This window comes from Vanessa cardui, chromosome 12 (genome assembly GCF_905220365.1).
Source record: "Vanessa cardui chromosome 12, ilVanCard2.1, whole genome shotgun sequence".
NCBI lineage: Eukaryota > Metazoa > Arthropoda > Insecta > Lepidoptera > Nymphalidae > Vanessa > Vanessa cardui.
In genome coordinates this window covers 1,540,286-1,643,973 of record NC_061134.1, presented here as the reverse complement: position 1 = coordinate 1,643,973, position 103,688 = coordinate 1,540,286, and the positions used below count along the sequence as shown (strand labels likewise).

Below are 103,688 nucleotides of genomic sequence, written 5' to 3'. Positions count from 1 at the left end.
CACCGGTTTTCATGGGTACGCCACTCTGAGGTCCCGGGTTCGATTCCCGGCCGAGTCGATGTAGATTACCATTAGTTTTCTATGTTGTCTTGGGTCTGGGTGTTTGTGGTACCGTCGTTACTTCTGATTTCCATAACACAAGTGCTTCAGCTACTTATATTGGGATCAGAGTAATGTATGTGATGTTGTCTCTTATTTATTTATTATTTATTTTTTATTAAAATATGAGGGGAATAAAACTTATTTCAAAACATTGGCATCGTATATTGGGACAAAAATGGCGAATATTGACCATATCCTATATTGGTTCACTGAGGTCGTTTATTGCCAATGTAACTCGAGGTAACTGAAGAGGCCATAGTAAGGGGCCCTTAGGGCGTATGGCGTGGGGCGGTACTCACGTTGTTGAGCGGCAGCGGGCCGAGCGGCGCCACGCCCAGCAGCGGCGGGATGTGCGCCTGCGACAGCGACAGGCCGCGCCGCGACAGCGCCGCGCTAGTCTGGAATCGAGCGCGACATGAGTACTGCCACATGAGTATAAGTACATCTCTAACATTTGATTATTACTTGTCTAGAAAACCAGAGTTGACACCGCGTCGAAAAGAATAATGACAACATTTAGACACAAATTTAGGCACATGAGTATAAGTACGTCTCCGATATTTGATTATAACTTGTCTAGAAAACCAAAGTTGACATCGCCTCGAAAAGAATAATGTCAACATTAAGACACTAATTTAGGGACACCACAAACGTCAGACTACTTTATGGTGTATGACGTTGGTGTCAAATAAGTGTCAAGCGTAGCGACCAGAACAAGCACAGACGCAATAACAATTTTGCTGTCGATTAGCTCGCTTACGAACTGACTCAACATTGAATACACCTAAGAGTGACAAACCATGATCAGTCATTTTGGCAGAAAATATCAGGGAGACGTGCCAAGCAATTGGGCATTACCAGGCGGACACTTCAGCGTATTTTGGTGAAATATTTGATTAGCTCCTGCCTTCTGACCACAGAGTACAAATGTTTATGTGTTAAAGCGATTTTTTTATCTTTCTGTGTAGTTTAATAATTAGGAGATATTTCGTTCTGGGGCACATCATCTTAAATTCTAATGGGACTAATGTCACGAATCAAGTCAATAATATAAAAAAAACTTATTATAATTTTTTTATTGAGAAAAGAGGATACAACTGAAAAAAAAAAATCACATTCACTAATATAAGCAATTGATACACACTACAGATTAGAAGAGCTAGGTTGAGTTTTAAACAGCATTAAAACGGTATCTTATTTTTCAGACGACGCCAGACAAACGTTAAATACGGATGTCCCTCATAATAAAGCAAATCGTTATCGAGTGTCATTTCACTCAAATTAACTGAACCTTAAAGGTAATCTATCACTTGAAATAAATTATTCACGGAGAACATCCTATGAGTATAGGAATTTGTGGAATAAAACAATCTACTGGAATTTAAAGCACTACATTGAATTTGTATAGCTTATTCCAAGTTAAAGACAAATAATATTGGATTGGTGGGATATCATTTTGTGAAATTTTGAATAGATATTCATAACGAATTCCCGAAAAATCCTTTTTTGTTTCTAATGTCGGTAATTCGTTATTGGAACTTTGCATTTAAAATTAAAGTGGGTATAATATGGTGATGATAATAAGTGGTAGTTAAGTTGAGTATCGAAATAAAACTAATAAAATTAAAAGTTATAACGGATTTGAATCGCGTATATTAATTATTTCGATTTATACAGTCCGACGTTTCGAGCACTTTGCAGCGTTCGTGGTCACGGGTACAGTCTACCCGTGACCACGCTGCAAATTAATATACGCGATTCAAATCTGTTATAAATAGTTTTATTTCAATGTGTAATAATCGCGAAAATTTAAGACAACATTAAGTTGAGTTTTGTTGTAATAAATTAAGTATCACATGAATAAAAAAAAAACAAATCAATTATGATTTGCAACGCATACGATATCAGAGCTATTCGCAAATCATATGGAATGAGACAAATCTAGGGTCCGTTTATTTTTACATCGTTTGGAATAGGAATCACGTACTAAAGACTACCAATACACAAAGTTATTTGTGTTAATGTCTCATGCTGATAGGTGTCTCTTTACAATGGATTTGAAACATAGTCCACTTAAATAATTACTAACTTAAATTGACGTCAATAATTAATACTACAAGATAATGTCCATTATTTATAAAATAAATATGATTTATTATTCGCATACAAGCATAAAATATCATTTGTTAACTATATCCTCCAATTCATAAAAGACATCAAACTTAGAAAATATACTATACCAATATCAAGTCTAAACTGTTGTTGAAACGATGGTAATAGATAAAATTAAAATAATTGATAAATAATAAATAAAAAGTAACAAATTACTGCATTGCCATTAATTGAATTGTCCTAAAACAACAGATAAAAGTTGATGCAACTTTTATATTTATAAGCCAAGTTCAGTTATTAAATGATAACAACAACAGCCTTTAAATTCCCACTGCTGGGCTAAAGGCCTCCTCTCCCTTTGAGGGGAAGGGTTTGGAACATATTCCACCACGCTGTTCCAATGCGGGTTGGTGGAATACATATGTGGCAGAATTTCAAATTGGCACATGTGGCAGAATGTGAAATTTGTCACATGCAGGTTTCGTCACGACGTTTTCCTTCATCGCTGAGCACGAGATGAATTATCAAGACAAATTAAGCACATGAATCAGAGCTTGCCTGGGTTTGAACCCGCAATCATCGGTTAAGATGCACGCGTTCTAACCACTGGGCCATCTCGACTTTCAAATAATAAATATCTAATATAAATTATAAAAGGTAGCGCGGTTCACGAGACACGTTTATCAGCAATATGATGGGTATCCCGTCTACCCGTGACCACGAACGCTGTAAAGTGCTCGAAACGTCGGGATGCCAAAAATAACTAATATACGCGATTCAAATCCGGTATAACTAGTTTTATTTAAATGATCGGTATCGTTACCTGGTCGTGGTGGTGGTCGAGGCCGGCGCGCTGCACGGCCTCCTGCGCCATGCTCTTGAGCGACGCCGTGCCGCCCGCGCCCGCGCCGCCCGCGCCGCCCGCCGCGCCCGCCGCACCCGCCGCGCTCGCCGACAGCGCCGGCGTCAGCGGCGGCTCGCTCACTCGCCCACTGAAGCCCGAACGGACACATACTTTATTTACCTACGTGACGCATTTCATTTGCCCCCTCTGTTGTTGTTTTGATGACCTCCGTGGTCGAGTGGTGTGTACACCGGTTTTCATGGGTACGCCACTCCGAGGTCCCAGGTTCGATTCCCGGCCAAGTCGATGTAGATTACCATTAGTTTTCTATGTTGTCTTGGGTCTGGGTGTTTGTGGTACCGTCGTTACTTCTGATTTCCATAACACAAGTGCTTCAGCTACTTACATTGGGATCAGAGTAATGTATGTGATGTTGTCTCATATTTATATATTTGTTACGCCGTAACGACCGATCGTAACTAAATTTGATGTTTATTACAATAAATCGTATCAAAACATGTTTACTATACCATCAAATTAAATTAATTTAAAAAAAATCATTAAAAAAAATCAAAAGTTAAAAAGTGCAATTTTATATGATTGTATAATTTACAAAATTTTATGTCACCGGTACAGAGTGAAACAATAAATTCGTTCAGTTTCGAAAGCAGTTGTGAGTTGGTCACGTACTTGTTGACGATGTGCTGCGGCGTGTGCGCGAGCGCGTGCGTGGGCCCGTTGACGGTGAGCGGCGACGGCGCGCCGGACGCCAGCGCGCTCGTCACCACGCTCGCGACGGTCGACGTCGCCGCGCTCGACGCGAGTGTCGTCGACGACGCGCTTTTTGATGTCTACAACAAATTACCCAACGTTGCAGTCCCGTTTCCGACGGAAGTCGCCCAAAAATGATGTACCAGTAACAGACCATATGAAATGTTCTACTGCTTCCTCTGTGTTTGGTATTTAATCTAATTCCATATGTTGTTCCCCTGCGGGTCGGCCATGTGTATGTTCATCGAATACATACGCCAAAATTTCTTTCGACTGGTGCAAGAAAATTCACGATTTTCCTTAAAAGGTATTTTAAATATAAATTAGGCACGTGGAAACTTATGCTTTGCCTAGCTTTGAATCCGCGATTTTCAAAAACGATCCACGTGTTTGTACCACTAGACATATATACATCAGCAAACAATATATAATTTTCGAAGACTAATATTTAAGTGGTATACTAATCATAGACGATGTAGTAAGAAAAAAGATTTAAAAACAAACACTTTTTTAAATCTACCTAAAAAAAAATTATAAAAAAAAATATTTATTTGTTCACCTCAAATTACAATTTGTCATTGTAATAAATCACACAATTGCACTGCATTGCATTCACATCAACGTACATATTCGATTATAAAATAATTCCGAAAATTATCCGTTATTATGATCACGAATGTCAAACTGAGTTAGATTACCCTACATATTATACATTCATATAGATATAAAATAAGAATCTATTTTTATCTTACAATATATTAAATCCAACTGAAAAACCAAAAAAACGAAGAAAATTCGATAATTTCCCGACGTTCAAACGTATACTGGAATCAATAAGAGCGTAATTGAACGTATAATACAAAAACAAAAGCAAAACACGGCACTAGAATGTTATCAGAAACGCAAAAACACTACGATATTATAAAAGACCACAATTCCCTTTTTCACTTACATCAGTTCGCACATTACAGGTCAAAATCATTAATTTCGTCGAACAAACCATTATTCAATCGAATTACCATTAAAAAAACAAACGATCACACGAATTGAGCTAAATTACATTCGATAACGTAACAAAAGATCTTGTTTTTACGTAGGAGACATGTGTTTTAATATTTCAATGAAGGTATACCAATATTACCAACATAATAAATCTTCGACTAGTGGTTCAATATGTCAGTACAACAAGCTCTAGATAATATGCGCGGGAAATTCAAAACGGTCGGAAGGGCACGGCGCCGCGCTTTACCATTATGTAGCTAATATTGATACGGTAATATATTATATTTATATGTCTGTAGAAATAATCAATTTATTTATATTATATTTTGTTATCAGTCTTAAACGATTAATCTTATCTTTTGTTTTTACTGTATTAATTTGTTTTATAATGTTAGTATTAGGGCCTGAATTTTAACAATCTGTTATTATTTCGTTATTCAATAATCATACAGGTGTATTTTTTTCTTGTTTTGATTTTAAACCACATTTTGAGACAAGGTGAGGTCATTGTCTTAATAAAATATGGCAAAAATATAAATCTTTGGGTGTTTTGTTTTTGTATCTAAAACATATATTAATATAAATTTTAACATGCACTTAAAATGTTCTATAATATCATTATAGGTGTAATTAAAAAAGAGTAATAACATTTATTTTTACTAATGTATTGTACCATGTATCACAAATAAAACAATATAACATAATTGACGGTAAATGTGTAAGCGTGATTAGATACGAGGAATTAGTTTTGGTTTCCAGTAACAGTGTCCAGGAAAGGTGACCAGTTACAAACACATGAGCCAGTTAGCTATTTTGTTCATCATGGTTCCATCTTTGATTAAATGCGACGATTTGAATATATTGTTATTTTTTTCCTACAAACACTATAGACTATGTTTTGGGATTCTACGCGATTCATGATTTTTGTTTACGACGTGATTCTACAGAATTCATGATAGCATATAAACCTATTATATACTTCGCCGACATTAAATTTACGATTGAAAATGCTACATAAATATGTAACAAGAAAAATATAAATGTAAATACACTACTCAGCTAACCTTTTTATTTAAGGTGCAACATCGATGGTTAATAATTATAGAAGGTAAGCCAAGACTATATAACGTCGAATAAATAAAATTGATTTTTAATTTTTTATATTAACATTTGATACTAAGGCTTATATTTAATATTCTTTTTTTTAATATTCGGTTAAAATTTCCGATACGATGTTTCGGATTTCCATCTATTTCTTTCTTTCTATTATTTTGCCGTGATGTGCCTGATATTTATAATTCCAGGCGGCGTCTCGTATCACTTGCTTTAGTGATTACATTTTTTATCTCAATCTTTAAGATTCGTGGCAACCGCGTATTGTATAAAAATTGGGGTAGAAGTTTACTTACCATTAGGTGGACGATCTGCTCTTCTGCTTTCTGTTGTAAAAAAAAAAGAAAATAATTAGTTCTATTTTTTAAAAGTAAAGTAGCAGTTTTGCAAAAACTTCCTGGGTAGCAACCCACTTATTATTAATAGTTTTTAGTAAATTATAGCAATTATTTGTATAGCATTTTGGCCTAATTACACTTGAAATCATAACTATACTTTAGATTTCATTACAATAAAATGGAAATAACATGTTAGTTACCATGGTTCACGTTCATTCATGATCGTGGGCGGTGTCAGACATGGGTCATATTTCTTACAGAGCAAATGTTTATGGGTCGCGAACACAAAAACACTAGACTATAACTTGGTTAGCTACCCAAACTGCTTTGTTTTTTAACAAATTGGATGTGTTTTTTAGTATATTTCTTACAGCGTCATTGTCTATGGGTGATGGTGACTACTTACCATCAGGTGGCCTATATGCTCGTCCGCCAACCTATAAAAAAAAAACAGTATGGCCGTTGGTCGGTATGTATGTGTCGAGAGGTGGGGGGTACTCACGGGCGCGGAGTGCGCGGCGAGCGCCACGTGCGCGGCGAGCGCGGCGTGCGCGGGCAGCGCGGCCGGCAGCAGCGGCGCGCTCGACACCGGCCCATTCTCCACTACTTCTGCGGACACACGCCACACTCACTACTGGCACGACCGCACCACTATATATATGTGCTTAATTGTGTTTATAATTCATCTCGTGCTCGGCGGTGAAGGAAAACATCGCGAGGAAACCTGCATGTGTCTAATTTCATCGAAATTCTGCCACATGTGCATTCCACCAACCCGCATTGGAACAGCGTGGTGGAATATGTTCCAAACCTTCTCCTTAATGGAAGAGGAGGCCTTATCTCAGCAGTGGGTAATTTACAGGCTGTTACTTTACTTTACTTTTACATATTTCTAAAATGGTTTAAATACAATCTCGCGCATTATATTGCTCTGTGTTATTATAAATGTTTAGTGTATTAAAAGTGTTATTCCTTAGTGTTTCGTTATCTCATGTGTATTTTTAATGTGAATTTTCTCATCCGTTTTTTATCTGTACTAATAATATCTACAAAACGTAAGGTTAACTGAAAAATACTTTATGACATTCCATTACATTTTGTATACTATATACTTACTTGTATTTTGTTATTAACCTGAGAGCCACAATATCATAATTCTTACAAAGTAGTATCACTCAGTATATTACATGGATATTGTATTATACTAATAATTAAGTCTCTTTAACACCTGGGTCGGATTGTACTATTATTCGCACAACTTCGCCGTGATGTATCCAGTATTACTAGTTTCATCTTTTGTATTAAACATTATTATGTGTCGAATAAAAAATATGTTTCATAATCCAGAAATTGGTCGTATATGGGTAACTAACTTAATTTAATTAAAGTTGAATGCTTTGAAATAAATAAATTAAATTAGTTGAATCTAACATCTATCATCAGTCTATCACTCTATTGAGATCGAATGTTAATATTGAAAGCATTCGGTGATATAACAAACTAGGTAATATTACCATTTTATAATAAAAGCACATTTCTAAAACAACACATTGATTTGAGTTGATTGAATATATTGATGGACTGATTATAATTGAGAAAATTATACAAAATCAAATTCTACTTTATTCAAGTGGGCTTTTACAAGCACTTTTGAATCGTCATATAACAATTAAGTAATTCTACCGAGAAGAACCGGCAAGAAACTCAGTAGTTACTCTTTTTCAAAATTAAAAAAAAATACAGTCATGTTAGTTAATACAATTATTTAAATTAATATATCCTGCCTGCCAAAACAACTAAATCGAAAAATCTATTAAACAAAAAAGGTTTAGTAATAACTCGCTTCATTGATTTAAGGGATCACAGTAACCGTTGACCTATTGCCATTTTAGCCACTCAAACATCTAAAACTAAATGTTTTTTCTTTTGTATTTTAATAATACAAGTCTTTACTAATTTCGGTTTTCTATATTAAATAAAATAATAGCAATACATTTCCAATTTCCAAATTAAACATAAAATTACTATCGCATCTATTTATTAAATGCATTCGAAAACGTACTAGACACGGAGGTATATTTTCGAGAGCGCGGCGAGCACGCGCGCGGATGATTCACGACTGACGAATACGCGTAACATTGACATTGCACTCTCATACTTCATTAGTAACAGGAAACGAGGTCAACTTGATTAATTCATCACACATATGTAAAATACAGCTGATAATACGACGAATATTATTTTTTTATGCTAATTTTTAATACAGCGATATTATTTTAATCGTTTACTAATAAAAATAATAGTTACCTTGTACTTGACACGTGATTAGATATAAAATCAAACCTGTCTTGTATCGTGACATTATAGTTATGAATGAATTGGATTAAATATTTCTTCAAGCACAATTAATCATATAAAAAAGATATAATATTACGGTACACAGACAGTGTATAAAAAAAAAAGTAAAAACAACATAAAAATTAATGCTAGGAAATCAAGTTAGAACCGGTCTAGCAACAATAAATAATAAACAAACACAAACATCCCAATACATCTGCATGCAGTTAACGAGGTGACTCATTTTGCGCACGCGCAGGTCACTGACACCACGTGCAGGTAACAGGAAATAAACAATTTATATTCGTAGTAAAACTGATATTTATCATAATTAATTTATAGAAGTTTTTATATATAAGACATTATCTTATGCATAAAACCTCTTGAAAATTTATACTGTTGACGATTTTAGGTCAAGTTATCGCTTTCGATCAAATTTTAAAATGACTCAAGAAGAATTTTTCATCGGAAGTAAAACTTTGGGAAGCAAACATTTAAACATCGTTTAATTTTCATTGCGTTACTAAATAAGCAACCTATTCAACGAAATAGATACTAGGATCTTATGCCGATAGATGGACAAAAACGCGAGACAAAGTGTAAAATTTCGTTGATCAACATAATTTCTTAATAATGATGGTTTTTTTTTTTAAATAACATATGATATACATACGTTTTTATGGTGAGTGAACACAGATTTTTTTAACTCAAAATATATTTATTTATTACAAGCTGTACAAAATTTTTCTCATCTATTTATCACTATCAATATTGAAAAAATAAATAGCTTTTGTATAATTGGCAGCATAATATTCTTATCAAAGTGATGTCTTAATTCAAATTATTCGTCCTTAAATATGTCGAATCGATTTCTAATTAAATTACAGCACAGTACAAGCATAAAAATTTACCCAACAAAACAAATATGAAAATTTAAATTGTTAAATGGAATGCGAAAATTTGTTAAAACTTTAAACGGTCAGAACATGGTTAGTTAGTTAAAAATTTTAACATAGTTAGTTAGATAACATTTTAAACGATCACCAACGATCAACGAGCATATTAACCGGTCAAAAAATAATCAGATAGTTAAAAATTTAGGCGATCATAGCATAATAATTTAAAACTAAGCAGTCATAACGTGATCAGTTAAAACTTAAAGCGAATATAACGCTATGTCAAATAACATAGCGTTGTTTAAAATATAAATTTCCTACATAACAGAAGCTTTACCCTATACATATATTACAAGCAACCGGGTGTAAGTCGATCAACATTAAAGATCAAAGTGGAAAACAAAATAATCTCATATCATTATCAACACATGATATCACTCCATATTTATTCCGGTATTCATTTTAAGGCATATTAATGTCATTCTAAATATTTGTATAATTTAAATTTAGAAACTGATTAGTAAGGAACATCTGAATGGAAGCCTAATCGACATTTTCATGTTTCTTCCAAATAATTCGAATTTTTAAAGACGTCATGGAAAATACAACTCCGTCACAATTTCATATTAAATAATATCAAGTCACTGTCTCGTCATCGATTGAAACCGAACAAAGCGATCTAATTATAGGAAATGTTTTTCCTCAGTAAATATACATTAAATTATACGACAGACGACACGTACGCTCAGAATACCAAGTCATGATCACATTCAATTCGCGGGCTACACAATAACTTATAAAAACTTACATACAATATTTACACATTTCGGAGATACGATACACCGACACACAAACAAAAACATCACATTACATAACCGGCATTGAACTTCGCAAAGCTCGAAACTACGCATCAAACACATCGCGTTACATTAGAAAACGATAAACTTTAACATGCACTAAAAATCACTTTACCATCGTCCATATTTATCGTTCATTTGCGCGGGAAAACATTCTTTTGTTTTTTTTTTTTTAATTTTTCCTAGACACGGGTTACCTCAGATAAGGTTTGACGACTGAACGAAGTAGCTGTGTCATCGTATTGGGTACACGCCAATTTATTCTTTGCAATGTATACGCGTATTTTTATAGTTCACTCAAATATAACCTCCACGTAGTACGTGTTAAGATCCTATATTGCATAGCTCCGCACTAGGATCGTTGTAAGAAAATTGGCTTGATGCCAATGCGCGGTAATCATAATGCTGGCCGATTGTTCCATTCATTCTTTGATAAGCCAGTTTGTTTTGTAAACAAAGCGCCGTACGATTATCAAGACGCTCTGATAACAGATTACTTAAGTTTTTGTTTTCTTTATTTAAGAAAAATATGTGTCAAATGATCTTATTTTAGCTCTTTTTTTATAATTAAAAAATCTTTCTAATAACTTTTCCCATCTTACCTAAGGCATATTTAGTTTTTAACATATATTTTTTTATATTTTTATGAGCAAATAACTGTGTTTATTTGTGTTAGCCCACAATAGTAGATTTGTAAAAATTTATTTACTTGTCTGAATACGAAAAACTAACTTTTTAGGTCATTGTTTAGTTTGCAATGTAACACTCAAAGGTGCAAATATACAATAATTTTAATATTGCGATCTTTTTTAAGTGTCTTTTAGTTATTTAATTTATGTATATTATATTTGAAAAAGTATCATTGTGTTACCGGAGTGTCGATGATTGTCGGTGAGTGTCGGTGAGTGTCGGTGAGTGTCGGTGAGTGTCGGTGAGTGTCGGTGAGTGTCGGTGAGTGTCGGTGAGTGTCGGTGAGTGGTACTAACCGCTGGGCCTGGCGAGGTGCGGCGAGGGCGGCGCGGGCTGCTTGATGGGCGTTGACGCGCCCGACGCGCACGTGTTGTTTATACTGACAGACACACACACAATGTACACACGCCTCATAGTCGGCGGGACTTATTATTAAGTAAGCCGGTTTCACTTACAGTGTTTATCGAGGAATTATCTATACTAAAATTTTCCTCTCGAATTTTGCATATCATGAAGATCGAATAATATTTATTTTCATATATGCAATGATGTTCTAGTAAACAGATATGTCATTAACGCACAAAAAGTGAAGACTAGAAAACGTCCTAATTGGGACGTTTGCCTTAGTCGTTTTCATCATAATTATGCCAGTAATACGTTATAATACATCATAATTATGTAGTAATACGTTTTGCGTAATTAAAATATCTAGATATCCCTTTTATATATAACATATCTGTTTATTAGAATATCATTGCATATATGTCTTTCAATATTTAAGATTGGCAACTTCGCAAGACATATTATGTATGGGAGTCGTCAGCCAGACGTCATAAGTGCAGAAGTTTCGGGAAAAACAAAATCAAACAGATGTGTCGAACTAACCTCGCCGTACGTCCATATCTCGATAAATAATTTAAGTGAAACCGGTTTAATTAAATAATATCAATATTATGAAAACTTCAGGATCACATCTCAGTAAGATTATTATTACACGCTACAACTACGGCTTGAAGGCGTTCTTCGCTAATATTACTTATAAAGTTATAATATTTATTTTAGCAGAAACGCGTTCGGGCCGCATAATATAAAACCTTATTTCTTTTAAATGCATGCAAATTCATATCTATTCATATATTTATAACATTGAGTCGTTTTATAATAAAAACATTGTTCTACTCTGTTGCGTAAAATACAGATTATACAACCTCTACTTGTATATATCTATGAGAAATAAATACAGAAACAGCAGAACAAGGGAGCTTTACCCGCCACGCTGCTTCATTGCGACTTTGTGGGCGTACACTAGATTTTTTTGCTCATGTATGGCTCGAAAATATTAAAAATTATAAATATAAATTAAGCACGTCATTAATTTGCGGAGCTTCTCAGGAGTAAGGATTAGTGTTTTATTCGCTGGGCTATGTCGGCTAAGCTAAACAGATATAATATAGTTTTAAAATATATCATTGATAATTATATTAAATATATCATCATAATCGTAAAGGAGGTGTCGACTTACGAGTGTCATAAATATATGAATAGTATGTAAAAAATAATATTTATTTCTGATTTCATTTCGACCAAAATGTCAAGAAAAAATTCTCAAACGAATACAAGTTACGAAATTGTTAGTTAAGTACTAAATAATGATAATTATATCGAATTTTCCCTTGATTTGCCCATGAAAGAAATAAATAGACTTCAATTGTTAGATTCGGAACGTGAAAGTGACATTATGACGTAAACAATTTAGTAAAATATGGTCGCATTTGTTAAGCACTTTGGATATATTTTATAAAATAATACTTTATAAGTAATATTCAATGTGGATATCGAATAATCGGCTAATTTAGGAGTTCCTTCAAAATTCCATACATTTAGACATAATCAAATTTGTCTTTATCGTTTACAAGAAACATCCTCAAGTATTATATAGTACTTATAATATTATAATAAATGTATTGAACAGGATTCGAATCGCAGTATCGGTTCAAAATCGATATATAGAAAGTGTCCCTCGGGAACCAGCCTACCGTTGAATAAATTATATCCCAAGTGATTACGAAACGTATGAGGTCACTTTCGGCGCGCCGATGGCCGGTGATGAAATATAACAAAGTCAGAGGACTGACCTATTCGTGGATGCGGCGGAGTTATTGAGCAAACTAACGTTAGCCGGACTACTACTGACGCCGCACGTCACCCGCAGCGGCAGCGGTTTGACCGGCTGCAAACAGACACGGACACGGTTAGTTAGGGGTTCCACAAGCACAGCGCGGTCAAGTCATACAACAATAACGAAGCGCTTAAAGCGCTTTATTCCCTTTTTTTGAAGAAACTGGTGAATCATCAAACAATATAGCAAAGCGCTTAAAGCACTTTATTCCCTTTTTTGAAGAAACTGATGAATCATCAAACAATATAGCAAAGCGCTTAAAGCGCTTTATTCCCTTTTTTGAAGAAACTGATCAATTTTCATTTGAGGCACATTTCATTTAACACATGTATGTTATTCAACTTAATAAACAAAACCATATCTTATCTATCTCTTCTCGCATTTATTTAGTAAATACGAGAAAACAACATTTTGTTTAGTGTTGAATGACATTGATAGGGAATTTCACAGTTCTATGAAAGCGGGTCATATTTATGAATAAAATATATACAGAATAAAGCAAAAATAAAAACACTACGACTACAATGCTACTAAGGTATAAATATGTACTGTGAAATTAAGGTAATATGGTTCATGTTATGTTAGAAATTATATATCAATGTATATTTTAAATAGTCATATTCGTCTATCTATTATTATTAATTCGATGAAAGTGCATTAACGGAACCTTAAACTAACCGCAGGAACTACAAAATTTAGAAAAAAAAATAAAAAAAAATAAAGGACAATATCCACATCAATACTCCACACAACTACAACTTTATAATAAATATAAAATTGAAGTTAATGATGAATGTAATATTATGTTATGAACGATTATCCGCGTGGGGGGGGGGGGGGGCTTACTTTGGTCGTGACCTCCTCCTTTTTCTTCTTGTCGACGTCTATCGAGTCCGTCGCGTGGTTGTGTAGGTCGAGCGCCGGAGACGCGATTGGACTCGTTCCTGGAACCATTCACACAACACTTTGAAACATACACGTGTAACTACAGGCACTATGGACATAACAGCTCAGTTCCCAAGGTTGGTGGCACATTGACGATGTAAGGAATAGTTAATATTTCTTCCAGCGTCATTGTCTATGGGCGATGGTGACCACTTACCATCAGGTGGCCCGTATGCTCGTCCGCCAATCTATACAATAACAAAAAAAATACATTTGTTTTATAGGACAGACAAATGCGACCTGGTAGTACTTGTTCACCACTAGCACAGCTCATAGACATTAGTAATATAATAATTATTAAGTATTCCTTATATCGATATCACACCGGTGATTAGACAATTATGATAACTATAGTAGCAACACTGATTCACTCATTTTTCAAACTGAATGTAATGCTGTATATTCATATATTGATGTCTGTTTTAAGAATAATAAAAGGATGGACGAGTAAGTGAGTTGTAGTTATTGAAAAAATTGTTCTACTAACCGGTGGTAATATGTCTACACATAATATAAAATTAATTAAACTAACTTCGAAACACAAGTTTGGTCTTCGTTAATGAGCAATGAGGTCCATATAACTTATTTGAAACACTAGTTTGTCCAACAATCAAGTTATTCAGTGATGTGACAAAAAAGTGTAAAGAATTTTATTATTATGTAGAATTTTAAAGCTTTCAGAGACTTTTAAGCCTTTCTTATCAAAACATATTGTATCTTATTTGATAATATAGAGTATATAGCAACATGCAGTCACCTGAGAGTATACTAGTGGGTGATCCGGGCGAGTCATTGCTGTTGTTACTGTCAGTGGTGGCCGATGATGGTAACCCTACTCCGCTTAGCTCAATCTCATCCAGTCCGTTGATGTCTTCATAGATGTACTCATTCTCTTCGTAACCAGGCTCTAATGATGACACTATGTAGTATTCAACGTCTTCCTTTATTCTTTTTATCTGCAATATATATAATAATATTTTTTTATTAACTTATAGTACATAAATCGGATTTAAGTTATTGTATTGTTTATTATTTATTTTATTTATTGATTGTTTTTAAAATAAATCAGTACAAAGTTACAAAATAATAACAAGATAAAACATAATCCAATCAAGTTTCCACTAATAAGAACAACAGATAAGAATGTATATTGTTATATGATATGGTAAACCTTCAATGTGAAAAAATAGCAATTGCATTGAATGAGTCTACTCTACATATTTTTTAAAACAGTATTATTTGTAGAAAGAGCTGTTTAAAGAATATAATATTTTAGAAGTTTTATTAATTTATAACCAAATGTAAATTAATTTCGAACATGTTATTACGTGGCCCAGTAGTTAAAACATGTGATCTTAACTGAAGGTTGCAAGTTCAAACATAGGCAAGAACCACTGACTTCTTATGTGACTTGATCAGCAATGAAGGAAAACATTGTGAGGAAACCTACAAATGTAGGATGATATTTTATCACACGTATCTCCACCGACCGACATTGAAGTACCACGGTAGAATAAGCTCCAAACCTTCTCAAGAGGAAATGTAGCCTTTGCCGAGCAGTGGATCATCTACAGGCAGTAGATAGATAGATAGTTTAGTTTTACTTTAAATAATTTTATATGTATTATGAAAAAAAAAATAGATTTTTAAAAATTCCACAATGATATAAGTTAACAATTGTTTTGATTTTCCAACAAATGTAATATTGTTTGATTGTTATGAAAACTTTAACTAACATCGGCAATAACTATTTCTTATATTAACAATTTATTGATAGAATTTTCTATACAGTCTTGTGTGATAATTTTTATTGTACATATTGAACAAATAGTATTTCTTAAAATCTAGTTTATAATGCTCACCTGTTCAACTTCCACAGACATGTTGTCTAGCATTCGTAATAATGTTTCAAGTTTTTTTATATGGAACCTATGTCTTTCTAGTTTGAATTTGAGCTCTTCCATGCGGTCCTGTTTCTCTTTATCCAGCCGTTTTTTCTTACCAACTAATAGTGATTCCACTTCAGACTCAAAAAGATCAATCTGGAATGTATACAATGCTAATTTTAATTTCTTTTCATTATTAATCATATATTTTATTTGTACAAAAATTATAGACAATCAATTTCTTACATAATCTTAATAAATGAAGATTAGTTAAAATATTTCTTAGGTATGTACGTACACACTTTAATTTAATTCTGTTGTATATATTAGGAAATTTACTTATACTTTGGCAGAAAACAGATACAAGGTGAATTGTGTACATTCTATATTTAATTGTTGACTTATAATCATATATTTTAGAGGAAGCGCAGTTATTAAAGTGATTTATCAAATAAGTTTGCAAACATTTTTAAAAATACATTTTAAAGAAAACTGTTATTTGACCCATAATTATGCTGATTCTTGTTTTGTAACTTGTATGTTTAGTAATGTATTAGAATTATTTAAGTAATTATTAAATTAACATCTACTTTGGTAAATGTAGATGGATGCTACCAACACACTCATACTTTTAATTTATTTGTTAACATGATTTTAAGGTATTCTTAAATTCATTTTAAGTGAATTTGAAGTTCTTATGAGAAGTAAAGATCTTAACACCAACATTAACTAAACTTAATTTATACAAAATACTGTATGAAGTGCTTACAGTGATTTTTTATTTAAACTTATTTCTATATTGTTTAGTAATTTAAATGTTTATTTTAGACTTGGTTGTCTTCTTCATGAGTTATGTGAAATAATTTCAAGCATACTACACGTTTCATTTGGGTCAGATTTAGACCTTCTAATTTATTACCTGTAAATTAAGTGCATCAATAGAAGATATAAGCCATGAGGACATCTCCTCCCGCTCTTTTTGTGCTGGGTCCAGCTTTTGCGCTGCACCTAGCCCTTCTTTAGAGTATGCTTTTGTTTTCGTCTCTCTTTCAACAACTTTAAACCTCTCCATTTGCTGTAAATGAAATAATTTTCACATTATATATCGTTAACGATAAATCATCACAGATAATTAATAAACATACACAAAAAATAAATTGTTTTATACAGATTCAACTGTTGCACAGTGTCAATAAATTACAAGGAACTGTTGTAATGTTGTTAAAATATTGTAACAATATTTGGCAATGGTTCCAAAGTAGCTCATTAAACATGTTTCAATTTAGGGCACTAGTACTGATTCCTTATGTAGCAACATTGATTTTAAACAGACTCTTATAAGTGTTAAATCTGTTTATATATTTATTTACAATATTACCAAAGCAATATATATTACAAACTAGTTTGGGTTAAAGGAACTTTATGACTTTTGATAAATCTAGTAGTACTGATATATAACAGCACTAATTTTGTTATTGCGGAAAGTTAAGCTAATAAAGAAAGCAAATAAGGAACAAATTAGAATTTACTAGTATTATCTTAGGATTTAAATTCATATTGGAAACTAATAGTATATTGTTTAAGATTAAAACGTTAATCTTAACAACAAACTGGGAAAATTAATATGAATGATGAATGTAACATTTTATCTAGATGTTAAAAATATTGAAATACCCAGAATGTGGAGATTAAGGTCTTGTTATAGTTGTGTTGTTTATATTCTTGTAAGATTACAAGAAATATATTATAGTTTATGTCATAATACCTGATTTACAAGCTTGCGGATTAAGAAGATATAAAATATTTGAACAAAATATTATACACTAATTCAGTCTACTATTAAATTTATACAATTATACATAGAAGACTTCAGTGTTATCCTTTAAAGTGAAAGAACTCTATTGGCATAGAGCATTTGCAATAAAAAAATATGTAGAAAACTTAATATTATGAATGAAAACTTTTCAATCACTAACCGTTTCAATTAGTTTCCTATATTCTAAAAGTGTACTCTTATCCTTAATCTCGCCCGAAGCGATCCATGACTTGATTTGATCTCGTAGCCTCTGGAGTTTTTTAATCTCCTTCTTGAGATCTGCCTCATATTTCTCCTTCTGATTACTGTTCGTCGCATTGTGTACCTTCTGCCAGATGTCCTCAAACGTCTCCACCCCTTCTGTGACCTTTTTTAAACACCTGTCTATCTCACCTGCAACAAACATCATCACTACACAAATGAACTGGAAAACCTGTTTTTCGAACGCAATTTCCAATCGAACGCGCAATTATTCGCACTTTGCACTGTTTATAACATATCATACAGGTTTTAAGGCTTCGTTCGTGTTTAATATTTAAGAAATATCACGTTATTGAGGCGGTAAAAGAAAATCAACGTAAAAAAAGCACGTAGACGACAATCGTTCTGTCAATTCTCACGATTACCGCCTAGTTTTGTTTTCACTGAAATATGTTGAACACTATCAGTCTGGCCCTAGCTTCGGCTGCATAGCTGAGGGTCTTGACGGTTGGACAATAGAACTTTAGAACACGTATCTACATAGGTTGGGGTCAATCAATCTCTAACCTGATAACATTGTGAATTACCTTGTAATTTTCTTGTCGCAGCCATAGCTATTTACACATGTGGACGAATGTTCCGTACATATCCTAAACATACAAACTATTTACAGGGAAATGCACAAAAATTATTGATAAACAGACAAACTACACATCTGAAGCTTTGTTCGAATCCAAGATGGCTACCGTACACCGCTCGAACTGTTAGTGACTGAACGCATCCAGGCTGACCGCTACAGAATTATTCTGCCTCGCGCCTGGAATGGTAATTAGCGCGAAGCTTTCATAAATAATTATGGATAAGTTGTCACTAAAACAACAAACTTCAAATTTTCCACAATATGATTTTAGGTACGTCGCGTAGACCATCAGTCAAGTGCGCAGGCGCAAAATAATAGAGCAAAGCATAGACAAAATAGCAACAAGATGACATATTGTTTGGAATGTCTTTGGATTATATGATACACAAATATTAAGTTAATGTAACAAATCATAAAATTGCTTTAATATAACTAAAAGTTTCATTTTTCTATTGTTTCAAGATAGTTTGATAATATAAATACAACTATACACAATGTTGCAGCAAAGATACAATAGATGGCGCTGTAAAATACTATTTGTCAAGAAACAAAAAGTGTACATAAAGGCGTGATGATTTACTAAAAGATGGCGTTGCATTGTAATAACCAAGTCTTAACTTTAAAAATATTTAGTAAAAGTAATATAATATGAGCGATATGTGCAAAATAGAGAACAGTTTTGGTAGTTATTATTTTTTTCAATTATTGAAATTACCATATTTTTGCAGAATGCTTATAGTTCATAATATTTTATATATTGACAAATATTTATATGAAATCAATATAATCGCTGTCGAACTAATAAAACAGCGCAGAACGTGACGTTATGTATGTTAAACATAGATTTTACTCAGGTTACACTTTTTGCTGCGAAACATCATGTATCATACATCGTAGAAATAGGCTAATGGATGTGCAGGGCCCTTAGTTGTTGTTGTCCAATCGAGCAAAACCAATGGGGTAGATCCACCCGAAATTTTATAACTAATATCTGAGTCGAATTAGCCATTAGGTAGGCAACTGTCTAGGGTTCCTGTGTCGACTGGGCAGGACAAAATTGATATAAAAATAAGATATTAAAGTTCAAAGTTAATAGGTCCCGTAGCGTGCACTGTCTATCAACTTGGTTTATCCGGCTGTAGGGAATGTTATAACAAATCTAAAAATAAAGATTTTCTAAACTAAATATTTTTAAGCCATATTTTTAATTTTTTTTTACATGTGCGCAGACAATTTATAAAAAAGTGGGATTATTATCTCTATATTTTCACATGCATAATTATTGTCTGTTAACTCTTAAGCTTAGTCTTACAAAAAAGTCTTGTAGTCCATGCAGATAATTAATTAAATGTATTGTATAATATTACCAATTAAATAAAGAAATATTTGATATCAGACTAAGGTTTTAGATCTCTGTAAAGACATCTTATTTTAGTTGTTATATTGCATATTTTACGGTATCTATCTCAATAAAAAGCATGATTTATAGTAATCTATAAACGCCTTATTTTACATATTTGCGTTGAGTAGAACGAGCGATGCTCAAGATATATTTACGGGAACTCGTCAAAAGATTATGTTTATTATTATCATTGTGATAAAGTTTAAAGTGCTATAAATTTATATGATATGCCTTATTATTAACGCAACCACAAACATTATTATAGGCGCTGTTATATGATCGTAAGAATTTTAAAATAAACGGATAAACTAGTTATTTGTAGTCTTTATACTAGACGAATTTTAAATGGTTTTCTCAAATTTCTGCAATAAAAAATCATTAAAAAGTTAGATATTGCTGTTATTGTATATTTACAGATAATATATTTTAATTGTTAGTTAAATTACTCCATTGATTTTCATTTTCAGTCTTAGGAAATATATAATATTTGTGCAAAAAATTGTAGATAATATTTTCTGACGCGGGCATATCATTAATTTAATACTTAAATTTTCCTTCAATTGCATAGAAAAATTAAATACGTTGTAATAAATAAAATGATGTCCGTATTTAATAAGGTTTTATATGTGTCAAATATTAGTAGATAAGTAATACATAAAATTCGAATGGAGAACGGGTAAAATAAAAGAAATTAAAAAAAATAGTTTTATGCGAATTAGGTAGGTATACTACATATTATTATATTATGTAGTATTCTTATATATTGTTTACATATTTTAATTAAATAAAGGTATTTGTATTCGTAATAAAATACATATGAAATAGATAAAAATTCTCGTTTATACAGGTATTTATATTATAAATAACGTTCATAAACAGTGGTAATAAAATTGCTTGATTTATTTATCTGCTGATTGTAGACTTGGATAAATTATTAATATATTTTTTTAAATTGTAACATAATTATACCTATTATTATGTTTCATAGATTATTTCGTTACTGTTTGAAGTAGTCAGTTAATGTAATTATAAAAACTTAATTAATTTGAACCAATGATGTTTTAGTAAACATATGTTATTAACGCGCAAAAAGTGAAGACTAGAAAACGTCCCAATTGGGACGTTTACCTTTAGTCGTTTTACGTAGTAATACGTTATAATACATCATAATTACGTAGTAATACGTTTTGCGTAATTAAAACATCTAGTTATCCCTTTTACTTATTGTTTTTATCAAGCTATCCTTTTTACTTTTAACGAAATGTAAAAATAAACTAAAATAAACGGTCCCCGGCGCGGCACATTTTTTTCTGTTGTTTAATATGGATATAACATATCTGTTTATTAGAATATCATTGATTTGAACAAAGAATTTTGCTTTCCTATTTTTCTCCACACGAGGAAAAGAGATCAATGTACCTATGTATGTTAATAATATTAAAACGAATATTATTTATTGTTATTAATTGAATTCAACATAAATATTTGTAAGTATGTATAGCTTTGTAAGGCATACTGATTTCGAATGCAAAGTTTAAAACAATATATATTAAAAAAATATTTTATATTTCTTGTAAGTTCAGTCCAATCCATTCATTTTCATGTTCAGAGATAAATAAATATACATACTATAAATAATTCTTACGTCGATACATGAATTGAAGGACATCAAATAATGTTTTTAGCACATCTTCGAAACGTGACTATGCTTTTAGACGCCTACCACGAGCCGCATTAGACCACGCAACATCAAATACATATTAAAAATATAATTTTGTACATAACTAGCTGTTAACATAGCCCGCCGGCATTGCTGAACATTAAATATTATATATGTGGTAAGGGTCAAAGGATTTAAAAAAAAATAATGGCTTATCATAATTATTATTATTATTAACTACATAGTATAAAACTATAAAAGAAAGTCGCTTACCGGTGTCTGGCCCTATATAAGCTTCTTTAAAAATGCACATTGAATTTTGATGCGATTTTCTTTAATAGATAGATTGATTCAATAGGAATATGTAGGTATAATATAGTAAAGAAAAACACTGATAAATTTAGTTTAGATGTCGTAAGATGTAGCGGTTTGTATTCTATAATGATTGAAAAACTGTAAACGTTGTAAGACATTCTGTAGTATATTTATAGTGTCAGCATTGCACCCGTGCAAAGTCGGGGCGGGTCGCTAGCAACCATCTAAGAAAGATGCGCGTTGATTGGTAGGTAATAGTTTTATTTCCAAATGCTCAGTAGATTTCACTTGAATAACTCGCAAAGAATAATTAATTATTATATGTACGTATATAAATAATTACAAACCATCTTTTTTATGGTATTGGTTGGCAGACGAGCATATAGGCCACTTGACGGTAAATGGTCACTCATAGACATTGGCTCTGTAAGAAATATCAACCATTACTTACGACGCATACTGCGCCACCAATCTTCGGAACTAAGATTTTATGTCCTTTGTGTCTGTTGTTATACTGGCTCACTCACCCTTCACACCGGAACGCAATTATGAGGACTTACTGCTCTGAAGAGAACAGAGAGTGCCCTTGTGCTTACGAATACATTTGTGCATATTATTTATACATACTGTGCATTCGGTTATTCCCATCAATAATGGCCGTCGTAAGCGAAGTCGGCCAGGAGGACAAAGATAACTTTACATTACTTGTGAGACAAAAAAATGCCCAATGATGTCGCTTTTGTATGGCTTCAAGCAATTTCCCAATTAATTAATTACTTTTATATGTACTCACCGATGTATATCTATACATGTTCGTATATGAAATGAATAGTGTACATAATAATGTTTCTATTAGATGCTTCCTACCTACATGTACCACGTACCTATACGTAGGTATGTCCCTATGCACTTAGTAAAATCCGGTTATTTTAATATTACGCACAGACACTCCAATTTTATTGTCTGTATTGTATAATAATATATTACGTTAATGTTAATGGTTATTTTTTTGTTAATTGCAATGATAGTTTTTTACGGAAATATAACTATAATCATGCACATTAAGTAGTCATAAAAAACGAATAGTAATTTGAAATAAGATTCTACGTAGATATGAACGAGACTTTCCAATTACATATAAAATGTATAAGTCTCGTTTGCGTCATAGCACCATTATACCGAGGCTCATCAGCATTGATTCTCAATTAGGTTTGTTTGACAAACATCGGTGTCGGTTTCATTGAAGAGAATATCAAATAAAAAACTATATTTTCACACAATAACTCATAAATACTACATATTAACATAATATTACTCAATAAGAGACTGTTAAAGAAGTAGCAGGCCGTAATGGACCCCCAGTCTGGGCAAAGGATCTCGTATGAAGGAAAATAAGGTTTGTAGCTTATTTTAAATCGGGCATTGTCGCTGAGTACTCTTCGGAGTTCTTCCTGTTCATAGCGAACGTCGAACGCGGTGACTTCTTCATTATAAGTTTTAAGCCAAGTTTGCTCACACGGTTTTTACCATGTTACGGCACAGCCTGTTTTTGGAAAATAGGCTGGAATGGCCTTGTTCCTTCCATAAGTGAGATTGTTATAGCCGGGAAAAAATAGATTGGTAGGTTGCGGGCCCTACTTGGTATTGGAATCTAGAGGAGTTTCTTCCATCCCTGGCTGAGAAATGACTCCGATAGTTAAGATTGAGGTTCAAAATTAATTTGGAAAATACAGCGCAGCACATACATTTTTTACGGAGTAAATATCCCACATACTATAATCCTTCCGAGGTAGAAGTAAAAAAGTATAAGAAGATGAAATGGGTACATCTCGGCTCTCAATACTAAGTATTTTACGTAACATATTCGATAAGATGATTAATTTTATTGATTTCGGCCAATGCAGCGCTGGTAATTATTGACGATTTAAAAGTAAATACTCGTAAAATTGTCTGAATAAAAGTAATTAGATTTCAATTTGAAAATGTCGCTTTTATCTTATTATTATTATCATTATTTTTGTCGCATTACCAAGAAATGATTGATAGTCGGATTATAATTACACGGAGCGCTGAGAGTGCTTATCCTCACTGTTGACAATGCAAAAGATGTCGATATCGATGTAGATGACGATGTCGACGATATCGATATTATATATTTATATATTATTTATAAAATACTTTCTCATTACGGCAAACTCATGATGACACAGCCGCTATCCAAAGATTATTTATGTGTTTGCGTTAATCGCGAAATCCAGAAGCAAATCAAGAAACTAAATAGCCATTTTAAGTTGTCATCGCAAAATAATTTTCTCTTTGTTTATATTTTGACAAAACTTTCTCTAGACAGAGATTTTAAAGAGATCAATTTTTGGTATATTAATCACATTTACTTCAAATTAAATTAAAAAAAAAAGTTTAATAATTCATTTTTTAATTTGACTCAGGCACACTTCTTAGTTTATTTCGTAGAATAATATAATTTTACAATTATTGAACTAGGTCAATGTCCTCTAGAAGAAAGTGATATCGAAAGTAACTCATTAATATTGAATTGATGTTTGAATGACAAAGTGTCCTTTAATCAATAAATAAACATAGATTGTTTATTTATTGATTAAGGACCATCAAAAGTCACTACACTTACACACGTTATATATAAAAACATATTTCTCTTCTTCTACATATATATAAAAGAAAGTGATATTAGTTACACTTCTTATGACTCAAGAACGGATGAAGCGATTTGGATGAAAATTGATGGAGAGGTAGCTTAGAACCAGGAGACGGATATAGGATAGCCAGTATAAAACGTGGTATAAGAAAAACGCATCTGACATGGAATAACAAAAAATAAATTACACTTTCTAAAGATCATAAAAAATTCATCATCAGAATTAGACCCGTGCGAAGCCGGGGCGGGTCGCTACCGCTAGTACCTAATATAAAGCGTGCGTCGACTCTTTTAGATGGCCACAACATGCATTTTAAGGTACAATACACAAGTATTTTTTTTATTAAATTAATTTTGTACTAAACACCTTAAGAAATGAATAATGTTATAAACAATTAATCTACTTTAAAATATATGGATATGGTATGCAATAAATAACGTGGCTGAAATCAACAAGTGCTTCATTGCCACATTACAATATATCTGAGGTCCAGAGTCTTCGTGTTAGTAGATAAGAAGAGAAGATACTTGTATCTTCCTCGTACTTCATTTTGCAGATAAAATATACGAGTATGTATATTCACCTAAAGTAAACTGCCTGTGTCGTCTTCCAATTTATAACTCGTTATTTCAGATATTACTCAAAATCGAGAACATTTTTGAAGTATAGGAACATATTAAAGAGTGTGTATAATAAATAATATGACCTTCCGCAAGTTCAATTTAGGTATAATGCAAAAAAACGTGACACACGAAACTCAACTTTACGTTTATCGTAATAAAAGGATTAATTTTAGTACGTATTTCTAACCGTCATTGAACTTTTTCAAACGACTAATTGAATATTTGAATATAACACCTCGTCTCATTGCCTCCACTGGTGACAGGAGGGCTGGTTCGTTTTTTGCCTAGAGGATCGGAATTGCGATTCAACGGGGAAATGCTGTTAGCATTCTTGCCACCATTCCACGTGGTCAAGATTTATACAGTAACTAGTTTTAGTTCATATTTGTATATAGGGGAGGCCGGGGCTGGAAGTTCCCGGGGCACGTTGTTCCGTCAGTAATAACTTTGTAAAGAAAATAGATAGCAATACACGTGAAGTGCGTTGTTTAAGCGTCACGTGACGCGCCAATTTGGCGGCCATCTTAGTTGCTCCGACGGCAGTGGACGAGTGGCTGGGTGTACCGCGCTCTTCGAACACCACGTTAGTAAATTTTTTCGTATCTAAACTTTTTGGTCTATTTTTCTTTATTATTGACTGATTAATGTGGATCTTTCCTATTTTAAAGTGGCATTAATCAGGTAATTTATAGCTTGAATGTTTTTTCAATTGAATTTGATAATTTGCTAGCATGATAGTTTTAATACAAAATTATAATTTGGGGTTACAAGTTCCCTTCCAAAGGGGCTAGTTGTTCCACGGAACAACTTACCCCAATCGATCCTTAAATTGTTTTACAGAATATTTTTAATTTTTTTAAGATGGTAAGTAACTACAAACGGAAAACTGAAAGAGGGAAAACATCCGAAACTTACGCAATGCTGCAAATCTGTGATACAAGATGGAAGAAAAGTAAAAACGGTAGCCAGAGAACAGGAAATTTGCCACATGAAAGGGAAAAGCTCAAAAAAGGCTAAACGAAGAGTGTTACAAGAAAACAAGAGTGATAGCGAAGATGAGGATCTGAAATGGTATTGCATAATTTGTTGTGATTCAAATTCAAATTCTCTGCCAAGATGACAATGGATAGAATGTAGCATGTGTAAAAATTGGGCACATGTTAAATGTATAAATGAAACTGATAATATATCTTAAGTGTGCCCCAATTGTGAGTCAGATGAAGAATTTAACGATCAATAAGAAGAAAAGTTGCCAAAGTTGATTACGACTGATTAAAACAAGACTGATGATTTGTTTTCATTGTAATTTGTTTTCACTTAATAAGAAACATTTCAAGAAGATAAATAATACATATGCAGCAGAAGATAGATAAATTACAGCAGCAGTTTTGTTTTGTTATTTAATTATAATTGAACCCGCTGAGTTTCTTTCGCCGGTTCTTCTCAGGTCAGGGTATTTTCTTTTCCGAACCGGTGGTAGTGTTTCAATTGACCATCAATAAGAAAGTGTAATACTTCTAATCTATATTGAATAAAGTTATTTGAGTTTTGAGTTTTGAAACTTTTGATAGATTTTTTAGTGTTATATTTTGTTGAGATTTTATAAGCTCTGTTACAGAAGTACCAATATTTTTTAGATATAAAAATATGTTTATCTCGAATATACTTTCCAGTAAGATTTTTAAGCTAATAGATCTCAATTTTTGTTAACTACAAAATGTTAATTAAATGTAGCTTGTCTTTTTTTTTGTTGTTTTTTAAAGTTTATAATATTGCATAACAACTGAATAAATGTAACTGTAGAAATTATTCCTTTTATTAAAAGAAATCGTACAATGTCCTTATACTTTATTTGTGTTCCATCCAATTCCATCCAAGTGGCACAATTTGCCCCACACATGGAACAACTTACCCCAAAGGTGGGGTTGAATGTTCCCTTCCGAAATTTGGAAAAAATGTGCCTTACAAAAGAATATATTGAGAAACTAGCAGAAATGTCTTAACCATTACATAGACCGATTAAGACTTTTTAATAAAATCAAATATAAAAATTGAAATATTATCATTTTCATCACAAAATTTATGTTATTTGAAAATCGGAACTTTCAGCCCCGGCCTCCCCTACATATATTTAAGCATTTAAAGATGTTAAATTGGTAACTTATGTTTAAAGCTATAAAGAACGAAGAAAGACGTAAAATATTGGAAGTTCAAGATCCGTTTATACCCTGGATTAAAATTATCGAATCCGTACCAATTTACACCTCTTTGTTAATGTTCATTAGTCATCGTGTGTAAATGCATTTGATTTCAGCTCATATAATAAGGTTCAGCTAAGTAACAGACAAAACAATATTGAAATAATATTTATCATAAAATTTAATTTATTGAACATACCTTAGATAATGTGATCTGAAAAATATCACTATCTTTACGAAGGGGTCTTAAGCCTTATCTTGCCGTAAATAAAATAATCTTCGGTACATGTGGTATTGTAATGCTATTTTAATTGTATTCTTTGTTTTTATATTTAGTACTGTTATGTCATACAGCATGCGTTTTATTGACTCTTGATTTTCTTTTTTATATTCTTCCATCAAGACTCATCTATTGTGAAATTATGGGACTATGCTAAAGCGTTTCAGCATATCTGTTTACGATCTCTCTATAAATTTCAACTCAATATGATAAACGATGGCGTATCCGTAGATGATTGCAGCTGACGAATATTCTTCTGTTTATACCTATACATAGGTATACATATGTATATTCACGACAAAAATATTCGTAGTGATTAGAAATTCCTCTTCCCAGGAGTTACCAGTTTTTTGTGTCTAAATAATAAGATGAACTTTAATATAAGTTTAGATTTCTTTTGTAATGCAATTATCATAAATATATTTGCGACAATATTGAAACCAAAAGGACAGATAAACAATCATATTAACAAGGCACATTTACGTCAATAAAAATAACTAGACCTTGCGTACCGTGAAGATATGAAATCGAGTATTTATCAGATTTTAAATACGAAAATAGATATTGAGGATTGAGGAATAACAGCGATGTAATTACGATAACGTGCAGAATAATCGCATTTTATGTTATTAATAACTAACTTATATTTATAGGAAAAGTTACGTTATTTATATCTCTAAAAAAATACTATTTCTTTTAATGATTGATATAATAGGTTGGGGAAAAAGTTTCTTCGTATTTTATATGAAAATTCATAAAGTTTTTTTTTATAGTTTATTTACATTTGTCTAAAGTATGTAGGTGCCATTTTGTTCCATAACTTTTTGCCATCTTGTTGGTAGTGACATGATCCCATTGCTGTAAAAATTTTGGGGCTTCTGATCGAAAAACTGCGACAAGTGGTTTTGGCAGTCCTCTCGTGATGTTAACCTGACACAGCCTAAGGAATTCTGCAGAGACCAAACAGATGAAAATCTGAAGGTGCAAGGTCAGGACTAGACGGCGGATGCATTAATACCTCCCAGCCAAACTCTCGTAATTTTTGTTGAGTGGCTAAAGATGTGTGAGGTCTAGCGTTGTCATGGTGAAAAACCACACCCCTTCTGTTGATCAATTCTGGCCGCTTTCTCCCAATTTCTTGCTTCAATCTCATCAATTGTTCGCAATACAGTTCTGAATCGATGGTCCTGCCGGGCGGTAACAGCTCATAATGAATGATGCCCTTCCAATCCCACCATACACACAGCATTACCTTGTTGCGAGTTAATCCGGGTTTTGTCACAGTCTGTGAAGCTTGACCGGCCTTTGACCACGATCTTTTTCGCACGTTCTTGTCGTATGTGATCCACTTTTCATCACCAGTTATCAGCTTCTTCAAAAATGGTTCGGTTTCATTACGTCGTAATAAAGAATCACAAATGAGTACACGGTTCATTAGGTTTCTTCCAGTGAGTTCATGAGGCACCCATATATCGAGCTTTTTTGTGTACCCAGCTTTATTCAAATGAGTCAAAACCGTTTTGTGGTCAATTGCCAGTTCTTCAGCTACATCGTAACTACTAATATGCCGATCTTGCTCCACTTTTTCAAAACTGGCATCAATTTTGTCCGTAACAGGGCGACCAGAACGAGATGCATCTTTGATGTCAAAATTTCCGGCTTGAAAACGCTTAAACCAAACTTGCGCTACTCTCACAGATACTGCATTAGGTCCATAAACATCACAAATTTTTTTCGTGGCTTGAGTTGCATTTTTAACTTTTTTATAGTAAAATTTGAAAATGTATCGAATTTCTTCTTTAGATTCACTCATTTTAACAACAAAAAAACAAATGAAAATCACACAAATTCCTAATTTGAATTTGGAAGTGCCTTCTTTAAAATTAAAACTTTTTAATGATACCAAAAGCATCCAGATACAAATGGTATAGCAAAAGAGATTTTATTACAAGTTCATACATACTATATGCGAAAAGACTTTTTCCCCAACCTAATATATCTAAGAAGATCCCTTATTTCGAAGGTAATGCCTCTGCTAATGCTTGCCGTTGGTCTTTGTCGTAGGTTATATAGCCAGTGTTTCCCATCCACTTGCGAGTTTCTTGCCGTTTCTATGCGACTTTGTTGCTCTTCTCGCTATTTGTGCTTTCCGAAACGGTGGTCGTATTTAATTATTGACGATTCAAAAACGCTTCATTGTGAAGTTTACTTGAATAAAATTGATTTGATTTGATTTGACTTGCACTATATTATTCCACCGCGCCACTGGTCTTCATCTTTTTCTTATGCCTATATGTCGGACCCGAGATGCCCCAGTGGTTAGAACGCGTGCATCTTAAACGGTTATTTCGGGTTCAAGCCCTGGCAAGCGCCACTATTTGGAACATGGTTTTGGAACATATTCCACCAAGCTGTTCCAATGCGGATTGGTGGAATACACATGTGGCAGAATTTCCATGAAATTAGACACATGCAGAATGTTGTCTTAAATTTTTGCGATTATTACACATTTAAATAAAAATTATTTTGGACATCCCGACGTTTCGAGCACTTTACAGCGTTCGTGGTCACGGGTAGACTAAGGTGGCAATTTATATACGCGATTAAAATCCGTAATAACTAGTTTTATTTAAATAGACACATGCAGGTTTCCTCACGATGTTTTGCTTCACCATCGAGCACGAGATGAATGCTAAACACAAATTAAGCACATATATATATGTATATAAATTCATATTGTCCATCTGTTATCAGTAATGCTGGCTATATGGTCTATTCCAAGTACATATATTGGTATTTGTATTTTCGAACGAAAAGGTGACAAGTTACATTACGCTTCTAATAATGCAATCATCATAATTCGCATTTCCAGAAGATTGTTATCAAAAGTTTCAGCCGCAACGGTCAATTACTCTGATTAGCGATCAACTAAACAATGACTGCTATAAAAGTAAAGATATAGATTACAAAGAATGTCTACTTAGTGTTAAGGCAAATTTATCGGTGCTGAATTTGTAATTTGTTTTTAAAATTATTAGAAATTTTATGAACATTCATTTATATATAATACTAGCTGTGCCCGCGACGTTGTACGTCTTTAAATAAAACAAAAAAATATATTACTGTAGCCTAAGTTACTCTCTATTATATGAGTTATCTGCCAGTGCCGTCAAAATCGGTCCAGCCGTTCCAGAGATTAGCCAGAACTAACAGACTAACAGACAGACCGACAAAAATTGTAAATAATGTTATTTTGGTATATGTACCGTGTATAAATACATATATAGGTATGCTTTGAGTAAAAAGGGGCTATTTTAATATTACAAACAGACACTCCAATTTTATTATATATACTTATAGAGAGATTTGTTTTTCTTCCATTGTTCCAAATAAAAAGGTTCAATATAACAACATAGTAATATTTATACAACCATAGATTTTAGATTGAAGAAGAACTTATAGCAAGGCGAATCGCATACGAAATCAGTTTGTAATTTAAAATACCATATCAATTATAATCAAATAATCTTTTGAAACCCATTGTATTTCAAAGACGCGTCGTAATTTCAGTTTTATAACTCGTGAAGATAATCGAAAAATTTTATGTTTATAAATAAAGGAAAAGTTTTATCATGCAACAGACGCATGATATCGAAAATGATTTACATGATATACTTATTTGATCCAATTAATGCATTAAGTGAATGCGTCTTGTTTGAAATCAATGCTAATCTTGGAACTGACTAAATCTTATTTGAGTTTTTTTTTTATCAATTTCTTTTTACACAAACTTCATCTATATATGTAGATACTTTCTATTGAAAGCAAGTTGTAAACGTAAAAGGTCTACGATACAAAACTCAAAGAAAATACGATTCAAAACCTTTATTAAAAATCTATCAATTTGGTCTTCCAATGTGTAATTTACTTTTACATCCAAGTGAGCAAAGGCCACTTTTACGGTACACAATATAAAAAAATCCGAATTTAAACAAATTATTATTGTCTATTAATTCTGTCTGCTTAATCCAAAGGGTAGGCATTGAATATAAAGTAATTCTTAAATTTAGATATAAGTCATTTGATATTTGGCGTTGGAATTAAATGTATTAAAAATTTTCATGACTCACCAACGGACAAATTTTAAAGAGATTTAAGCACTCATATAAGGTTGTGTTTTGTATATTATTAATTTCAGAAGAACTCCTATTGTGCAGTGTATATCAAATGCCAATATGTTTATTTGATAATAGTCCAGTTATTATAGACAAAAAACAAGACAAGAAATGCAGATAACCCATACGATGAGATACTACGAGAAAGGTGAAAATAGCAAAATCGTAACTCGTAACTGTATGATGCCTTTATTATACAGTTTCGTTCTCAATATCTCAATATTCAACCATAAAGAAAGGGCCTAAAATTCAGAACGTAAATAAAGCAACAAAGAAGTATCTTATCATATTTCTCGTATCACGGCACAGAGCCGAGTAATCGTACAAAAACTAAACTCAACCCTTTTTCCAAGATGGCCGCGAAAGCACATAGGAAATCCAGATTGTCATTTTTAAGGTTCCAGTTCATTTGCATTTCTAAATGTATCTAATGACCAGGACTATAATTTGAAATGATACTTTTATGTTCCTTTATCGATTGTTATTTGAAATATTCATATTTATAAGTCATATATGTTCGTAATATTCTTAATTAAAACGAATAAACAGTTCCCATATATAATTGATGAAACTTGGAAAAGTTCCAAGTCTTCGTAAACTATTCTATAAATATTTTATGATCTGTGGTCGCGAATATGAAGGCCTTAAAAACATATTTTCTGTTCGTATTCTAGGTACAGTAAAGAATCGTAATCTTTATCTTGTGTCATCATCATCCTGCTACCCTTATTCCAATTTTATTTGGGGTCGGCGCAGCATGTCTTCTTCCTCCACACTTCTCAGTCAGACGTCACCTCACAAGTAACTTTCGCTCCAATCATATCTTCTTTCACACAATCCATCCATCGTTTCTATGGTCGTCTTCTACCTCCATATCCATCCACATTCATGCTCAAGACCTTCCTAACAATATGGTCCTTATTCCTCCGCATAATATGTACATACCTTTAAAGCCGGTTTCCACATAGCTTCTCGGTTACCAGTGACACTTTCAAACTTCATCTTATGTATCGTAATTTATTTTAAATTAGTTTAAAGCTACCGACGACGAGGCGTTAGTTCCGTTACACGGTAACATATAATATTGTCATTACCAATTAGCACGCATCGACTTCGCACGGATACAAAATAAGGTTTTATATAAAGGTTATTTATTTATTCTTATTAAATTTTTTTAATAATTCGATGTATGCAAATATAGCGATCCGTATCGGACTATGAGATCAGCATTAAGTACTCATTCTATACGCGTTCTTTGAAACATAATAAAATACTGATTATATTTATTTGTACCAAATTAAGTCGTGGTCATTTTCCTGAAAAACCGGTTTGAATTTTTCAGCGGGTTCTCTAGTTCTCAGTAACCCATATTTTACCTTAAGTCAGATTTTCTGAAAGCGTGTTGTGTGCGTGTGTCAACGAAATAGTGGAGCAAGCTATTTCACAAAGTCATCTGAACAATTTCAGTCAGTCGTGTTATTCAATAATTTATTTCAATATTATCATGACTTGATAGCTCTTTTCTCTTTCATATCCGTGTCTGGAACTTTTAAACCTATGTTTTAAACGAAAAAATGTCAAAAATATAGCATAGCCTACCTGTATAATATTATATCACTTTCGTAGAGGGCCGGTGACTGTTGCCATTTTTAATTCTGTCCTAGTTCTATTCTATTCTACCTTCAGACCTTTAATCATACGATTTTTTTAGTGGTAAAATGGTGTCTTTTTAAATATGCATCATAATACTATCATCATTGTTTGTCATATGGAGTTCGCAATGAAGTCCGACAAAATACAAATGAAGCAAACGTTCTCTTGGATATATTCAGATAAATTATTTCTAAAATCAGCTATCTGTATTCCTTCCGCTCGCTTTGTGAAGAATCGTCGATAAATTTTAAAGTACTGGACTAAATATAAAATTCAATAACAAACAAAGAACTATCCGAGGAACTTTTTTATAGTGAATGAATATTGGAGTTACTCGTGTATTCGGCCAGTGAATCTTTTTATGCGTCTTATGACGCACTGCCACGAAATAAGAAACCTTTTTAGAACTCTATATAATATATGTAGTTAGCTTTTTAAAATTATCTGTATAAGGCATAATGTCAGTCTGGGTAACTTTGGCCTTCAGTAAAACATTGGCCCACACAAAGATACAACCAATCAAACAGGTCAACAGGGCAATGAATCTTTTTGTATTGTGAGTTACGAAGAGTGTCTGTTTCCTGGTAAGGTCATCAAGAGCCTGGGACAGAACCTAAAGATTTCCGTAATGCAAAAAGCTTCAGATGGGTGGAAATGGCCATCTAAACCTGATTTTCTGAATTGTAACAAAAAAGATGTTGTGAAGTATTTAGATCATGAGCAAATAGTTGTAAAAAGGGGATACTACGAAATACATGATGACTTTTTATACATGGAATGGGGAAATTAACCTATAAGTTTCAGCATCTTTCACAACTACTTTCTTATGTTATTTCCTGTTGATTAAGGTATTTGTTTTCTCCTGTTACTAAGATATTGTATTTCTAATTTTAGATTTAGGTTGATTTAAGCACAATTTTTTTTTTTTATTAAAAAACCTTGTTTCTCAAGGGTCAGTAAAAAAATACACTTATGTACATTTTTTAGTTAATTTTATGGCAACCCTAACCTTTCTGTTATGTTTTTATTGTCTATGGCGTAAGTTTGCTTCTTCCTAGCTCTAAATTACGAGGTTAAAGTTACCCATAATCCTGAAATTAAAACATACGTAGTGAAATCCAGATCCAGACATACATGGTACAAAGTTACCCAAGTATCCGCAAAACTTTGGCCCAGCCTAAAATCGCAAAATTTTCCTTGCCTGCATTTAACTAAAATCAAAATCGGTTGCAAATTTTACACAGCAATGGTTCAATCCCACTGATATTATATTACTTGGAGAGCAGTATACAAATTAAAACGATTATTTTCTACAAAAAGTGTCCTGACTGGGCTAAAGTTACCCCGAGTGACTGTAATACAATTTTTGTAAAGAATTGTTCAATTTTTATACTATTTGGTACAACGATGATCGCATCGTTGTGATTTATATGTTGTTTAAATACACTATCATAAATTATTTGCAAAATAATAATAGAATCCATTATCGCAGGTGCTAAATTCGCACGCGTTAAAATCGGTTTACTTAATCTAAAAAGTAGACGTAAATAATTCCACGTCATTTTCCAAATTTAAAACTTTTATTTTTATTGTTTATAGGAACTCAATACAAGGTACGGATGTACGTAAAGTATGAATGTGTGTGAAAACTTAACAGTGAGGTCTAAAGTGCTGTTATACTTTTTTAAAATCATAGACTTATTTTTTATAGTCATAGACATTTGTTACATCGTTTTGAAATTAAAATAAACAATGCTATCGATAAGAATGTTATTGACCTTTGCAACAATCGCGTTCATCGTCTAATAATGAGGAGTGTAACGAAATATGAGATTACTAGCGCTCCGGCTTCGCATGGGTGCAATGCTGATATTAAATATAGTATAGAATCTCTGAGTGACTTTTTTAAGACATATAAACCTTCCTCTTGAATCAATCTATCTATTAAATAAACTAAAATAATTACAATCCGGTTTGTTATTTTAAAGATCTAAGCATACATAAGTAGGTACAGATAGCGATAAGCTTTTTTATACCTACTATGTATGTAATGATTGTTACTAATTATTACACTTCATTTATGTTATATTTAGTTCTAAGTACATGATATGCGGGTAATATACACCACTGGGTCATAATTGGTCTTGTACCTGGTACCTTTATTAGAAACTCTAGAATATTTTTTTTGTAAATTACATTTCATAATTAAAGTTTGGGGTTCAAGTTAAATATTGTCCAAATATAGCCATGTTAAAGTAAAGGAGATCTCCCATTAAGGAGATGGCTTGGAACATATTCCCCACGCTGTTTCAATGCGGGTTGGTGGAATGCACATGTGGCAGAATTTCAATGAAATTAGACACGTGCAGGTTTCCTCACGATGTTTTCCTTCACCGCCGAGCACGAGATGAATTATGAACACAAATTAAGCACATATATATAGTGGTGCTTGCCTGGGTTTGAACCTGAAATCATCGGTTAAGATGCATGTGTTCTGACCACTGGGCCATCTCGGCTCATAAGACTTTATTGCGTGCAAGATAACAAACAACGCGAGCCGTATCCACATCAATTAATATCGCTGATGTATCTTACCGGACTATTTATTTATGGATTAATAAATTGCACTTCACTTTAAGAAGTAATCACTTAAAGGCATTACTTTTTTCTAATTATATAATTAACTTAAAATAAATATATCTTAGGAGTATCAGTGGCGTAGCTAGGTGACTAAGGGCCCCGGTGCATAAAAAATAATCGGGTCCTCACCCCCTCTTTCCCATCCCGCTTTAACTAATAATTACCTTTTAAAATTATAGATGCCAAATAAGAAATTTTGTGCTCGGAGACGTGTTTTTCTAGCTTCAGACGCTTAAGGTCTAGTTGAGAGGGCCCCCTGAACTCCGGGGCCCCGGTGCACTGCACCACCTGCCCTACGATAGCTACGCCACTGAGGAGTATATAATGGATCTTTGTGCAAACCCTTGTGTACATACTTCCACTTGCTTATTCCAGGCTATTCTGAGAATTTTTGGATTGAAAAACCCAATATTATTCCGTCGACCCAACTTGGAGTTTGAAACAAGGATTTTCAGCTTAATATTTTATTCATATATTACTATATATCTTTAATTGGAAGCCCTGTCAATTGTCAATTATATAAAACCTAAAAAAGGAACGTATATTTAAGATAGATATAGATATATATGTTTAAGATAAATAAACACTGTGATATAGTTAATTTCTTTATTAATTATTAATAAGTATAGATACGGCTGTATCACTGCGTTTCAAGATCCGTTTCAGCCTCTGAAAAAACGTCGTAGTCACAAACAATTAATAACTATCGTAAGCCGGTATCAGTTTGGCGCGTAATTCTGTAGCGAGTGCACGCGTCTTCATTTTTCTCTTCAACGCTAAATACGACTACACTATATTTATTAGTCTAATTAGTAACATAGAAATAAATACAAAGTATTGTTTATTAGCGAAATTATATGTTTTGTTTCTGTGACAAGTGATAGAAGTCCTAATAATATTTATATATGTTTAATTTTTATAAATATGATTTAAAATAAAGTGTCATTTGTGTTTTATAATTAAACTAATAATGAAGACTGTTCGTAAGAAATAACTGTGTAAATTGTGAATAATAAACTAAGTTTGTTTTTAAGTAAAACCCTTGAAATGTTTTCGAGAAGAAAATGTCAAATTTTAATGGCATGCCTCATTTTATTTGGTGAGTTTTATTATTCAGTTTGTTTCATAGACTTTAATGTACGTTATACTTAAAGCATAAATACGTTTCGTATAGTATATATAAAAACATTTATTGACGATTTCAATTTCATTGTACACTCAGTTTGAAATGTATAATAGGAATGGTACCATGAATATAATAGAACCATTTCCTCTCTCAATCTCAATGCTGATTTTCTAGGCGAACAATAATACTACGTACTAAAATGGATCTACAGGTGTCAGCAGAGGTGACACTTGTTGTTGTGCTATTTCCCGTTTCAATAATTGATTTGCACTATTCCTCCAAATAATTATTAACATATACATATACAGTCTATTCTCCACAAAGTGTTTTGATACGAAAAGCATATGATAATGTATGCATATTATATGTAAATAAACACTGTAACGATTTATATTAATTAATTCAAAAATGCTATCAAAATAGGGGTATTATATGATGTTTATAGTATATGTGTATTAAGCAAAGAACAAAAAAGATACGTTCTCTTTAATATTTTTATGAAAAGAACCTGCCGCTTAAACCGCAAATTTATAAAACTTTACTAAACTTAAAGTACACAAACGCAATATTTTACCCTCTCGAGGAGTGACTTAAAAATGTAAGTCTGGGTCCTTCCCCTTACTTGACTGACTGAAACTATCTCCATAACAAATTTTATCTAAATGCGTTCAGCAGTTTAAACGTAAATAGATAACAGGCAGAGCTACTTTCGGATTTATATTAGCTGATCCTGCGACTTTATCCGCGCGAAATTTAGAAAACATAAACTTCCAAACCCCGTTTTACCCCCTTAGAGTACCATAGAATCCGTTCTTAGTGGATATATAGATCCTATAAGAAACCAACCGGTTAAATTTCAAGTGTGATAGTTTTTGAGATATCGTTATTAATCACTGAGTGGTATTTAGCTTTTATATACATAGGTTTTACTACAGATTTTGGTAGACACTAATAATTGTGAATACTTCGCGAAAATCGTTGTACTATCTTCATTATACAACCTCTTTTATAGATCAAATGTGGGAAATAAAGCTTACTGTTGACATTGATCTTATATATTGTGAAATAGTAAATAATACTTTTAAAAACGCTAGAGTGTTACAAAGGATTACTTTTAAAATTTCAAACTTTGCTATTTCCATGATGATCTACTCCTTAAAGTTTATAAATCAAAAAATCAAAATTAAAATAAACTTTATTCAAGTAGGCTTTTAAAAGCACTTTTGAATCGTTATTTTACAATTAAGTGAAGCTACCACCGTTCGAAAAGTAGCTTCTACCGAGAAGAACCGGCAAGAAACACAATAGTTACTCTTTTTCAACATTTAAAAAATACAAAGTCAAATACAGTATACATTGTCCTATCACTTAGGTAATCTAATTATATTAGTACACATCCGCCTACAATCAACAACTCGTATGTTACAGTTTTTATTGGTCATTAGTTCGCATATAAACGCCATTAGTGATTAAAAGTCATTAACTGTCACACTCAGGAACTATAACGATTCCTCATGGCTCTCCTGAGTATACATTTTACGTTTAAAATAAGGAATCTTTATGAAATCTCTTACTATTTCACAATGTGTTATATTAATGTTAAAAAATATATATTTTGAATATCTGAGAATGTAGAGTAATGAATATAAGTGAAACGCAATAATTAAAAGAGTATTGACTATTATTCGTAGACAATAAAATCTATACTAATTATTATAAATGCGAAAGTAAATCCATTACGCAGCAACGTCAAATTCCATCTTTGGCTGACTTTATATCTAATTTAGTTTATTTTAAGTAAGGTTAATAAAATGGTAAATAGATATCCTTTAGTCTTTTACTCAAATAAGACAAATTACTATTCGCTATATGTATAATTATACGAGCGACCCGCCCGAGTTTCGAACGGGTTCAATTCTGATACTAACTATACTACTGAATGTTTTAATACGCAATGTTCACAGCTTGTTGTCATTAGACAATACAAACCTGGTCCTGTGATATCTTCGAAAATATTCATATAAATTCATGCTGTAAGGGGCCATATTAATGTATATTAAATGCATAATATATTTAAGGTACTCAATTGGATAAGGATTAATGCTGTATTGCGTAAAATCGCTTCGAATATAAGCCATTATTTCTCACCGGTAAATGATAAAAAATGGTTATTGTAGGTTATCCCTAAGAGATATATACAATCGCGGACTGTTTTGAATTTTTTTTTAAGGTTTACAACCTATTAAAAAAAACACATCAAAATCCGTTGTGTAATTTTAAAGGTCAAAGCATACACAGGGACAGACAGCGGTAATCGACTTACCTATCTGATGATGATGATTAACAAAGTCAATATATTTTTATGACCTTTTGCTTTTGAGTTATTATTTGCAATTGATAATGTTGTATACAGATGTTTATAAATAAACAGTGTATTGAATTGATTTAATATAAATTGAATCGATAAATTGTTATTATTATTATACTAATAGGAATGCGCAATTCACCCATATTATATATAAAAACACCTACAGATCTACATAACAATTATTATGTAGATCTGTAGGTGTTTTTAAACACGTGTTCGAGCAAGTTTCATGTCAAGACTTTTAAGAAAAACAAACAACGTAAAATATTCCTCTTGTATTAGACTTTAATTGTGTTTTATTTATAGTTTGAAAAGCCCACTTGTAAGTATTTTTATACGAGAGAATCGGCCGGATTTTGTTTACATTAATGTTCATACTTTTACGAGTATAGAAAGATATAAGAAATGGTTAATATTAGAGCTGCCAGTTGCCACTATTCTGTCAGAGTATGGTTTATTTATTTTATAGGTATTTAATAGTCTTTTATAAATTAATCGAGACGTCTATGTAGTATGTGTGTGTAGCTGTCTTACTTTTCTTGAAATGATTATTGATAAGTACGCAGAGTTTTTTTGTATAATTTCTACAGACCTAAACATTTAATTTTTGTCATTTTTCTTTTTTTTATGCGATAGGTCTAATAAGTCTGAGTCTATGAAAAAAAAAACCATTTTAATAATATCCTTTTCCAAATAGACTTAAGAATCATTCATTATAAACAGTCACTTCACTTGGTGGTAGGGCTTTGTGCAAGCCCGTCTGGGTAGGTACCCACTCATCAGTTATTCTACCGCCAAATAACAGTACTCAGTATTGTCTGAAGGGTGAGTGAGCCAGTGTAACTGCAGGCACAAGGGACATAACAACTTAGTTCCCAAGGTTGGTGGCACATTGACGATGTAAGGAATAGTTAATATTTCTTACAGCGTCATTGTCTATGGGTGATGGTGACCACTTACCATCAGGTGGCCCATCTGCTCGTCCACCAACCTATACCATAAAAAAAAAAGTCATTTCAATTCTATGTATAGGTTTCATAGGTATAAAGACACATTAAAGAAGACCAGTGCTTTCCATGGGTAATCGTAATTGCTATATTGATACCAATCAAATACAATTGCATATTGTACAAAATTAACTGATATTACAATGTTACGTTGTTGTATACATTTCTAACTTATGCCTCTATCACCGTTAGAATGGTCTTACAAGTTTCTTTTCTGACATGTATTTTCCGACTCATTTTCGCGGCGGTGTAACAAAATAAATAACAAAATATTCTTTATGAAAATAGGCTCAAAAAACTTTTGAATCGTAATGTTACAGTGTTGAATTAAATGTAAACTATCGCTCCGGAAAGTAGATTCTGATGAGAAGAACCGGCAAAAAACTCACTTATTTTTCACCATTTTATTAACTCAGTTTGTCAGTTTAGTACAATTTTATATATCTTGCATATATTAGGTATTAAGTTCACTTTTTTTATCTTTAATATAATCTTGTATTGAGTTATTTATCAATGTCTTTTTTACAAGAGCTTATATTTTTTTAAATAATAATACCAGATGAATCTTATAGAAACAGGAAAAGTTGTAAATACCATTTGAGTCGATTTCATTTAAATTTCTTTCTTCTTACAACCCTGATACGATACCTGATAATAATACGACATTATTAGTTTCTTTTTTTTCTATCTGGTAAGTAAACTTACCTCCGCCGCGCAGTCCCTTGGCCCCAAAAGATGTCTTCTAAATAATTCGCTTAAAATTGTCTAAAAAATTTTTTTATTATGGACTTACTATACCTCTTTGAATAAAAATTTTATCGGTGGTATTGACAAACAGATGTAGGTATTATTTACACACCTATTTTCGTAAAAATCTATTACTGACGTGATAGGGTCTCAAACACAAATTGTGACCCCTTCAACATCGCATAATTGTGACATTCTAACCAGTTATCATATGGCCCTCGTTTTATTGCGCACTAGACAATTTTAAAACGTTTGTTTATTTTAGCAATAAATTCTATGTTGTCACATCGTGGCTGACGGATTACTACACTTATAATTTAACGATAACGCACAAAGTTGTGCCGCCTTTGATAATAGTTGGTACGACAATAATAATCGTACGGACCAGGAAAAATGTGTATTAAAATTCACAAACTTTCAAATAAAATTCTGAAATAAGCGCAAAATTTTCTTTGATGAGGGCTACACCTAAGTTAGAAATGGTTAACATACGAAATAAATATTTAGCTGTTTGTACATTTACCAACAGAACCACAAACTTAACATTTTCAAATTATATAAAGTGACAATTTTAAAATACGCCTAGTTCTACTGTGGTCACAGTAGATCTAGGCGTATTTTAATAACACTAATCTAATCTAATTTAATAAGCTAATTACAATAACAAAATATATTAAAAAATTAAGTGTTCGTCAATAAGGATAAAAAATAAAACCTTCGTGGAACTATTAAATAATTGTCGTCACTGTCAGAATTACTTAACATTGTCTATGGCAACTCAGCTAGCATCGTTCGGTGGAGACTCTGATGGAATCTGATGGTGCGGCACTACTTATCGATTGCGGATTTATTTTTTAATTACTTTCATTATTAACATTTTACGAACCTTGAACGTGACGTAGAGGTTAGTATTCATAAAAAAACCCAAATTATCAACTCAGCTTTATTTTATTATTTTAGCTTCAACATTTTACAGAACTGGCACGTTCATGTCAAAATTAAATTTCAATAAACAATTCTGGCATACATTCCATTCGGTACGCCAGTTGTCTGTGCACGATCTCTTGAAAAAGTTCAATGAATCACGTTGGAGTATTGTAAAACATCACGTTTATTAATCACGTAAATAAAACTCAGATTTTTTGGTAACAACTAATAAAAAAATTAGTCATCTCTTCTCCTAAAATGTAACATACAATTCGGTGTACAAATTGATTACACGCTTCGTAAAAATACTTATTTTTTAAACGTTAGTTTCTGTTATTATATTATCAGAATTTTTATTTATTAAAATATATATTGTGATGTCATACTAACTTACATCCAAGTTCTAAACCTGTTATAATCATTTTGGAGTGACGTTCACAAAAATGGTTAAATCACGTTACTCTAAAATATGTACATAAATACTAACATCAATAAATAAATTATACTACTTACTACACTATTGAAAAAGTTAAGATTGCATATTTTAATGATTTTCATTCTCCTTCCATTTAGTTGAAATGATCAAAAACTTTTTGTTTGTTTTTTTGTTTATTGGCAAAATTTTATTATTTCTATCTTGAAAAAGTATGGCAGTACCATACGGGGTCTACGGGCTATATTTAATCCCTTGTACTACCCCATTACTTTATTCAGCGAGTTTTTAGTAGCTTACCAATCATTTGTATATTTTCATCTTCAGAACGCAAAATTTGCATACAAGTTTTTATTCTCAGATGTGAATTAAAAAATAAGTTAGTCTATATCCACCCATAGATTTCAAAATCAAACCTTTAAAGCATAACAAAAAAACTGACAGGCAAAGATACTATTTATAATATTAATAGAATTTACTGAATATTGGGAAGGAAATTAAAACACATATTGTTTATGAATATTTATTTCCTAATTTGTGAGCCTTAGAGTAGATTGAAATAATAATGAATAACTTTTTGGCGTTGGAATACACAGCACATTCTCATCACAAAAACAATTAACAATTTCTTTGTTAGGTAAAGTCAATGCAAAATGTATACAAATTTAAAGATTTAAGTAAAAACACAGATATTTTTTAAAAAATAATAATTATTATTGCAATACAATTATAATTAATTATTATTTGACTATTTAATTAGATTTATGAATCAATAGAAAATGAGTATAATAATACATAAGAGCTTTATTATTTTGAGCTCAAATACTTCCTACTACCACTACCTACCACGCTAAAATAATCGTTGAAATATTGTTACAAATGTATAATCAAATTAATGACTATTAAATTCATATTTTTTAAATAGTTATACATGTAAAGAAACATAGCTAGTACTACATAATAGACATCAACATCATAAAATCTTCAAAAGTTACAGCAAAGACACGGAAACAAGACGTTGAAAATAAAAGTTTCCAGGTCAACAGTCTACAGCAATGATGTTCTAGTAAACAGATATGTTATTAACGCGCAAAAAGTGAAGACTAGAAAACGTCCCAATTGGGACGTTTGCCTTTAGTCGTTTTACATAGTAATACGTTATAATACATCATAATTACGTAGTAATACGTTGTGCGTAATTAAAACATCTAGTTATACCTTTTACTTACTGTTTTTATCAAGCTATCCTTTTTACTTGTAACGAAATTTGACTGTTTATTTTAATAAACGGTCTCCGGCGCGGCACACTTTTTTCTATTGTTTAGTATGGATATAATATATCTGTTTATTAGAATATCATTGGTATACAGGCTTATTTTATTGAATTAACTTACATTACATATTGTTTAAAATCTGTTTTATAGCACTTAATTCAAACTAAATCTCGACTATATGTACAAAGTATTGTAATAGTATTGTAATGAAGCTGATGACGACAATAGAATTAATATTATTTTCAATAATATGTATAATATTTGCTGTATCGAACCATCTGAGTGAAGCAAAAAATAGTTTAAATAATAATATATGCGTTTCAATCTATACAAAGTATTTAATTAATGACTTAATAGGAAATCAAATACAAAAACAAACTACAATCACGTAGCTCATAAAAATATAATTTCCTATTAGTACTCGTAAAATATGTGTACTGACACTCCTAAATAAGGTATCGCCATAAATTCTTAATATGGTTTTATGATCTGTTAGCACATCATGTAATACATTATGCAGCATGCAATGCTATTATTAGACTAATATATATATATATGTTTAATGTGTTACAGACTCGTTACCAGACTAAATCCGTTGGCGTTGTAGCTGAACTCCTTCCAATAGGCTATTTGACTGGTTTTTAAAATCCATTTTATATTATTTAGTAGAAGTTATGGAATCCAGTAAAAGTAGATTTTTTTTATTTTTAGTACATATTTGCGGAAAAATATCATATTAAATATTCCATATTTAAATGACGTCCAAAAACCACACGTACAGAGATATACACATTGTTTAACAAAAAGTCATAAATCACTCATTCGTAAGAGTTTAGTAATCTGAACTGAGCTGATAATGACATGATACCGCTCAGACTGCGTAGACACGGAATAGGTTTACTAGAACCCATTACTAGGACACTTACTCTAGCACAGCTTATCTGAAACTATCCAGAGGCAGAAAAGACAATAATCTATTGTCTCTCAAGACGTCTCTTATCTAACAGCTACAAAGCTGGCAATTGCTTAAAGCACAATATGTACATATTTATAGTAAGTTATATTAAGAATTAAGAAGAAACTAGAAATATTATTAATATTTAATATCTAAGATGGTACCGTTTATCATAATCATCAAATCGGTTCATAGACAACAGAGTCGTATCTGAACATACAAAAACACATTAAAATAAACAATATTTTTCTAAGTCGGTCAAAATGACTCATAATGCGTAATCGCCAATATTATACAATAGTATTTCCATAAAACTTAGCAGTAATTAAGTCAATATCAAAGTATTAAATGGACTATTTATGATACTTAACTAGATGTAAAACCATTCAAGGTTATAATATTATGTGTTATATAATAAATTATTTTACTCGGTACGCTATACTATATTATAATAATAATGAACTTAAAATCTTAAAAGCTGCATCAGATAAAATAGTAACAAAATAGTTTTTATTGCTAACAATTTAAACATTTTTTTTACACAACAACATCCAAAACTTGTAAAATCTATTACGTATTTATGGAATGCATTAATATTTGTATATGCTTACTAGTGACCTTATTTTTATTATAATTACTAGCGTAAGTTGTTCATCATTTAAGTTTTTTTTACGACATTACTTAAGAAACCTCTAAAATTATCAGTATTTTAAATTTCTAAAGTGATATGTACTATATTATGTATGATACATATAAACCTTCCTCTTGAATTAATCTATCTATTAAAAAAACAGCATCAAAATCCGTTACGTAATTTTAAAGATCTGAGCATATATAGACTTTGTTTTATACTATGTAAGGATATATACATACAAGTGCGATTATTGCATTATAATATAATTAAGTACTACTTTTGACAACCGTAGATTAGGTTCACAGGACGAAGCAAAAGAAGCTATCTGAAGGCAGATTTGATGTGCAGACGTTGCTCTCATATAGTTTCTTAGTTCTCGGCCAAAGCCTCATTACCTCATCCATCTTCTCGTTGACCAATTGTGATCATAGACCTCTCCAAAGGCCTCCTCCTGTTCTCTGTCTTCAACTTCCATAAGGGCCCGCCTTTTGGGCCTATGTAGGCCTTTAAGCAAACAATTATTTATCCTGTATTTTTGACCTTTATAAACTCTATTATTTAATCTGTTATTAAGAATTAAATAATAAATTTAAAACCAATTGTTTGTATATATGGTGTTTAAAAATTAAAATCTTCTTCGTTAAGTTGAGCACAATAAACTTTGACAGAATTTTAGTCGATCGCAGTTCTGTAGGTCGAAAATCAAGAAACTATCTAGAGGCAAAGTAAATAGTAACACGTTGCCCTTAGATATTTTCTAAACTTCCGACTCAAGTGCTGATAATTCGAAAGCAGTTCCCATGCAGTTATTATTAAGTAAATTTTCACTTTCAATTGATTCTTAAACTCCAAAAAAAATTTACTTGAGAAGATACTAACAGCTCTCGGTTTGATTATTCTAATAGTAACACATTTGGTGGTATAGCTAGTATTAAAGGAAATATGAATCCAGGACTTCGGGTTCGATGTAAACCAACGAGACTGATGATGATGACGATGATGATAATGATGACAACACAACATTCCAATGTAAACGAATTATTAAAATTGTTATTTTTATAAGCAAACTTTAATATACTCCGGAGAGAAGGTCCCGTAGACGTAGATTAAAAATCGAAAGCCAGGAAACTATCTAGAGGCAAAGTGGATAGTCACACCTCGCCTCTAAATAGTCTCTCAACTGCCGACTTCGAAGTACATGACTCCAACACATTAAAAGTAATCATCTTCATTGTTTTATATGTAGTTTAGTAGCATGACATTTCAGAAACTATCTAGAGGCAAAGTCGATAGTCACACCTCGCCCCTAAATAGCCTCTTAATTGCCGTATACTAAGTCGTTGACTTCAACACATTAAAAGTAATCATCTTCATTGTTTTATATGTAGTTTAGTAGCATGACATTTCAGAAACTATCTAGAGGCAAAGTCGATAGTCACACCTCGCCCCTAAATAGCCTCTTAACTGCCGTATACTAAGTCGTTGATTTCAACACATTAAAAGTAATCATCTTCATTGTTTTATATGTAGTTTAGTAGCATGACATTTCAGAAACTATCTAGAGGCAAAGTGAATAATCACACCTTGCCTCTAAATAGCCTCTTAACTGCCGTCTACTAGTCGATGACTCCAGCACATTTAAAATAAACAAACCCATCGATTCATATGTAGTTTGTTAGGATGACATTTCAGAAACTATCTAGAGGCAAAGTCGATAGTCACACCTCGCCTTTAAATAGCCTCTCAATTATCCACTACAACAGTGAGCATATACTCACTACTTACCAATTATAGTGCTGAAATCGGCACACATCAATTATATAAATAAAAATTTGCAAGGTAATGTATAAATCTTCTTTGAGCGAGATGCAGATTAGTAGAACGACAGTTCAGAAACTATCTAGAGGCAAAGTCGATAGTCACACCTCACGTCTAAATAGTCCCCCTAACCTCCGACTACTACAGCGAGCGCTCCAGAATATTTCAAATATATCTGACAAAAATGTGAGAGTTTCAAGTACAAATCTTCGTCGCATGTCATATGCAGATTGATAGCACGACAGCTCAGAAACTATCTAGAGGCAAAGTCGATAGCCACACCTCGCCTCTAGATAGCCCCTCAACTGCCGGCTACTGTAGCGAGCACTCCAGCGGGTTCCAAATACATCGGTGAAAAATATCACATTAAATATCCTCGTCGAACTTTATGCAGATTTGTAACACGAAAGTTCAGAAACTATCTAGAGGCAAAGTTGATAATCACACCTCGCCTCTAGATAGCCTCTTAACTGCCGGAAACTGTAGCGAGCACACCAGCGCGATTCGGATACATCTGTGAAACATGTCAAATAAAATTTACATCTTTGTCGAACTACAAGCAGATTGGTAGCACGAAAGCTCAGAAACTATCTAGAGGCAAAGTCGATAGTCACACCTCGCCTCTAGATAGCCTCTCAACTGCCGGCCACTGTGATAAGCACTCCAGCACGTTTTAGACACTTCTATAAAGAATGTCAGTTAAAGTTTATATCTTCATCGTACAAGTAGATTGGTAGCACGAAATATCAGAAACTATCTAGAGGCAAAGTCGATAGTCACACCTCGCCTCTAGATAGCCTCTCAACTGCCGGCTAATATGGCGAGCATTCAAGCGCATTTCGAATACACCTGTAAAAAATACCACATTAAAATTAAAACTTCGTAGAACTATAGGCAAATTAGTAACACGAAAGATCAGAAACTATCTAGAGGCAAAGTCGATAGTCACACCTCGCCTCTAGATAGCCTCTAAACTGCCGGCTACTGTAGCGAGCACTCCAGCGCGTTTTGGATACATCTGTGAAACATGTCAAATAAAATTTATATCTTCGTCGACTTACAAGCAGACTGGTAGCATGAAAGCTCAGAAACTATCTAGAGGCAAAGTCGATAGTCACACCTCGCCTCTAGATAGCCTCTAAACTGCCGGCTACTGTAGCGAGCACTCCAGCGCGTTTTGGATACATCTGTGAAACATGTCAAATAAAATTTATATCTTCGTCGACTTACAAGCAGACTGGTAGCATGAAAGCTCAGAAACTATCTAGAGGCAAAGTCGATAGTCACACCTCGCCTCTAGATAGCCTCTCAACTGCCGGCTACTATGGCGATCAATCCAGCGTGTTTTAGGTACTTCTTTGAAAAATGATAAATAGAGTTTATACATCTTTGTCGAACTACAAGCAGATTGGTAACACGAAATCCCAGAAACTATCTAGAGGCAAAGTTGGTAATCACACCTTGCCTCTAGATAACACCTAAATTGTCGTCTACTGTAAGTGCGTTTTATCACAACTGTGAAAAATTACAACAGAAGTTTATATCTTCGTCGACTTACAAGCAGATTGGTAGCACGAAAGCTCAGAAACTATCTAGAGGCAAAGTCGATAGTCACACCTCGTCTCTAGATAGCCTCTCAACTGCCGGCTACTATGGCGAGCATTCAAGCGCATTTCGAATCCATCTGTAAAAAATACCACATTAAAATTAAAACTTCGTCGAACTATAGGCAAATTAGTAACACGAAAGATCAGAAACTATCTAGAGGCAAAGTCAATAGTCACACCTCGCCTCTAGATAGCCTCTCAACTACCGGCTACTGTGGCGAGCACTTCCACGTATTTGAAATACATCTGTAAAAAATACCACATTACAATTAAAAGTTCGTGGAACTATAGGCAAATTAGTAGTACGAAAGATCAGAAACTATCTAGAGGCAAAGTCGATAGTCACACCTTGTCTCTAGATAGTCTCTCAACTGCCGGCTACTGTAGCGAGAACTCCAGCGCGTTTTAAATACTTCTATGGAAAATAACAGTTAAAGTTTACATCTTCGTCGACCTACAAGCTGATTGGTAGCACGAAATCTCAGAAACTATCTAGAGGCAAAGTCGATGGTCACACCTCGCCTCTAGATAGCCTCTAAACTGTCGTCTACTATAAGTGCGTTTTTATCACATCTGTGAAAAATGTCAATTACAGTTTTCATCTTCATTGAACATAGCCGATTGATAGCAAGAAAGGTCAGAAACTATCTAGAGGCAAAGTCAATAGACACACCTCGCCTCTAAATAGCCTCTCAACTGTCGGCTACTGTGGCGAGCCTTCCAGCGCGTTTCGGGTACATCTGTGAAACATGTTAAATAAAATTTAGATCTTTGTCGAACTACAAGCAGATTGGTAGCACGAAAGCTCAGAAACTATCTAGAGGCAAAGTCGATAGTCACACCTCGCCTCTAGATAGCCTCTCAACTGCCGGCCACTGTGATGAGCACTCCAGCACGCTTTAGATACTTCTATAAAAAATGTCAGTTAAAGTTTTCATCATCATCGAACAAAGCAGATTGGTAGCACAAAAGGTCAGAAACTATCTAGAGGCAAAGTCGATAGCTACACCTCGCCTCTAAATAGCCTCTCAACTGTTGGCTACTGTGGCTAGCACTCCAGCGCGTTTCGGATACATCTGTGCAACATGTCAAATAACATTTACATCTTCGTCGAACTACAAGCAGATTGTTAGCAAGAAATGTCAGAAACTATCTAGAGGCAAAATTGATAATCACACCTCGCCTCTAGATATCCTCTAAACTGCCGATTACTATTAGTGCGTTTTAAATACAACCGTGAAAAATGACAACAGAAGTTTATACTATAACTTACAAGCTGATTGGTAGCACGAAATCTCAGAAACTATCTAGAGGCAAAGTCGATAGCCACACCTCGCATCTAGACAGCCTCTCAACTGCCGGCCACTGTGATGAGCACTCCAGCACGTTTTAGATACTTCTATAAAAAAAGACAGTTAAAGTTTATATCTTCGTCGAACTACAAGCAGATTGGTAGCACGAAAGATCAGAAACTATCTAGAGGCAAAGTCGATAGTCACACCTCGCCTCTAGATAGCCTCTAAACTGCCGTCTACTATGTCGATGACTCCAGCACATTTAAAATAAACAAACCCATCGATTCATGTGTAGTTTGTTAGGATGACATTTCAGAAACTATCTAGAGGCAAAGTCGATAGTCACACCTCGCCTCTAGATAGCCTCTAAACTGCCGTCTACTATAAGTGCGTTTTTATCGCATCTGTGAAAAATGTTAATTACCGTTTTCATCTTCATTGAACACAGCAGATTGGAAGCACGAAAGGTCAGAAACTATCTAGAGGCAAAGTCGATAGCCACACCTCGCCTCTAGATAGCCTCTCAACCGTCGGCTGCCCAGGCGAGCACTCCAGCGCGTTTCGGATACATCTGTGAAACATGTCAAATAAAATTTACATCTTTGTCGAACTACAAGCAGATTGGTAGCACGAAAGCTCAGAAACTATCTAGAGGCAAAGTCGATAGTCACACCTCGCCTCTAGATAGCCTCTCAACTGCCGGCCACTGTGATGAGCACTCCAGCACGTTTTAGATACTTCTATAAAAAAAGACAGTTAAAGTTTATATCTTCGTCGAACTACAAGCAGATTGGTAGCACGAAAGATCAGAAACTATCTAGAGGCAAAGTCGATAGTCACACCTCGCCTCTAGATAGCCTCTTAACTGCCGGCCACTGTGATGAGCACTCCAGCACGTTTTAGATACCTCTATAAAAAAAGACAGTTAAAGTTTATATCTTCGTCTTACAACAAGCAGATTGGTAGCACGAAAGATCAGAAACTATCTAGAGGCAAAGTCGATAGTCACACCTCGCCTCTAGATAGCCTCTTAACTGCCGGGCACTGTAATGAGTACTCCAGCACGTTTTAGATACTTCTATAAAAATGTCAGTTAAAGTTCATATCTTTGTCGAACTACAAGCAGATTGGTAGCACGAAAGATCAGAAACTATCTAGAGGCAAAGTTGATAATCACACCTCGCCTCTAGATAGCCTCTTAACTGCCGACTACTCTATTGAACACACACACACACTAAATACATAAATCTTCATACACATAAATCTTCATTGAAGTTGATGCAGTTTGGCAGCGCGACAGTTCAGAAACTATCTAGAGGCAAAGTAGTTAGTTACACCTCGCTTCTAAATAGCCATATGAACAGTATTCCAACTTAGGAAAACACGTTTCCTAATAACATGGACCAGAGGAAACATCACTATTTGACATCGGCGCTGTGATTTTAGATTACACGTAGATCATAATATTATTTTTTTAGTTGCATTTTCTTAAGGCAATTTCGCCTGGATTACATTTAAATTAAATCACAAGTAATACTAGTTATAATAATACTAATATCAACATACAATTTTAATAACTATAAATAAAATGTCAAGGCTAGAAACAATTAGTACATAATATATTATTACTTATAAATAAATATATAAATGTAAATATATATACAAACAACTATACAAATAGGCAGTCTTATTAAATAGCAAATGAAAACGAAAAATTGACTGTAGCTCCTTAATTAATAGAATTATAAAATAATGGACTTACTCCTTTCATTTTACTTGGTGATAGGGATTTGTAGTAACTCGCCTGAAAAGGAACCACCAAGAGTCAGATATTAGCACAAATTAAAGACATGAAATTCAGCGGTATTTATCTGAATTCGAATTTACAAAATTTATGGATTAAGGAGATGTAATTAAAATATTTTTAAATAGTTATTGAGTTCACAATGCTGTCAAAAAAAAAAAGAGAAAGAAGTGGCCAAACACATATTACATTTGGATATTGTGTGTATTTCCTTTATTACTATAATAATCTAATACAAAAAATCTTAACTTAGAGATTAGGATAGATATATACCTATCTTATTATCTATTTTCTGTTTACTGTTGCTGAAATGATAAATAAACGATTCGTAATCGATCATTGTAGCAACATTATCAAATGGCAAAGCTAATTTATTGTACCACAATGCCAATTTTATTAAAACAATTGTAGTCAAAAATAAAACATAAATCAATAGATAAAATAAAGGTGATAATCATTTTAAAAATTGTATCTTACATCTTTAACGTTCTCCTGACTGACACACGTCTATGTTTGTTATTAATTATTGATTTTTATTAATTAGTCTTTCAAACTTTATTATACTCGTAAAGCTAGTAGATATTCGTTAATCTTGTCGAATTAATAATGATTTAATTATATCTCATTAAACTAACAACATGGAATGTAGTTCGATGAATAGAGTAACTACTGATATTCGTTAAAATTTAATAATATTTCGAAATTATGAATACGCACTTATGAAACGGTCATAAAAATTATAACATACTATAATGTAATTTTTATAACAAGTTTTAGTTACAACATACATTCATAATTTACCGAGTGTAGAAAAACAACTGTTTCGTTTATTTAACATAGAATTGGAATTATATTTCAAAGTAACGATCAAACATACTATCGTCGCTTCAAAGAAATGTCGAGATAACTAGAAGTACGTCATTATCTATAAAAAAGTAAACTAGAAACGTAATAATTATTATAATCAAATATCTGTTCAGCCGTTTGTTACCATTGCCATCTCAAAGGTAGGGCTTCTTCCATACTTGCTAATGATACGATATTTAAAAAGGCAAGGTTCAGAAAATCTTTTAACGTTGTGTTAAGGCTTGTTAAAAACACTCAATGCCTGAGTAAACAACCATCCTACACGTAGTAATAAAAAAATGAATGATTTTATCGCAAACATATTATTAACTAGCGACCCCCCCCCCCCCCGGCTTCACAGGGATGCAATAATGATACTTTATTTGTTTATTTACATTAGAATCTTCTAAAATTATTACTATTTCATTACTATATTGTCCACGTATTATATACAAAACCGCGTGAAAATCCGTTGCGTAATTTTAAAGCTCTAAGCATACATAGGGACAAACAAGTAAGCTGCTTTGTTTTATACCTACTATGTAAAAATTAAATGATATAGAACTCCTTACAATACCCGAAAATATAATTGTTATTATCGAACTTTCGACAGTTACACACTGTTGGCTTGTTAAAAATCGGAATACGAGTTAACGTGACAGCGAACGGCATGACTCCGTGTCCCCTCTTCACCACCTATTAATTTTAATTTATACAGACATATTATGTATTGCTTTTATATTATTTCTATAATCATCAAATTGGTTTCTCACATCGATACATTTTCTCAAATAGTTGATTCTTGCTCTTCAATATAAAATCAAACAAAAAGTATGCGCGCGGGGTTGCTCCTGAATCTTCCTTAGTATCGTAATAATCTTAAATAAAATTATATATGTACTACAATATTCAACGTTTATTTGAAGTATAAAAAATTCTGTCATTTTGCCTCACTGTCGGCTAAAGGCTTCATCTTCTCGTCGTCTATAAGAATCGTTGGTGCCACTAATCCCTCTCAGTTTAATTGTGACATAAAAAACCTAATTTATATCAATCTTTAAAAGGGTTAGAAATAAACAGAATTTACTGATTTTTTGTTATAAAAGTGTTTAGAATTGTCAACAGTATAATTATGCGTCATACGAAGCATTATTACAGTGTCTGCTCTGGTTATTACGTATTACACTGCATTGCAATTATGATAGAAAATATTGCGTACAAACAAACCAACTTCAGCTGTATATATAGATGATACTCTAACATTAAATGTAGTGTATCTATCTATTACTATATTTTGTACGTAGTAGTACTTAATCAATCTGGATTCTGGATTCCATAAATCCAACTACCAGTACTTCCAGAATGTTAAATTTGACTCGCTAAGGATTCTTTCACATTTCTTTTATATTGTTTACCATAACTGAGATTAGTATCGAAGTCGTCCCCCGGTACATTTATCAGCGTTATCAATCTCGCACATAACGACGTGTCTAAAACTGTCACTCAAGGTCAATATGTAATTATTATCTTAATAATTAATACGTGGACTATGTTATGCTATTTCCGTGTGTAATATAACAGTAAATGGGTTTAAAAATAATTTGATCAATAATCCTTAGGATGTTCTTTTGTTTTTGTAAATTTCATTTTGTTTTTCAACTTTTATAGCGTCAAATACAAGCTACATTCCGTTTAAGATTTCCATTAGATGGATATCAGATTAGATGGAGAATCTATATTATATTGTTTTATTAGGAACTATTAATAGTTATTGTAAATTAATTAATAAAATACGAAATATATTTTTATATAAAATTTGAGAGAAAAACTTATTGTTTACAGTTAAATTTTCACGTTCCATATTATCAATTTTCAAGGTTTACCCGCAGTCACATCCCAATTTCGTTCGCCGTTACGTCGCTGCACCTGTCATGGTCGCAAGCGAACTGTTTATTTCGTTGTGTTCCAATGGAAATATTTGAAATTAAGAGCCAATGTAAATATAGACACAGGGAACATAAAATAAGGGTTCACGTTTCACGTGGAACTCGTAACGTTTCAAAGATCCTTTTAACATCTTTGATCTCACAATATGCAGCGCCGTAAAGATTATTTTACATAAATAAAGTTACAGTTCATGTAATAAAATTAAATCATGAAATATGAATAAATGAGTCATGCTATTGGGTGCAACAAAGTTCAGTACAAGGAGATGTAAATTTAATTGTACATGAAAATACAAATACTGAGTTTTTTGCTGATACTTCTTGGTAGTACACATTTAGAAGGTTTCATTAAATTTAAAAAGTCTTTTAGAATAAAGTTAATTTTGCTCTCGATGTATATAAAAAATACCTCAGAGAAGGTATAGTTTTAGTTACAGCGGATATCTATTTTAAATCTTTAACAGTGTTTGATCTATCACAACTATACCAGCGATATCTATTATATCTTGATAGTTTAATTTCGAAAATTCTAAATATTGGAACACTAAATTAAATATTTATGTATTAAAATTCAAAATAAAAACCTTTTTTATTTTAGTATCTATTCTATTTCTACGAAGTAAGCTTTCATGTTGGACATATATTTTTCAATTTTTCTTTCACAATATTGTTATTTATTGTATATGTACAAACATACTCCCTACCCCCGGCTAGGTAAGAAATATTATACGAAGTATAGCCGTGACGTGAAATTTTATATTTCTGCCGGCCATGCGGCCATTTGACTGCACTATATATATACAACTTTTATATTGGATAACAAACATAAAAAAAGTTTTTTCCGGATTAAAAAAAACGGATGGAAATTCTTGGCTTTCCTGTAGTTTAATATGTATGTATTATAGATATAAATCATTCTCTTGAATCACTCCATTGATCGATGCTAACCCGCAATAAAATATGTTGCGCATTTTAAAATATCGAAGCATACAAACGCCGGATAGCGCTTTTATTATTTATTGTGTAGAGATAGATATTAGTATAGAGATAGAGTAGATAGTTGTAAAGATTTGTGAGTTGAACAGTGTATCTGTGTCTGAAATGCCAGTTACGAACATTTTTTTTGTTATATTATAACTAAATATTAATTTTAAAACATATATATGTATATATGTTGACGAGCTCCGTGGTCGAGTGGTGTGTACACCGGTTTTCATGGGTAAGCCAATCTGAGGTCCTGGGTTCGATTCGCAGCCGAGTCAATGTAGATTATCATTTTGTTTTCTATGTTGTCTTGGGTCTGGGTGTTTATAGTACCGTCGTTACATCTGATTTTCCATAAAACCAGTGCTTTAGCTACTTACATTGGGATCAGAGTAATGTATGTGATGTTGTCTCATATATATTTATATATATATATTCAGTATTGTTATGCATAAATATTGTAAATTTGAATGACTGTTGCTAAAAAGTTTTTATCAAAACAGGCTGGGTAGATTATTTAGGTTAGTTTATTAATTTATCAATGGTCAATATCTGAATTGATGACTTTTCAATGAGTAAGGCACTATTACAAATTTGCCCTAGAGCTCCTTGTATATATAATATGTAATAAATGTAGTGTAATGTGTAATATAAAAATTGTTAACAAAAAAGATTAACATACGGGAGCCGTTTACTCACCCCGTCCATTTTATTTTATAAATAATTTAAATATAACAATACAGTTTTAGGTTTGCTATCAACGGAATAATGAGAGTATAAAATGGTGTACTGTTTATGTAATAACTGAATTAATGGTCTTTCTTGCGCGTAAAACGCTTGCTTTCTAGTTTTAACGACAGACACTTGAAATGATCAAGCTTTTACTGACTCGTAAAATTATTTACAGAATTGTAGCGATTGTTTTTGATAATTAATATTATTATTAAGGAAGATACCTGTTTAAAGATTGTTTATTTAATGGAATAAGTAAGCCTTTTTATACAATATTGTAAAGCCGAATCTTAAAAGAATATTAATGAAGTTATTAATGTGTTGTAAAGTTATGTACATCTCTTTCTAAATTACTACTCTATATAAGAAATAATTAATAACAGATTATTGATAAACAAGATCTGAGATGCTGTTTCGTGTTATGAGAAGATCTATTTTACGCACACTGCATTAATTTTCAATACTTATGCAGATGTTCAAACACGTTCATTGTTTAAAACAACTGATTCCATTCCTTAATCGATATTATAATGTTTTAATTTTCAAGACTAAGCGTAACTTTTATTTTGTTAAGATGCAGGTCATGTATAACTTTTTAGAACTAAATATTATATAAAACTTGGTGGTAAGGCTTTGTGCAAGCCTGTCTCGCCCACTCAGTTATTCTATGTGTTCCGTGTTTGAAGGGTGAGTGAGCCAGTGTAACTACAGGCACCAGGGACATAACATCTTAGTTCCCAAGGTTAGTGGCACATTGACGATGTAAGGAATAGTTAATATTTCTTACAGCGTCATTGTCTATGGGTGATGGTGACCACATTCCATCAGGTGACCCTTATGCTCGTACCATAAAAACTATAAAAATATATTTAGACGAACTGTCTCAGATTTATCTCAACGAAATGATTCATTCTACATCATGAATGAGGTCAACGGGTTTACATTAGTCGTGCTGACATTGCAAATGTATGTTTTGGCAGATCCGACTTCTTCTGTAGTTCTAAGAATAGCATACCCATCGGCTGTCAAGAGCTGCCTTAAGTGCATACAATTAGGTTAAGTGATAAGTACTCGTGTTACATGCAACAAACAATTTGAGACAACTGGTATAAAAATGCATGATATATTTTTAAATGTAGCGGTACAGCTTGTTTCCATATACATAGTCAATTGTAGGTGAAGTAACCTCTAAACAATTGACTATTTGACAAAATATAAATAGCCAGTTTTTCTTCGGTCCGTTAAAAAATTGGAGCCTGTATTACATGAATGATGATATCCAAACCTGACTTGTTTTAGCCGTTGCAGCTATTTACAAAGGAAACTAATCAACAAGAATTATTAGTATAGTAGTTTCGATCGCTATTTATCCTCTCGCGTTTCGATCGGCAAATATGACACGACTAGTAAAAGGTTCGGATCAGGACCGATGGGTTTATGTGGAGTGTAAACGCTGTCAACTCCCTCCGAGAATTTCTCGAAACCAAATCTGCCGGCATATATATAAAACCTTTTTAGTAACAGTTTGAAGTTTACATATCAGCTTCGAATCTAGATATAGACTGTCAAGTATAAGTTGGCGTTCCTGTGGCAGCACCTGCTACACCTTTGTTTTGCCACTTTTTTGTTTATTTTTATTTTACCAATGTCTCCCTAAAAATAATTCTCTACGTCTCATTTTTAATAGATTTTGGGTAAGTTTTCTTAATAAGGGTAAATAAAACAAATAAGATATTAAGAATTAAAAATTAGTACATGTTTTTGCCACACGCCAACTTACACTTGACGCGCTATATCGTTCTGCGCCAGAAAGTCGTCACTACATGCGTGCATGATATTACTATTGCTTCAGTCGAAAATAAATTAACAGTGGTTCATTACACTGTTTATTCGTAGAATTTATTAGTAGAACATCCAGTGGTTTTTATAAGACGTATCAATGAACTCCCAATACAGCTTGAAATACAAACAAATACAAATTCACATCCAATATTTTTTTATTAAATCGTAAATATTTCAACTAAATCGCCATTTTGGAAGGCAGCATCCTGCGAGAAATAAACATTAAATACAAATTCAGGGTATAGTGATTCTTATTATCAGTCAGCTAAATCTACTTTTTAACTACGTATTGATATTATTTTGCACGGCCCATGTAATCGGACGGGCTAATGGACCCTGGGCCTGGTGGTAAGTGCCACATTTGTGCACCATTGCTATTTGCCGTAAAGACAACATTCCTTTCGCCAATGCGCCATTGTAAATACAAGCTTGGGAACTGATATGTTCCCTTTGTATCAGGATTTACACTGGCTCACTCATCAACCTTTATGTTTACGGTAGACTAAGTAATGAGTGATTGGTACTTATCCACAGTATTAAAAAAGAACACCCAAACCCTTTAATCGGAAAGATATTTTCATAAATTACCTTCATCATCAAAACAATATTTGTAATGAAAACTGTATTACCTAATGGACATCCACACTGTCCATATAAGAGAGTAATTGAATTACCCAATCGACCTACATGCAGCAAAACACACAGCCGTCATTCGAGATTAACAATCGTGTGACAGTCTTGTTGTTGGAAAACATATTACCAGCTGTACCGGCGACTTAACTACTTTTTCACATACACACCTAATTGGTACATTACAAACATACACACACACACACGTAAACTCAATAATAGGTCTAATAAATGTAAATACTGATTGGGAAGTCACTGGCCTCTTAAGATACGGGGTCTCCTAGTTTATCATATACCGAAATAACACGTTTATCCATTTTTGTCTGTCTGTTTTTTCCGGCTAAAATCTGGAAACCCTGGACCGATTTTGATGGGACTTTCACTGGCAGATAGCTGATGTAATAAGGAGTAAGTTAGGCGACAATATTTTATTGTTAAATTCAAACGCGCATTAAGTCACGGACTGTCAGTAGTCAACGCACATTAATGTCCCTATATGTCACAAGATATTGTTTTCAGAAATATGTATATTCTTTGCTCAGGACTCAATATTTGCGCCTTCTCCAAAATAAATACAAACAGTTAATGAAGCCGTCACGTTCAATAAACACTTGTGTCAACATCGTCCATGCGATCACGATTATGAGTTTTCTCATTGTCAACCTCCATCAATATCGTATCCGTGTAAATAACATAACATACAACATATAACATTTTAGATCAATTACATGTTTTTTCCTCAACATTTTTGTTATCATTTTCACTGTTGTATTCATATTATACGCAATTTTATATTTTAACTAGCCGTGTCTGCAACTTAGTACGCGTTATAATTTGACAAAAAAATATTATTGTAGCCTAAGTTACTCCTTATTATATCAGTTACATTCCAATGAAAGTCCCGTCAAAATCGATCCAACAGTTACAGAAATTACCCGGAACCAACAGACAGACAGTCAAAAATGAAAACGAAATTGAAAAAAATGTTATTTTGGTATATGTACCGTAAATACATACATATGCATTGAGTGAAAAATGGGCTATTTTAATATTACAAACAGACACACCAATTTAATATATAATATATTATATGTATAGATAATGTAGACTATAAAGTATAAAAATAATGAAACTCATACGAAAGATTTTGATTACAATGATAGAAAGGAATGCAGTTCGGATTCATTGCTCATGTACATGATATAGAAGTGTAATTGTATGTAGTTAATCAAAATAAATAAATAAATAATGAGAGAACATCACATACATTACTCTGATCCCAATGTAAGTAGCTAAAGCACTTGTGTGTATCACAAACACCCAGACCCAAGACAACATAGAAAACTAATGATAATCTACATCGATTTGGTCGAGAATCGAACCCGGGGCCTCGGAGTGACGTACCCATGAAAACCGGTGTACACACCAATCGACCACGGAGGTCGTTGAATAATTATTTGTTTAAAGAAATTACTTTATTGCCTACACAGTTAATACTTTTAATCAGAATTCGTTGATATTTTTAAGCATGCCTCCAAATTTCAGATTCGTCAAATTTTTATCAGTCCTGAAAATAACAATTTCACGCACTGATTTCAACAATATACATTATTGATCATGAGCCAGCGAAAAGACAACCGTTAACAAACTTTGGTCTTAATATATCCACTTAATTCTATTTCTGCTAACGAAGTTTATTCTCACCTAACAATTTTTAAAATATTCTTACCACATGCCTATATTTAAAAAAAGGCCTACTTAAATTATTTGTAGCAAAGAAGCACATCCCAAAATTATGTCCGAAACATTCTGAATCAATGAAGATGTCGTCTATAATCTACGACATATAAACATATATTGCATATGAATATTATAATTAGTACCATCATTATGTTATAATCAAATTTAAATGACGATGCTGCTGGTATAACGTAACACATATGCACAATATGTATATAACAAATAGGAGATAAAGGTAGAATCCATCAAGCTCATGGACAACATGTTTATGGAGAGATAATATTAAAAATAAGGACCAGACTTCTAGAAAGTCCTTAAGTTAAATACAATGATCGTTTTCTTAAAATATCGCCTGCACTTTGATCAATAATCAGTATTTATATAACATATCTATGTGATAACACAATCAAATAGAGATGGTACTCGTGAGCTTAAAGCTTCGTGTGCAGAGACGGATTTAACTGTCTGGAGGCCCTAGACCATCACAGGAGACCCTAATAATTATATCATAAATTAATTAGAAACTATTAATTTCAATCAGTAAGCTATAATTGATTTGCTTGTATCGATAACTATTAAAGCAGTCATTAGTAACATTAGTATAATTTGACTTTGCCTAGATATTTGTTACATCGTTAGAATCTCTGTTGAATTTCTTTGTATTTAATAGAATAAATATATTATATGCGCGACCAAAATCGGCAAAGAGAAGGATCATCGTCAGAAATAAAATATTATACTTCTTTTCAATCGATATTTTAGTTGATTTTAAAGTATAATCTGGTCTGATCTAGTCCAAAACATTCTTCAATAAAAGCGCTAAACTTACTACACGATAAGTATTATTTAATTGAAACAAATACAAACAATCCAACTATCATTACTCTATAAAATATATCCCGATTATCAAAATCTAATATATGTATATAATGACCATCTCACTAATTCTGAATCATACATAAAAGTATATTTGAAAACTTCGCTTCCTCAATATGTCTGTTAAAATGTTTCATTTAAAACGTAATTACAAACATGTTTATTATTTTATTCTTATATCTTAGTTTAATACGTTTCGAAAGGAAATGAATACACTTCGAGCTTGAAACAACCCAGTTATTGAATAAATTTTCTTTGATGTCTAATACAGTCGTTTATTTTGTATTTACGTTATTTGTTCCTGTGGAGATTTGTTATTTTATTCATTGAAAAACTTATTCTGTTATTATTAAGTTAAGACACTAATTCGACTACCATGCTTTTTTACAAAGTATGTTACTTGTGCGTTTGTTCTATAAAAGTGTAGCACTGAATTATTGTACATCATGTTTTATACACGATTAATTTCGGACTGATTTCGATTTTGGTGACTATATTAAACAGAACGCCGCTAACTATAATATTTAGACGGAATTTCGTCACGACACGAACTGTTGAAATAGCAGTGTTATTAATAAATGACTGTTAACACGGCTTTGAGACCTCAGTCTTAAAGTGCTACTAAAAAGTTATTGACAAAAAAAAATTATTCACTTTTTTGGGTCTCATTTAGCGATTGACTCAATCTATCTGTCTGCAGCCCTTAATGTAGTATTCCCTGCACACTTGACCAACAAGGTAGTCAAACGTTTTAAAAAATATGTTTGCAATAAGTTGAAACCAATTTTATTAATTACTGCTAGTCGACAAATGTTTCACGGTAGCATCAACAGTTTATAATTAAATAATACCTAGTTTCTTTTTAATATAAGAAACTGGCGACCTATTTGTAATCTATTTTTTTTTATTTCAGTAAAATTAATTGCTGGTCAGAAAGAGTCAGTCGTGCTCCTTCGTTCCAACATCACAAGACTCACGGCGAGGGTCATACGAGCTGCCGGCTTCGATCTTCAGCAAGTTGAACATTTGTAAGTGTTATTAAAATTTCACGTCAGAAAGATTTTTGTCGATCGAACACATATGTTCATGTCCATTGATCGAATGTTTAGGATTATCTCTAAGCCAAATTAGAAATACAAATTAAGCATGTGAAAATTTAGTAGCTGGTTTGAACTCGAAATCATCGGTTACCTTTCTTTTATTAACTGGGCCATCATGGCTCATTCGGGTATGACATATTTAACACATGACATGGCGATTTTAATAATGGATAATGACATAATATTATTAGATAAATTGTTGGGAGTAATAGTTGACTAATAACTAACCAAAAGTGCGTACTGAATTTTCAAATGAATTGATATTGCCACATATCACATATAACACTTGTAACGAATAAATATGCCTACCCACCTAGTTCATTGTCTAATTGACGACACGACATGATTGCATTTAAGAATAGCCAATTTAACCTTCAATTAGTCCTACAGGAATTCTCGGTAACGGCCCGCAAACAGTTCACTTAGAATAAAACAAATAATTCTACTATTTGTTCTGTTTATCAGTTGTTAGAACTCGGCCATATTTGCACTTTTAACGTAACTACTCTGTATAGACTTAGAAATTATAGATTATTACGAAATCGAAATCCTTTGAAAAATATATCATTTCTATATTGTAATTATTGAAAACTAGTTGTACGCCGGCGAACGTATTTTTTAGATATAAATCCTTCTATGGTCCTTCCTTTAGGTGCTTGATTTATAGTAAATTTCGTGAAAGCGAAGCAGACAGATAGCTTATAACTTGCAACAAGTTTTATTTCTCTACAAAATACCACCTCAGGAGATGCATATTATAGAATCTATAGATTATATGACCGGTTTCTTCTAATTCTAATAGGTATGAATGTGATGTCCTTTACGGAGGACCGTTTACGGAGACAATGACTAATGTCATTGCTACTAACCAACTGCAAACACGGCTACATTCTCATTTTACGAAGATTCTTCAATGATTTCATTGACAGGAATGTTAAAATTTGTCATCTTCAAAAATATGTATTTTGCAAATAACTTGTCTTTTTAAAGCACGAAACTTTTCTATGCAAGAAATAACCGGTGAACGGTGACATTATGTGGACATACATAATATATAGATAATAAAAGAAAAACGTGAGACTGATGCTTATTATTGACTTTCAGTCAAGACATATTAAATGCATATATGTACATAGAGTTGTAATTATTAAAATTAACTTTTCAATTTAAATATTGAAAAAAAGTAACTACTGATTTTCTTGTTGATTCTTCTCGGTAGAATTTACATTCCGAATCGATGGTAGCTTCACTTACCTAATATTTTGTAAAATGACGATTTGACTACTTGATTTGAAGTGTATTTTGATTTGATTTGATTGATATATCACAGTGTAATGAGATCACTGTAACTGATGCACTCTCAGAACCTGCACGTAAATTGTAATTTAAAAAGGTTCTTATGTTCTCGAAATTTAAGTACCTACCACGTTTTGAAGCGAAGCGAAGCTTCTGGTTTGTGCGGCTATCAAAAGTTATAATTGAGAGCGCGATACTTAATACATATAACTTCTGCACTTGTACTTATTACATATTGAATGTATAATTACTCAGAAACCGTACCAAAGCTTACATATTTCAAACCCTATATCATGTTAAAAAACAGTATAGGAATCGTACTATTAATGATTGTCTCATAATTAGTAACTAACTAATAATGTATTTTCAGATCAGTGATGGACGCGCCTAATTTAGAACACGTTGCAGTTGAAGATCTGACCAAAATGCCTAATCTCAAATCTTTGTAAGTATGAGGCGTACGGTAGAGTGAAGGTGAAGTTCATTTGTTTATTTCGTTATAATGAAATGCATTAGACAAAGTTTCAACAAACGGTCAATTATAAATAGGTTTTTTATAAGATACTGCAATATTAAACAAACTTCATTTCTTATTATAAAATTCAATGATAGATTTTGTCGATTTTTTTTTATTTAATATGTAAGACGTATAATTGACCATCTGATGGTAAGTGGAATGTTGCTTGCTGATCATAGAGTGAACTGTAAGAAATATTAACCAATCCTAAAATCGCATCAATGCGCCATAAACCTTGGGAGCTAAGATGTTATGTTCCTTGTGCCTGTTTATACAGTGGTTCACTCACGCTTGAAACATTGCATTGTTGTTTGGTTTAACATCTGATGCACGGGTTTGCACAAAGCCATAATAACAAGACATAAAAACAAATGAAAGACTGCAATTTTTTTTTGTATATACTTCTATTTAAACTTCTAACACAATTTAGCCTTTAATATTGCATAGCTATATCAAGCACATTTAAACTGATACCAAATTTTGACATAGTACAAATTGCAACGGTATTAAATTTCACTGTTTTTTATGCAATTTATTTTTACAGTTCTACGAGTCAATTTCATTTGTTTCAGTTTGTCTAATCTAACGGAATTATGTGTTCCGATTTAGCTGCATCTATTTACAATTTCGCGGAAATGTTTTGATGCGTGGGTTTTTTTGTAAGGAACAAAACTGTACGCCACATAATTTTCCAGGGTTATCTATGACTGACGTCCTAATACATATAAAGTTGATTTTAACATACATCATTTTCTTAAACCAAGTTTTACATTTTTATATTAATTCGATAAAGATCTTTTTAGTATTTAATTAGTATTAAAAATAAATAAGGTTTTCATTTTTTTTTCTTTTAGATTTATAACACAAGCACCTTTACTACATAGAATCCCACCGCTACCAGCGCTGCCTGAACTGCGCACATTGTACGTATGTATTTTTTATAACTCTTATCAATATTATGCAATGATTTTCTTATTGCCACTCTCATTCGTCATTATTATGTTATGGAAGTATTATCTATTATATTTGAGGTGGCTTTAAGCGCAATTCAAATATTTAAAGTGTTTTAGACAACATAATAAATAGAAAAAATTAAAAAAAGAATACGTTTTTATTTTTAATTTATTAGTCGATATGCAAACTACTATTCCTAATAATATATTTCCTAATAATATATTCCTTTTTTCCAGTATCGTAACGACATCAGGTCTGGTTGAGGTGCCCAACTTGAGTCACGTTCATGACAAAAACAGCGCAAACTCATCCCTGACATACTTGCAAGCAATGTAAGTCATTATTATTATTTTTTTAATGATATCGCTATCATTTCTTATTCATAAAAATATTTAATGTAATTGTTTTAGTTTAAGTAAATTAATCCTAATTAAGGGAGATACCATAGTAATTTCTTTTTCATTTCAGTTTCATAAATACGAAACTATTCCTTGGAATTGACAGTACCTATATACAGGGTTATTGGTAACTCGACGTACATCCGCTAGGAGGTGATAGGGGTGACTATGTTATTTTATACTTGTATTGAGTAAGTTAAGTGAGTAAGTAAGATTTTTTACATATCATATTATTTTTAATTAATTTTGTGGGAATTTTAAAGAGCGGCCTATAGTACAAATTTCTCCTCGTCGATGTCCTTTCTGGTCATTTTATTTCGGCTGCTTTGAAATAAATTCCTAGTTTTTGTACATTTTTGGAAAATGGTTATGTTTTTAAAATAATCTGCAGAACAAGTTCCATGGTAATTTTTGTAGTTTTTTAGGCATTTTAGAGGAATTTAAAAAAAAATGAAATAATATGGTTTTCCGACTCCAATTTTTTTTGCTGAATTTGGGCTGATAATGATTGTTTAAATATTGACGAATATCCACTGTTTATACAATGTTTTTATAAATCAGAAGAAAAAAATAGATTTTTTTGATATTTTTGTCTTAATAAATTTTTGAAGTTGCATTTTTGACAAATTTTGAAAAAACTAAAAAACGTGATAACTCAAAAATGGTTCACTTTTGGATTATGCATGTGGGGGTTAAAATAATTGCAAATAGTCACCCCTATCACCACCTAGCGGATGTACGTCGAGTTACCAATAACCCTGTATATGTCACCGTAAGATAACAAAATTACATAGATTACAATCTATCTCGTCAGATTTTAAAGAGAACTGTGAAATTCTATTATTATATCGTATTATTTTTCGCTATATTTTGTAATCTATCGAAGTGAAACTGAAATTTGTAATCTTACGGTGACATATATAATTATAATAATTTTTTTAATTTGGTCTTGTTTTTAAATTTATTAAAAATATGTATTTTGAAGTCACATACGGACACTCCAATTTTATTTATTTGTATGATGTCACAGAGACCTCGAAGGAAATCATATAAAACGTATCCCGAGTCACGCGCTGCGAGTCCGGGCTGACCAAGTGTAAGTCAATAGGTATACCACTTATGCTATTTTCTTTTAATTTTTAATATTTCCTTTTAATTTTCTCCCGTTTATTTTATTTCCTTGTTGTAATATTATTTGCTTTTGAGTGTGAACAAATTTGTTAATTTCACAAAATAAACAGTACCTATCAAGCAACTTTTCAGTTAACTATAGAGTCTACATATGTATTAATCTATTATAAATGTTTTAAAATATATTTAAATATGTATATAGGATATTATAACTATGGTCATAACATAATATATAGGAATGTTAAATTTGTTTCAATCCATCATAAACTAATTTTGAAACCGAAATGTACTTGTCCCTATATTTGGAACTTGTTTAGTACCTTTGTAAGATTTATAATTCTGTGTATAATTATCTTGTCAATACACATAAAATTGTTAATAAATGTATTGTTATATAATTTACGGAGCTGAGATGGACCAGTGGTTAGAACGCGTGATTGCGGGTTCAAACCCAGGCAAGCACCACTATATATATGTGCTTAATTTGTGTTTATAATTTATCTCGTGCTCGGCGGTGAAGGAAAACATCGTGAGGAAACCTGCATGTGTCTAAATTCATCGAAATTCTGCCACATGTGCATTCCACCAACCCGCATTGGAACAGGGTGGTGGAATATGTTCCAAACCCTCTCCATAATGGAAGAGGAGGCCTTGTCCCAGCAGTGGGAAATTTACAGGCTGTTACTTTACTTTATATAATTTACGCTTAGTATGTTATCAAACTGATGTTATTTTATTTCAGTTCTTTAAATTACAATTTGATAGAGGAAGTTCCAGCTCATGCGTTTAAAAATTCACAAATATCAAAACTGTAAGTATATTACGTCTAGCTTCTTGATTCTCAAGTAAGCTGTAATCAATTAAATATGTAACATTTACCTAAACTGATTTATTGTTATTTTTTAAGGAGTTTCAAAGGGAATACCAAGTTGAAGAAATTGGATGATTTAGCCTTTGCTGGAAACCTGCTCTTACGACAACTGTAAGTTTAAAAATCTTTATAATTGAAACGAATATAATGCATGTATACCATGATAAGGATTATGCTGTAATTATTTTTGTATGAAATTATTAAAACTATGAACTTACACATTTAAATACTTCATTGACTACTTCGCCATTATTTATTGTTTCATCTATTTAAGTAAGATTACATAGTTAAATAATGAAGTATCTTTTGAGTCGAGAGCTTGTTATATTTGTCAAAACATGTTGTGTTTATTAATAATTTATTTTAAATTTCCTTGAAATCCTTGCAAGGCCCGGTGTAGTACATCTATACTGACTAACATAGATTACCTGGCCCTGAATATAACTCATTTTGTTTAAGGCAAGAATGTTGCTATACAAAAAAATAATTGTCTTTACTATTTTAGGGATTTAAGCAACACGGCCATCACGTCGCTACCTACGAAAGGACTAGAAAAATTACAAATTCTCAGAATAGAGAAGACACCATCTCTTAAATACATTCCATCGATATATGAATTTCAAGTAAGTGTTTGTTTATGCCTCTTGTTGATAAGTTTCTTAAAATAGATATATAAATATTAAACAAGATGATCAACTGCTTAAAACAAAATAGGTAGGTACACATACACACACATGCAAACAAAAAACAAAAGTCTCGAATTCAACGCTAGATGTCAAACGCGAGTTTTAAAAAAAAAAAATTATTTAGCTGTCACGTCGTAGTTTAAAGAAACTAAAAATATAAATAATCCCCTTTGATTGAAGATGTACTTGAATTAAGTACTATAATTATTTTTAAATTATAAGTCCCAAACTTCCAATTCCTATTGCATAATGACAGTAGTGAGTGACCACCATCGATGGTTTACAAAAAATATTTAATATTAAAATGCCATCTTTACCAACGAACCTAATAATTGACCACACAACAACCTATATAGTTGGACTCGTCTTGTCAGGCATCACGACGAGTTATTTTTTGTCAATTTTGTTGTTGTTGTTGTTGTTGATCTGTCCCGGATAGAAGGTTGAGTGAGCCAGTGCAAGGCACAAGGGACATAGCATCTAAGATTCCAAGGTCGGTGGCGTATTGGTGATATAAGGATTGATTAATATGTACAATCTTACCATCAGGTCGCCAAACTATATAAAATATCGTTTTACTGATATACTTTATTCGTAATATCCCCCGCTAGTTAAACTACTTATTATTTAAAATAGTGTTGTAAATGCATATAAAGTAAATGATGTTAGTTATAGAAGTAGGTATAGGTATAACAATGATAGTTGCAATATCGATTGATAGCATACTGCGCAGGTCCGTCTGGGCACCACCCTAGCCCGGCGGTTTGCACCCTCGCCAGCTAATATATAAATAGCGACAGCTATACTCACCTTCAGCAACAACCGGGACCTCAGTGCGGTGCTCGATGAACTTGAACTTGACCCTGCCCTCTCCCGGCATTATTTCTTCTCTTGTCATTCTTCGTAACTCTGTCACATTAAAACACAATTTAATATTTGATTTTTTGCTACTAAATAATATAAAAAGTATTCGCAACTCAAGTATGACAAGGTTAAAAAGCATTTACAATAATATAATATATACTTCAAAATACGTAAATCAATAAATTATTATTAATCCAAATTGTTTGCATTTATAATGAACTACTAGTATTGAATAGAATTATGTTGGTTTGACAATTGATATATTTGTTATTCAACCAAACTTCAATATTTGTACGCGACCTACCTTCACATTTTTAACAATTCGAAATTTTCTGCCGCTCCTACACGTATATCATTACTGTAAACGCAATGATTGTTTCAATTGAAATTAAAGTACTGCACAATGCACATTTGGTTTTTTTTTACAATATGCACGTATGTTTCAAGCACTTGGAGAAGGCGTTTCTGACGCATCACTTCCATTGCTGCGCTTTTGCCTTCCCCGAGAGACACAACCCCGCCAGACATGCGCTTTACGAAACGCAGCTAGCGATCATGGCGCAGGTATTGATTTTCGATTTTTTTTTAAATCTTTTTTCGCAGGTATTTGGGAGGAGCTATGAAAGCTTTAAGTAAGTATTCCAATAGAAGAGTAGATTGGTTTAATAAGAACTTATAGGGGATAGGGAACGAACTACGACAGACATTTTCCTTAAATACCATTATCCTTTGTTCTTTCAGACATGCGCAATGTGAACTTTGCACGGCGCAGGTATTGATTTTCGATTTCTTTCTTAATTTATCTTTATGGACAAAAAAGAGATGAAAATTTTATCACATAAGTTTCAATGCAAGGATTATTCTGATTGATATACTGCAAAGTAGCAGGAAATGTTACTTTGAAATTTAAAGGGAATGGTTTATTCGAAATAAAAGTATTTTAATTATGCAGTTTATGCAGGCAGCTTGCAAACATGGGGCATATATGCGCACGCAGTTTGCGACCTTACGACACCAATTGATTAGGATTTATATAGTGTTATCTTTGTTTGAAGATATGACAAAAATATCTATATAAAAATTTATGTATTATATTTCACATGGATTTGTTATAACAAAGGATATTTATTGACTCAGTGATGGAACATTTTATCAGCTAGCAATTATGGTACAAACAAAATTGAAAATCAATAGGTACCTACGATTGATTTCAAATATATTTTATATGGCCTTTAACGAATTCGTTAAAGGCCATATAAAATATGTAATAAATATATAATAAATATAATAAATGTATACGTAATAATAGAGGAGATTGAAATATAAATAGGAAAAGCCCTGGATTCTTTTTTTCAGACCCAATTTTTGCGCATGCGCATTTTTAAGTGCATTTAACGATCATTGCACTTTGCATTGATTAATTATGAAGGGATTTTCTTATCTTTCAATAATATTATTCAATTTGAGACTTTTTGTCGTAAAAAAAAGGATAATCTAAAGTATAATATCCGAAAAAGAAAAAAAATCAAATACATATTATATACATTTATATACATAGATATATGAATTTCGCAAGGCTGCTCGGCATTTGCTAATCGTTTTTTAAATATTTAATTAAATATAACAACCATTGAAATAAGCTTCGCAATTTAGCACATATAAAAAATAAAATAAAATAAAAACATGATAAAAAGTTTACATACCGTTTCGCGACGGCTGCAAGACGCTCTGTACTGTATTAAAACCCTATTCTAGTATAAATATTCCCCTTTATGACTAATTAATATGAGCTATTTACTACCCCATGTTGATGGCTATAAATCTGACTTAAAACTGATTCAAAATGGACCCTCGCCGTAGCTACGTCCCTCGATGTCTGGTGGGTGGAAAATCAATAGTCTCGCAAATATTGAGAACTTCACTTCGGATTCAATACAGTTAGGTACTGTACCTGTATGAAATGCACTAAATTATAGATGTATTCCCTGTCTGTGTTCATATGTACAGGTGTACGTAGGTTGGGCAGTCTGGACGTATTGATGTACTCTGTACCTCGGTGGACCTGTATGCATATTGCTGTAGATATATGTGTATCCAAGTCCACACATATACGATACGATTTTAAACATAGATTAAATATAAAACAATTTGACAAATTTTAAATTTGAATTACATGGTTTGAATGCGTCAACTGCTACAAAGTTAAGATTTGGTAGATAGTTATTGCCACTAATAAATTATGGGCTGTAATCAAATATTATTATTATTAATAATTTTAAGAGTGTGAGTTATCTTTGATAATTCTCATCTCGCATATCTTGAAAACAAAATGTAATATGGCCATGGGTACGATTTAATACGTATAAGTTGCTTATTTTAAATATTTAAGCTAACCAATCGATTTTAATTGTATAATAATATTTGATAATAGGAATTATTATAAAACATTTAACATTCGTATATAATTCCAATTCATCGAGTATTGGCGTGTTCTTTCAAATTTCAACCAACTAACCAAACAATTACCGATATTGAATTATTACGCAACTATTTATAATAATAATAATTATTATTTATATTAGATAATTTTATGAGAAACTTACACATTTTTTTCTTCCGACAGAAATGCGGTAAAAATGGCCATAAGAATACCTCAGAGCCAAGAAAGCGTCGATCAATAAATCTAAATTCTGACACAAAACGGTCGACCACAAAGTAAGTAGACAATAGATTTATCTTTCCTGATTCTATAGATCATCCATACACATTAAACTGCACATAGAATATCGTAAACATCCTATTTTTAATTGGGTGATGATGATTGTGGATAAAACCGCTTCAATTTCGATTAGATTGCCTTTTTTTAATTAAAAACGGTATCGAAGTTAAAAAGAGATCGCGTTACACAACATAAAAACCATATTTTTAATGTTTTTTTAAATTGATCATACCATATCTTTACATTTCCTTTAACTAACAGAAACACTTATTAATGGCATTGTTTAATTCATTACTAAATTCACAATTTTAACATTTGAATTTAATTCCTTTAGAATTTAAACGAGGGATAAATTAAACATGGGTGTCAAAACCTAAACCGAATCATCTAACATTTATCTATTACGGCTATACTATAGCAACTGGTTTTAACAAATATTTGTTGCGACTTTATTTCAACAGGAATCAAAAAATATACAAATAAATCAGTATCATGAACTTATGCAGTAGCATACGCATATATACTCCATAATAATTATTTATCGACTGCAATATTTATCAATCCGCAACCAATATTTGATAGCATTATGCTGTAACGATCTCAATTCTCAACTTCATATTTATCGAAGAGGCTTTATATGTAAAATAGCGCGAATTTTTTGTGTCTTTGCATGAAGAAGTATGGATTTAAATGTTTTGTACTATTTTATTAATTTATTTTTCCAGTGCCTATGATGATACTTCGACTGAAGGCCAAGACAACGGTTCGTGGGCGACCGACGAATACTTCTCAGACTCTGGCAGCTTTGAAGACTACGATCAAGGAGACTTCCACGAACCAGTCAACAATAGCTTGGGCGTTACCTATTTTGCTGAATGTGGTAACTTTAGCTTGAGGTAAATAAAATAAAATAAAATATAAACTAACATATAATAAGTCAATATTTAAATTGACAAGTGTTTTAACTGATTTATTTTATCTTACAGCCGACGTGAAGTGGCTTGTACTCCGCTGCCAGATGCTCTAAATCCTTGTGAAGATGTGATGGGTTGGTCGTGGCTCCGCGCCAGCGTCTGGTTCGTTATAACCGCAGCAGTCGTCGGAAATGTAGCCGTTTTATTAGTCCTTTTAACAAACCACACTGAACTTACTGTGCCAAGATTTCTCATGTGCCATCTTGCCTTTTCCGACCTTTGCACAGGATTGTACCTCTTTATGATAGCAGTCGTGGACCTCAGGTCTTACGGAGAATTTTTCAATTACGCCTACGATTGGCAATACGGCGTGGGATGCAAAATAGCTGGATTCTTGTCCGTATTCTCCGGACAATTGTCAGTCTTCACTCTCACTATAGTGACGCTGGAGCGTTGGTTTGCCATTACATACGCAATTTACTTAGAGCGACGAATTTCTTTGGGAGCTGCAGCGAAAATTATGATTGGAGGTTGGATGTTCTCTATACTGATGGCTGGTTTGCCTCTAGCTGGAGTTTCGGATTATTCCTCGACTTCTATTTGTTTACCAGTCGAAAGTGAAGGAATTGAGGACGCAGTCTATCAAGGGGGGTTGTTTTTGACAAATGCAGTCGCGTGGGTCACAATAGTAGTATGCTACGTACAGATTTACAGATCTTTAGGGGGAGGCGGAGAGAAGTACGGGGGGAGGGGAGCTGCAGCTGCGGCTGAACGACGGATTGCAAATAAAATGGCTCTTCTTATTGGAACAGATTTGCTGTGTTGGGCACCGGTTGCGTTCTTTGGTGTTACAGCGCTGGCTGGCGTACCACTGGTCGATGTCAGTCACGGGAAAGTACTCCTAGTTTTCTTCTATCCTTTGAACGCGTGTGCAAATCCATTCCTCTACGCAATCCTGACGAAACAATACCGCAGAGATCTCATAACGTTAATCGCAAGAACAGGACAATGTAATTGGCTGGTGGAAAGGTATAAATTAGCAACGACTCCCCCTCCAACAGCGCATACCAATCCTTCAGCACCAGCAGCGCTTGTACCTCTAGTGGACTACAATCGGTCGGTATCACAAGTCACAAAGAATGGAGAAGCAGAAATTTTGTAATTATAAGAAAGACTTAAAATATTATTTTTATTATAGGAATATTTATTCTATGCAGTCTTTTATTTACGCCCATTAAACAATTTTTGAGTAAATTTTAAATGTTTTGATGCACAAATGAATTATCATTTTTTATTAGAAATACAGATAACATATATAAATAGTTAAAATATTAATTACTCGTGTATATTAATAAAAAAATTAAATAAATAAAACAATATAATTCAGTCATAAAATTTTAATAATTTAACAATTATCTAGTAAAAATATCTGTGCTGTTTCGTTTAAACTATTTATCACATTACTGTCAATATATTCAATCACCAACTTATCACCTTCTAACAAAACCTCCTTACTCAACAATTCCGAGACATTTACATCCATTTTCAAAGGACTTATACAGTAACCATCCAGTTGTCGAAACAACCTTAGCTTTGTATCACCCATTTTGTTATTTTCATTCTTAATATTACAGCTATCACAAATAGAATCTATAGCACGTCCGAGGCTCCATTTTGTTGAAATAAACACTGGTACTGTGTCTTTTAAATCAGGATCTAGGGTAACAGATTCAATTTTTGTTATACTGTCTATGTCTGAAACAACTTTAACATTTTTAGCTTGATAATTAGCTGGTTTCTTGATAGCAAAATAAACTCTATCTGCTGTTGATACTGATTTCGGACCAAGTGCTTTCTGTTTAATCCTCATTAAGTGAATTTTTGATGCAGTTTTCACCTTTGCTGATGATTGCAGCGCTTTTCTAATATTTTCTGTTATCTGAAAGATAATTTGTATATTTTGAAAATAGGAAAATACAATTAATACTGAGAGAGCCTACTTATTAGTAATATTATAATGTTGACTTAAATTTTCGCAATTTTTACACATTGAAATAAAACTAGTTATAACGGATTTGAATCGTGTATATTAATTATTTTTAACATCCTGACGTTTCGAGCACTTTACAACTAGTTTTAACGAGTTTTATTTCAATAGTAATATTATATTAGCAATTATTATGTGACATGGCTTTACTATAAAATAGCAGAGTATGTTTGTCATACTCAAATATGGCAGTATGATTTGTGCCCAGTATAACTTTACACATTACGATGCCCAAAAAAGGTATCTCCTTTCAGTTTTACTATAGATATTGAAAAAGGAACACTATTCTTAGAGCTACAAATTAAAACTATTTAATTTTCAAGTATATTAGCTTCTCAGATTCTTCTCTAATAAGCCTTATAATACACCTAATTTTAAATATTTCATAGTATAATATACACGAAATTAACAAATAATTCAAATGATAGTAGCACAAAAATGTTGTAATTACAAACCTAGAGCATTTTTACAAATTTAATTATAATATATGTTTTAATATGGGTGAAATTTGATTACCTTTTCTTGAAGGTGTTTATTAGCTTCTTGAAACTGTCTCCTCGGAGCTTCAAACTGTTCAATTTTAGCTGCCATTGTTTCATCATCAATTTCTGGACAAGAACTGAAATTGTTAAGGTAATCGAGGCAATTAATACATTCCTAGGAAGTTCATACGAGATATAATGTACAATGATATTTTATTTATGCACATAAAATATTCTTAGTTTTAAATAATTCAAGTACTTTCTTTACTATTTGACCATCATAAATCATAATTGTTATTACACTACATCTCCTTTATTATAAATCTCTACCATTTGTAACAGAATATTTCAATTGTGTAATGTTTTAAGGAATGAGTAAATATTGTAGATACTTACGGATGGAATCTATGTTCAATACAATAATGTTTTTGGCATTTGTTACATAGCATCTCGTGCAGATTTCCTTTCCTGCAACCGCTTTCTGAACATCGATATATGTGATCGTCACTTTGTAAATTAATATCACGGGGCTTTGGCGCTAACTCACACTCTCCAGAAACACAGTGCTCGGTAAAATGTACTCGGCAAAACACCATTCCACATTTACATTGAAGCGGCAGAAAGTCTACCTGATTACATATTGAATTCTGACAGTGTTCTCCAAGTGAAGGGAACTCCATATTTGTGGAAATTACTAACTTGAAACTTCACAAGAAATAAGAATTATGCTACTAAGTTCTTTGTTTTTAAATTTTTTAACAATATTGTGAAGTCTGAAGTGAAACTGACCGTACTGACAGTTGACACAATTAACCGGCAGTTTTATATTTTGATGTTTGTCACTGTCAAGAAGACAATTTTTTTTCATCTTTTCTATCGAAATATAAAAGGCAAAGATATTGCACCAAACAGTCTTTTGAAATGTTTTACACTAAAAGAGGTCAAGATTACTATAAAGTCAAGAGTACCTACTATAAAATACTATTTCACTATTGCTACCAGATGTTTTTATATGATATATCTCTGTTATGAGTACCTGTGTCAACAGTTAATTTCTCCACGCTAAAACCCTTTGGCTTAAGCCATACTTTTTTAACAGTAAAAATTTATTTGATGTTTCGTTGCAGTAGTATTGATTATAACTATTATATAAATATACCTAGAATATAAAATATTTTAATATTTTTTATTCTAGGTAATTTAATTAAATTTTTATGATACAAGAGCACGTCAAAACATAAAAAACGGCTTTCCAATCAAATTATTGGCATTTTATTTACATTTTATTCCCAGTAATATCATATTTATTTGTTCTTGTAATCTATTTTATTTCTGGTTATTAAATTTTAATTGTATCATTGACTGATTGAATTGAGTAAGTGACTTAACCCAGAGGAATTACATATAATTTAATACACCTGTAAAATCTAAAAATCAAACATTTGATGAAGCATAAAACCATTTATTGTCAAAGATGGAAAATAAATTATTTGAGATAAAAAATCACAATAAACTTAAGTTGCAAAATCTTACACACATGTACAATTATGTCTTCTAAAACCAAAAATGAAAAACTTAATATCTTCTTTTTCTTTGTAATTTTTAAAGTAGTGGACTTTATAAATGCAAATCGCTCTATATACAATATACTGCATTGAAGATATTAAGAAACTTAACCTCTGAAAGACATTCTCATTTCTATTATCTTAGGGATAGGGTAAAAATTGTACACATTTAGCTATCATCCACAACTAAATAATTACATAAGTTTCAAAGTCTCTATGGCTGCTTGTAAGCGTTCTATTTCACCTTGAGACTGTGTTAGCTTTTCTGTGTTGGATTTCTGTACTTCTGGCGGCACCTTTGTGATGTAATCGTCAGCACTGATTGCTTGTTGTAGCTTATGGATAGTTTGAGTAAGAGTATCTTTTTTCTTTTCCAATTTCGTGATTTCCTTCACTGGATCAATGAGTCCCTGAGAATGTACAATTAATATTAATATACTTTAATGAAACATTGCATATAGTAAACTTATTTTGAACTCAACCTTTCTTATCTGTTCGAATGTCTTTTTTATTATTCAAAAAAAAATTAAAGAAAAATATTTTCAGATATAAGAGTTGTACAACATATAAATATTTTATCTATAATGTATAATGATATTAGAAGTTACCTTCAGAACTAAATGCACTTCGATTTTATCCGAAACAGTTAAAATAGAGCAGCCAGTCGGCGGAGGGTCGTCACTGAGCTCGCTATTTGCCAGCGATTGCAACTTCTTGAACAGTTCCCTGACCTCTTGCAAGTCACCAGATATCAGTAAATGCGCTGTGGTCTTTTGTTTGTTCGTGAGGTTGTACTCGGAGCGCGTTGAACGGATAAGGTGAACAATTTTTAGAGCGGTATCTACGTTTGCTTCCAGCTGTTCTGAGCGCCAGGGTGTGTCTGATTCCTAAAAAATAAAGTATGTATTAGGCTTATAAATATAGATGTGTAAACTTATGGTTCTGATACACAGACCAGACACAGACCGGCGTCAGATTCAGTCCCATAAGACTAGGAGAGTGATTGATTTTTTTCTTTTTATGGTATAAGTTGACTGACGAGCATATGGGCCACCTGATGGTAAGTGATCACCACCGTCCATAGACAATGGCGCTGTAAGAAATATTCACTATTCATTAACTAAGATGTTATGTCCCTTGTGCCTGTCGTTGCACTGGTTCACTCAACCTTCAATCCGAAATAAAACAATACTGAATAATGTTATTTGAAGGTACAATATCTGATGAGTGGGTAGTATCTACCCAGACGGGCTTGCAGAAAGCCCTACCACCAAATATAAAGTGTTTACTTCATTTTAGTAAGCACTAGTAATTTTTTTTTCATTATATTTTACTAAGGTACACTTACAGTCGGATATTCCGCGACGCATATGGACGGACAGCTCTTGTCCGCTCTCGGCAGTCGTTGGTACAGCTCCTCGGTGACGAAGGGCATGAAGGGACTGAGCAGCTTGAGCCCATACTCCAGCGTGGTGTAGAGAGTACTGCGAGCCGCCGCTTTTTGCTCTTCTGTCCCCTGAGCGAACACGGGCTTGAGGTATTCCTGGAAGAAGAAATATATTTGTGCACATGTTTTGTCTAAGTTCTTATTTTGTCTGTACAATAAATAATAATATATGTCGACCCGAAAACACGAATTTAAGAAAAACACGTGTCCAGAAATTATTGTTTTAATAATTTGAAACCGTTCGATTGTTAAATTAATAATTTTTAGTGAATTTTGAAATGTTAAATTAGTCTGAAATATTTTAGTGTTTGTAAACAGATGTTATGTTGAGTGAATAAGTCTACCCACCTATTCTTGTTATAAAAGATCAAGCGCCCGTCGGTATCGACAGACATGGTCGAGCCGTCGGAGCGATCGGACCGTCTCATATTGGAATAAATCAGAGAGGATTATTTCCTCAGTTTTATTTCATACTACCGAAAATGGTTAAAGATCGAAACTCTGACACTCGTGACGTCAGCTATGCTGACATCATGTTTTTTAAAAACGGGCTCGGACATGCTGCTCTGTTATATATAATATCTCCACAGACAAAGTAGTGACCACTTACTATCTATACATATAATAAAATTGGAATGTCTGTTTGTAATATTAAAATAGCCTTTTTAAACTCAATGCATATGTACTTATACACGGTACCAAAATAACATTTTTGTCAATTTTTGTCTGCCTATTTGTTCCGGCTAATCTCTGGACCAGCTGGACCGATTTTGACGGGATTTTCCCTGACAGATAACTGATATAATAAGGAGTAACTTAGATTACAATAATATTTCTTCTTTGTTACATTCAAACGCCTACAAGACGCGGGCCTAGCTGGCGTAAAATATAAAAAGTGAGCAAAAGTACTTGAAATCACATTCGACTATCGTAACCATTAGAAAATTAATATAATGAATACTTTATATAAATAAACTCACCAAATAAACATCACAGAGATCATATAACCACAAGTTATAGCAAGCGGTTGTTGCTGATGGGAAGTCATAGGTTTGGAAGCCAGTGTTGACCTTCTGCACTGCCAGTGCTAACTTTGACAGCATCCAGCGGTCCATTGAGGACAGTCCTGGTGGAAGAGTTGGCGGGTGTGCCTAGAATATGAATAAGAACATTCGATAAATATTGATTAGGTAATATGTATACGAAATTCTAAAATACTAGACTTCTGAAATAGAGCTAGCTATAACGGATTTGAATCGCGTATATTAATTATTTTTAACATTCCGACGTTTTTAACGTTCCGGAACGTTACTCAAGAAAACAATTGAGAAATCGTTGGCGGTAGTTGTAAATAATATTTCCTTTGTTCTTCAAATAGACAAATGCCACCTTAGTCTACCCGTGACCACGAACGCTGTAAAGTGCTCGAAACGTCGGGATGTTAAAAATAATTAATATGCGCAATTCAAATCCGTTATAACTAGTTTTATTTCAATGTGTAATCGCGAAAATTTAAGACAACATTACAAGACTTCTTTTATTATTATTTACAGTTACTTATTATTGCATAGAGTTGTCAATGGTCAACTCCACCTAAAACACAAAATATAAGATGTCTTTAAACATCAATGCAAAATAAAATGTCCAAATACATTATGTCCATTTCGCCTCTAAATCCTTCAATTCCTGTATTTTGGCCGGAGCCAAATATCTTAATCGGCAGCAACGTGATGGCTAACCTTATAGGTGGTGTCTGCGGGGAAGTACATGAGCGCGAACTTGTCGGCGTTCCAGAGCTTGTTGCAGAAGAAGCGGTAGCCCTGCACGCGCTGGATGTCCAAATTGAGGTCGCGGCCCTGCGTCATGGCGCACAGCGCGAACCTGAAAAGACCAAATCCTCTAAATACAGTTTATTTTAGAGTCGAGATGGCCCAGTGGTTAGAACACGTGCATCTTAACCGATGATTGCGGGTTCAAACCCAGGCAAGCAACGCTGATTCATATGCTTAATTTGTCTTTATAATTCATCTCGTGCTCAGCGGTGAAGGAAAACATCGTGAGGAAACCTGCATGTGGCAAATTTAATAGAAATTCTGCCACATGTGTATTCCACCAACCCGCATTGGAACAGCGTGGTGGAATATGTTCCAAACTTTCTCCTCAAAGGGAGAGGAGGCCTTTAGCCCAGCAGTGGGAATTTACAGGCTGTTATTGTTGTTGTTATTTGCAGTTTATTTTCAATACGATAAAAAAACATCAGCTGCTTCAAGCGCAAATGATTCAAAATTGTATCAGTCAAGTGATCCTTTATCTCCTTTGTAACATCTTTATCACACAGTAAAGTTCCCCGTAACTATGTATAGTACGACACAAATTAGATGTAGCATCGGAAAATGCAATGGAATGACAATAAAACCGATTACTGCCGATTTACACAACCAATAGCTGCCTATCGCGCCATTCGACGCTATTCGTCGCTATAGATTCTCACGTCAGAGAAAGCAAGTGCATGTAAATCGATGTGTCAAATTGACGAATATATTAGGTCATATGACATAACAAGTTATTACGTTTGTGCAAAGATCATATTCGCATGAGAAATAAATATTGATAATTTAGGATAGCGTACTCAAGTCGGATGTGATCGGTTCTACGAATTTTGCCGATGCTACACCTAAGTTGTGTCGCACTATACAATCCACGAAGGAAAAGTCATATAAAGTGCTGTACTATCTGCTCACCTTAAGGCATCCGTTCCACATTCAGGAATACCATTCGGATAGTCTTGCTTCTGTCCCTGCTTGGCCTTCTCGATTTCTTTTGGATCCAGATTAGATTCCATTAATTGCGCGTGAAGTTGTTCCAGGGTGATACCCCGGACTACATCCACGGGGTCTATCACGTTACCCAGCGACTTGGACATCTTGCGCCCGTGGGCGTCGCGGACCATCGGGTGGAGATACACTTCCCTGTTGATACAAATATATATTATAAGTTAGGTATAAAGGAACAACTTTACTTGGGTATTCAAATATATTATCAATAAATAAATATGAGACAACATCACATACATTACTCTGATCCCAATGTAAGTAGCTGAAGCACTTGTGTTATGGAAATCAGAAGTAACGACGGTACCACAAACACCCAGACCCAAGACAACATAGAAAACTAATGGTAATCTACATCGACTCGGCCGGGAATCGAACCCGGGACCTCGGAATGGCGTACCCATGAAAACCGGTGTACACACCACTCGACCACGGAGGTCGTCTAATATCAAAAATAACTAAAAACTAAATAATTCACGTATGATTATACTCATTTATTTTTTTATGCTCGCGCCTTATCCTCAATTTATTTGGTGTCAGCGCAGCATATCTTCTTCTTCCATACATCCCTATCTGACTTAACATTCCTTCCAGCCATATCATCTCTTACACAATCCATCCATCGTTACATAGGTCGTACCCTACCTCTGTATCCATCTACATCCATGCTCAAGACCTTCCTCACAATGTGTTCCTCATTCCTCCGCATTACATGCCCATACCATGATAGCCGACTTCCACATAACTACTCGGCCTTCGGTGTCACTTTTAAAGTTCCTCTTATGTACTCATTCTTTAGTCTATCCATTCGCGTAACACCACACATTTCTCTCATCTCCACTACATGCAGTTGTCATTCATTCATCCCTTTTCTGGCCCAACACTCTGTTCCATACAGGACAGCAGGTCTGACCGTAGTCTTATAAATCTTCCCTTAAAAACACTATCAACTTAAAACCGCTCTACGTTACTCGACTGATATGACAAAAAAAAACATTTTATTGACCCAGACGGAATATGAACTACCCAAGCATAAAATAAAAAAAAACACAGCAATTTAATTTACTTCTTAGAATCGACAATTTCAATACTAACTTGAAAGGTAATTTTCCCATAAGACGTTGTCCAAAGAACACCATCCTGGCAACCCAGAAGAACAATATATCGTGTCCGGTTTCCAGAAGCGAGCCCGGATAGAACGCCTGTAATAATATCAATACATATAATATTCTTGCTACTGTTTGCAGTAGCAATTTGAGGTAAAAATCTATAAAACTTTGGATACACATCAGATGTAATCATATTGACCTTCACCTGTACCTTATTTATTGGTACAGTTCTGAAAATTAGGCGATTCATATAATAACACCGACTAAGAAATTATAAATAGACATCGTCCGAAAATGAGCTGCGAATAAATATCGATTCACTAAGTTTCTTGTCGATACTTTTCGATATAATCTGCAAACTAAACTGGTAGCTTTGCATTTAATATAATTCTATATAACATTTCACAAGTGCTTGTTGTGCAATATTTGGAGGAAAAAATGATGTAGTCAGAAGCATAAATTGCTGTATAAATAAATAACAATAATCTGCTTGTTTTTTCGGATTGTATAAAGCTTCATAATAGGCTATTTGACAATGCGAAAAATAAATTGTGATTTATTGTATTCACTGTATATTATGAGTTTAGAAATGGTTATTTACTAACGAAAGTTGAAAACGAATGCATTTTTTCAAACGTTTGTCACGTGACACAAAACGCTCCTGATTGGCCGGGCGTATGATGAAGTCACCTTCTTGTAAAATTTGCTTATCTACTATATGTACCACAGATTAAAATACAAGAAAGTGACATCACCGACCCCATTGCAGCGCCATATTGTCCAGGTAGCATTTTTGCGCGCTATTTAAATATGGAATTTTTGATATGATATTTTTTGGCAAATATGTACTAGAAATAAAAAACACAACTTTTACTGGGTTCCTTAACTTCTACTAAATAATATAAAATGGATTTTAAAAACCAGTCAAATAGTCTATTCATCAAATTAAGTCACAAAACTCCAATGACTTAAAAATTACCTGTAAATCGTCAGTTTGGTCCGGCCATCCAAAGATGGCGAAGGGGAACAGTCCAGCAGAGAACCACGTGTCCAAAACGTCGTCGTCTCTCGTCAGCTTGATATTCGCCGCGGACACTTGGTACTTCGAAACCGCTTTCGACAATGCCTCCTCCTCAGAGTGGGCCGACACCCAATATTCCTCTCCCTCCTAGAAAATTGTTGAAATATATCACAAGCTCTGTATCTGATAGTGAATCAGTGTTTGTAAATATTTTAAATACACGACATGCTCTACATTTATAATATTATTATTTTTTTATTGAATAATTAAAAAAATATATCTTATTTATAGGATTATACATAAAGGCCATGCGATTTTTTTTCTCAAAAATATGAACAGTGAAATAATGGAATAACAGAATGGCAACACATTAGTTGTTTTTAAAAGATCTGGGGCGTCATTTGCGAAATGTTAATGCTCCAGACTATTAAATTTATTAGTGACCCTTTCGTTAGATATGATTATTAGGTCGGTGAATGTGACAACTATGACAAATTATATGCCGTCGAAATTTGTAGCTTGTTACAAAAAAATGAAATATTACTTTTTAAAACGTTTCGAAGCGTGTAATGCTACTACTAAACCACATCAACAACTAGAAAACATTCGGGAATAGACGACATAAGCACCGAGCCGGGCAAACCAAACGATCACGTGCTCGAATCATCGCACCTTTTTTTTTTATGGAATAGGCGGCAAACGAGCAGGAGGCTCACCTGATGGAAAGTGACTACCACCGCCCATGGACATCTGCAACACCAGGGGGCTGCAGGTGCGTTGCCGGCCTTTGAGAAAGGAGTAGGCTCTTTTCTTGAAGGTTCCCATGTCGTATAGGTTCGGAAAAACCGCCGGCGAAAGCTGGTTCCACAGAGTGGTTGTGCGAGGCAGAAAATGTCTAAGAAATCGCGCTGTTGTGGATTTTCGGACATCAAGATGGTGCGGGTGAAACTACTGGCGTGTCGCATGCGCGGTAAAATAAAATAAAACGCCACACAAAATGAAGTTGGTGAACTAACCGATTATCTCTACGAAAAACTAAAGCACACAGCGTGAAACAAAGGGGAAGCGAGTGTAAGGCGTATAAGGGAAGAGTGCGCACCCGCGCGGATCGCGTGTGGGGGCGCGCGCGCGTCGCCTTCTTGCGGCCCGAGCGCGAGCGCCGCCGCCGCGCGCGCTGCGGCTGCCGCACAACCGGTATATCATTAGGGTCTGGCCACAGCTTTCAGCGGTGCGGGATGAGATGCGGCGTGAGGGGCGGCGGGCGGTGCGGATTGCGGTGGTATGCCACAGCTCGACCAGTTGCGACCGCAGCGGTCAACGCGCGTTAAAAACAAAATTATTTGTTTTGGTCGCGCGTTGGCGAGTCCGTCCGCTTTGAGCTGTGGCCGCCTCGATGCTCTCTAGTACATTTGTCTCGCTCGCACACCGCGCCGCCCGCCGCCGCCGCGCACCGCGCCAGTCAACCCGCGCCGCTGTGGCATACTTCGTACGTTGTCTAGCGTTTGTTTTCGGCGCTCACCGCTAGCCGCGCCGCTCGCCGCGCCGCAATACTGGCTGTGGCCAGGCGGTTATTGTGTTGCCAGACATCGTTTTTGCGTAGGTATATAAAGTTTGTGGGGACGCTGCACATTACTATTATATCGATATCGAAATCGATACTTTTGACGCGAAATCACGAATCATCGATGTGAGATAGATCTTTGAATGGAAGAAAGTTACGAGGTCTTTATTGTCGATTGCAAGAAGATATTTCCATCGTCAAATTAAGTATTTTAGGATTGTCGACTTAGATATATATTTTTTGGTAGTAAAAAGTAATTAATAGATCAATTATCTACCTCGGCAGTAGGCAATGTGACGCGGTAGGCGGGTATCCGATGTCCCCACCAGAGCTGACGGGAGATGCACCAATCCCTGATGTTATCCATCCAGTGGTACCATATCTTCTCGTGCACGTCAGGGATCACTTTCAGCTCGCCGCTTTTCACTGCTTTGATCGCTTCAGCCGCCATATTGTCACAGCGAATGTACCTTTAAATAATTTTGTAGATTGATCACATAAACCATCTATCAGTATTTAAAAAAAAAACAACAGTATAAAATTGGTAATGTATATTTGTTTTTATATCCAACCTACCATTGCGGTTTAAGCATGGGTTCCACCACGTCCTTGGAGCGACTGCAGAGCGGCACCACCATAGCGTGATCCCTCGTCTCTTTGTACAAGTTTGCGTTTGCCAGTTCTTTTACAATCTCGCGTCGGACGTCGAACCTTTTCTTGCCCTAGTAAAATTAAAAAAGTATTTATTTTGATTTTAAATATCGAATTTTATCTATTAGACTATTGGCGTCTCCACGTCTAGTACAAATTCTAGGACAATATGAGAAATTCATTGAAAAGAGGCATTTTTAGTATTTCTTAAAAAAAAAAGTTACAGCGAACTGTCCACAGTTGTCCAACATGCGGCCCTCGTCGTCGAAGATTGTGATGAAGGGCAGGTTGTGCTTCTTGCCGATCTCGTAATCGTTCACATCATGCGCCGGCGACATTTTAACGGCGCCTGGAATTTAAACAACCATTAAAGGCTCGCGCGAACTATAGCCGCGGCGGGCCTCAACGCATCGCATTGCAAAATTGCGCCAAAGCATATAGCAGGCGCATCGGGCCGCACCGCGACCCAATATCTTATAATCAGTCAGGTTTTGGCAATCTAAGAAGATGGATAGTTCTGACGAAGAGCACTCATTCAGCCGTCTACTTGTTTTTTTTTATGGTATAGGTTGGCGGACGAGCATATGGGCCACCTGATGGTAAGTGGTCACCATCGCCCATAGACATTAACGCTGTAAGAATTATTAACTATTCCTTACATCGTCAATGTGCCACCAACCTTGGGAACTAAGATGTTATGTCCCTTGTGCCTGTAGTTACACTGGCTCATTCACCCTTCAGACCGGAACACAACAATACTGAGTACTGTTGTTTGGCGGTAGAATAACTGATGAGTGGGTGGTACCTACCCAGACGGGCTTGCACAAAGCCCTACCACCACCTGCGTCTGCTAACGCACACTGAGACGGGCCGCATTGCAACGCATAACGTCGCCGCAAAAATACGCCTGGCTAGTGATGCGCCAATGCGTTGCGATGCGGCCCGTCGCGGCCAGCCTGAGGTGTGCGATAGCCCATACAAAATGTATGAAACTGATTCAGGAGAATTTTTGTTATGCGTTGCGCCTCAGTGTGCGCCTATCTTAACAGTCAGCGGAGCCGACTGAGCCGGGCCGGCCCAGTGATTAGAACGCGTGCATCTTAACCGATGATTGCGGGCTCAAATCCAGACAAGCACCACTATATATATGTGCTTAATTTGTGTTTATAATTAATTTCCTGCTCGGCGGTGAATAAAAACATCGTGAGGAAACCTGGATGTGGCAGAATTTCTATGAAATAAGACATTATTAAATAATGTGTATTCCACCAAACCGCAGTGGCACAGCGTTGTGGAATATGTTCCAAACCTTCTCCTCAAAGGAAGGAGGCCTTAGCCCAGAAGTGGGAAATTTACACACTGTTGTTGTTTGTTGTTATAACAACTCAGCAATGCCAACAGTATAGTTATAATATGTAAAATTACACACAAAGTATTCTATTTAGTCATATAATAACAACATTCAGATGTTGAATTCCAATAATCTGCTTTTATTTAAGTTTCAATGTTAGTCTGTGGCTCAATACTTATTTCCTCAACAGTGAACAGCATTCACAAAGTCTTATATAAGTAGTTTTTTTTTTAATTCTACATTTGGTGCTATTTTTTTTCAGTGCATAATGTTAATTTAAAATTTAATTATAAACTTAACTTAATATCTTTCTGTCATGTATTCTGTGTGCCTGTTTTTAAATGATATGTCTGTCTGAAGAACCCTTACCTGTTCCAAAGTTCATATCAACATATTCATCAGCGATGACTGGGAGTTTCCTCTTGATGAACGGATGTATTAAGTTTTTCCCAACCAGATGTTTATAGCTGAAAAATTATATGGTATTAGAACTATTAAAGTCAATTGTAGTCTACAAACATCACATAAGACCTGAATCTAATACTTTGGTCTATGAAATAAAACTAGTTTTAACGGATTTAAATCGCGAATATTAATTATTTTTATCATCCCGACGTTTCGAGCACTTTACAGCGTTCGTAGTCACGGACCCTACCCGTGACTACGAACGCTGTAAAGTGCTCGATTAAATCCGTTAAAACTAGTTTTATTTCAATGTGTAATAATCGCGAAAATCTAAGACAACACTTTGGTCTATGGTTTTATAGCTACACCGTAATACATTTTGTTTTCGAATGGGGTTAGAAGTTACAATGTAGCGAAAAATAATACGTTAAATTGCAATCATATTCCACGGTTCACAATATTTCGTTAGACTACAATCTGTCTCGTCAGATTGTAATCTAACGAATTTTGTAATCTTACGGTGACATATACAGAGTTATTGGTAACACGACGTACGAATTCGTTCATGTGCGTTTTTTATAACTTAGCTATTGAACTGTTTCTGTTTCTAAATTTTATTTTAATTTTGTATTAAGTATGTCAGTTTATTAAGTCAGTTTTTTTTTCATTTGTTTTTATTTTTAGTTAATTTTGTGAGAATTTTAAAGAGCGACCTTTAGTACGAATTCGTTCATGTTCGAATACGAATGTCCGCCAGCGTCCTTTCTGGTGATTTTATTTCGATTGATTTTAAATAATTTCCTTCTTTTTATACATTTTTGGAAAGCTAAGAAATCGGTTATGTTTTTTAAATAATCTGCAGGCCAAGTTCCATAATGATTTTTTTAATTACGAAGGCATTTTTGAGGAAAAAAATATTGAAATAATTTCGTTTTCCGTATCGAATTTTTAACTTTGGACCGATAATTAGTATTTAAATATTGACAAATATCCAGTGTTTAATCGTTTTTATAAAACAAAAGAAAAAAATAGATTTTAATTGATACTTTTTTTTTTAAATAAATTTTTGTAGTTACATTTTTGACAAATTTTAAAAATAGCTAAAAAACGTGATAACTCAGAAATGGTTCACTTTTGGATTATGCATCACCCCCTAACGGATATACGTCGAGTTACCAATAACCCTGTATATTTTTTTTTAAACAAGGTTATAAGTTTTTTAGCTTGGATGAGTGAGCGTACCGTGGGTCTTGCGGGTGCACGGCGACGGCCACGTCCGCCAGCATGGTCTCCACGCGAGTGGTCGCCACCACCAACTCCTCGCCCGTGTCCTCGGTGCGGTACGCGAAATGCACCATCACTCCGAACTCCACCTGCATTCATTTGTATCGACTTACTGTTCAACTGTTTTATAAACAACAACAACAACAGCCTGTAAATTCCCACTGCTGGGCTAAAGGCCTCCTCTCCCTTTGAGGACAAGGTTTGGAACATATTCCACCACGCTGTTCCCATGCGAGTTGGTGGAATACACATGTGGCAGAATTTCTATGAAATTTGTCACATGCAGGTTTCCTCACGATTTTTTCCTTCACCGCTGAGCACGAGATGAATTATAAAGACAAATTAAGGACATGAATCAGCGGTGCTTGCCTGGGTTTGAATCCGCAGTCATCGGTTAAGATGCACGCGTTCTAATCACTGGGCCATCTCGACTCACTGTTTTATAAATTACGTGTTTAAATAAGTGACCTAATACTAAACGAACTAAAACAAAAGGCACATTCAAATAATTGATACAATGTTATATATTTAACAAAAAAAATAGTGTTCTATATCAGATTCAATCTGTAAGCTGAATGTTTGAAATGACAGTTGTATGTTTATAAAATATTTTTACTGATTCAATGCCGAGTAGCTTACCTTGCTGGTGTATCCAGGTATGGCCAGCAGAGTCCGTCCAGTGAGCTCGACCTTGTCCACCTCTATATCGGATATGGCACTCTTTAGCGCACACGACCAGTTGACCAGTCTGTTGGCACGGTAGATATCTCCTGCGTCGTGCAGCCTGATGAATGCTTCGTTGACAGCTCGGCACATGGAGGGATCCATCGTGAAACGGACACGGGACCAGTCCAAAGAGGATCCCAATGAACGAAGTTGTTCGTAGATTCTTCCGCCTTTTCTGCATAGGACAAATATTTATTGATTAGTTATGTGTACTGTATGCTGCATTTGGAGGATTGCCTTAAGACGAAAGTCTTCAATCAGTGCGTCCTACCATACGGAGCCGAAACGTGGACACTCACGACAAGGTTGGTCCACTAGCTAAAAGTCACTCAGCGTGCTATGGAAAGGGCTATGCTCGACGTTTCTTTGAGGGATCGCATCAGAAATTAGGTGATCCGTCATAGAACCAAAGTCATCGACATAGCCCACCGGATTAGTAAGCTGAAGTGGCAGTGGGCTGGTCATATTTGTCGTAGAACTGACAACCGTTGGGGAAAACGTGTTCTAGAGTGGAGACCGCGTCTCGGCAAACGTAGTGTAGGACGTCCTCAGGCACGGTGGAGTGACGATATACGCAAGGCGGCAGGTAGGAGCTGGATGCGAGTAGCCGGAGAAACAACCACAGTGGCGTGCACTGGGAGAGGCCTATGTCCAGCAGTGGACAAAAATGGGCTGATGATGATATTATACTGAATGCCTATAAAGTATTTTAAATATAATATTTATAAATAATCATTAAAGTTTGTATAACTTCTAGCTGTTGAGCTATATTCAGTCACAGAATTATATGAATGTAATGAATACTTTTTGGTTTGACATTTTTATAAATAAAAGTAGAAATAGAATATTATTAAATTTGACATGAGAATTGATGATGGATGATTGTAGAGAAAAAAAAATAATATTGTAAACCATATTAAATATTGTTAATTATTTGATGTTCCTGTTTATCTGGGTCTGAGCTGTCGGAGCTGGGTCTACAATACTCTATTACAATCATAACAGGGTAAATGCCAAGTAAACACTTGACTTGGATTTGAATAAGAATGGCGTTTTTAACGTCAACAAAATTGTTACCGGAATTTTGGAATTCAAATTAAATTAGATATAAGTGGTTAAGGGAAATAGTGTTGTATTATAAATAAAGATATATTAATCATAAACTCTTGAAAGGGTGCAATATGATACTAAGTTGTTAGCAAATCACATGAAATACATATATCATATGCAATATGTTAATCTATTTAGTTACTCTTGGACTATTAATCTTGGATTGGAATAGGCTATACATTAATATAGTTACAAAAAAATTGGATATTGATTTAAGCGATAGTTTGTATATATGTATCTTTAAATTTCTTACTCATTTTTCCATTCCCAGACACGCTTGATAAACTCCTCTCTTCCCAATTCGTGGCGCGTTTTCTTTTCCTCTCTCCACAACTTCTTCTCAACCACAACTTGAGTAGCAATACCAGCATGATCACAACCAGGGTTCCAAAGAGTTGTTCGGCCGTTCATCCTAGGAAAAATATTAACAACTAAATAATAACAATTTTGTTAACTAATCACATTTTCTAAAATACTACAAAACCCATGCGACATTATTGCGATGTTGGGGCTCCCCCGGCTATGAAGAGAATGCATACTCGCACTGATGACTTTTATAGTCTTACATAAACGAATCGCATCGCTGCTGTGCAGTGAGGGGGCGCACCAGCACCAAGTTAAAGGTGCTCACCGTTAAGTCTGATTGCCCCATGCTGAGGCACTGGATACGCACACATCTTCATGTAACTAGTGCCTCAGTATGGTATGGGTAGGCTTTAATTAAATTAAATGAGACTTGTTCTATTTCCATACTAACATTGTTTGAAGAGATTTGGTTACTAATTGTTATAGGCCTAAATGAACCGATATAAATAGATTTTATTTTATTTTTTTTATTTATTAAAGGAAACTGGATTGATTTATATGAAAATATAGAAAAATAAGATAATTTCTGATTCACTTTCTTGTTTTGCAGAAGAGGGCTATATGTCATAAATTTACGGTTTTTTCTTAAGTATTCATTAATGTGTAAATAAACTATAAAATAATTTGCATGTTTCAAATATTTTATTGCTTACTCTATTTTGCAAAGCATTTTTATAGCTAATATTCTAGTTTAAAACAAAAAGAAAGACAATCAAGTAACATACAGATGATTATAATGTACTTCATGACAACATACATACCTGTGCCATCTTGCGATTGCATCTTCAACAGCATTGGTGAGAGCATGTCCAAGATGTAAGGAGCCTGTCACGTTAGGCGGAGGAATCACCATCACAAACTTTCCCTTAGGATTTGGTTCCAGTACTGATTTCCTCTGAAACCATTGGATGTGTTTATTAAAGACAATTACTACATAAAATCTAAAAATATATTATACCAACTATACAGTTATCATTATTATTAATCATTTTTGTGTCATTATTAATGACACAAATAATAATAATAATTAATAAATAAATAATAAATTTACTTGGTGGTAGGGCTTTGTGCAAGCCCGTCTGGGTAGGTATCACCCACTCATCAGTTATTCTACCGCCAAATAACAGTACTCAGTATTGTTTTGGTTCGGTTTGAAGAGTGAGTGAGCCAGTGTAAATACAGGCACAAGGGACATAGCATCTTAGTTCCCAAGGTTGGTGGCACATTGACGATGTAAGGAATAGTTAATATTTCTTACAGCGTCATTGTCTATGGGTGATGGTGACCACTTACCAAAAGGTGGCCCATAAGCTCGTCCGCCAACCTATACCAGAAAAAAAAAAAAGTTCAATAAATAAATAATATAAACATACCCCATATTCAGGTTTAAAGAATCCTTGTTTTTCCCACCAAGCATACCAGGCTGCCTCCACATATAATGGACTGTAGGCATCGGGCATAGAACCAGATATGTCCTTCTTGTCTCCTGGTGCAGTATCAGCGGTATATACTGCGCTTTCCTTTATTTCCTTAACTTTTTTCTAGAACAAAATATAAAGATATTATATTATTATGTGTTTATTATTCAGATGTAGTTATGTATAGTATGTATAATATATAGTATTCCTATATTATTGTTTTTATAATATTTTTGATGTCCCTTTTGTAAGCATTTCTTGTGTGATAAAGTATTTAAATATATAATAATGAACCTTTTGAATGTGTCACTTAATTCTACTTATATGTAAAAAGTATTTATAGTTTTTATTATGTGGATCCCTGAATGAATCCGTGTGTAGAATTCAGTTTGCAACAAAATTGGTACAGTTTGTGGCAAACAATGGTTATCCACAAAGGTGGAAAAGTATTCTATGCCTATCTTTGGTGGTCTTATAACTTGATCTAAGTTAGCTTCAAAATTACAAAATTTCTTAAAAATGGAATCAGTGGTTTAGTCATGACATTGTAACAGACAGCAGATTTTCTTTAATGAATATAAAATATAACAATGAGCACTGATATAAAATCTTAAAATATGAAATATTTTTTTAAATATTATAAGTAAACAATTTATATATAATGTAAATATGTTATAACAATAACTATGAATACTAAATGTATTGTAAATCTCATAAAATAACTGCTAGGTAAATATTTAGCTGTTTTTTCTCGCTGGAGGTTACTTTCCAAAATGGAAAAAATTTATCTATTAACTCCGGTTGAGTTATGTATAATTAATGGTGGTAAAAATGGTCATTGTATAATTAATGGTCACTTGAATAATATATATATTGTATATTTGATTTGCAATAATTTTAGTACATTTATAACGACACAAAAATGATTAAATATGTAACATAAATAAATATAATAAAAGAGAAATCAAATACTTTTAACAACTTAGATGCTAAACCAACATGAGGAAGTGATGCAATGTGAAAACAATGCGGGTAATAATCCTTTCACTAAGTCTAAAAGTAGTGTAGGAAAAAAGTATCTTAAGTTTATTGACATGTTATAACTATGTTTTTTTTTCAATTAGTTTGTCTGACATCAAAAATTCACTTAAGGAAATGTGAAGCTAGAAAACAGTACAACTAACCTCAGGCTTATCTTTCTGCACAGCTGGCGCCGTGCTTTTCTTATCCAACTTTGCTTTCAATTTCTCTAGTTTTGCTGCCTTCTTCGCCTCCTTTTCTAGTTGCTTGGCAGTCTTTTCTTGCGGTTGATCCCCAGCGGGACCATTTTGGTTTTCATTGTCTGTCATGTTTTATGGAGAAAATAATATCCTATTTATACACAAGCCGAGCACATTTACAACCGTACGATGTGGAATCCATCAATCCAAATCATTACACGGTGACAGATGACATATGTTGACTTTGACATAGGATAGGTTGAATTTTTGCTATGTAGTAGAATATATCAAGTGAATATCTTATAGTGATAGTGTACCTTTACATTAATGATTCATAATTATAATTAAATATTTATAAAAATCCTTTATAAATAATTCAGTATTGATTTCTTGTTACACAAAATTATTATTTTGATCCCAGAAATATAACTAAATATATAACAACAAAATCCAGTACAAATGGGACGGTTACAATTTCTAACCTCATTTAATAGTAAATAATAAAAATATTTTCTTTCTATGATATTGTTTTTACTATCTTTAAATTTTCTTTTATTCAAATGATATGGTTAAAAAAAACGTGAATTTGTAGTTTCTTTATTTCTCTTTCTTTTGAGTTTTCAATAATTAATATTTATTTCAGTTTTATATATATTAATGTTTTATATTAATATATTTAAACATTTAAACAATTTAAACATCGGGTATACAGGTTCCTTCTAGGTCGGTATCAGGTCAGACACACTTAATCTGCTACTTTATCGTCTAAAACAATTTAAAAATCTAGTTATTAAGAATTAAGTAACAGAAGAGATATAAAATAGGTCATAAAAATATGCAAATATTAGAAAAGCAAAAACATATATTAAAAAGTACAGTCTGTACATCAATTATAGTACAATGTTAGAAGTCAATATATTGCTGTTTAAAATAAGCAAAGATTGTGTAAAACAAATGAAGTTTGAACCAAACTTATTTTTTTTTTAATTGTGGCAGTACCAAGATCATAAATTCTTTTTTCAAGTTGACAATTTAAGTTTACCGCGCTCCTTTTACTGGCATGAGGCATCACATCATACTTGACGATTTTTAACTGACGCCATTTTGTTTTTCATTGCGACCGCGTTGTGATGTGCTCGTGTGATTTGTATTCAAAGAATCTTGGTTTATATTTAGATTGATTGTGTGTTAATTCATTATACTTTTGTTGTTTATTTTAAATACGAATACTCATCATGTCTGATCGTGAGGTACTATAATTAACAACGCAATTCCGCTTTCGCGCCTTAAGCGTTGTGCTTGCTGTTATTCTTGCCTATGCGTGAAAAAGATCTAAATAATTATTTCCTCGCGTTACAGAGGAGCCGCTCGAGGACCCGCAATGGTTCACGGGAGCCGGCTCCAAAGGCTGCAGCCATGTCGCGCGGTCATAGCCGAAGCCGGTCACGCACGCCGCCCCCGCCAAAAGCTTCCAGCAGGAAATATAGAAGCCCGTGAGTATGCCAAGTTGTTTTAACATATTAAAGCGTTTGCAGTTAAATCCTCGCTATCGTAGTGATGATTCTTTCTATTTCGACAAAATGTTGATATCGTTATAACCTCGCTGCCAAGGCGACGAAGGTTGCGCAATGATATCACCAATTATTCTCCCAAACCATCATTATTATGTTGTATGATCAGTTATCTGTATCATAATAAAAACAATTGTCTGACAAAACAGTCGAAATAAGTTTCGTATTAATTATTATAAAGTAACTGCCCTTCCTTTGAAAATACATACAATACTTTATAACGTTTGTATACACTATTTGCAGTGTCCTTGATTTAACTCTACAAACTTGTACTCTTGTAATAATAATAATTTAAATGTGACCTTTAGCATCGTTATAAAAAAATACAGATTAAATATAATACATATGTTCAAAAAAATATTTTTAGCATTTTATGAATGGCATTAATTTGCAAGGTAATAGTTATGTTCAAGGTTATAACAAAAAGTACATAAAAACACTGATAGAGCGAGAGCTAATCTTAAATTTAAGCAAATTAGGCACATCATAAGTATTGTTATGTTTGTCAATATAACAAGGTTGTTTAATCAATATTTGAGTCTACGAAAAGAAATGTTTGTCAATCAAGTTTTATGAGCAGATAAGCATTGTTATGGTTTGGTGCATACATTTGGAATGTAATTTTTTTTCTGATAAAGTAAATTTTATTAAAATTTGATACATTGTTTTGAAATGGATGTCATATGTTTTAGTCTTCTCACATTTTAAAGCTTGCTTAATTCTAATATGTCTTTTCGATTGTTGAAAAAGTGTTAACCTACTAATTTTTTGTCAGTTCTTCTCAGTAGAATCTGGAATCTTAACCGGTGGTAGCTTAACTTAAGGTAGTTTGTTAATTGATGATTCAAAAGTGCTTGTAAAAGTCTACTTGAATAAAATAGTATACTACTATGATTTTGATTTTAATGGAGGAAATGTTATGTCAGAATTAGTGATTTATTTTTGAATCATTTATGTAAACAAACACGCCCTTATTGATTTTTTTTATTGAACTGAGGTTTTCTTATTTAACAAATACACCTTTAATTCTAAGTTCAGTAAGGGTTGTTGGCTATGACTACAATGATAAACCTATACTAATATATGACTTGACTTTGGTTGGATATCGTGAAATCATATTGGGGACACGGATCTAATTTTAATGTGACATCACACACTGTTGTCAATGGTTAGTCTAAAGATTCTTTAGCTTCGTTTTAATTGCAAAAAACCTTATATTTTTATATGTACTTGTCAAAGTATTTTTTGTTACTTTGTAGGTTATGAAATGTTTATTATTCTTTTTTGTTTTTCTTATAAATCTATGAATATTTTTAAGTACCATAATTTATGAAAGGATAAAATAGATTATCATTGAAAGAAACTTAAGTATGTGCAAATTTGTATTGTTGCTTATCAGCAGTTCGGATTCCTCATTATAGATGTTAAAAAATTATATTATTTTAGCACAACTAATGCAAAATCGTATTGCAGAACTCGTTCCCGCTCTGGATCTCCGCGGCGCGGCTATCGCGGTTCGCGCTACTCGCGCAGCCGCTCGCGATCCTACTCTCCTCGTGGCTCCTACCGCCGATCCCATAGCCATAGCCCTATGTCGTCTCGTAGACGGCATCTTGGTGATCGGGTGAGGCTTTTGGTACAGAAACTTTTCATATTTTACTTTTTATTATTTTTACTCAGGGAACTTCAAATTTTTCATTTTAGTTTTCAAATAAAGTTTAAAAATATGTTTTATAATTTGAAGTTCCTTAATTCCTCTATTTTTTTCGATTATCATTTAAAATAATCAGACTTACTACATAATTTTTGTTTAACAGTTAAATGACTTTGTAAATGTTTCGTATATTTATTACAAATAATGAGTCAAATGTAACATTTAAGTATTTTCCTCCCCTTAAATGCCTATATGATAAATTCATAAGAGAATTGAGTATGTGCTTTATGTTGTCAACAGGAAAATCCGACTCCATCACGCTGCCTCGGCGTTTTTGGTCTGAGTCTCTACACAACTGAACAGCAGATTCACCACATTTTCTCAAAATATGGTCCGGTTGACAAAGTTCAAGTTGTCATTGACGCTAAGGTGAGCAAATATTTACCTTAAGAATTCTGAAATATGTATATTTTGTATTCTTAGAAGATTAAAATTATACATTTGCAGCAATAAATTAAAGTATACAGTTTACATAGCCAGTTCTCCACATCCAATTTCTTAAATTAAAACAGCAAAATTTCTCTTTAACTGCTTCTGTCTGTCTGTAGTGAGCAAATTGATTTATTAGGACATTCCATAAAACTACTTATTTTAAATCAGTTGAGCGCCGTCACCATGTCACCGGACATGAACATGACAAGAAAAGGAAACTTACGCATACCGATGCGTAAGTTTCCTTTTCTCCCGTCTTCTTGGGCATATCGAGTCTGCAGCCTAATTCTCCCGGTCTCTTCCCGCTGTCTCCTTTTACGACGTAGCGTTTTCGCAGACAGAGCGTTTTTCCGATTGGCACCGCTCGCTGCCGAGCGTAGCGTTGATTACTCGGCAGCGAGAGGTCTCCACCCATCAAGTAGACTCAAGTCGTACTGGCTCCATTGTCGCCATGCCCGCCGTGTGTGACCGACATTTTTCTCCCATCGGACGATTAGGGCTTGGTGGGAAAGTAAAATTCCTCCACCCGAAATTAAGAAATGTGTAACTAACTATATATCCTATAAATTTTAGACTGGTCGTTCGAGAGGCTTTTGCTTCGTGTACTTCGAGTCTCAGGACGACGCCAAGGTGGCAAAGAACGAGTGCACGGGCATGGAGATCGACGGGCGTCGCATCCGCGTCGACTACTCCATCACGCAGCGCGCTCACACGCCGACGCCCGGCATCTACATGGGGAAGCCCACACAGTATGTTTGATCTTATTTAAAATCAACACAACCTAAATAAATAAATACTTACTGCATCACTATGATAGCCTGCAATCTATGTTTAGTATGGATTATTCAATGCAGTATTCAGTTTGCAATTCTAATTCAGGCACTGTTTGTTTTTATTATTGTAACTTACTTTCGGATTGCATATGTACTAACAGAGCATCTGACGCTAAGCGGTGACCCCTATAGAAATTGGCATTACAATTAGTAACTACACTATCAATATTTTTCTAACCATAGGATTTAAGTTGCTTAGAAATTAAGGTCCCTGTAACTCCAATTTTACTAGATCAATCACCCTTAAAAGTGAATTAATAATCTTGGTGTTTAGCTGTAAAATAATTGCTAATTTTAGCTTTATGCCCTAGCATATTTTCTACCAGCAGAAAAATCCTTTTTTATTACAAACAAATTTTTAACCTATACAAGTTTTCATCTTATGATATTATGTTTTGTAAGGTTGTTAGTACTCAAAACTTCCAACAAAGAAATTACTTACAATTGAATATATATGTGGGTATCCTAAGTGTTGGTAGATAAATAAATAAGTAGATTTAGAGTAAATCAACAACAAGATAAGTTGTTTTACTAAAGGCCTGCTTGTACAATAACATTCAAAGTACACACGCTAACAATAATTATAGTCAATGTGATTAACAAATAGTCTTACTAATATTTATTTTATTGTTTTATCTTGCAGTGTGAGAGGCGATAATGGCTACGACAGGCGCCGAGACAGAGAGTAAGTTTAAATGTTATTTAAAGAACAAGTTTTCTACAAGTATTTAAAAGAATAATAATGACGATCATTTGGAAAAATCACCGAACTTTTATAACAGACTTAGTTCATTTGAATTTTCAAATTGTGAAAAGTATGAAGTACCCACCATACTAGACTTGTGTGTAGATGTTTAACCAGCTCGCTCGTCCACAGCAGCGACTACTACTACCGCGGCAGCTACCGCGAGCGCGAGCGCGACTACTACGCGCGCTACCGCCACCGCTCGCCGTCGCCGCACTACCGCCGCCGCCGCTACGAGCGTGAGCGCTCCTACTCGCCGCGTAAGTCTTACTACCACCCCTAGCGACCCTCGACACTCTTTCTACTCGATGACGGGATAATTTTATGTAAGGTTACGTCGTAATTATAGTACTTACCCCTTAAAGTCACTATTCCTTCTATTGTCATTGGATCGAAGCACTGTCACTGCTCGAAGTTTTATTCTTCCCATTTAAACATGCAATGTTTTTTTTAAATAAAACTAATTATAACGGATGAATCGCGTATATTAATTATTTTTAAACATCCCGACGTTTCGAGCACTTTGCAGTGTTCGTGGTCACGGGTAGACTAAGATGACATTTGTCTGACAAATGTCATCTTAGTCTACCCGTGACCACGAACACTGCAAAGTGCTCGAAACGTCGGGATGTTTAAAAATAATTAATATACGCGATTCATCCGTTATAATTAGTTTTATTTAAATGTGGAATAATCGCGAAAATTTAAGACAACATAATGTTTTTTTTTATAACAGTAATTAAAATAAGAGTTTTAAGCGCTAGTGATAAGTCTTACAATACATCTAGAACCTTCTCACAGTTAGTGATAATCTCCTCTCGCCTTCCTTTCCTCCTTGACAAAAATGTATTTATAAATAAATTGTGAGTTGTACCAATTAGCATTTACAATATATTTTTCTTAACGTTTAGAACAACGTTTGTCAGCTTCAAGTAATTAGTGCTATGCACTACTTTTATTGATAATTGTAATATTAGACAAAGCTCATTTTATTATTTTTTCAACATCGCCTCGCAAGTTTTTATTTAAAATTTAAGCTTATTAAAATAATGTATAAAATGGTTTGAAATTATTTTCCACCAATTTCCATTAAAATCAGTATAATGTATTCACCTCATAGAACTTAGATTTGTTTCATTGTTAGTTTCATTAATACTTGGCCCATTTGGTACTGGCCAAATGTTATTAACTAATAGGAATATTATCCTTTACATTTGATACTTTGTTAATTGTAAAGATAACCAAATTTCTATATTTTTGTGCTGTTGCTAAAAATGCAATGATAAATATTGTAAAATTGATTTTGAAAAATTAAATTAGTAGATTTTAGCTGTATAAACATTAAGACGATAACATACATGTTGAAAAAAGGAGTGTAATATTTGCATTTTAGTAATAGTATGTCTTATGTGAAATGACAAATTGTATCTAATTCTCCAAAGTAAATACTTCTAAAAGAAGTAAATTGTAATTAGTGTTATCATTAGTGCATAAATAATACCAAAACAATTATTTTGTATAGTCAATAGATATAAATTTTAACACTGTATATGGACACCTTTTCATTCATTCATAATTAAGTTTCTCATTTCTAAAATTAATAATATCCGTGTTATGTTAAAATATGAATGAATAGAAAAGTGTTTATTTGATAATAAATTGGTAACAATGTTGGACACCATGGTTACTCCCTTCTTTGGATTTGCAGGTCGATATTAATATCGTGACGCTGACAACATCAGACGTGTAGAATAGATTTTGATACACCACTACTTCCCATGTCCGCCGGCCTCTAATGCATTTATATTGTACCTGTACGGCCGGCGTAGTCGCGAGATGATTTTTTTTGTAAGGCAGAACTCTGCCCCCCGGAGTCGATAAGTTGTTTATGTTTAGAAGCGAAAAAGGGTTTAGATATAAGTTAGCGAGTAAGCAGCCAGCGGGTGTCGCCTCTAGGATGTATAAAATTAGCTCTAATAAAGGTCTAACACTAAGTCTAATATTGATTTTGTTTGTTTGAAAAGGTATTGAAACAAGAAGTAAAGGATGAAGTTCCTTGAAAAAACTAACTGTGTTGAAGTTTTGAAAATGTTTGATTGAAATGAAAAGCCCTTTCGAAATGGTCGCTGATCCCGGACCGGCCGGTCGCCGAAAAGAAAGTGTCGGCGCCGGAACGAAGGCGCGAATGTAGCTCGGTCGCGAAAAGAATATGATCGACACGTTTGTAGTTCCGAAGCTCAAGCTCGCAAGACGCAAGACGGAAGTCGCACGCGCACGCGCACTGATCATATTCTTATCACACCACTTAAACCAAACCGATCCTAACACGTTACAGTATTCTGGTACAGATTATATATATGGTGATCCTTATGCATTTTATCCGATGGTATATATCTATGTCTATTGATATTAGTCTGGTAACACAGTAATTTTAGTTGTAGACCTGTTTTGTGAGCGACTTGTTAATAAATTGATAGTTTTCTAATGTCACCACGATTCTTCTTCATTCATTTTATTCTGTTCCCACCTATATAGTCCGTTATCTTTCCTATTTGTAGGTTTATTTCTCATTTGATTTTTGTAACAATGGTTATAGCCCACACTACAAATACCCGAAATATATTCCTTATTGAAATACAGAACGTACATGGCTTGTAAGGTTTAGCATACGAGGATATATTTTGAAATATAATGAAGGTGATATGTAGTATTTGGTAAATAATATAATTTATATCATGTACTTGATTTGATTATTTTTTTTACAAAATATTGAATATCACTTTCATCCATTAATGACTTCAATGAACGTGGGATGTAATCATTTAGTTTTGAAGGTATTTATAAATAAATATTAGTATTGTAGTGTGTATTTTATGTATTCCAAATGTTTAATCTACATATGAATATTATATATATATAAACACAATACATATATGTATATATTAATAGGGCAGTACAATAAAATGTACAAATATGAACAATAAATTTAAAAGCAAGCAGGATAGCATTTTGGTTTACTTTCAATCTAATTGTTACATAATTTTTCATAGGATTTAAAGGAATACTGATCTTAGAATAATTAAATTTGTTTTCATATTAAATCTAAGCCTTTGAATTATTACTACGCGATAAGCGTGAATTTCATTAAAACAGCGGTAAATTCAAACACTCACAAGTCTTGCTTTGTTTATACTTTGTTCACATTTGGTTGTATGATAAAATTTAAAGGAAGGAGTAATAGTAAACAATCGCAAAATATCTCGTCGTCGTTCTAGTTCTCAAAAGTTGTTGCTGTCATCGTAGACCGGTAGCTTAGGATTGGTATAATATTAAAATAAAATGTTTATGTATGCATTATTTTTATTGGGGTATATTTATTACATTTTGTAGTACAATTAACAAAATCTCACTATCGGGTTTTTATTAAAATTCTTATCTTTATCTATGTATAATTATAAATAAATACCACAATTCTGTGACGCATTGGCACTCCTTATCTTTATTCGAAGTACGCTAACTCATTACAAATATAAATAGGGTTATAACAACAATAATAAAAGATTATAATTAGCAATAATTGAAAAATAGATATAAAATTTTGGCTTTGGACGCGATTCGGAGTTTGCACTGTTCTGTTTATATTTTTAAATGTAAAAGTGGAATGTCGAATACAGATATGATAAATTAATTATAGAATAACCAGTTAGACACCAAGATAAATCAAAATAGCACGACTTCTTAGAAGTTGACAAACATACAATCACATTTTTCTTAACTTACGGACGAAAGCACATAACGTGACCAGCGGTAATTAGCGAAAGATACATACTGATGCGGAAACATAAAATACACATTGTGTGTCGTGAGGAAGTATTCATTTTACATCATGTTATTTTTGTTGTATTTTAAACCTGTTTCAATAATTTCCAGGTTTTATTATCTTTTTCAGAGATTGTTTTTTTGTCCGGTTTCTATTTTATATATTTAGAGAATCGTTATTTTACTCTGGTAATCTGCGTCTGATCGTTTTTGACTAACTTCGAAAATATATTTCTGAGTTGCACGAGGCCTACACGTGCGACTACGAAATTATTTTTAATTCGCCTTGTAGGCGGTTGAACCACACGTATCTCAATCGAATCTTTTCGTCAATATAGAACCCGAACATGTAAAAATTCAGTAAGCTTAATCACTAATGTTTAAAGCAAAACCAACTTAAAGACGATAGCGTTACCATAACGAAGTCTTACTAAACATTTTAAACGAGAATAATAATTAATTGATTAAAAATATTAAACAAGAAGCTATAAACATAACAGTGTGACAGGTACGATGAACGATTTAAACTATAAGTGGCGAAGATTTATTCTACGAGTGCTAAATTACGAAGCTACAAGATGGCAAGATT

General features: G+C 33.3%; 5 protein-coding genes across 11 annotated transcripts in view; 2 read left to right on the top strand and 3 right to left on the bottom strand.

Annotated features, from left to right (window-relative positions):
• LOC124534015 (CCR4-NOT transcription complex subunit 3) overlaps nucleotides 1-19,050 on the bottom strand; it is a 22,659-nt gene extending 3,609 nt beyond the window's left edge. For 2 of the 4 annotated variants that reach the window (XM_047109630.1, XM_047109631.1), the window contains exons 1-14: nucleotides 18,677-19,050; nucleotides 18,049-18,281; nucleotides 16,992-17,147; nucleotides 16,049-16,228; nucleotides 15,713-15,754; nucleotides 14,944-15,142; nucleotides 14,088-14,185; nucleotides 13,198-13,292; nucleotides 11,359-11,441; nucleotides 6,785-6,891; nucleotides 6,241-6,270; nucleotides 3,749-3,909; nucleotides 3,038-3,206; nucleotides 402-500 (exon numbers count right to left, since the gene is read on the bottom strand). In XM_047109630.1, coding sequence (XP_046965586.1) covers nucleotides 402-500; nucleotides 3,038-3,206; nucleotides 3,749-3,909; nucleotides 6,241-6,270; nucleotides 6,785-6,891; nucleotides 11,359-11,441; nucleotides 13,198-13,292; nucleotides 14,088-14,185; nucleotides 14,944-15,142; nucleotides 15,713-15,754; nucleotides 16,049-16,228; nucleotides 16,992-17,147; nucleotides 18,049-18,281; nucleotides 18,677-18,701 — 1,677 coding nt within the window. In that variant the 5' untranslated portion in view covers nucleotides 18,702-19,050. Of the gene's footprint in view, nucleotides 1-401; nucleotides 501-3,037; nucleotides 3,207-3,748; nucleotides 3,910-6,240; nucleotides 6,271-6,784; nucleotides 6,892-11,358; nucleotides 11,442-13,197; nucleotides 13,293-14,087; nucleotides 14,186-14,943; nucleotides 15,152-15,712; nucleotides 15,755-16,048; nucleotides 16,229-16,991; nucleotides 17,148-18,048; nucleotides 18,282-18,676 lie in introns of all 4 variants that reach the window. The other 2 variants (XM_047109632.1, XM_047109634.1) reach the window with 2 other exon arrangements.
• An 18,034-nt stretch (nucleotides 19,051-37,084) lies between these two features.
• On the top strand, nucleotides 37,085-74,603 carry LOC124534377 (lutropin-choriogonadotropic hormone receptor-like). Its single transcript, XM_047110181.1, has 13 exons — nucleotides 37,085-37,449; nucleotides 62,855-62,969; nucleotides 64,708-64,782; nucleotides 65,709-65,777; nucleotides 66,045-66,140; nucleotides 67,237-67,302; nucleotides 68,080-68,148; nucleotides 68,245-68,319; nucleotides 68,714-68,831; nucleotides 70,206-70,322; nucleotides 72,382-72,473; nucleotides 73,203-73,373; nucleotides 73,464-74,603. The coding sequence occupies exons 1-13, from the start codon at nucleotides 37,398-37,400 to the stop codon at nucleotides 74,551-74,553; spliced, it is 2,205 nt and encodes a 734-aa protein (XP_046966137.1). The 5' UTR covers nucleotides 37,085-37,397; the 3' UTR covers nucleotides 74,554-74,603.
• A 176-nt stretch (nucleotides 74,604-74,779) lies between these two features.
• On the bottom strand, nucleotides 74,780-76,615 carry LOC124534210 (AN1-type zinc finger protein 1-like). Its single transcript, XM_047109922.1, has 3 exons — nucleotides 76,317-76,615; nucleotides 75,955-76,057; nucleotides 74,780-75,330 (listed from the first exon to the last, which is right to left on the bottom strand). Exons 1-3 carry the CDS (start codon nucleotides 76,598-76,600, stop codon nucleotides 74,797-74,799), a joined length of 921 nt encoding a protein of 306 aa, XP_046965878.1. The 5' UTR covers nucleotides 76,601-76,615; the 3' UTR covers nucleotides 74,780-74,796.
• Nucleotides 76,616-77,366: 751 nt separating this feature from the next.
• Nucleotides 77,367-94,186, bottom strand: LOC124534082 (valine--tRNA ligase). The gene is made up of 18 exons (XM_047109749.1): nucleotides 93,950-94,186; nucleotides 92,721-92,888; nucleotides 92,109-92,242; nucleotides 91,235-91,393; nucleotides 89,785-90,046; nucleotides 89,104-89,234; nucleotides 87,826-87,923; nucleotides 86,330-86,454; nucleotides 86,031-86,176; nucleotides 85,732-85,924; nucleotides 83,852-84,040; nucleotides 82,859-82,965; nucleotides 81,674-81,901; nucleotides 80,672-80,813; nucleotides 79,913-80,083; nucleotides 78,834-79,028; nucleotides 78,094-78,372; nucleotides 77,367-77,895 (listed from the first exon to the last, which is right to left on the bottom strand). Exons 1-18 carry the CDS (start codon nucleotides 94,112-94,114, stop codon nucleotides 77,680-77,682), a joined length of 3,108 nt encoding a protein of 1,035 aa, XP_046965705.1. The 5' UTR covers nucleotides 94,115-94,186; the 3' UTR covers nucleotides 77,367-77,679.
• An 840-nt stretch (nucleotides 94,187-95,026) lies between these two features.
• On the top strand, nucleotides 95,027-101,770 carry LOC124534276 (transformer-2 protein homolog alpha). Of its 4 annotated transcripts, none has more exons than XR_006966731.1 (8): nucleotides 95,027-95,235; nucleotides 95,345-95,478; nucleotides 97,030-97,192; nucleotides 97,511-97,639; nucleotides 98,276-98,451; nucleotides 99,179-99,220; nucleotides 99,416-99,728; nucleotides 100,001-101,770. XR_006966731.1 is itself a non-coding variant. In XM_047110024.1 (8 exons), exons 1-8 carry the CDS (start codon nucleotides 95,221-95,223, stop codon nucleotides 101,328-101,330), a joined length of 810 nt encoding a protein of 269 aa, XP_046965980.1. In that variant the 5' UTR covers nucleotides 95,027-95,220; the 3' UTR covers nucleotides 101,331-101,770. The 4 variants fall into 4 exon arrangements, 2 of the variants coding, with proteins under 2 accessions (XP_046965980.1, XP_046965979.1); XR_006966730.1 differs by having other exon boundaries at nucleotides 99,413-99,728; XM_047110024.1 differs by having other exon boundaries at nucleotides 99,416-99,540; nucleotides 101,305-101,770.
• Nucleotides 101,771-103,688: the final 1,918 nt, after the last annotated feature.

Excerpts from the sequence above, each read along its gene's own strand:
- LOC124534377 (XM_047110181.1), top strand. The coding sequence starts at position 37,398 with ATGTTTTCGAGAAGAAAATGTCAAATTTTAATGGCATGCCTCATTTTA. Across the intron at positions 37,450-62,854 it reads GGCATGCCTCATTTTATTTG|TAAAATTAATTGCTGGTCAG; the intron begins GTGAGTTTTATT and ends TTTTTATTTCAG. Across the intron at positions 73,374-73,463 it reads TGTGGTAACTTTAGCTTGAG|CCGACGTGAAGTGGCTTGTA; the intron begins GTAAATAAAATA and ends TTTATCTTACAG.
- LOC124534210 (XM_047109922.1), bottom strand. The coding sequence starts at position 76,600 with ATGGAGTTCCCTTCACTTGGAGAACACTGTCAGAATTCAATATGTAAT. Across the intron at positions 76,058-76,316 it reads ATTGAACATAGATTCCATCC|TTCTTGTCCAGAAATTGATG; the intron begins GTAAGTATCTAC and ends TAACAATTTCAG. Across the intron at positions 75,331-75,954 it reads ATAAACACCTTCAAGAAAAG|ATAACAGAAAATATTAGAAA; the intron begins GTAATCAAATTT and ends ATTATCTTTCAG.
- LOC124534082 (XM_047109749.1), bottom strand. The coding sequence starts at position 94,114 with ATGACAGACAATGAAAACCAAAATGGTCCCGCTGGGGATCAACCGCAA. Across the intron at positions 90,047-91,234 it reads GTCTGGGAATGGAAAAATGA|AAAAGGCGGAAGAATCTACG; the intron begins GTAAGAAATTTA and ends TGTCCTATGCAG. Across the intron at positions 85,925-86,030 it reads CCCATGCTTAAACCGCAATG|GTACATTCGCTGTGACAATA; the intron begins GTAGGTTGGATA and ends AATTATTTAAAG.
- LOC124534276 (XM_047110023.1), top strand. Across the intron at positions 97,640-98,275 it reads AAGTTGTCATTGACGCTAAG|ACTGGTCGTTCGAGAGGCTT; the intron begins GTGAGCAAATAT and ends TATAAATTTTAG. Across the intron at positions 99,541-101,304 it reads TGAGCGCTCCTACTCGCCGC|GTATTGAAACAAGAAGTAAA; the intron begins GTAAGTCTTACT and ends TTGTTTGAAAAG.